Source organism: Gordionus sp. m RMFG-2023, chromosome 4, assembly GCF_954871325.1.
Source record: "Gordionus sp. m RMFG-2023 chromosome 4, tfGorSpeb1-WG-v2, whole genome shotgun sequence".
NCBI lineage: Eukaryota > Metazoa > Nematomorpha > Gordioida > Chordodea > Parachordodidae > Gordionus > Gordionus sp. m RMFG-2023.
The window spans coordinates 14330828-14451536 of record NC_088778.1 but is presented as its reverse complement, the minus strand read 5'-3'; the positions used below and the strand labels follow the sequence as shown (position 1 = coordinate 14451536).

The 120709-nt window shown below is 26.4% G+C and overlaps 2 protein-coding genes across 4 annotated transcripts; one reads left to right on the top strand and one right to left on the bottom strand.

The window, feature by feature from the left end:
• The first annotated feature begins 20990 nt into the window (after window positions 1–20990).
• On the top strand, window positions 20991–72250 carry LOC135928648 (synaptojanin-1-like). Its single transcript, XM_065465103.1, has 23 exons — window positions 20991–21105; window positions 21147–21233; window positions 21274–21550; window positions 21595–21823; window positions 34935–35083; window positions 36396–36492; window positions 38993–39230; window positions 39931–40001; window positions 50664–50813; window positions 51947–52100; window positions 52944–53135; window positions 54125–54209; window positions 55077–55217; window positions 55592–55772; window positions 58662–58820; window positions 61004–61272; window positions 67399–67686; window positions 67860–68254; window positions 68611–68715; window positions 69248–69394; window positions 69751–69839; window positions 70654–70717; window positions 71118–72250. The coding sequence occupies exons 1-23, from the start codon at window positions 20991–20993 to the stop codon at window positions 71573–71575; spliced, it is 4140 nt and encodes a 1379-aa protein (XP_065321175.1). The 3' UTR covers window positions 71576–72250.
• Window positions 72251–72427: 177 nt separating this feature from the next.
• Window positions 72428–119859, bottom strand: LOC135929082 (D(2) dopamine receptor A-like). Of its 3 annotated transcripts, none has more exons than XM_065465576.1 (4): window positions 99628–100642; window positions 82936–83040; window positions 73787–74890; window positions 72428–72953 (listed from the first exon to the last, which is right to left on the bottom strand). In XM_065465576.1, the coding sequence occupies exons 1-4, from the start codon at window positions 100557–100559 to the stop codon at window positions 72776–72778; spliced, it is 2319 nt and encodes a 772-aa protein (XP_065321648.1). In that variant the 5' UTR covers window positions 100560–100642; the 3' UTR covers window positions 72428–72775. The 3 variants fall into 3 exon arrangements, with proteins under 3 accessions (XP_065321648.1, XP_065321649.1, XP_065321650.1); XM_065465578.1 differs by lacking the exon at window positions 99628–100642 and adding an exon at window positions 118757–119497 and having other exon boundaries at window positions 72431–72953; XM_065465577.1 differs by lacking the exons at window positions 82936–83040; window positions 99628–100642 and adding an exon at window positions 118757–119859 and having other exon boundaries at window positions 72429–72953.
• Between the last annotated feature and the right edge of the window lie 850 nt (window positions 119860–120709).

Sequence of the window (120709 nt, the reverse complement as noted above, 5' to 3'; positions counted from 1 at the left end):
ATTGGTACAAGATCTTTCAAATTAGTTTGACTTAATATTGCATTCTAAATATTAGATGATTAAAATTTCCTCTGAATATTTCTATATTAAAATAGAATAACAATGACAATTCAGAGATGAATACATATCATTTATTTTTACTATTAGTTTTTCATTTTTTAAAAAAGTTTAGTTATAATCTTTCAAATAAATCTCAATGACATAATAATTATCATTTATATACGTGATATGAAACATATATTTTTTTAAATTTTGATTTTAGCTATCATTTATATTATAAAAGTAAGACTTCATCAAACCTAAACAAAGAGTAGCTACAGAAAAATTGAATTATGATATTTGTATCATTCATCATGACTAGGGTTGCCATGCCCCCATCAGCTGGAGACTCCCGCAATTTTTTAGTTTACACGCAGACATCTCTCTCCCGCAAAACTACCGCAATTGAAAATCTCCCGCAAAAATCTACCGCAATTTTTTAATTTCTCCCGCAATTTTTTTTTTAGTATTTTAACGTTTTTAAAATATAAATAATAATTTTGAGAGACAGTAATTGATCATTTTTATATTTTTAAAATAAAATTGAAATATTTATTTGAAAAACATGTTCAGTTTATAAATTTCTTTCTATCCTGTTTTATTTTTATCCAATAATAAATCAACATCATTTCATTCATATAAGTCAGTACAGGGGAGTATATCAACATCGATTGCAATACAAAAATATTATCCAAAAATAATAAATAATACAGATACAACTACAGTTACGGAAATCGTATACAACTATCATGTAGTTCAACATTCACAGAGCTATATCATCACAATGTGGGTCGAATCTTTCCCATGATATTTAACGACTCCGATATAAGTGCAAACCTTACTTGTGGTAGATCAAAAATGAGCAAGGCTATCACAAGTGTTTTAGTACCTGAATCCTAGAATTCAATTTTAGACGATTTGAAAGATGGGCATCCAAATGCAATTCTAGCAGATGCATCTAATAAGGCAAATATTAAAACATTTCTCTTGATCCTTCACTATTTAATAAGAATAAGAACATTTCAATAAAACTGTTAAAAATTTTTTCTTCTGATAATGAAAAATCTAACGATGTAGCTAACCACATAATGGTAAATATAGCTGATTTAGGGTTATCAATGATTTGCATGTCAGCTTTTTGCACTGATAATGCCTCTGTAAATTTTGGCAAAAACCAAAATGTATTTACCGAATTGAGGCAGCATAATAATGAATTAATAACAATTTGCTGTATATGCCATATACTACATAGTTCTTGCAAGAAGGCAATGAAATGAATGTATTATCTGTAGATGTCGAAATAATTGTGATGAAATGTTTTAAAGAATTTAGTTCATCAACTAAGTAAATGAATTAAAAGAGTTAGTGGAGTGGTCTGACTTGGAATGGTGTGAGTTGTTGCGATATGTACCTATCAGGTGGTTATCATTAATACCTGCCATCGATAGAATTTTAAAATTTTACAAACCCTTAAATATTTCTTAAATAAAGATTTTAAAAGCCGTCCAAAAATTTTAAAAATTTTTTTCGAGTATGATATGGCAGAAGCATATTTGGGATTAGTTTCACATGTAGGAAATCTAAATCATGCAGTTAATATTATGTTGTGATCAAAATATTCTTTATTAATAAAGGTTCCCAAAATCATGCTACAGCTTTGTTCATCTCTAGAGTTAAAAATTGATAATAAATTTTATGGCGCTATTGCTAAAAATATTATATTAAAATGTTCAAATAATACTCTAATTAATACATTTTTGAAGAAGCAGACATTTTTATTAAGACAATTTTAGAATATTTTCAATCAAAATTTGATTTTAATAACTCTATTTACAAATGTATAAATAATATGACCTTGGGACAGAAACCATCAATTGAGGTTTTTGTAATTTAATAAATATATTGAAAATACCGAAAGACATTGATGTCTTGTTTGAGGAGATTGTAATTCTCTCTATTTTTTATGATTCGCCAGAATACTTAAAGTTAGATGGTCTAAAAGCTGAGGAGAAATGGATAGAATTTTTTCATAAAAGCAATAAATCCCCATGCTTAGAAAAAATATGCCACTAAGTTTTCTCCTTACCTCATTCTAATGCCTCATCCGAGGGCTTTTTTAGCCTAATGAGGACTGCCTGTAAAAAGGAAAGAAATCGAATTGCTTTAACAACATTAGAGGCCGAGTTAATAGTTAAATAAATTTATAATATGTCATGCCAGTTTTAAACGTTTAGTTCCATTATTTAAATCTCAAATAAAATATAATTAATATTATAACTAATTTTCCATATTTTTTTTATATTTTATAAAATCTTATTTTTACATTCGCGTAAAATAAATATATTTTTTACATTGTATCAAAAATAGAGAGCATTACAAACTGCTCAAACAAGACATCAATGTCTATTGGTATTTTTAAAATATTTAAACATTTTAATATAATTTTAGCAATTGCGTCATAAAATTTATTGTCAATTTTTAACTGTAAAGATGAACACATCTGCAGCATAATTTTGTGAATTATTGTTAAGATTCTTCTGATTGCAACTGCACATTAACAGCATGTAGTAGATTTCCTAAATGTGAAATCATTCCTAAATATACCTCTGCCATTCATTATTGAAAAAAAGATTCACAATGTTAGAACAGTTTTTATAATCTATATTTAAGAAATATTTTTTTAAAGGTTTATAAAATTTTATAATTCTATCGATGGCGGGTATTAGGAACAAATCGCAACCAACATTGTGCTGACTTAATTCTATAAATACACTCTGATTTTTTCCAAATTCCCTGAGGCATTATCAGATCAGAAATCTGACATGCAATTTATTGATAATCCCAAATCTGCTATATTTACCATTATATATGTTAAACATGGATTATTATTTTATTATAATGGTTGTTATATAGCGCAAATTTTTATATGTTACATTCATTTAATTAACACCATTTATATTAACTTAACTTAATAGTTTCATTTAATTGTTTAATAGATTTTTTGTATATATAAAGAATAAATTTATTATATTTTTTTAGTTGTAATATTTATAAAATACATTTATTTAATTAAAGTTTTAAATCTTTTTGTTAAATCTTGTCTAACTCCCTTCCAACCTTAACATGGTGGCAGCGGAATTTACAATTTTAAAATCTTTTAAATTAATTTTTTTCTACAAAATATAATTTAGATCAAATGGTTAAATAAACAATGACGAGAATTGTTAAGCTAGATATCAAACTAGACGAAGCTATCATGGATAATGGAGTTGTTATAAATTGAAATGATTATTAAAATTGAGTATATGACTTACAAGAACCAATATGATAGTTAGACAATAGGTTATGAATTCTATGTAGTAAAACCAATGATGATTTATAAAATATTCTAAATCCAAGTAAAAAAAAGAAGAAGTTATTATAAAATTCCAATATAACTTAATAAAATAACTTAAATTAATTATAAATCAGTCATAATGAACATATATGAATACTTAGATAACCTTAAAAAATATTTGCTTAATAACGAAATAACAGTTAAATTTCTTGATGACCTACCCATTTATATTTTTCGTATTTTTGATTTCTTGGATAATGACCTAATCCAAATGTGGGTATTAACTAAGTTGCCTAAAGATAAATTCTTAGCACAATTAAAAAATATTACGTTTCACTTCCCAGATCATTATAGATTTCATATTGACAAAATTCAGTCTAAAAAAAATTATAATACTAGTGACATAGGTTATTATAATAATAATAGCAATATTAATTATAACAAAAGAAATTATAATGATCATAAATCTAATGAGCATTTTAAAAACAACTTTGGACGAAACTTTGTTAAAAGATATGATATTAATTATAATAAAAATTGCAATTTTAGATATTATGAAAATTGTAATTATAGAGACTACAGAAATTATAAAACTAACAACTTTAGAGGTTATAACTGTGAATCCCATGATAAGAAAAATGTTCGTAATAAAAATTTTAATAAATCTAATAATGAGAATTATTATGAAAATAGAAAATTAGACAATAAATATGATAAAGAAACACATTATAAGAAAAGAAATTATCATTGTAATTGCAAATCTCTTAGTAACAAAAAATTGAAAAATATTGAATTAAAACCAAATATTCAAATTGAAAGAGATTCTTATAAACTAAAAGAAATAAATTATATAATAAAATTTGAAACATTTGTGATTATAGAAAATAAGGTAATAAACATTAAAGAAAATAAATTAAATAAAAACTTTTATAATTGATAAAATTAAAAAAACTATGAAAATAAAGAAATTTCTAACATTTAATATTAAGAGAGGCAAGGTGATAGTTAAACATCTTGATGATAAAAAAGTTTTTAAGAATATAATATGGAAATCATATATTAGAAATGGAAGGCGAAATAAAATTCTTTTTAGAAAGAACAATTTAAAGATAATTTATGATATGAAAAAGTTGTTTATATTGAAAAATAAGGGAGTAACATTTAGGCTGCATTCATAGTGAAGACGGATTCAATTTTTACATCCGTTCCGTCAAAAGTTAATCTCATTAAAAATGATATATATGTTCATAGTGCGTTCGTTCCGATACCTTCCGTCTTAAAAACGGATCCGGCAAATTTTGAAGTCAAAACATTTTGACTTTTTGATCCGGTAAATCTTATAGAGCGTTATAACGTTACTTACAATTTTTTTATAATCTATGAACATTTATATCATTTTTATTGAGTTTGACTTTTGACGGAACGGATGTAAAAACGGATCCGTCTCCACTATGAATGCAGCCTTAAAAAATAAAAATAATAGAAATTTAATATTAATAAAAAAAATTATTATACAAAACGCTACAATTAAAGATATATAAAAAAAATGATGATAAAATTGAAATTTAATATTGATAAAAATTATTATATAAAACGCGTAATTAAAAATAAATATAAAATCATATATTATAAAAAACGCGGAATCAAAAATAAATGATATATTATGAAATCTATTATATAAAACGTGAAATTGAGAAACGTAAAACGCTATTATCTATTATTATAATCATAATTTTAATTTTATTTCTTCTTTCAAATATTAATTTTTTTTTCTTTATTAAATAAAAAAAATTTTTAATTAAATTTAATTGACTTATGTGTATTATTTTAAGAATATGACCATGCTATTATTAATATTACCTAAACCTCAACATGGCTGATATATGTCCAAACTTTTGTGCCATCTATGACCACAATCTTATAAGGCTTACGTAATAATTATCTGGATAAAATATTGAGTTAGCCGTTTTTAAAAATCGGCTCTAATCGAGCAGTTTAACATGCCGAAATAATCTATTTTCTGTGGTTTTATGTGGAATATACAATAATAATGCCTCTTAAAATCTTGGTTAATTTCAATCAAAAAACATAGAAGGGAAGTCACAAACAGTACTATAAAAAAGTATAAAGTATAAAAATTAATTATCAAATAAGAGGTAATTTATTCATAAATTTTGAAGTATAACTTTTAGAAGAAGAAAATCTTTAGTACTATTTTAAAAAATAACTAAATAAAAACAATTTTATGTAAACTAATACCAAAAATTAAGGATTTGTGCAATTTTTTATATGGCGCATATATAATAGATGGTAAGTAAGAATAATTTTTGTATTTAAAGTTACAATGAAAAATATTTTATTAGTTTATTTATATTACATATAAAAATGTAATTATTTTTTTGAAAGGGAGAAAAAAAGTAAAATAAAACGAAAAGTAAATAATATTTTTTTTCTTTCATCAAGGCAGGGCGGGGGAGGTAGAAAAGAAATAATATATAAATAAATTTAAAATCGTCTGGGCTTTTAATAAATCTATTTACAAATGTATAAATAGGAATATGCGAACATGTAAAGTATTTAAGAATTGAGGGGGTGGGGGTTAACTAAGCCATTTTTCACAAATTCGATTTTCATAATTCTGCAAAATAGAATTTTTCACCAAATTTCTCCCGCATACCCCGTTTTCTTTAAAAATCAAAATAAATCTTTGTTAGATAATTTTTTTAAAAAAATATTAATGAATTTTAAATGATAAGGTGGAATAGAAAAGATTATTTTTCTTTTAATTTATAATGTGGATAAATTTTTTTTTAAATGAGTTGACGTATTTCTAAAATATGATTTTCGAAATGAAAGAAAAATTAATTTAATGGTTGATTTATAAGACTTAAATTATTTTAAAACTATGGGGTATAAAAAAATAGATATAACATATAATGACTATTGTCTATAAATTTATAATATAAAAGGTGGATAATTATTATTTTTTAGTGAATGTAGAACTCTGTAATTCATATTGAAATGTACTTTAAGGGAATATGTAGAAAATCGGAGTAAATAAAAAGCAAAAATCAAAATATCAAATTTTTTAAAATTATGATGTATTTTTTATATCTGTTTTGTTATATATATTATAAATTGGATCGTCATTTATTTTTTAGTATTATGCAAAAATAAAAACACACGTTGTTTCATTTTTAATTTTTTGTTATAAATATAATAACTTATCCTATGACTCATTCCTATCTTAATCTTGTTTCAAGTAAAACGTCACCTAATTTGTTATTTCTTGTGCATGTTTTATTATACATGTTAAATTTGTAAAAGTTATTACTTTCTTAGAGATTGTACTGTTTTTTTCAAAACATGTGGCTGTCCTAAATTTTAAAATTCATGCAAAAAATATTTTGATTTCTCAACAAATAATTCATCACAATTTTACGAAAACTTTATAAAAATTCCGGTGGAAAATTTGAAGTGAGAACGGTAAATATAATTTTATTTTAATCATATTTATTTACAGATTATATGAACATTATAGTTACTCCTAAGACTTAAATTGTAACATTGCCAATATGACCCTTCCATAATCAAAACTCACTTAATCGGGCATGGCCTTTTATCTGTCCCTTTTTACTTCCCATGGGCGTTTAAGTGAGTGGCTTTGCCACTTACGCGCACAGGTAACTGCGGCCTGCCCAAAAATCGTGGATGGTCCACTTAATTATTTTCCTATTTTTTATCCCAGTTTGATGGGTTTTTTCATAAGAGAACCAAGCGTTGCTCTGTTGTATATATAACTTTTGCTATATGTATGACGTTTAGGGCTAGTGCGCTTAATATCACGTATTACTTTCTTAAATTTTTTATATTCATATCATATTTTGTACTATTTATTTATTTATAAATTTTAATAAAAATACTTCTTTAAAGTAATAGATTTGTATTTAATTTAAGGAAGGAAACTGCTAAAATGACTTAATTCATACTATTACTAAAATATTTAATATATTAAATAAAATTACAATCATCATATATTAGCTTTTATTTATGACATTTTTTTTAATTTTATCTTAACAACATTTTGATTATAAATATAAAATAAGTAGTTTCTTTGATTTCTCTTATAATGGAGAAAATTATATTGAAATCAAAATAGAAGATGAGTAAAATATTTTTAGTACTTTTTCATACTTTATAATTTTAATTTAGACCTATATTATATTGTTAAAATATTAAGTATATAAAGATTAAGATTTCCTTTGCAAATATCTTGATACATTATTTTAAGAAAATTAACTTAAGAAACCAAAATAGATATATAGATTACGTTATCAAATTAGATTTATAACTAAAAAGAATCCAAACATTCTCAAGTTTCTTACCTGTAGTTCTTTAACAAGCTAAGCTCAAATTTAATATCTTATATTTAAATAAAATTAATTTGCAATAAATAAATTACATTTTTGTCAATAAATTTATTCAGATTTATAAAATATTTACTATATAATATGTATAAAAAATATACAATATATAGACAAATAAAGATAAAAATCTATGTAAATTATATATATAAAAGATAAACCAATATTAGATTTGTGTTTTACATTTTTTCTCTTTTAGCCAAAGCAAATGAAGCAGGAGTGATATATATTTTCATATAGGCGGCTTTATTCAACATTTATCCCAGTATTATTAGAAAATTATTTATAATTGATAAATAGAATCTTAAATAGCTAAAATAATTTAAATTTTTATTCTAACACATGTATAAACGGAGGAGTTTGAGTTCGGGTAGATCCGGAAAAAATCCTTAAGGCATTAGATCTAGCATCAGATATTTTAATTATTGATAGCGCATATCGCATTTAACAATCCCCCGTAGTTTTTTCGTTTAGTTTCATGTATTTAAAACGAGTAATATATATGATATGATCATTCGATATGTTTTCAAAATTTGTTTTTAAAATTTAAAATACAGGGGAGTTCGGTTTTCATGTAAAATAAATATGAAATGGAAATACTCTCAACATGACAATAAGATTAACTTTATTTAGACTAGAAGATGTGTTGGACAAAAAAAATATAAATTATTTAGACGTGTATTTTTTAAATTCTTCAACATTACAAAAAAAATTTTGAAAAAAAAATATTTGTTTAGTATTTCAAACCAATATAATACTCAATAAATATGGATATATTTTGATTTAGAATTAAAATCAGATCTTCTCCTGCACATAAGATTATAGGTGTGATCTAGATTTTGGCTCGATCTTTTTTTATCATACCACAGACTTTTAAATAATAGTTTTAGGACCATTAAACGTACTGGTATTTGTGGCTTGCCTACAGACGTGTAAAAGACAGGGTCGTCGCTAGCCTTTACAATCTCAGGGGGCTCAACTAAAAAAAAATTTCTGGCCATCGTCCGGGTTTTATATTAATATATTATACTTTTTTAAAATTTGTTAACTTTGAACAATTAATCTGAATTTCATATTTTGTAAATTATGCATACAAAATAAACTGGCATATAAATAATAAAAACAATACAAGACATTTCTAAAAATAATATTTTTTAATACAAAATCTATTATTACAGTATAAAATAATTTTGATTGCTGATATAAAAAAAAATTGCGTCTAAAGAATTACAAGTGATAAAAAAGATTAATTAATTCATACATATGCCTTATTGATAATAGTTTTTAAAAACCACATAATGCAATAATATAATTCTTAGCAACTTACATTGACAAAAGGTTATCAAACTATTATAACTCTCTGTTACCATTTTAGACAATGTTTTATAGAATGGACTAATAAGGAAAAATTTATAGGCCTAAACCAAATCAACAATTTTTGAAGAAGAGAGTATAAACGGCCAATTCAAATCATAAAACTGTATGATGGTTAGAGCTTCCTTTTAGATGCCATGTTGGAAGCTATATAAGTAATCGAGAAAATTATTGTGAGATATTAAATTTCTAAAAGATTATCTTCCATTTTAAGTGATATATAAAAGACTACACAGTTGACCATTATTGTTTATCTAAAATATGCAATCATATGCTCTAAGCCGTTGTAATTGTGATGTTTAGGGATATTAAATTATAATATAGTTGATAGTATAATTATAATATAGTCATTAAAAGAAGTTAATTGTAGTTATTTGTTTTAGATAGGATTAGTGTACTTCAGTATATTATTATTTTAATTCAATATTATATTATTTTGCGCAATCGTTTTGTTAAAAAAAAAAAATTATTATATTATTAGTATTATTATTATTATTAAGTTGTATTGTGAATATAAAAAGAAAAAAAAATAATAAAAAGTTAGTTATCGGGTTTTTGGTAAATTTTTCGTTATTAATTCTGGGAAGATAATTTGTTGTTGATTTTTTTTGGTTGAGAGAAGTTATTGAAAAAGAAAAATTGGTGTATGTTTTAAAAAAGAAGAAATTAAAGTAAGACAAAAAAATAATAAATATATTTGTTGTAAAAAGTAAAATAAAAATAAATTAAAAGTAACCGACCAATTTTCATCTTGTAATATTTTTATAACTAGTAGAAATATTAAAGTAATAATAATCTTAAATTACATAGCAACACATTTAATAGATGCTGGCTAATTTGCAGTAATAGCCATGACACTTACGATGTAAACTAATATCAGAACTTATTATGTTAGATAAATTGATAAAATAAAAACATTAAAAATCTTTGGAAGAAATTATAAGGCAAATATATTGAAGCCTGGAGTTATTTACACGGCAATGCCATATTAGAAATGAAACATTTTTTAACTATAAAATAAGGACCAAAATGATATGATGAAACAATTAAGATTTTATATATTGTCGCACCACCTTGGTATATTATATCTTAAAATAATAGTAGTTTGTAATAATATCAAAAATATACTTGTATTAAAAATTTAACTCAAATTTCGAAAAAGAAAAAAATAGCTTTCCTAAAACACGTAAAAAAAGAGAAGAAAAGATATCAAATTTATTACATCTATTTGAATAATAAAATGTTTAATTTTAAAAATTAATTATAATTAAATAGATGGCGTTAAATACTTAAATGCAAACTTTTACTATATTTATTATCAAAACAATTTATTATAATATTAACTATAATATATTATATACTGTCAAATACGCCTATAAAAGTGGCATTTTATCTAATATTTTATAAACAACTTTATATAATAGAGGATTATAATATAAACTATATGTCTACTTACATTTTATAAAGAAATCTCTTATACTTATTTGAACCTTGAAATATTTTTAGGAAGAGGCATGGTAATTAAATTTAAAAATAAATTCCGTTTAAGTGACTTTTATTATTTAAATTATTATATAACCCTGATTAAATAAATATAATCATATATTATTTGAAAATTAACAAATTTAATATGTAATTAGCCGAGTTCAAAATGCCTAATCAACTGTATATTTATTTTTAAATTTTATTATCATACCTATTCCTAAAAATATTTTCAAGGGGGAGGGCCTCCTATGATCGTAAGATTTTGATCGTAAAATGGTCCATTTAGTCCGTTTTCAGTCAAAATGGACGATTCTTTCATTCATTGCATTTATTTAATTGTAATTATTCTATAAGAAATTTTTTATCAAATCCAAGCAAGCAATTTTTAATATCCTCTACATTTTTTAACCAGGAAATTTTCTATTCATAAATATATCAGATTCTTCTAATCAATTTCTTAACAATATTTAAGATAATTATTTAAATCAAGCAATTCTTATATCAGATAATATGCAATTTTTATATCAGATTATATGCAATTCTTATATTAGATGCAAGCAATTTGAATATAATAGACATTGTTTTAATTATATTATAATATTTTATATTATGAGTATTTTATGTAGCAATGTATTATATATTTTAAAGCTATACCTATTATCAAATCCAAGCAAGCAATTTTTAATATCATCTACATTTTTTATCCAGGAAATTTTCTATTCATAAATCATAAATATATCAGATACTTCTAATCAAATTCTTAACAATATTTAAGATAATTATTTCAATCAAGCAATTCTTAAATCAGATGATATGCAATTTTTATATAAGATTATATGCAATTCTTATATCAGATGCAAGCATTGAATATATCAGATGCAAGCATTGAATATATCAGACATTGTTTTAATTATATTATGATATTTTATATTATGAGTCGGGTGCCAAACCTATAAATTATTTTTGCATAGGCGTAGCCAGGATTTTCATCGGAGGGGAGGGGGGAGGAGTATTACTGGGGGCTTCGCCCCACTTTATTTTGGGTGGGCTTTTGGCCCGCTTTGCCTGGCCTTCAGCCGGGTTACCTTAGTCTATATATAGTCATAAAATATTTTTACAAGATAGGAATAAAAAAAATAAGTCTGGAACAAATATGAAATATATTTTTATTAGTTTATATAAAATATAATAAATTACTTGTATATACATTAATATAACAGCATGGTAATAATTTATTCCAAACAAGTATAAGAAATTTATTTATAAAAAGTATGTAGACACATAGTTGATATTCCTCTATTATATAGAATTAGTTACAAAATACTAGGTAAAATTCCACTTTTACAGACATATTTGACAGTTAGAGAATATATTACAGTTAATATTTTAACAAATTTTACTAATCAATGCTCTTGATAATAAATATAGCAACAATTTGCATTCAATTATTTAACGCCATCTATTTATTTTAAATATAAAATGATATTAAAAATTAATTTTTATATTATTTATCCCACAATGTCTTTAAAAGATATTTTCTGATGTTCTTATCAATATTTTATAGTTCTCTGTAAAATATAAAATTCGCTATTATTGGTAAAAATTACTTGATTGTTATATGATAATTGATAAAATTAGATATTGTAAATCTACGACATATAATATTCCACTGTTTGTATTGTGCTTTAATTTTTTTTATTTAATTTATAATTTAATTTTATCAATAGTTTTATAATTATATTTTACTTTTATTAAGATAAATAAATTAAAATTACCCACCTTATAAAAAATTATATTAGATATTTTCAAAAATAACGTTCAAAAGACAAGAGGGAACTTACAAAAAAGCAAATAGTTTACGAGAAATATAATAACTTTTATATTGTAAAACCCAAAAATTAATCAATGAAACTCGTGACGAAATTTTATTATTTCTTATTAAAATAAAATTGGAAAATACTAATAGTCATTTAAGCGCAAATTATTTGTTTTTTTTTGAAAAATCATGAAAAAATTAATAATCATTTTTAAAAGAATCTTCACAAAAATCATAATGGTTAAAAACAATCTATTTAAAAAAAACGAGGAATAAAATTTCATCATAAAATGATTGGCATTCTAATAATTAAATAAATATCAACAATAATAGTATAAACTAGGACATGTCACACCTTTATAGGCCAATGACATTCTTTACAATGAAATATAATATTGAATATATATTTAGAAAAATATTATATTTCTAATTTTGCATAATAGGAGAATTTAACCCCGGTTTTCTACTATACAACCCCTTTCCCGTTTCTTCTAATATTGTTGTCAACCATTAATTCCGTGAAATTCTCATATCTATATTTAATTTTCCGATGTCCTCACTACGTCATCGTGACGTCATGTCATCGCTACGTCATGTCATCGGTACGTTTATATTTCTATTTTTTATTTGTTGATTTTATTTATTTATTTTATACAAACAGATGATCCTATAACTCAAGTTTTCTATGCAATGTAGGAGGCCTGTCAAAGTAATACATTATTTACAAAATATTACAAATTATTAATATTTTATATAGAAATTCAATTTAACTTATACGTCAGATGTTTTTTCTCCATAACTTTATTTTTGGAGTTTCTCCAATAATCATCATAAAAATTTGCATTAGATGTCAAAGTAATGCATTATTTACAAAATATTACAAATTATTAATATTTTATTTAGAAATTCAATTTAACTTGTAAAGCATACCGATTACAAATCATTTCACCAACAGTTTTTTGAAAAAAACTTTTTTAATTTGAAATAATTTTATCATCAAATTGTTTTTTATCACCCTGATTACTCATATTAATCAATTTAGATATAACACTATATATATCTTTGATGGATTCTTTTACTTCTTTTAACTACTGGAGGATAACCACAGAACTCTCCATAATTTCCAAACGATAATCGTTATTACATTTCAACGTTTCTACCATTTCTGGTCTGCCGTTCTTGATTTCATTTAAAACCACATTTAAATTACTTTCCAAGACCGAAATTTTTTCCAAACAATCAGCCGACACCGTAGTGTTTTTTTTACAAATTACCGTATACCTTGGTTACAACCAAGGTACATTTTCTGAATAAAAATCTTACTATAATAGATAACCCATATATTATGACCAATAATAATATTGTCACTAATGAATTATTTACATCAAATTTATCAACCATTTTATACAAATTTTGATAAGTAATACCCGGATACCCCGAAATTTTATTAAATAGGCTAGGTTCAATATCAAAATTAAACACATCTCGTTATCTCAAAAATTTATATAACTTTAGATTTGCAGTGGTAAAACAATAATTTTAAAATATTTAAAAATTCGCTTTTTTACTTTATACAACCAAATTAATTTAAAAAAATTTATCCTACAAAATTTTAAATTATTTTACGGCTTAATTCCAAAAATATATATATACAATTGCGTTAAAAAATTTTTTAAATTATAAAAAAATTTTGGTTTTTACCTTTTATTAGCGAATAAATCCTGGATCTCGAATCCTGGGAACACGGTTAACACTTTCAAAAATAACGTACAAACTTACCTTCAAAAATATGCAAAAAACTTACCACAAAAGAACCAAACAATGAGGGAACTTACAAAAAAGCAAAGAGTTTACGAGAAATATATTAACTTTTATATTGTAAAATCCAAAAATTAATCAATGAAACTAGTGACAAAATTTTATTATTTTTTATTAAAATAAAATTGGAAAAAACTAATAGTCATTTAAGCGCGAATTGATAATTGTTTTTTTGAAAAATCATGAAAAAATAAATATTCATTTTTAAAAGAATCTTAACAAAAATCATAATTATAAAAAAACGAGCCAAAAAATGTCATCATAAAATGATTAACATTCTAATAATTAAATAAATAACAACAATAATAGTACAAACTAGGACAGATATATTATATTATTTAGTAATTTTATTGATCTATTATTAATAATTATAATACATTTCACTTTTGTCTTAAGACTTATCTTTGGCTTATATTCCATTTCTTAAAAAACATTTTTGGTTTACTATTTTTTTATATATAAATGCTTTTTTCCAAAAATGTATAAATTATGATGAATAGTTTTATAAAAAAATATCAACTTTTACATTCTTTCTTTCAAATTATTGTTTAAGATATATGCATACATTTTTGTGGGTCAGGGAGTGGGGGGAGGACTTAGTGGATATTTTTTATTAGCTTAAAATTTCTGAAGGGGGTGGAAAATTTTCCCTTATCCCCCCCCCCTAGCTACGCCTTGGAATTTTTGATTAGGAATTTGTTTAAGATTAAAAAATATTTTATATTTTATTACTCAATATTATTTAAATTTGAATAAAATTAAGTAGCTTAGTTCCCCAAGCAATACATACATGATCATAAGCGTAGCCAAGTGGGAGGGGCTATGGGAAATCCCCCCCCTTCCTTCAAAAATTTATCACTTTTTGTGAATATCATTTTAAGCTAATAAAAATATCCTCCCTAGTCCTTTCTCCACCCCCTGTCCCCCAAAAATGTACGCATATACCTTAAACAATAATTCGAAAGAAAGAATGTAAAATTTAATATTTTTTTAAACTAAAATTATTGATTATAATTCGTACTTTTGGGGAAAAGCAACTATATATAAAAAACCAAAAATGTTTGTTAGGAAATGAAATATAACAAAGATAAGTCTTATGACAAAAGTGAAATGTGTTATAATTACTATTAATAGATCCATAAAATTACTAAATAATATAATATCTCAAATATAATTTTTTATAAAGTGAGTAATTTTAACTTATTTTTCTTAATATAATAAACATATAATTATAAAATTATTGATAAAATTAAACTATAAATTAAGTAAAAATTAACTCACAATGCAAACAGTGGAATATTATATGTCTTAGATTTAGAGTATATCTGATTTATCTAATATCGCATGACAATTAAATAATTTTTACCAATAGGGAATTATATATTTTACAGAAGGCTATAGAATATTGATAAGGACATCAGAAAATTTCTTTCAAAGAATGTAAATGATAAAAATAATTCTATATTTCAGTAGCGTTAATATCTAATAAGATCTATTGATTTGCATAACTTTGATCGTAAAGTCATTTGATCGTAAATTTGGTCCATTTTTTTCTGATTGGTCTATTTAATCGCGGTAAATTAAAATCATTTAAAAACATTATGCTTAATACTGTAGCTGATAATTTAAGACTATTTGTTAAAAGAAGAAATGAATACCCTAACCCTAACCTATAAATTCATATGAATGAAAAAATCGTCCATTTTGACCTAAAATGGACCAAATGGACCATTTTACGATCAAAATAATACGATCAAAGGAGGCCCTCCCGATCTATTGTGATATGAATAATAAGATGTTTAATTTTTGATAATATTTTTATATAAATAGATGGCGTTAAAGAATTGAATGCAAATTGTTACCAATATTTATTATCAAAAGCATTAATTAGTAAAATTTATTAAAACATTAATTGTAATATATTATATAACTGTCAAATATTGTAAAAGCGGCATTTTGCCTAATATTTTGCAACCAATTCTATATAATAGAGAAATATCAACTATATGTCTACTTACTTTTTATAAAGAAATTTATTATACTTGTTTGGAATAAATTATTAATACATTTTCGTATTAATGTATATATATGTAATTTATCAGTGGCGTATCAGGATTTTCCTATATGGGAGGGGTAATTTTTTTTAGGGGCTTTGCCCCCAAATCTTCTTTGGCTGGCCTTCGGCCAGCTATTTTCCCACCTTCGGCCTGGTCATATCTTTGAGCTATTTTTTTAAATTATTCATAATTCAATAATAATTATATTAATATTTTTGGCTTTTATTTACTAATTCGCGCTTATGAATATTTAAAGAAGAAATAAAGGTTATAACCCAATTTTTATTTTAAGTTAGGTATATTATAAATAAATTTTTTTAAAAAATATAAAATTGAAATAAAGTTTAGTGTCAATTTTTTTTTATAAAATTGGCTTAAAAACTAGTTTCAACTTAAATCCTCATATAATATAAATAGAATAAAAAAATTTTTATTGAAAATTGTAGTGTGTATAAAATATTGACTATAAAATTTTTTAAAGAACAAGTTTTTATAACTTATTATCAAATACATTATACAAAAAATTTATTAAATACTAGAATTATAATGCGATTTTTAAATGTGGGAAACTTGCCAATTCATCAAGAATATCGTTTGTCGTTGCAATCAAATATTTGTGGATATTTAACAGAGCTAACCCATTTAGCCGAGATTTGGAAGTAGTATTTTGTTAATAAGTTTTCAACCTTCTCAATTTGAAAAAAGTTCTTTCATTCGTATATGTAGTAATAGGCAAACTTGCAAAAATATTAAATACCTTCAAAATATTTGGAAATTAAGCCAAGGTTTTCTTATACCGATTGAGCGTATCAATAGCATGCTCAGGTAAAATAATAAACATAGTAAATACTTATACCACGATTCGAATTCACTGATTAAATTGATTTCAGTATCAATATCATAGGAATAAAATTTTGCTTAATATTTAATTTTACCAATAATGGCATCAGAAAACGAAGAAGGGTCTTTAGGTAATAAAATTTGAAAGTTTACCAAATACTTGTTTTTTTCTAAAAATAGTACTTTAATTTGCGATAAAAAAGTATCTAAGAATGATATGAAATTGGATATTTTACAATATTCTATAAGATTTAGTTTTTAATTCAAAGTCTATATAAACATTATGAAATATTTATCTACATTCATTCTTCCTGTTCACATTTTTCTACAAATCAATAATTTGAACCAAATCGAAATTTGGTTTTTATAAATTTCTACATAGTAGTGAGCTATAGGAATATAATTTATTAATGCAACAGTAAGGATAAACTCTGTTTGATATTGAAAAATTTTGACGGGGAAGGGGATGGGGGAGGGGATTTTTATTAGCTTAAAATGATATTTAGGAAAACAGTCAAATTTGCGATGGGGAATAAAATTTTCCCTTCCCCCCCATCTTGGTTACGCGCAGTGGCGTATCCAGAATTTATCTATGGGAGGGGGGGGGAGGGTTTTAAATTTTTTTTGGGGGGGGGCTTCGCCCCTAAACCCTATTTTTAAATTTCGCTTATAATTAGTGTCAAATTACTATTAGTGTTGTTAAACGGCTCTTTTTGAGCCGATTTTTAAAAACTACTAACTTAATATTTTATCCTGAATAATATTAAGCATGCCTGAAGATTTTGTTTGTAGAAGGAACAAAGGTTTGAACATCTATTAGCAAAGTCCATCCCAAGGCTTAGGCAATATTTTTCTGGCTAAAATATTGAGTTAGCCGTTTTTAAAAATCGGCTCAAAACGAGCGGTTTAACAACACTACACTATAGTAGCCAGCATAAATGAAAGAATATTAGTAACAGAATTTTGGCCAAATTTATGATTAATAAGCGACTGGAAACATTATTCTAAAAATTTTATCATTGTTTAATAAATTGTAAATTAAATCATCCAGTGTAGAAAGAAAAAAAAAATTGCCCCCAAACCTTCCATTTTTATGATCGTTCAATATATCTTATTGAGTGTTAAAAATAATTATTTTAATTAAATTTTATAGAATTTCATTATAGATTTTATTTATTGTTAAAATACTATAGTATAAATAACATCCCTTATTTATTTTAATGATAAAATACAATAAAAAAATTTCAAAATGTATAAATTTTATACAGATTATTACAATAAAAATTTATTGTATATAACTCTATTTAAAAAAATATAATTCAATAAAATATAAGTAATTCTTGTACGGTATTTAAAAAAAATACTATTTAACAATTATAATTAATACAAATGAATCAAAATATAAATAATTCATATTGCAAATGCAATACTTTTATAAAAATAGGCAGAGAATCTAAAGTAAAGGTCCTGCAAAGCATTTTTTGGTCTCAAAAATATTCTATTTTATCAAGATTTTCATACCAAAATACGACTTCACAAAGTAACTTATCATGAAATTAAGATTTTCTTAATATCCTCTCGCGTTTCAAGTGTAATCAACAATTCAGACTCAAATGGCAGAAGAAAATAAAAGCTTTTTAAAATAAAATTGTGACTAATAAATCTTTCATTTAATTGAAACAAAAATATATCAATAAGGGGAATAAAATATTTATTTTATGAAAATCCTCAATCGTAGATGCATCAATATTTAAGCGATTGGACTGTCTAAAAACTATTATAGGTTTAAAAATTTTAATCCCAAACATATTAGCGATCTCCTTTACATTCTCGTATATTTCATGAAATTTTCATTCACATTATCTCTGATATTTGTTAATATTTCAACATTATCTTTTGCCCTATTCATAACCTCCCATAAATCCAAATCAATATTTTGTAGCATTTGCTAAAATCATATGTATAATTTAATAAAAAATATACACATTGAATTGATATTAAAAATGTGGCTTCGTAATAGCCTGCAAAAGATTTTCAGCATCTGCGGAATCTTTTACCTTGCTTGATATGTAGGATTCGAGTGCTGCAAAAATAACTTCATATAAGTCGATGAAAAATCTCACTGATTGTTGTCTTTCAATAAATAGTTGAGCAAAATCTTTTTAGTTTTTTTTTTGATTATTTGAATCAATATCATAAACGTTCGGTTAAAAGGCTGCCTCTTCTTGGGTAGAGTGAATAAGTCACAAACCGACGATATTGTTCTTATATTTTGAAAAATATATTAGAATTATAAAAAGATATCTATAATACATATAAAAATCCAATTTTCCAATTAAATTAAAATATTTTTACGTAAACTGTTCCAGATGTCTCGAATTTCGCATGCCTCATATATCATCAAATTTAGGCAATGTGAACTACAGTGAACATATAAAGCGGTGCTATAAAGCTCTCTAATTCTTGACTGCACCCCTTTAACGTGACCACTCATTAGATTTAAATTTAAATCTAGGTCTTGAATGGATGCTAAAATTTTTTGGCTAACGTCTTTGATTTAGTGTCATGTAAGTCAATAAATTGAACAAAGTGTTCCTTCATTTTGAAATCACCTGATTCCATATCAATAAACCTTACTGCTATGGATAATTGCTCTAAGTTATTAACATCCGAAATCTCATCCACCAAAACACTAAAAATGGTGATACTTTCACTTTTGAAGAAATTTCTTTCAATATGAACCTATTGCATATGGCTATTATTTCATTTTGAATACTTGGACTAAGGTAGATTTTTAGCAGAGCTTTCAAAAAGCTTTATATAGCTATCATTATTAAAATTTCAACAATTCCTTAAAATTCCCTTCATTATGAGAAGAGTATGTAAGTGTAAAGAGGCCAGCAGATATTCTATGAGCTCTTAATGCTAAGCCCTGCCTCCTTAACCAAATGATTTCATCAATTATTATAATTATTCTTGCTCTGTTGGTTGTGACAATATTCAAATTTTTTTTATTCAATACATTAGATATTAATATCTTTTGATTCATAGAGATGACTTTTAAAGCATCCGATATCTCACAAGAATTGAGATGGTAAATATTTTATTTCATATAATTTCTAATATATATTTTAAAATCCTGTGATCATGTGATCATTTAAAATTAAAAATTCTTATTTGTTTTTTAAAATATATTTCATTTTGATATGGTATATAAATTTATTTATAAATTGAATCGGTTTTTTAAATAAAATTATTCGCAATAAGAAAAAAATTAAAAAAAAAATTTCAAAAAATTTTCTAAATTTTTTTTAAAAATTAAACAATTTTTATTTCAGACTTATTGGAGGTGGGGTTTTAACCCCCCCCTTGTCTACGCCATTCGTTACGAGCTTGTAATTTATTATATTTTATATAAACTAATAAATATATATTTCTATATGTTCTGGGCTTATATTTTGATATAATCTCTTAATCAATTCCTTATATTTTAATATAAGAAAATATATATTATTAAAATTAGTTTGCTATCTAGCAAAAATATTTTATGAATATATATAAACTAAGAAAACCAGGCCGAAACCCGGGCAAAAACGGGCCGAAGGCCAGCCCAAAATGGTGTCTGGGGGCAAGCCCCCTAAATTTTTGTAATACCCCCTTTAGGAAAATTCTGACTATGCCTATGTCCATGATGTATAATCATCACCTTACCAAAGTTTCTATGAATTTACACTATATTGTCTTTTAAAATGATGATTGACATATTTATGAATGATAAAAATACAAAATATTGACTATTGATGGCTCTAAGAAATAATATAAATTTGTATATTAATGATTCCACTAACTATGGTGCAATTTTAGAATCGAGACAGGGAATTCTATTATTTCAAAATGATTCTATTTTTGAAATAGGTTAATACTTTTAACACTTATATATAAGATAATTTAAATAGATGAATACTTTTTAAAAACCCTGAAACCTCAATATTCAAAATTTTATGAAGGCTATAGTTGCTTGGGATTAATAACATTATCGTTTGGTATTAAAACTATTAAATAACTAATATATTTTTATTCTAGGTAGTAATTTAGCCCAATTCATAATACTGGTTAATAATTGTTCTTCCATTGGTAAAATATTAGACAACGAGATTTATAAAATACTCTCCACAAATTTTATTTGTATTAATTCAAATTTGCAATTTGAAGAAGAGTACAATGGAATATCAGAAATCAAAAAATTTTTGAATTCTGGGTGTTTTTATTTTTCATTTAATATTAAATCCAAACCATTTGACCTGACATTATCTGCAGAGAGTATAAAGCAAAACTTAAATACAGATGATAGATTTTTTTGGTATCTTAAAAATTTGTTTGCAATTATTTATAATTCTTTTATAGGAACAAAATACCATATAGTTATCTATTGCAAAATGGTATAAACAATGGTTATAAGTGGTTTACCCCTATTATATGTGGTTCAATTGATATTAAAACTTGTTATGCCGGTAATAATAAAGCCAAATTATGCCTTATTTCAAGGTTTAGCTGTGAAAGGGCAGGGACAAGGTTTAATGTTAGAGGCATAGATGACAATGGATTTGTAGCAAATTTTGTAGAAACAGAACAAGTTTATTATACAATTTTATACTAGAGGTCTGATAAAACTCACCAAACCCACCTTGAAATGTGATTATTTTTAATTTTTGAATTGGTTCATGCCAAAATTTTATTTTGGGTGGGTTGGGTATCAAAATATTTTTTTACAATTTTAAATTTATTAATGATATCAAATCATTAAACTGATTGTATATTATTATACAATCTGTTCATTTTAATTTATTTTAATAACACTTTGAAAAATATATATTGGATTGTTTGGGTCAGGAATATGGAATTAATTTTATATTTGGGTTCTGTTGGGTCAGGAAAATGTTTTCTACCTATGGGTCAGACTGGTTCAAAAATAATAATTTAAATTACAATACACTTCAAAATAACAATACAATAATTTTATGTGTATTTTTATTATGGTAAATGATCAAAAATTATAATAGGGGAGACCAGGGCTAGTCTGCACAATTTTTGTCAAAATCATTATAGCTCCAAAAATAATGATCATATAAGATCTTACAAAATACTAATAGATACCTTAAACATCTACCTATGAATATATACTGTTATATTTTTTAAATATTTAATAATTATTTCTCTAGAAAGGTTTTAGTAAAAGTCATTTTTTGAACCTAGTAGCCCCAAACCCGCGTTTAATCGGATCATCGATGGGGCTAGTCGAATCAAGTGGTTTATTAGGCTTCTTATGAGACAAAAAATATTATTTCAGATTAATATATAACTATGATACTTTATTTATATAATATTCTATTTATAATTATAACAAATAAAATAACAATCTTTTTTGACAGAGAACCACTCTACATTGAAACCAATCTTCAAAATTATAAAAACTTTTATAATCCTGTTTACAAATAATACACACATCTTTTATTAATGTTTATTTTTTATTAATAATAAATTTACTCAAAATTTAGCTAATTCTATATTTAAATATATAACATCATTTGATTTTATTATCAGGCTAAATATAATCTGATAATTAAAATGTTCATATCCAATAAAATGAATTAATTTGAATCATATAATATTGTCAATTAAAATAGATATATATATATAAATATTTGTTTGTTAGATATAACATTTTAAATATATTATTATTATCAGGCTAAAATTTATATGCTAAAATGTTCATATCTAATAAAATATATTAATTTGAATCATATTATATGTCAATTAAAAAATATATATTATATTTGTTTGCTAGATATAATTAATTTAAATAATTAATCTTATTATTAGGCTAAAATTTATATATGCAATATATATAATATCTGTGGCAATATATAATATATTATCACAATATGTATACGAAGATTTTAGTTTGCAAGGTATTTATTTAGGTCTGATATTATATTAAAATTGAAATGTATTATGAAAAATCAATCACATTAATAAATTTATATAATAATAATTATTTATTTATAAAATATTATAATTTAACCTGTAATAAATGGTATTTTTCTTAATGAGATATCATTTTCATACAGTTTTATAGTTTCTTCATAATCTTTTTTAGTAAAAATTTTACTATTTTGAATTTTGCATATATATTTGGGTACCATAATAATATAATAAAAATTGACTGATTGCGCTGACTAGCCACGATTCTACTAACCTCAATGGTGGTAATATTACTAATTTGATCTTAACATATATTTAAGCATTATATATCAATCTGAAACTTTCCCAAATATTAAAATAGATATTTAACTTTCATATAATGTTCATTTTGTCATGTTTAAACTTTTAATTTTTTAATATAATCTAATAATATTAAGTGAAAATATTGTAATTTACGAAAAACATTCATAATGGATAAAAATTTAAATAGCTATATATTATAAATTATTTTCATCCCCAATTATGGATATTATAGAATTCTATTTTAGAACTAAATTTCAATTTTTAATCTTAACTGGTTTTAAAATAAAATCTTTTGAACCGATAAGCCCCTTGCGCCGGCTAGCCCTGGTCCTACTAATATATATGTCTGATATCTAAATTTTATTTTATTTATTGATTTTTAATTATTCCTATGTTTTATATTAAAAAATTAGTAAGCATAATATCTTAATTTTTAAAATTTTGTTAGTAGAATTCTGACCAGGCCTTGTTGTCTGGACCATAAAATTTCACAATTTCAAGCTTAAAATTTTTCTTTTAAATCCTGAGAATGGTTGAGTAAAAAAAATAAACTCAAAATTTATCAATTAATAAGTTGTGAAAGTATACATAAATGTACATTTAACATTCATTTGCATATTTTTAATTTCTTTTTAAATTAACTAAACTATTAAAATTATGATATGTGATATAAACATTTTCTCCCTCTGCTTGTGGATACAACAGAGCTATGCTAAGTTTTCCTCAAATACATCAAACTGGATATTTAATTTAGTGGGAGAAAAATGAGGGCCTTTCACATGTTTGTGGGCAAGCAGCACATACTTGTATGTGCATTAGTCCTAGGACTATTGCTTTAACATCTGTGGGCTGATTAAAAGGGAATGGGCAGAAAAACACGGCCCACACCCATGAATTGCATATGTATTTAATTACTTTATAGACAAGGGGAGGATCGATTTTAATTTTAAAGTACATTGTATTTGATTTAAAATAAAAATAGAAAAGCTAGTGTCAATGAAATATAAGTCAGAGAATAAGTGAAATAAAAAGATTAAACCCTGTATCAAGGAAGAGTTTAAGGGCTATTTAGATAATCTGATTTGATTTTTAGTAGTTTGTTTTTATTCAATTTCAGGAACTGTTTTTCATTTAGGTTTAAATCCATTATGCCTTTCAAAGCTCTGTAGAACCATAATGTTTTATACTTGCGATATGTTTTCTCATTAAAGGAGTATAACCAATTAATGGCATCGATAACCAGACTATTGTTGCTATTGTTCCTCAAAATGTGGGCAAAGAAGGTAAGGCGCTTCTTTTTTAATGTCACATGTAATTGTTTGTGGTTTAACCTCTTCCAAAGGTTTTCATTCGAAATAATATTTGGGAAATGCCGTTTATATTCTTAGACATTTATTTACGAACGTTGCAATTTTCTGGCCTCTGTCTTGGTAATCTCCCATATGTCTCCGCCATAAAGGAGAATTGGAATGAAGGTTGAATTAAAAATTCGGAGTCTTATAAATACAGATAAAATTTATAAAAAGTTACCCTGCCATTTTGTATACGGATTTTAAGTTCCTCTTTGCAACTGCCTCTATTGTCAATGGTTACACCAAGATATTTAAAAGATTTCACCACCTTGACCATGACCATCTTGCCCCCTCCAAGATATTTAAAAGATTTTACCACCTTGACCATCTTGCCCCCTCTAGAGGGGGTGCATGAGACGAGAGCATTATCACTGTTTTATCAAAATTTATGTCCTGGCCAGTCTTAAGACTGAAGGAATTTAGTATAAATATCAAATTATGAATTTCTTCCAAACTTTTTGTAATCATCACTACATAATCCGTGTAGCATGACACCCTATAACACAAATGATTAGACCTTAGTTCTAAAAGATTAGCAGTTCCCAACTTGTCTTTTATAAATCTATAAAATAATAATAATAACTAAGTACTAATAAACATCTATTTTATCTTTCATACTTTGGCCTATATATAAATTAGCCTGAAATGTCAAAAATTCTGTAAGAAAATCAGATAAAAATAATTCAATTATTTTTTACGGAGTTTTAGCATTTCGGATTTTTTTCAGCCCATGAGTTTATTAAAGTCAATAGGTGGATCGAGGTCATTTTTCCAATATGTGGGATTATATAATAAATTTACAAGGCGCAAATTATCTTCTTAGGCAGAGGATTCATCAATATAATCTGAACTAATATCATTTTCATCAGCTGACGCCATTCTGCATAGTGGGTTTCATTGAAATCCATTATAAATTATATAATTATTAAAGATAGGAGGCATTATATATATATTGAAGTAATATATGTACAAAATGTTACAATATCAAATAGAATACTTTTAGAATATCCGTTTGGGAAAATCTGGAAAAAAATACAAAAATGTTTGTACTATTATGAAAAAATTTGAATGGTGGGTTATATTTTGGAGGTTCCACGTCATTACAGAGAAACCATTACAGAGAATGTATTTTACAGAGAAACTTTTATAGAGAAAACAAAAATAGAGAATGCACTTATAGCGAAAACAATTATAGAGAATGTCGTTTATAGAGAAAATTTTATAGAGAAAGTTTTATATAGAGAATGACGTTTATAGAGAATGCACTTATAGAGAAAACAATTATAGAGAATGTCGTTTATAGAGAATAATTTTATAGAGAATAATTTTATAGAGAATAATTTTATAGAGAATAATTTTATAGAGAATAATTTTATAGAGAATAATTTTATAGAGAATAATTTTATAGAGAATAATTTTATAGAGAATAATTTTATAGAGAATAATTTTATAGAGAATAATTTTATAGAGAATAATTTTATAGAGAATAATTTTATAGAGAATAATTTTATAGAGAATAATTTTATAGAGAATAATTTTATAGAGAATAATTTTATAGAGAATAATTTTATAGAGAATAATTTTATAGAGAATAATTTTATAGAGAATAATTTTATAGAGAATAATTTTATAGAGAATAATTTTATAGAGAATAATTTTATAGAGAATAATTTTATAGAGAATAATTATATAGAGAATAATTTTATAGAGAATAATTTTACAGAGAATGATTTTACAGAGAATGATTTTACAGAGAATGATTTTATAGAGAATGATTTTACAGAGAATGTCGTTTATAGAGAATAATTTTATAGAGAATAATTTTATAGAGAATAATTTTATAGAGAATAATTTTATAGAGAATAATTTTATAGAGAATAATTTTACAGAGAATGATTTTACAGAGAATGATTTTATAGAGAATGATTTTACAGAGAATTATTTTATAATGAATGTATTTTATAGAATTATTTTATAAAGAATGTATTTTATAGGGAATTATTTTATAGAGAATTATTTTATAATGAATGCATTTTATAGAATTATTTTATAAAGAATATTATTTTATAGAGAATTATTTTATAAAGAATTTTATTTAAGAATATGATATTTTATAAAAAATATATATAGTCATAGGAAAAAAAATTACAGTATTTGACATAATATTATATATTAGAATCACCTTATATAAGAGAATAATTGGGTAGTTTTTGAATTATTACAATCGGTACAGAAAATTATTTGTTTATCTTTGCACAAGGCTTTTCGATTATTAGATAAATTAATGGTAGAACAAAATTTTGTCATGATTTGTAATGAAAATCATAAAATCATATACTAAAGAATATAAAAATTTTTTTCAAGTTTAAATTTATTATTTAATTATATTTATCTAAATTAAGTAACTAGTTACTTTTGGCAGTTACTTTCTAAAAAATGTAGCCAGCTAAAGTTACGATTTTGTAATAAATATTTTTTAGCTAAAGTGTAGCTAGTTAATGGTAACCACTTAATTTGACAAAACTAATGTAGAGATTTTCATTTATAAGCTTTTTTTATCTTCAGCAAAATTTATTTAGTTCTACTTATATTATTATTCTTTCTAAAAATTTTCAATTATAGATGAGACACACCGATAATCCATTCTCAAGTTAAAAGTTATTTGCCACTAAGAGATAAACAAATTTTGACATGATTTGTAAGGAATTTTACGAAATTTATTTTTTAAAGATAAGAATACAAAATAAAATATATAGTGTTGTTAAAAGTTACTTTGGAAATGTGACTTAAAGAATATGTTTAATACTATTTGTATATGAAGTTTTTATAAGATAAACCTTGATAATATACTGAGCTTAGCAATATTTATTTCGAAATATCAAATAAATTTTTATTCATAAAAAATCCAAATAAACTTAGTATAAATAATATACCAATATAGAAAATACAATTATATGATTAAATTAAACATTTAAATTTAAATTATGGGATAAAGCCCTTAAATAATTCAGCATGGTTCTCGAATAAAAATCTTCAACAATTAGAAAAATCCTTTTGGATCTTTCGCGATATTCTTTCTTTGACAGCGGAGCCAATAGTCCTAAAGAATGTTGTTCCAATTTGTAACAATTCAGGCTATCTTCGTCTTTGAGAGCTAAAAATTATAATCCTAAAATTTATAATATAATATAATTACTAACTCTTTATAAATTTCCAGATCGTTGGATGATGGGAACTTATATGAGACGAAAAACTTCTATGCCAGTCCTCTACTGAATTATTTGTATTCGGTTCACGAGATAGTGTCGATTCGTAGCAATTCCATAGAGAAATGCTAAATATTGGCGACTTCCTCTCCATCGTTATCATTTTTACAATCCACGTCTCTTCAAAGTATTCTATCAAGGGGGAGAGAATATCCCTATTTTTTTGATAAAATTTAGAGTCATATAATTCCTCGAATCCATGAATTACATCCTCAATTGGTACATATACCAGTGACATTAACATTTTTATGTGCATAGCAAAATTTTATGTACATAGCAAAATTTGTTTTGATTTTGTATGCATTGCAAATTAGCTGATTTTTTGAACCGTGCGCCATATGCATTGATACATATGAAATAGGCATCCGCGCAAAAGTAACTGGTTACTTAATTTATATATATATTTCAATAAATATAATTAAATAATAAATTTAAATTTGTAAATTTTTTAAACATTCTTTTACTATATGATTTAAATCTTAGCCAATGAATTTATAGAATATAAATATATTCGATTTAACGTAATTTAATCGATTCGGCTAGCCCTGAATCTACTATCCACTAAAAATAATTGTAACTAGTGGCTAGTTATATTTAAAAAAAGAAAACTATTAACTGTAACTTGTTATATTTTCCCACATTTAACTACTAACTTAACTAGTTGCATTACATTGCCAAAGTAACTTTTAACAACACTCTCTATTTTATTTTGTATTATCTTTAAAAAAAAATTTCGTAAAATTCCTTACAAATCATGAAAAATTTTTATTCTACCATTAATTCATCTAATAATCGAAAAACATCGCTAATATTTAAAATTATGTAAAATACTATAACTTTTTTTTCCTATGACTATATATAACATTTTTTTATAAAATAATCATATCTTTAAGTAAAATTCTTTATAAAATAATTCTCTATAAAATACATTCTTTATAAAATAATTCTCTATAAAATACATTTTTTATAAAATAATTCTCTATAAAATACTCTTTATAAAATAATTCTCTATAAAATCATTCTATGTATAAAATTATTCTCTATAAAATCATTCTCTATTAAATCATTCTCTGTAAAATCATTCTCTAAAAATTAATCTCTATAAAATCATTCTTTATAAAATAATTCTCTGTATAATCATTCTCTATATACGACATTCTCTATAATTGTTTTCTCTATAAAAAATTCTCTGTAAAATACATTCTCTATAAAATAATTCTTTATAATCGACATTCTCTATAATTGTTTTCTCTGTAATGGTTTCTCTGTAATGGTTTCTCTGTAATGGTTTCTCTGTAATGGTTTCTCTGTAATGACGCGATACCTATTTTGGACTAGCTAGAATGAAGGGTTAATTAATCAAATTAAATTTTTTTAAAGAAATTAGGCTTAAAAATTACATATTCAGACCAGAGAAATAAATTTTAAAAATATCCGAGCTGGCTTATTTGGCTTATTCGATCTCTCCACTATTTAATTTTGTGTCCTCTTCTTGTCTTATTGGGATTGTTGGTGATATTTAAATTAATATTTTTATATAAATATTGTCTTATGCAAATTAGAAGAATTATTACGATATTATGTGATATTGGTTAATTTCATAATATAGACTAGTAAATGAGGATATTTCGAAGATGTTAATTTTAAAAGAAAGTTTTATATTTTTTTATGATTTGAGATTTTGTCGTTCACCACTTTTTAATTTTAAAAGAATTTTTTTAATTTTTTTTTATAAATTTTACTTTTTAATTTTTTTTTATAAATTTTACTTTTTAATTTTTTTTTATAAATTTTACTTTTTAATTTAATTTTTTTATTATATAATTTTTATTATGTTATTGTAAGTGTATAACAACTTAAAATAAAAGGATTAGTAAATTATGATTTATATCATGGATATAAACCCTTCGACAAAAAAAAAGGGTTCGGGTTCAGTAATGAAATTTAGAAAGGGTCCGGGTTTGGGTCCGAGTTCAGGGAACATAAAAAAATGACTCTAAATAAGACTTTTTTTTTCATTCATTTATTATACTTCAATATATACACATTCATAATTTACAAATAAAAAATTTTAAAATAAAATAATTTATATTTTAAAAGTTTTATTCAATCGCACAATTATAATATCTTCTAAAATATCATCCTTGAGATTTCCACGTAAATTCGATATTTCAAAAATGAAAATCCACGTTCTACGCTTATCTAAAATAGATAGTTATCTTTATATTACATAAATTATTGTACTTGTGTCGCCGGTACAGCCGTGACAATTCTAGACAAGATATATAATTCTGGATATATTATTGAAGAATTTCTTCCCAGAATTTTAAAATATTTGTATCCTTATTTATTCTCTTAACTTATGAGAACTTTTCTACTAAAGATGCAATAGGAATTTTTTGATCCTCCTTTTTATCTGATGATAATTTGATTTTTTTCCCTCTATCTAAGAGTAAGATTTCAAGATCATCAATGTTGCTATCATTATCATTATTATCACTCAACCAGTAGGTATTATTGTTGTAGCCTCCAATATATTGTAAATAATGGAGTTTCGCGTATGCCATAAATCCTTAAGATGGTCTTTTACTATTTGTTTTTGCTCAATACTCAATAAAACTTGATATCGAGGGTCTAAATAAATATATAGAAGCGTATAAACACTATTTTGCAAATATTATTGCTCTCGAATTTTCATGTTTTCTATTATTTCATATGAAAATGGACTAGTAAATCTTTCTAAATCTAATCGGCATCTAATCCATATGCCATAAAAATCAGTTAAACCTAATTGTTCTGATCGTAATTTTAATGTTGTTTTTTTTAAAGTAAATAATACACTAGTAAGGTCTTTTATTTGGCATCAATCATCTTCCTACAAAATGACTTCACATGCTCCATAATAAAATCATTACAGAAATCTTTCAAACTTAATAATCTTTTTAGCATCATACAAATTGAGGACCAACGTGTTGTGCAATCTAATATTGCCATTGATCTTTTCATTGATTTTAATATTCTTACAATTGTGGGAGTTCTTAAATATTTTGCAACATCTCTTGCTTTATCAATGATAGTTTTAAAGTGATTATTTTTTAGGCAGTTTAATAGCCAATTGTAGAGTATGGACTGCACATCTGATGCAATATAATTTATAGGAAATCTATTAATAAATTTACATGATAAAGTATTATTACCTATACTAGAAAATAATTAATGATATCAATCTCTAAATAAAATGGAAGTCCAAGAGGAAAATTGAAATAAAAACGCGAAGATAGAATAAATGATTCCACGAAAAAAACGTTAATAAAATTTAAAAAATTTATATTTTTTTTGAAAAATATATTTTTATTAAAAATTTTTTTTTATGATATCTAGAACCATTGGACCCTCCACTTTTAAGGGGTTCGGTTCGGGTACAGACAAAATGCGAGGGTTCAGGGCCCGGATTCGGGTTCACAGTCCTGATTTATATATCCTTTTATGTTTATTTATATAATAAAAAAAATTTAAATTAAATGATTAATTACAAATTTAAAAAAAATTTGATTAATTCCAAAAATTTACGAAGTATAATTAAATTTTACATTATTGCATAAGATATATATAAACAAAGAAGGTCTAGATTATAATATTTTCTCTCCTTATTTATAAAAATTTGAATACACACATAGTTTAAATATTACTTTGCTAAAGTTAGACGATTTACTTTTTATAAATTACTAATTTATACATAAAACTATTCTAAAAAAATAAATAACTTTTATGAGAAATATTTGCATTCATTTAAATTCAATAAAAATAAGACAATATTTGCATGACTTGAGACCATCTTACAACAGGGATAACTAGTGTTGTTAAATGGCTCATTTGAGCTGATTTTTAAATACGGCTAACTCAATATTTTATCCAGAAAAATATTACACATGTCTGAAGATTTTGATCACAGATGGTACAAAGGTTTGGACATCTATTAGCTTTATCTCAAGGTTTAGGCAATATTTTTCCTTCTAAAATATTTAAAATTGGCTCAAATCGAGCCGTTTAACAACACTAGGGATAACATATATAAAGTTTTATTATTTTTTTTGCAGATTGACTTCTCTTAAGATTTTTTTAAGCTCAATGTATGCTCTTTATTGTTTATAATTTAATAAAGTATAGTTTTGAAGCAACTCTCAGCAGGTTAGTATTATCAGTCCTAACTAGCTGTATTATAACGACTAGCTTGATTTAACTGGAAATATTGATAGTATACCGAAAAGGCATTCGCACTTATAATATTTAAAAAATATTTATATTAAAAATAATTTATTAATTTCGCGCAACTTTTTAATTCAAAATATCGAAATATTTTATTTCATTAGAATCATATATTAATATAAAAAGGTTGTATAAAATAAAAAATAGGAGAAAATATAAATTAATGATCTGCATTGGGCTTAATTTTCCAAGCCCGGCTAGGCCCAAAATATTAAAAAAAAATTCGTCCGGCCTGACCCGACCCAGCCCGAACATAAATTAACGGGCCGGGCTGTGATTTGCAGATCTCTAGTATAAATGTCAGGGGCTTTTATTAAACCATTCCTCGTTGAGGGTGGGTAATAATTTTCGAAAGATATAAATGTAATGCGTTGCCAGCGAGTCCGGTCATTTAGATATTGTATGCCGAGATTTGTGAGAAGCATTTTTATCCAGCACTTCAGGTAAAATGTAATTTTTACGTTTTTTTGGACAGGTTAAGTGTTAGATACTTTAGCATATAATGATATTATATCATCATTTTGAGGGTTAAACTCCCAATAAATATTTTTTCATTAGAGATGTATTATATAATATCATTTTTTGGTACTATTAGCAGTAATGTTAAAAAATTTTCATCATTGAAATATTTTTTTTGACATAATTGATATTTTGTTGGGTTTACTTAATTCAATAATTTCTTTATGGTATTTTTCTATTCCGTCAAGGAGTAAAATTTCATTAAATTTTTAGACATATTTTTTTATATGATAAATTTATTTAAAGGATAGGTCTGTTATTTTATATATAAAAATTTCAAAGATAGATAATAAAAACTGATTATTATTTGGACTTGTTCCTCATTTAAAAATAGATTTCATAATATCTTAAATTTGAGACTTTAAGTATTTACTGATCTGATTAAAAGTTATCAATGTAATAATTTTTTGCGTAGGTATGGTAAAAACGTATATTTTGACTACAAAATTCGCAGCATACGTGGTCAGGCACGTAGCCGTGGAGGGGGGCAAAAAATGCAGACAATGTATATTTTCTTAAAAACTTTGCCTATAAGGTAATGACCTATTTTACGAAGTTAGATGATCCTATTATGAGTGCCCTTAATAAAATGGCCTGAAAAAGACTTCTTTTCAGAAGAAGGCGCATTCTAGGGAACTCAATTTTTGTATTAAAATATATAAAGAAATTATACTAGTATTTTATGCAATCTCTTTTTAAAAAATGATATTGATTTATTATATATCATAGGATGAATTTTATTTGATTGTTATGCGCCTTTATGAATATGTTATTCGCATATCTTGACTACCAAATACTGATGAAATTATTTAAAAATCAGCTCAATCACAAAGGGGATTGTATATATTTTTTAGAATATTTTGTATATTAATCCTCAATATTTGATTTTTTGAAAATATAATTTAACGGCAAAACCAAATTTAGCCGAAAATATCCTCAGTCTCAAGGTTATATGCCGGTTATATATATAATAATTTATAACATTTTTATGAATAAAATTGTATTTTATATTTGATAGATTTACAGATTATTTAGGTATTAATAATTGCCAATTTTTTAGCTACTAGTCGTAATAAATTCACAATATGGAATACTCTGTGGCCCTCTAAACGAGGTCGCAAAGGCACTGTTCATCAAACCCCCCCCCCCCCCCCCTCACACTCTCAAATATTAGAACTTTCGCTCATCGAGCATAGAAATGAAATACGGTTCTTCAATACTATATCGCAATAAAAATGTTAAAATATATGAGAATAACCATTTATTTATATATTACATTGTGATTTCGTACTCAAAATGCAAGAGATCTTTTTTTTTTAAATGCTCTCCTGGACAATTTCTTAAAAATATAGAACACTATAATACTTAGCCGACGGTTTAATAAATTGTTTTCATTAGTCTCCTCATTCATTTAAAAAAAATATTCTGGGCTTATGAGCAAAATCTTTAGGCTTGCATAATATTTTTCGGATAAAATATTGATTTAGCCGTTTTTAAAAATCGGCTTAAATTGAGCCGTTTAACAACACAAGTTGAATTGAATATATTTTACCATAGAAATATTTTCTAAGAATCGAAAAAATGGAAATAGGAAATATAAGTGAATGAATATGATATATTGTTCTATGATCACAATTTTTAAATATATTGTAATTATTTTTAATTTTTATAGATAATAATGACGATTTAAAATATTCAGTTTTATAAAATATTCACCCCGGTTTGGGTTTTTAAAAATAGTTTTTTAGGCCCGGCCCTGATATTTTTTAAAAAAGCCGGGCCCGGCCTGCAGATTTTTACATCTTATTAGATATATCGATAGGATGTGACCATGCTATCTATAAAATAAACGATTCATTTTCTTTACAAAATCGTTAAAAATTTGAAAAGAGCACTTATTATTTTTTTAAATTTAAAAACGAATCTTATCGATATATTTATTTTTATTTAATATAAAACGGAATAATGTCGAACATTAAAAAAAAATTTCCGGTCTCTTTTTCGAAAATAATAAATTGAAATAATAATTTAAATCTAATTTATAACTATTTATTAGGTCATATATTTAGACGATGAAATAGTTAGCTCATTTGTTCAAATTAGAGGATCAGTTCCTCTTTTCTGGGAACAAACTGGGATTCAAGTGGGCGCTCACAAAATCCAATTATCAAGAGGATTTGAAGCGTCTCGTCCCGCTTATGAAAGGTAAATTTCTATATTTTTAAATAATATTTTCCTTTTTCTTACAAAAGACAATTAAGTTTGATTAATAAAAATCCTAAATTTTAAGTATTTATTATCTACGGTCGGAGTTGCGCAGTAAAGCTAAATAATACTTGTATTTAAGATACGATCCCTTAGTACTTTCTATATTTTTGACATTTTTAATAAGATTATATTTGTATCTAAATACGTTATTTTCAAAGGAATCTTTTTCATTTCAGGGATATTATGTGTTAGTGTCCTAGAGATATTTATGAAAAAAATTCTAAATAATTGAAAATTTTTGAGATAGTTTCAATTTATATGGAATTAATCTTTCAGCTCGTTGAAATAATCAATATATTGTGTTCTTTGAAAATAAATTATATTAAATTTTATTAACTATCTTAATATAAGAAATATTAATCATAATTTTTAAAAATTTTGTCAAAAGATACAAGTATCTTTTTGATATTTTGAATTAGATACTGATTTATAAAAAGATTCATGTATCTTTCTTATATTTTGCATCTTTCTGATATTTTAAATAGAATACTTATATCTGTATTGAGGATACACTTTCTTTATAAAAAATATTTATCGAAATCTTTTTTTTAAATGACCTGTCCAATTAGTGTATTTAAAATCTGCTTATGTTTTCTCAAATTTTAAGTATTTGATTTTGGGTCTCATAAATGTTATAGCATTTACAAAGCTTCTTAGGTGTTAAAAAATATACTTTACGAAATATTTAAATCTAATTTTCTTTTAAATTTATTATTATTTTTATTGATTTCTGATCAAAATATCTTCCGGTAAAATGAAAAAAGAAATTTTTTTATTATATAAACTTCCTTCTTTTATATTTTTACTTTTGAACCCCTTTTATATCTTTTCTCGAGGGATTGGATATTTGAAAAGGTGAAACCCGGGAAACATTGTAAAATTATCTAACTACTCCTTTCCGGGATCCAAACTCAAAACTCTAATAAAGAAAAAAGTTATAGTTATACTGTAATACCAGTTATCGGAAAAACAATAAATCTGGTTTTTGATTTCAAAATAATGTTTTTGGTTATTTTTAATATTTTTTTTTCCAAGACTTGCCATTATACCCATAAAATCGCATTCCTTTTCATAAAATTTTAAAATGAAGCATTTTCTTATTTACTATATTATATTTAAATAATTTCAGTGAAAATTTAAAAAAAAATTGCTTTTAGTTTATAAAAATTGTTTTTGAGTCGAGTACTATAAAAGTTTAATTATGTATTATATATTATAATTATAAATTATTATTTAAAAAAACATATAGGCACATGCATTTAATAAAAACTTTATACCAAAACATAATAATACTCAATTTATTGGGCAATAAAGAAGGGGAAAAATTACTCAGTGAAACCTACCAGGTTTGTAATCTCATAATTTTTTTTATCATACATTCAAAAGCAATAACTTTAGTTCTACATAATGTTGTTAAAAAACCTATTCGATTTTTAAAAATGGCTCGATTAAGATTATAACCATTAATATTCAGCCTGGTGATTTTGCTCATAGATGCCAGAAAGGCTTGGACTTATATTTACCACATCTCGAGGCTTACACCATATTATTTTAGCTAAAATATAAATCGGGTCATTTTTAAATATCGACAATCGTGTTTTCGCAATTTTATTTGCAAAAGTAAAAAAAAAACGCAAATGGAATCATAATTGTTATTTTGCAAATCATTTTTATTTAGCAGCGACCACTTTCCCTCAAAAAAAAAATAACTGCGAATATAATTGCGATTACTTCTGCTAGGACTTAGGCTTAAAAAGATGACATTTTTGTTCATCCCCCTAAAATAAATTTTAAAATTATAACTTCCTTTTTAAAAATTTTAACTTGCTATTCAACTCGCCCATGGCCTGTTTTTTTTAAGATCTAGGTCCATGACTTTTTTGATTTTAATGATGATGTGTAATATGCTATGCTTTATATCCTAATACATGTTATAATAATACGCACTAAATAAAATAGCCATAAGCGTTTTAAAAAATAAATGTTTTAACTTATATATAAAAAATCGATCATAAATCATCATTACGCGGGACCCCTTAGGATTTGTATGAAATTTTGTATACAAACTAAGATATACATAATTAAAGCAGTATTCAAGACATCATTGCTCTTATATCTTGGAGATATCAAGGGTTAAAATATGAAAAATGATTTATTTTTACGCTTATCAATTGCCATTCGATCAAAGATTTGCGAAAAACTACAGAATTATAAATAATGATTCTTATATTTAAATAATATTATTATTTATTTTTTCACCCTGCGGTCCATCCAAACCCATTCTAAAGTTTAAAATCCTTGTCAAAAATAATGAGTTTCTCCGATTTTTATTAAATTTTAAGCAAATGCTACTAAGACCAATCTATGGAATGCCAAGCTTTTGCCTTCATGGCTGAGATCCAATTATTTTATACAGATACAGATTGATCTTACTGACAATTGCATAATTTTATAAAGACAAGGAATTTGAACTTTAGATTGGAGTTAAATTGGCCACATTAAGAAAGTTAAAATATTTGAAAGGAAAATAATGTATACACCTTCTTTTGACATTGCAGAGTTGTTAACGCTCCTTTTTAAAAATAGCTATCTCCCGCTCCCGCTACTACATTAAAGGAGCTAGCTTCCGCTTAAAGTAACGGAGCGCCACTCCATAACCTCTCCTTTGATTTAGAAGGTACAAGAAACAAAATCATATTTTTTATCAAAAGGTTTTATTTATATTAAATGATCTATCAAAATATTTATAATCTTTTATTAACCTTTAAAAGTAATAAATTTTCTAAATTAGAATCTAAAATACATCCATGCTTCTCTCCCCTATGACCTGTTTTGCAATACTAAATAAGCGCTCCACAGGAGCACTAGAGGGAAACGGGGTATTGTATTTTATAAAGATATTTTTTAATTCAGGTATAAAAAAGGAGGTTGAACAAGTAATGAGAAAATTGAAATAAATATTAAAATATATTTAAAAAAGCATCATATCTAACAACCTAGGCTCAACTATAATGAATTGCCCAAAAATAATTATAACCATTTTAAAAAAAAATTATTCAAAAATAAAAAAAAATATAGATATCATTTTGTATTTAAAAGAAAGGTTTTTTTTACTTTTAAATGCTTTTTTAGATTGAAGCTGCTCGCTTTTGAAAATGAAATACTTTTACTTATCCACAAAAGGCATTTTGCCCTTAAATTTGTTGGATCATTTGGATCAACATCTTTTAGAAGTTTAAAATATTTTTTTCTATGATCTCTAAATCCATAATATCTAAAACTATTTTTTATTATATATCTATAAAATGAATATTAATATAATATGACTTACAAGATTTTCCAAAAAATTTTCAATAGAAAAATGAAAAACTTGATGTTTAATATTTAAAATGATTAGATGAAAAACCAATTTAAAACTCGGCTCAACATTTATTAATGGATAAATTTAAATAAAATAAAATTTCATTTTTATTGAATTTTAATTAACCGCTCCAGCCCTAAAAGGAGCTAGCTCTCGCTACTCAATTTTAAAAAGGAGGGCGCTCCAGATGTTTTTGAAAAAATGTAGCGGCGCGCTCCTTAACAACTCTGGACATTAGAATCATTATTTATAATCTTGTAGTTTTAGTATATATTTAATTAAATGGCAATAAGCGTAAAAATACCCCGATATCTCCAAAAAGTTAGCTTGCTAAAATTCAAATGCTGCTTTAGTTACAGTACCTTAAATTATATACAAAATTTTGGATGAGAATCGTGATCGATTATACATAGAATGACTTATACCCATGATTTTTTCTAAGAGTGCTTTATCATTTATAAATAAATAAAATACTATTTTCTTAGCATCTTCACAAAATATCTTCTTTCCACGATATTATTCCGATGGTCCAATTCGATTACCACGCCAATTGTCGCAACATTAAAAATGCGGCCCAAAATTTGTCAAATTTATGGGAACAAAATCTATTACCCTCCCTCATAAAACTCAAAAATTCTCATTCTAGTGATTATAAAGGAATGTTTTTCCTGAGTCACGGTACCAGTGAAGGGACCAGTAAAGCAAATAGCTTCGATCAAAATGGTTTGAAAAATATTTTTTTGTTATCTTAGATTTTTTTAAAACTTAATTGCAAAGTGTAAAAGATGCATTTTACAATAAACGCAATATCGCCCGTCCTATTTTTCTATTCTGAATAACGCTTATATGATAATGTCTAACAATGCTTCTAGTTAAAATTAGAATATAATGTTTACCAGAGACCAGCTAAATCGAGTAGCGATCTCCGTGACTTAACCTTTTATAAGTGGGAATTAGGTAATATATCTCAAACTCAGAAATATTTATTTTATTCTCTATTTTAATATAATGCATTAAATTCAAATATTTTATAATGACTCTGTAGTAATTTAATGATGTTTATCTGTTCTAATTTTTTTAAGGAAAACTTTTCTAGTTTTTCTAAATTGTTATATTAAATCAGGAAAAAAATGGAAGAATTAGAAAGGGAAATATAATATTCAATTTGCCTCTTGTTATGGCTCAGGCAGCGGGTCTGCCCTGCAGGACTCTAATGTATGCTAATAGTAGTTACATTTTATCTGGAAAATATAGTTTTTTATATTAAATGATAGGATCATTATATTCATATTTTCAAAGATTTTCAGGTCTTGTTTTAACTTTTATTTGCAAATATGTAAATGAAATTAATAATTTATTATGAAAAATATGCGATGATTATATGTTTCAAGTTGTACAATTTATTTTGAAAAAAATAAAATAGTTGTTTTCAGATCAAATTGTGTAGATTGTATTGATAGAACGAATGCCACTCAAACCTATATTGCCAGAAAAGTATAATTTTTTTTATTTTTATTTTTGTAATTTACTATTTGATCAAGCCAATGTTGATAATTTTTAAAGCCATTTTTAACCATTCTAAAAATAAATGATTGTATTTGAGCACGCTCCTAAATAATATTCATACTTTAATTTTTTATATAATATGTATTCATCAAGCATATAATATACTCAATTTATACGTTATTAAAAATATTATGATTAATAATATAATATTAATATGCAATTTAAATCCTAATGTAAACGAACATAATGATGAAAATACAAATTTAACCGAGCCATTATGGACAATAATATATATTTTTTAAAAAAATTTAAAATAAAAAATTGATTATTGAGTATTAAATTTAATAAATACGAGAATTTTGTCCTGGCTAATTAAGTTGATAAAACATAATTTGCCTTTAGAATGCCTGTTGCTATCCTTTGTCTTAAATCAAAGCCTTCGTGAGGCTCCCCCAAATCTTGGTTCGATGACCGACATCTTTGAAGATGTTTTTCGCCAAATCATCATATGTTGTTAGGGTTGATTATTTGTATGAAAATGTAACTTGATAATTCCGCTATAATAAAATATAGTATAAAAGTAGTTCTCTTGTTGAATAGGAATGTCATAGAGAAGTTATTATAAAGAAATTATCACAAAAATACATTATTAAGAATAATAGGCTCATAAAAAATTAAACGCCATAGTATAAAAATAATTTTTACATTTTTTTTACTGGTTATTATTGATTTTGATTATGAAGTCGCTCCACTCTAATTTTTTATACTCATATAAAATGGTAATAGTAATGTTTATCTAAAGTTTAATAAAATTCGATTTTACCCAATTTTCATTTTTAGGATTTTAATTTTATTCTGAGAATAAGAGGTCTTTTCTGAAGATAAAAAGTATAATCTTTATTTTAATACTAGATTTATTATATGTATTCCCTTAATTTTTATAATCATTAAATTAATGAATATAGACACTAGCAAAAAGTCAATTTTTCATGCTTTGACCGTAAATATCTTCATAAGTATAAAAGCTAGGATGTTAAAATTTTGCCCAAGTATAGATTACAAGACTCTTAGGTTATATACGGATTTTTATCAAAATTGAAATGGGTCGGCCGAGAATCGTGTTTTTTGATCGATTTGACATGGAATGCCCCAAGAGAAACTGTGCCTATTCTACCAATTACCTTACACTTTGGCGATTCACCCATTGTTTAAAGAGAGGCTGCCACTATCGTTCAAAATCGGCATAATTATATTGCCTGGCATGGCACTTATGCCACATACGTTAATTTTAAACCATTCCATTAATTCTGTACCAGGAATTTTAGCTAAGAGATTGTTTGAATCAACAGTTGGTTGGGATGAATCAATTGCTGATTGGGTAGATGAAGGTTTAATCGATATACTGCCGGCGAATGATGCTTTTCATTATCCAGAGTCCGCCTTAGCGATTCTATAGTGGATATATTTCTAGCAATGAATTGTACAGTTTCTTCTCTATTATTGTTGATAGAGAGTCAATGGTTCTTTCATTATAACAATACTTATATAAATATTTAACGGATTGAACTGAGGAGCAGATTGTATTTATTAGATAGATGTTTATTGTAAGGCACTACCCAAGGATTAACAAAATCAAATTAATTTTTTAAAGATAACACCGTCATATGGCCACCTTTATAAATGGTAACCATAATTATCAATACTAGAGGTTTCTATGAATGATTTCGGATTTTATTTGAGCACTTTCCATCAACCACGCATTTATTAGGAAATGTTGATCTATGTTTATTACAATTCTGATAATTTGAAATAAAAAGTGTTCGTTAATTTTGTCAGTAATTTAGCGCACACTATTTCATCCGAAGTATCAACCTTCGATAACTTGTTATCATTATCAAGTTAAGACACATGTGTGTGATTCTATGATATCTATATAGGCGTACTTTTCCAAGAATATGATAAAATTTTATTGGATATTATAATAATGAATAATTAAGACTTATGAAAGTTTATCAAAGCATCGTACAATTGCCATCTCATCCTGATATAGCTTATGCATATGCCTTGGGCCAGCATTAAAAGAAGAATGCAAAATAATTCTAATACCAAGAGTGTATTGGTGACTCCCATTAAAATAGCATCAATGCCTTGAGAGAGGTCTACGCACGTGTTCAAAAAATATCCTAAATCATTAACAAAAACCTTTATTATTGATAATTATGGGACTTTTTTTAGGCGGCGATATGACAGTGTTACTTTTCGTAAAAAAAGAACGAATTTGATTTCGCTAATCATTGCATAGCGCCTTACAATAAACACTTATCTAAAAAAATACAGTGCTCACATAAATGTAGAAATTTGTTTTTCAGTCCAATCTGTCAAATGTATATATATATTTATTATTATTAAGGTTATGATAGAACCGCTGCCTTTCTCTTGACTAATAATATAGATGATCGGCACAATTTATTGTTTCTAAGTATTATCCGCTATAGAATCGCTATGGCGAAATCTTGATTATAAAACGCAGGATCAATCTCTAGCATTCTATTGTTTAAATTTTCATTTGCCTAATCAACAAAATATTCTTTTCCTATTAAAATCTGGTACAAAATTAACGGAGGGGTTTAAAATTAATGCATGTAACACAAGTGCCAGAATATATATTTATGCGAATTTTATACAATATTATGTGTGGAAACCTCTCTAAACAATGGGAAACGCCAATGGGGTGATGATTAGTTAATTGGTCGAATACACCTTTTTTCTAAAGAGGGTGAAGTTTTTTACTCAATTATGGAGCTGAGGCAACATGTTGATGATTTATATACCTCTAATGAAATGTTAGCGGTAATAAAAGATGGGTGTGTTAGACATGTTATCTGATGATGTTGAATGAAAAAATTGTTAAGTGTATGGTCTATCATTTAAAATTCCCTATCAATTGCGTCAATTATTTGCTGCCATTTTACCACTTTGTGAACCTAGTGATCCCGTTTTTATGACACATTTTTAAACTTTTCTGAATTCAAAAAATGATTACAGCATTTCCCTGATAACAATGATGTCGGCGAAAATTTTGCTTTGTGATTCATCGATCCATTTTTGCTTCAACAGGTCTACTCCTACAATATCCACTCAGTCTCCATCGAATGCAGATAATATTATGCTGTCTTCATCGAGAGGTAACTTTCCACGATACAGATGATATGCATAAAAAAATTCTGATAATTATAATATATTTAATTGAGATCAAAAGTTTATCTATGACAAAATTATGTCCCCTCCACTCTATACCACGATGTGTTTTTCATAGGCCCAGGGGCCAGGGAAATCTTTTTTTTTAAACACGATAATATACGAATTAAGAGCCCAAGGAAAAATTACAACTAATTGCGATATTTTTCCCCCTTAATATTATTTTCATTCCAATCATTACTAATATTATCATTAATGTTGTCATTAAAATATTCACACTATTTATCAATCAATGGGATTACCACCATGATAAACCATATTATAATTAATCATTATTTAAATTTACAATTTCTATACAAATTCTACTATCATAGTCATGTTGATTATTATAATACTCGTATCGGATATATTATCTATTATGAAAACAATTAATATTTGCAGATACGATAATCCATGTTTCGCATATTTCAATTCCAATTTTCCGTATTTACACAATTTATCATAATGCTTTTGTTATTTCTCCTTGGTGACTTTCACACCAATAATTTTCGTTATAACCGTTCATATAATTTGATTTTTATTGAAATATGTATTTCTCCTTATTTCCTTGCAATGTGTATATTACAAACATCATCATATATATAAATCTGTTTAATTTACTCCGGTTACACTAATTTTTTTAATTTCAATATTTATTTCCTTATTCGCAATAATTGACTGATCCTGCTTGATTTTCTTCAGAGCTTCCACTTTAGCACTACAAATTTTAATCTACACTATATCAAAACAAATATATAATTTCAAACCAGAGAATCTTCAAAATAATTTTGAGCAAAAATCTATAAAGATTTTTTTTTCTGAAGAGAAGAATAGAGATTTTTAATTAAATTTTCCCTAAAAATGCAAAATAAGTAAATCTTTTGTAATTTATATACATAAAAAATCAAGGTAAAATCAAAAATTTTTAAATAAAAATCTTCAAACAAAAAAATGGAATTTTTCGGGGGTATAAAAAAATATGTATATGCTAAATGACAATTTATTCCTTAAAAATCTATAGTATTCCATTAAAAAATATAAAGTTTTTTCAATGTCCTGGATCTAATTCCTGCCGTCTAATCACAGTTCATAACCATAATTTGTTCATATTAGGCATTATTCTACACGAAACAAAAGTCTCTCACAATGATTCTGCCTGCTCCTCTGAGGTGACAACCGAGGCAGTGATAACCGAAACTGGTTGCCACGTACTGTTCACCAAAACCTTGGAAATCACCTACAAGATTCCTTACAAGGAAATCTTCAATATTTAATACAATTATTTAAAAATGGTGCTGGTCTTAAAACAATCGAAGCGAAGTTATGCAATAAAAGTCACAACGTAAATTTAATGTAAATAAAAATAATAAAAAGGATATATACCAGGAAGGTAAAAAAATTAAATTTTAATTAATTAAAATTTATTTTAACTTTATTGAGAATTTATTTTATTAAATAAAGTAAAAATTATGATAATAAAAGTCGTAATAAATTTTTTTAATTTAAAACAAAATTTTAGATAAAAATAAAGTTAATATAGTAAACGAAAATCCTTAAATAATAAAATTAGTAAATCATATAATACGTATTTAAAATTTAAAGACTCACCATTTAGGTCATATTGCGTCGGTGCATCTACCATCTTAGGGTTATGGATGTTATGCACCATGTTCAAATGTATCTCCATGACAAATCAACCACGATTCGGCCGACCCCCTTCAATTTTTTTAAAATTTAGTAACCGAATAAACGTCAAAGTAACTAAGAAATAGCCAAAATTTTAGCCTCCTAACATTTATATTTTTGAATATATTAGGGTTCAAAGTGGCAAAAATGACGCATTTTTACCATTATTTACCTTCATTCAATTAAGCATATCTTAAAAACTACAGAATTCTAAATAACAAATTTAATATCAAAATTACGTACAAAGATTCTACTTTTAGATAAAAAAAATTTTTTTTTCATTTTCCGGCCATTTTATTTTAATATATAAGGACTAAAAACGATTTTTTGAAAATAATACGACCTTCAATTTTTTTAAAAAATTTAGTAGACATTACTAAACTCTTCCTTAATATTTATAAAAAAAATTGGTCTGGGACGCGGACATCTTCATTCTTAAAATCGATAAAAATGTTTAGAAAAGTGTATAAATATTTTTCCAAATAATAAAATTATATTTAAATCAGTTTTTAATGATTTTTCTTGAACTATTTGATATAATTTAAAGGATTATTCATCTTGTAAGTGAAAATAACAACAAATGGGGCTTTCATTCAATTATATAGTCCATCGACAAAAGAAATTCAATTTATTACTTTATTTATAATTTATTATAAAATTTTTTGCCCATATAACATATATTTAATGAATATTAATAAAATATATTCAACCAAGTTTATAGTTCTTGAATATATGAATCAGAATCTTGTGCATTTCATATATGGCCCCTTAAATATTAAAAATTATTGATATAATATGAATTTAAAAATCTAATATATAACTCACTTTTAAAAGTTTCTAATTTTTCGGTAGCTCATTTACTTTCTTGTGACGACAATGTATAACTACAGCCACTAGCAGTTAACGGTGAAATTAATACTAAGATATGACATTTTGGCAAGTAAAGAGTGTCGTCTATACTTGGAAATGTAAAGGAATTAGAAGGTCCCGATGGGTGTAAAAACTTTATATATTTCTTCCTGCTTTTGATTTTTCCCTAAAACAAAGGCTAACCACCATTTAGAATCATGAACACACGTTATGTATCCTGATATTTCTCAAAAAATTATACTTTCATCATTATATGATAAATATTCTATAGTGCTTTCTATTGAATTGGAATACATTTTACTTTTAAATCGATGTAGACTTGTTGGAATCACGGTGTGAATTTTCTGTGTTACAGGTTTAGGTCTAGTTTTTGAAAATCTTTCCCTGAGTAATAGTTCTTCGTAATTATAATTTTTTGGGTTATATATTCAAAATATATGCCATTAATATTTTCTTTAGCTAACTCGTACAATTCATATGATATGGTTATTTGCTTTGAGTAAGGCCTTTGTAAACTAGCTCTAGCGGCTCTTTTAACAGTGTTACCAATCCCATCACAAACACTTTTCCCGTGTGCTGTAGCAGAAAAATGTCATTCCTCCTGTACCCCGAAATCCATCTCATGATGGCAAATATTAATAAAATTTTCATCGGAAAAATAAAAAATTTTATTTGGATACAAATTTTATTAATTAAAAAATTTTCCAATGTTTTTTTGGAAATAATGTACTGCTATTGTATTGTGTTGCAAAGATTCGGATATCATTACATAATTTAGGCAACAAATATTGGCAAAATTATCTTTATAATATATAACAAAAGGGTGAACAGTGGATTGAGCTCTATTCCAATGATAACTTTATTAAAATTAAATATTGGCCTTCGTCTAAGTTAAATTTTAGATTGTTTTGATACAACGATTGTTGCTTTGAAATAAAAGAATGGGGTAATAAAGATTCCATTTTTTCAAAAAGGCATTGATAAATTCATCTACTTGCTTGGTTATTGTTTCAAGAGTGGTTCTATCTACGGATAGCCATTGTTTATATGTTATAAATTCGATGTCCTTAGAATGAAACAATATTCCTATTTGATCGCATAAATATGTTGACCCTGGACAATTATCAGATTTGCTCATATAACAGGGTGGTTGAGGCTGATTACAAATTATTTAGGGTAAAATATGTTTGTATGTTTTAAAGATCAACATATCATTGGTTAAATTGGGTAAATTTTATCCAATGATCATTAATTTAATATTTTGGTGGTAGCTGCAAACACATACATTATGTGTACCACTACCTCCAACAAGTATACAATTTTTTGGGCGAATGCTTGCAAATTTCGAAAAATCAATTTTAACATCAGGCCTCATTTCTTTAAAAAATATATACATTTCTTTCAAATTATCTAAAATTAATATCTTTTGTTATGGTATTCTTTTTTCCGTCTTTGGTCAAAATCGAAACGCAATCTTTCTTGTCTACTGCTTATTTCGTCCTTACAATAAAATTCTTGTACAATAGTTTTTCCAGGCTTGGGGTTTGGTGTTGATAGAAATCAAAATACCAAGAAATTAATTTAAAAATGAATTAATATAGTGAGTATGTGTTATTGAATCAATTTTAAAATTTTTATTTATTTAAACACTCATTTATTGTTATTCTTATTTATACAAGTAAGGCTATTATATTTTTTAAATTTATTTTATGATGATATTTTTATTTTGTATATAATTTCATAATAATAATAATAAATTAATTTTGTAATATTTTAAAAATATCAAATTATTTTAAAAAATAGAGTAGCGAAAATTTTGATATTATTTTTGGCGTCATATATGAATTGCACAAGATTTCATATATTCAAGAACTCGAAATTTGTTTGAACATATTTTATTAATATTCACTAAATATATGTTATGGGCAAATATAAAATTTGTTCTTTTATCGATGGATAATTTCTATAATTGAATGAAATCCCCATTTATTGTTATTTTTATTTACAAGATGAATAATCCTTTAAATTATATCAAATAGATCAAGAAAAACATTAAAAACTAATTTAAATATAATTTTATTCAAAGACGCCCACTTTCGGAAAATATTTATACACTTTTCTAAACATTTTTATCGATTTTGAGAATGAAGATGGCCGCGTCCCAGATCAATTTGTTTTTATAAATATAAAGGAAGAGTTTAGTAATGTCTATTAATTTTTTTTTTTTAAATTGAAGGTCGTATTATTTCCAAAAAATTGTTTTTAGTCCTTATATATTAAATAAAATGGCCGGAAATTGGAAAAACAAAAATTTTTTTTTTATCTAAAAGTAGAAACCTTGTACGTAATTTTGATATTAAATTTGTTATTTATAATTATGTAGTTTTTAAGATATGCTTAATTGAAAAAGGCAGATAATGGTAAAAATTAGGGATGTGAACCCTTCTACAAAAAAGGGCCCGGGTTCGGGTACAGGAATAAAATTTGAAAGAACTCGGGTCCGGGTTCAGGGAACATAAAAATAATGACTCAAAATAAGATTTTTTTCATTCATTTATTATTATACTTCAATATATACATATTCTTAATTTACAAATGAAAATTTTAAAATAAATAATTTATATTTTAAATGTTTTATTCTCGCACAATCATAATATCTTCTAAAATATCATCCTTGAGATTTCCACGTAAAGTAGACAATATATATTTCAAATATGAAAATTCACGTTCTACCCTTACCTAAAATAGATAGTTATCTTTATAAAATTATTGTACTTGTGTCGCCAATACAGCCATGAAGATTCTATATAAGATATTATTCTGGATATATTGAAGAATTTTCTTCCCAGAATTTTTAAATATTTATATCCTTATTTCTTAACTTCTGAGAATTTTACTATTAACGTTGCAATAGGCATTTTTTGATCCTCCTTTCTATCTGATGATAATTTGATTTTTATCTAAAAGTAAAATTTCAAGATCATCAATGTTGTTATCATTATTATTATTATTATCACTACAACCAGTAGGTATTATTGTCGTAGCCTCCAATATATTGTAAATAATGGAGTAATAATGGAGTTTCGCGTATGCCATAAATCCTTAAGATGGTCTTTTACTATTTGTTTTTGCTCAATATTCAATAAAACTTTATATCGAGGGTACAAATATATAGAAGAGTATACAACACTATTTTGCAAATATTGTTGCTCTCGAATTTTCATGTTTTCTATTATTTCATATGAAAATGGACTAGTAAATCTTTCTAAATCTAATCGGCATCTAATCCATATGCCATAAAATTCAGATAAACATAATTTTTCTGATCGTAATCTTAATGTTGTTTTTTAAAGTAAATAATACACTAGTAAGGTCTTTTATTTGGCACCAATCATCTTCCGGCAAAATAACTTTACATGCTCCTATAATTAAATCATTACAGAAATCTTTCAAACTTAATAATCGTTCTAGCATCATACAAATTGAGGACCAACGTGTTGTGCATTATCATTTAAATTAAAATATTATTACTTGTACTATAAAATAATTCACTTTCAAAATAATCAACGTATTTCTATAACATAGCATATTAATAAATTTACAGAATAAAATATTATTACACTGAAAATAATTTATGATATCAATCTCTAAATAAAATGTAAGTCCAGGAAGAAAATTGGAAAAACGTGAAGATAAAATAAATATTCCACAAAAAAAGTGAATAAAATTTAAAAAAATTTATATTATTTTTAAAAAAAATATTTTTATTTAAATTTTTTTTATGACACCTTGAACCCTTGGACCCTCCACTTAAAAAGGGTCCGGGTTCTGGTTCAGCCAAAATACGAGGGTTCAGAGTCCGGGTTCGGGTTCACATACCTGGTAATAATACGTCATTTTTGCCACTTTGTACCCTAATATCTCCAAGAATATAAATGTTACAAGGCTAAAATTTTAGCTATTTCTTAACTATACTAACCTTTCTTTGCTTACCAAATTTTAAAAAAATTGAAGGGGGTCGGCCAAAATCTGATCTTTTTTGCTCATTTGACATGGAATGACCCATCAGCAAATATAAGAGTATAAAAGAAAAAGGATATAGATGACCTATTTGATAAAAATAAAAATATAATAGAAGTGTTGAACATAAATAATTTTATCTATTATAAAAGGGTGTATAAAGGGGAAAGTAAAGAAAATCAGGAAGAAGTATTAAAAAATAAAATTTTAATTTAAAATTATGGTGTTTAGACTTAGGAAATCAATTAGAATTATCTTAATAAATAAATTTTAAATTTAACGCTATTTTAAATTAAGACATGTAAAACTATTCACTCTGGAAAACGAATCTTAATTTAGCCTACTATTGTTATTCCGTATTCGATTAACTTATTTTAAATTCAAATCTGGATTATGTAAAAACAAGACCAGGAAAAAAATATATTTAAATATATTGACGATATCATCATAACCTTTAACACTATTAAAATTTAGGATTTTATGAAATTCTATTTTCATATAGTCTTAAAATATATATTCAAGGGTTTTAAACACTATTTGGACTAAGGAATTGTATACTCTGCATGAATATATTAACCCAAACTTAGCAGTTACTGATTTTCCAAAGTGCTGAACCCATCGGGTCTAAAAACTGGGTTTCGGTACTTGTCTAAAATATGTCCTTGGTCCATATTCACAAAATTTCGAATAAAACAATTTCAAATTTATAAACCACTCCGAACCTGGTTTGAATCATTATAATATAATTTTTTATATTCCCTCTTTTAAAATTGAAATTAAAAATTATGCTATTTTATTCACTCGAATATTTTAATCTAAATACTACCAACTAACTAGATATTGATTTTCCAAATGTTAGTTCTGGGTCTTAACGAAAAACAACTATTTACTCGATTTGATGAGATATTTAGGAGTATGTGGGTCGCGAACGGTGATAAACTCAGCAATATATACGCCGGGACTAATGCTCTAGAATGTAAAGGAAAGGTAAAAAATGAATAAATTAATAAAATGAAACATCCTGATGAAGTTTTTAAGCCAATTGAAACCTCTCGGCGATTGATCACTCAACTTCAGTTGAATTTTGATCAGCATTGTATATAGGTGGTCATTCATTTTTATAGAACATCTTGATAAGTCTTTTTAATAGGATTTCGATGGGGAGACAGATCTAAAGGTTTCCTTGGTTTCGCCGTATCTTTATATCAAAATAATATTGAATATCTTCTATTTATAATTTACTTCACTATATCAGATGTTTCTTTTATAACATAAAATATTCATGATATATCTCAAATAATATCAATTTATATATTATTACTATTGTAATTGTAATGTATTATTTGTGAAAATTTACAGAGTTGTTAAAAGATATTTTTAAATGGATCTAGATACTGATACATCGTCTTAAATGGATCTAGATACAGGTGAATTACCTAAATATCTAGATACATTTTGATTTTAATAATTCATATACAAAATTGATAATTAAATGATTACAAATAATTGATTATAATAATTCATATACAAAATTGATAATTAAATGATTACAAATAATTGATTTAATAATAAAACATTCTTAAAATTTTTATCATCATTGCACTCCCGTTTATCTATAGACATTTTTAGCTCTTTCTACTGAGGCACTTGATGGCAGAGTGGTTGTTATGTTTAATGAAAAACAACTTTGGTATAATCATGGAATGTATTAAAATCTCGACAGTCATTTTTAAAAAAATTATTCAAAATTATCGTAACTTTAATATTATTCTTTGCAGAGATTGTCTAGGATATTGATCTAAAAATTATAATATATATAATTTATCTGGTTTGTTTTTTAATGAATTTAACTCGGACATACTATTAAATGAATTTAATCCAAATAGTATGATTTTTAGTATAAAAAAGCGTAGAATAAAATTATAACAAAATGTATCAGAAAATATATACAGGTACCTCTAAAATAGTATGTAGATACCGATCCCTTTAATAAAATTAATTTAGATACTGATACCATGTTTTTATAAATAGGATACTTTAACAATTCTGATAGCTTAATTATTAATTAAAATTTTTATACGAATTTGATTAAATGAATTTAAATCAAATCATAACTTAAGCTTAAAGAGGGGGCACTATCCGTCTCGAGAACTATTCAAAGCAACTTTCTCGATGATTCTAGACAATTAGCTATCGATCTGTTGCTCCTAAACTCTTCCAAAACACATTATTTGGATTACGTGCAAACCATATTTCCTGTCGGCATTAATTGGGGTTAGTTTTCATTCAACAAAATATATATTACCAATATTACATATTTAGATAGAGCTACTATTGTTTATGCATGTTTTACATAAAATTAGTCAATTTTTTTAAAATAAAATTTGCAAGAAGCTAAGAATAATCACATGAGTTCATCCTGATATCACTATTATCATTTAGGTTGGCTGGCAAGCTAAATGCTCCTAATTTTTTTCATAATTTGGCTTAGTTTGAGTTCAATTTTCAATATTAAGGCGCCAATCAATGTAAGTCGTTTCATGTTGATATACCGGTTTTAGAATTTATTATTATTATCTCAAGCAATTAGGAGCTGTTAATCTTATAAAGTTACCTACCTAAGGTCACTACGCCTTTTATTTTTTGATCAACATAAAAAATGATGAAATAGCCAACATTTTATGAGCATATGATATTGGCGGAAGGGGATAGATTAACCACAAGGGGTCAAGGTAAGGAGGCCATCACATTGGATGTTTCAATGTGGTTGGTAACTACTAATCAGTACTAAATAATACATTTACAATTCTTAGTTTATAGTTCTATTAATCTAAACTTAACTTCATATTTTTATAATTACTTATTAGTATTATAATATAATTAACGGATTATCCTCAAGTTTATTTACTAAATTATTAAGTTCTATTTTATATACTATTATTCTATTTTTAATTTACCATTATTATCTTAATATATATATCCTCACAGGTACTATCAAGTTTCCTCCATAAATAAAGTCCCCCTCTTTGAATTATCTTTCTACTTTAGGTTTACTCCTGACAAATTATAACAAGAAATTTATTATTTTTATTTATATTTTAAATATTTATTACACAGTGTCCTCTGAACTGATTGAGACACTTTATTATTGGTATCGAGAGATAACGGAGCCTTTTACTCTCCGCTTATTCTTAGGCACCTGGAATGTCAATGGCGGTAAATGTCTTACCTCCACGGATTCCGAAAATTTAAGTGAGTGGCTGACGGCTCCTATCTACAAAATTAGTTTTAAAAGTTCGCCTATTAAAGGTTTTATTTTAGACTTTGTTAAAAACAATTCAATATCGAATTATTTATCTATAAAGTTGCCAGTCGTCCCCGTTAAGGAAAGGCTCACTTCCCAGCCATCCCATTGAGTTCTAAGTGTCCCTATTATTTCATTTCTCGAAAAGTGATTGGTTTTATAATAAAAATCTTACCACCAACCATTGAACGTATTTGTTCCCCTCTTTGAAGTTATTTTCTGCTAACAGATGCTTAAGTAACTGAATGATAAAAAAGATACCGATTTTTTCTTCTTCTTTAAAATCAAGCTAACTATAAAATTATTGATCATATTTAAACGGGTATCATTCGCTCAATTAACAATTTTTTTAAAGTAATTGACATAGTGACTCTAAGGCGACTGGAATATAATAATTTTTACATGTCCTTATCAGACATATAAGAAAAATTTGAATTGTTATAGAAACCTCATAAATTTATAAGTTTTTAATGTAGGAGTAATGCAACAGATTCCATATTTTTGGGTTTTCAAATTTCGATAATATGATGGCCCGCCAAATAAAAAGTAGGTTTATGCATCAGCATACTCTAAGAAAGCCAATTCCTAATTGTTTGGTTATTTAATTTATCTGTTTTATTTTTAAGATTGTATTATTTTTTTTTAAATATTAAAATTCATACTTAAATGCATGCATATTGTGAAATGCCCATTTATCTGATATACATATTTTTTGGTTATTATTCTTGTAAGAAAATGAATAAAAATAACAAAGGATATATATTTATATATTTTTGTAAAAATCCACATAAAAAACGTTCAGCCTATTCTCCTTAAAGTTTATAATTCACATCTCTTCTCCTTATAGTTTTGGCAAAAAATTTATCATTTCCATCCCATAAATAACCTACCATTTTTTTAAAGAATGTAACAATTTAAATATTTTTTTTTATAAGTCTATACAATATAACATATATAATACAATATATCTTAAATTTATATTTTTTTCTTGCAGATTGTGATGATATGGTCCCCGATGTGTATATTATTGGTTTTCAGGAAATTATCGATTTAAATGCCAAAAATATTGCTATTTCAAAGTATGCATCTAATTAAAACAAACCAATCATATAGAGCCCTGCAAATTACAATATCTGAGCTTGGCCCGAGTTTCTTTTAAATTTTTAAGCCTGGCCAAATTTATTTGTAGATCCAAACTCGATTCAAATTTTTTTTATTAAAAAATATATAGTAAACATCATTTGTTTTGTCTTAATCATAGAGAAATTCTAATTATTGTTTTATTTGACCAAGTCTCAGGCCAACTTGCCGAGCTCTACAATTATTTCGTTTTAATTTCTATTAAAACAATAATACTCTTTAACGTTCCGTAATTTATGTTTTCCTGCTTTTAGCGTCTAGAATATTCGGTGCTAGAAATCTTATATATTACATTAAAAATATGTTTCATCGAAAATTCTTTCCGGTTTTAGAGATGTTCCTGAAAAAAATATATTATTTTATTTCTCTTTTCTTTATAAACACAAGTTTTTTTTAGTTATTTAATCTTGATTATATTTTATTACATATGATGGATTAATTTTTTCTCTGTTAATCATTATTAATTAAAGTATTAAAATTTTTTGGATGATACTTATTCATTTTTTTGAATATTTTTTATTTGAAAAAGTTTGTAATATAAATTGATTGACAAAAATATGATCCGAGCCTAAGTTTTATAGCTATATTTTTACAAATATAAAAGATATATTTTAGTTAACATTTAATTACTTGTATATAATAATTTTAAAAATGAAAATATGATTTACCCTTTATATTATTTATTTTGGGAACATGTCGAACTGTTATTTCGTTCTTGTTTTATGGGATTAGGCGAAGTCATCCACCTAATCGGAATTTGTAAAATATTTTTTTAAATTATAATTTAAGCATCGAATTTTTTTTAGCGTGGAAAATCAAAGATATTGGGAAACCGAAATACACAACATTCTAAAACTTAAAGGAAAATTTGTGTCAGTTATAAGCGCTCAGTTGGTTGGAGTCTGCGTTTTTTTATTCGTTAATCATCCCCTTGTTCATTATATCAAGTTAACCAATTAATATATTTTAGATACCAAAATAGTATATTATTATATTCAGTATTTGTTGCCACTGGTAGCAGTTAAATTGAAAATATATACCGATACTCGCGGATATCGTGAGTATCAATGCATTTCTACAATTAATAGTGCTGCTAAAGTAATTAGTTACCGGTAACTAGTTAATTTTTTCAAATATATAATTTCAACTATTTACATTTTAGAATATAGCGACATAAATAATTAGTTACTTTTCAAGTATTTTTAAAATAAGTTAAATAATGTAATATTTTTATATTTCATTTATTATTTTTTATTAGGATTTCCAAAATATTAATCATCAATTATAAATTGCGAATTATTTTACATAAAAATTACAAAAGAGACATATCAGTCACCAAAGTTAAAACAGGGTTAGGTGGCACCGCCGGCAATAAAGGAGGCATTTGTGTTCGGTTTACTTGCGGATCTGAATCATATAGTTTTGTTTGCGCTCATTTGGCTGCAGGTCAGAGCCAGGTACGGGAGAGGAACTCTGATTTTGCCGATATTAGCTCAAAAATTGTGAGTCAATTTTATATTATTAGTTTTTAACCTTCGTCATTTTGTGTACTAACCTTGCTAAGAAGTGAGTGTATTCAGCAAACATATTTATTTTGTGGCAAAACATGACAAGAGCTAACGACTTTACTTTTATGTATAAGCGTAATGGGCATTCTTTGGCACGGGAAAGCTCAAGCCAAATTTTTTCGGATATGGATGACACAAAGATTTTTGTGTTACTATATTATTATTAACTATAAAGGGATTTAGGCATTTTAATGCAATACACAAATTGTTTAAAATAATTATTTTTTAAATATTGAAATATTTTAAAATATACGTTTTTATGAGTGATTGTGATGATTATTTTACTTTTCTTGGGTTTTCTCGATATTTTTGTTAGAATGAAATAACTATTATTTTTGATTATTCTTCGTGTAATAACAGTTTTCAAGTTTAACCTCTGTTTACGGTCCTTGGCATCTTTATTTGTAGAATCATTTTTCTCGTGTCATCCATTATCACTTTCACCCATGCGTTGGTTCTTCCTCAAGACCTTGATACCCTTATTTCCATCAAGATGCACATCTTCACCCATTTCACATGTCATCCATTATCACTTTCACCCATGCGTTAGGTCTTCCTCAAGGCCTTGATTCCCTTATTTCCATCAAGATGCACATCTTCACCCAATCATACCGAAGAATGAGGAGTTCAACTCATGCTCTTCTATAATATTATCACTAAAATTTCAGGAGTTGAAATAACTGGATGATTATTTATAGTATCAATAATTTTATGTTGTAAATATAAATTGCATTTTATGGAAATTAACTTTTACACGATTTTATTGCTACTATTACGATTTTTGGCATGGGTTGACCTAAGGTCTTTCCAGCATATCTGAGGTAGAACATTCCTTGCACTTTCCCATATTCCCTCGTTTTCCCAAAAACCACTCTTTGATCAAAATTATGCGAAATTGATGAAAACAACTCCGAAATCAAGATAAAATATTGAATTAGGGCATTCACTGCAGCCAGGCTATGCTATCTCTTCATGGTTAGCTCAAAATCACTAAACGAGGATCAAATATGTTTACCGCGAAATGAATATTCTGACAACAATTTCACTCATTATAATATATATTTCTGATCACTTTCGCCAAGTAAATTCATTGTCTTTATGATGTTGAAATATTGTAAAATGAATTAGATGATATACTCGATTTATCACTTTCTAATATGCTTTCCTTAATGGCTTTTACATTAGTAGTCTTAACAACCTCACTTTATTTCTTCTCGTTACCTCTCCAATTGCTTCTATTGCAATGCTTTCTCGCAATTCCTTCCCCCCCCCTCTTTCTCAGTGATATCTCACACATTCATCTAACAATTCTCATTCATCTGCCGCTCTCATTGCCATATTTCACCATCGTAGACTATATCTTTCGGAATTACTTCCATGCATATTTGGCCTTACGCGGTAGTATTAACATCTCCATCGGCATTCACAGCCTGTCACCTAAATAACAAAACATTCCCAATTTTTCCAAAATATATCAATCTGCGGATATCCAATCCTCCCTTATTTACGTTATTATCTACATCATGGATGTCGCGCCATCTATCTATTTCCTTTCCACCACTAAATCTTTTATTTACCCATTTTTGGTATTGGAGCATTATATTTAATTTCTAGCAACTCCTTTTCCACATACACCACAAAATTCTAGATTCCTCCATCTAAGTGTTCCTGCCAAGTCATTTCTACATTCAGCCCTCTGTTTCTATAGCTATCTTTCATCCAAATTTTTGATCCCAGTGCCATCAAGACAGGATCATTTTAGAATAAAAGAATTTCCATGGGAGTCTTTCTTGCGCTTTTGTTGTGACGTCCATTATGTAAATGATGATCTCAGAACGAATCATTTATGTAGTCCTAGTCCTGCCTTTATTTCAAAGCCCCCATCATCCGCCCGGACCGCAGTTCGTGCTCTCACATACATTGTAATCACTGCAGATACTCGTCATTCTTATGTGATTTCTCAAAGCCCTTCTAGTAACCTCGCGCGATATCCTGTTAAACATCAATCTACAAACGTATAATACAGTTTCTTTCCCTTCGCTAAATATTTCTGTATTTATCACACCACAAAAATTGCATCATTTATGCATTTCCCAGGTGGTAACTAAACTACATTTTATCATTTTTATTTGTTCCCATATTTCCTTACTCAAATACCTCATGGCATGTTTCAAAAGTAAAATTCCTCTATATTAATAAGACAGGAAATCTAAATAATCACCTTCTTTGTGTATCGACATCTTCAATCCTTGGGTAATTTTGATGCATAAATTCGTAAGAAAAACGATTTCCAAGTCTTCAGAACTCTTAAACATTTCTGTTATTGTTGAACCTCAAGTTTATATATGTTGTTACCCGATTATTTATATATTTGAATCATTCAATATTAACGATACTACCCCCCCCCCCCCCCCCATTTTCCATGCCAGTTATACTCTCCCCACCCCCGCTAGTTATATATCTTTTATTATTAAAATATAATTTTTGATTTTTAAAATTTACATGCATGCAAGTGTTAGATGAAGCACCTTGATGCATAAAATAAAACTCAATTTTTGTTTCAAAATCGATTTTTTTGAAATAACTTTTTATATAAAAATCCATTTATGGGAATGAAAAATGGCACAAAATCAGTTTTTTGCAAGGAACAAAAAAAATTAAGAATTGAATTTTTTTAGGCGAAATAGTTTTTGTATGTCGAAATTATTTTTTGAAGAAAAAATATCGTTCTCATTACAAGTTTAAGAGGAAGGGATGTGAATTAAATAATTTATATAATTTCCTGTATAAATAACTTCTTCATGTTAATCAAATGAAATAAAGCATCCTATTGTGAATAACACTGACTACCTGTTTTGGTTTGGAGATTTTAATTATAGAATCGATATGCCGATTGATAATGTTAAGGATTATATTAAAGAAAAGAAATGGGACCACCTTACCTCGGCTGAGCAGTTGACACTCCAGAGACATCATAAACACGTAATAAAATAAAAATGAATTATATTATTTAAAACGAAACGATTAATATTAAATATTTTTCTATTATAAAAAATTGATTATAAATCAACTGTAATTACTAGTGCTGTAAAATAACGCCGTTCTGAGGAAAAGGAACGCCATTCGTTACTTGTTTCAAAAGGTAACGAGTAAAGTAAAACCTTTTATTGAGTAACGGTCGCGTCACTTTTTGCATTAAATTTTTTCGTAAAAAATATTTATAAATAATTTAAGCCTAATTTTTAATGCGGATCAACCTCCAAAGTTCTTCATTCTATTTATTACATTTTTATTGCTGAATTTTATACCATCAAGATTGTTAATCTAATTAATATTTAATAATCAAGGTATGTTAATTTATATTCTCTAATATTATAATTATTTTATTAAGAATACATGTTAATTAGTGATCTGCATCGGACCTAATCAAACCCGGCTCGAAATTTATTTTAAAAATTTGTCCTGCCTGAGCTGATCTTGAACGAAATTTTTCTGACCCGAAAAGCCCCACCTGAAATAAAAATTAGTCGCCAGGCCCGGCCCGAATTTATCTAAATATAGAAAAATTTGATATTTATTTTGATTCTAAAAAAATATTCTACAAAAAAAAATAATAAAGCCTTGTTTCTTGCAAGAATTTTAAAATATATCAATTTATTTGACAAAGTGTAATGTTATCATACTTGAAAATTTAAGCCCGGCTCGGCCCAAAATTTTTTAAACCGACAGCCCTAACAAATTATTTTTTAAAAATAGTTCGGGCCGGGTATGGGCCGGGCCTTGATTTGCAGATCTCTAATGTCAATAGTTTGATAAATGCTATATAAGATTATTATTATTTCATACATTTTATATTATAGTTTATTTGGATTATATTATCATGATTATCATATATATGATTGATGTTTATAATGTGATTCGTGATGAAGCAACAAATAAAGTGACTATGTTTTGTACTTTTTTTAAATAGTGCTTACTTCATCAGGTGAAGACTGTTTAACTCTGCTGTCCCCATTGTGAAACATTTTTTACACAAATAGAGGAAAATATTTCAACCTCGATGTCCGGCAGTTAAATCTAAAACATATGAAAGTAAAAATATGAACTCAGATTGAAATAAAGATAAATACAAATTTGATGAGGATCGGAATGAAGATTCTTGTGAAAATGATTTAATAAGGTTTTTTGAAAATATTTCATAAATAGTTTTAATTAATTATCCCAATAAAATTTTTCTTTTATTAAATATAATACACCCCCCCCCCCCCCAGAACAGTGTTTAGTGCTGTTTATATTATCAAAATTTTGATAAAATAACTAAAAAATGATTACAAAGTAACTTATCTTATACATTTTTTTGTATAATTTTATTTTTAATTATCTATGGAAAAAAAATAAATAAAAAGAAAATCTTTATTTAATAGCATGTAGCGCGTCCCTTTTTCCTTTTTAACGAGTAACTGTAATGTATTCATTTTTTCAACGTTTATAGCACTAATAATTATTGGTAAATTGCATTTATAAATTTGCTATAAATGAATATGTAGATCATATTAGTGCATTTTTTGAAGGGGCCCAATTAATTGCAATTCGGCTTGAGGTTCCGGCTTCAATTTTTTTTTGAAATATCGGGCAGGGTTGGGGCTTGAAAAATATAAATAAATTCAATAAAAATAACATCGAAAATATATCTTCTCTTGTTTTATCATAATACAATAATGGATAATTAGAATTTATCTATGTGATTTTTACTTCATTTATCTTCACTTAATTAAAGAATCCGGCTAGGGCTCTAGATCCCATTTTTAATAATTACTTTTTGGGGAAAAATAATTAATAAGAGAATCAAGTAAAAACCCAAAAATATGTCAATAAAATAAATTACATTATATAAATCAATTAGTTTTTTAAATTTCGTTTCCATTATCTAATTAACATTATATGATTTATAACTAACATAAATTTAAAAAAATAAATATATCAGCTATTGTGATACAATAGATCTACCGGTGCCCGATATTTCACTAAAATGTGCGACTGGGCCGTTCGATATTACGAAATTGATATGAAAAAATATATTTGATTTTTAAAAAAATTTATGAATAAGCCACATTTGAGCTTTTTGCAAATTTATTTTGTTTTCCTTCAAATGTTTGCTCTAAAAGGCATTTCAAGACTTCAAAGAGGGTTTCCTTACATTCGCTCCTACTTATAAATACGATCTCTTTTCCCAACACTACGATACTTCCGATAAAAGTCGGATTCCGGCGTGGACAGATAGAATTTTGTGGAAACATAAATCTAGACCAGGATTTAATCATTTAGATGGTAAAGTTGATTCTGAGACTGACGTCGATGGGAAAAATGATGAAATTGATAAGAGTTGTAGGCAACTTATATACGGGAGAGCTGAATTGAAGAGTTCTGATCATAGGTTTATATCAGGATGAGTTTTAACAATAAAATACTATAAAGATTGATTGATTTTATTAATTTATAAATGACATTGATTAATGCCTGGTAGAGGTCTACAAAGTAATTTTTTATCAGTCCGAGCCCGAATTTAAAAAACTTTTTTGTCCTAGCTCTAATACATTTTCCTACCCGACCCGAGCCCGAATAAATATTTACAATTTGAATTTAAATATTATAATAACCAAAAAAAATTTATGTGTATTTATTCATAGCCACCTTAAATAAAAGTTTATTTGACGGCCATATAATCAAGATATATATTAAGCTGCATTTTATTTAATTTGTATAAAAGTATTATAAATAAGTTAAAATACATTCGAATTTAAAAATAATTGCGATTATATAAAAACAATAAGCATGATTTATGTTGAATTTAGATGATATAAAGTTAATATAGAGACTAAAAAATATAATAATGAGCATATTATAATGACATATCAATATCATTATCAAAAGTATCACAAAGCGAATAATTATAATATATAAATAATGAGGAGTCCAGTTTATTTGGCTTTAAACGAGCCCCTTTCTTTTCAAAGGACCTACCAGCAGCTTAAAACCTTTTTCACTGCTAGCCGACGATGCAGGGATAGCTAGGAATTTAAGAGCCAAAATACTTAAATTTGGAAAGTCGTAATGGTTTGTCTTCCACCAATTCAAAATATTATCATCTTCAATATATAATTTAGCTAGGTATTTTTGAAGTTCGTCAACTTCAACGCTAGCATCAGAAGACTCATTGTCAGTCTCCCATAGAGAGAAATCCAAAAACGTATCTGCCTCAGTATTTTCTTAAGAAAAAAATAATAATTTTAAAAGATATATATTTACTTTATTATTTTTTATTTAATATATTATTAATTTAATGAACCTTTATTTGCTATTCTATCAGTTGTGTAGGAGCTAGATGGTGAGTTGGTATTTATAGATTTTTGCCCAATCATATCTGTTGATCTTCTATGCATTAATCAGCGTGTTAATATGTTGGCACAAATCTTTATAATGCTCTCGGGATAACATTTTCATATCCCGTAATTTTGGACACTAAAATGTCGAAATTTCATGGAATATATCTATTTGTTTATCCTGCGATAGCTGGTTAAGCTGCGAGTTTAAGTCTGGATGAGGTAAAAACTTAATATTTTGTGATAACAATCTTTGTGAATGGTGGGTTATAAATCACCCTAAGTTCATCACTCGCAATTTTAAAAAGCGCCAGAAACTTGATAAGATCCCTCATCATTTCAGAATCTATATTTTCGAGCTTAATCAACTCTCCTCTAGAACTGTGAATCTCCAATATCTCATTTAATTGATTAAAAATAGATTCGATCATTATTCCATCGAGTCTCAACACACAAATGGAGTGTTTTATCAAGTTGATTAACTAATCTAAAATTTAATGCTATATTTTAATAAAAATGATTTAATTCCCACTCTGTTTCATATAAGTAACTAAACTTTTACAATCAACAAAACATTGATATATCCAGGGATTCGAACCCGAACCCGGAATAAAACCCGGATTTTTGAAAAAAAATCTGAACCCAAACCGAACCTGAACCCCGTTTATAAAATTTTCAAAACCCCGAACTAAACCCGAAAATTTTATTTGAACCCGGGTTCAACCGGGCTCAGTGTATTGTTTAAAATCATATAAGATATTTGTATAATTGTAAATACAAATATTAATAATTTAATTGAAATTTTATAATATTTTGAAATTTTCAATTAAGTGAAATGTTAATAAATTTTAAACAACTTAATTCATTTATGCCTTTTTTAAAATTTTTAAAATTTATTCTCAAAGATTCCTATTGGAGTGTTAATAAATAAACTATTAAATTCATTTACGCCATTTATTTTTAATTTTTAACTTATTCTTAAAGATTATTAATTAGAAAAGTAAAAATATTGCTAATTTAAGAAATACGTCTAAATAAAATTTTTAAATTGATACATGACTATTTTTTGTTTTTTAACTATATTTTACCTATAAATAAAATAAAAAATTTATTTTTTATACCAAATTTATGTCTAGATTTTTAATTATGATTTAAATATATAATTTTTTTTATCAATTCATTTAAACTCTAGCTTAACCCGGAACCAAACCCGGGTTCAAAAATATTTCCCTTAACCAAACCCACCTATTTTTTACCTTAAACCGAACCCACTTAATTTTTTTACCTTAAACCGAACCCGCGCAAAAATTTTGCCGATTCGCATCCCTGGATATATCTGAACCTCGAGGTTCAATATTTTTATTATCAAAGGTATTCCTTAACTGTATTTAAAAGATGAGAAGCTCAATTCAATTGTTTATGATTTTCAAATGCTTTAATCATATTAGCTCCTTGGTCTGTAATGAATGGCATTTCAGTTAAATATGCCCTACTGTATCATGATATAAAAAATACATTGATTTTTATAATAAATTTCTAATTTCCTTTTTAATATTTTCACCCGTCTTTTTTTCTTCTTCAAACTAACTTCCAGGAATCGTTTAAGAAATGAATAGTAAGAGTTACATAGAAAACTTTCTTATAATCATCAGTCCAAAGGTCTGTGATGGCTATAAAAAATTATAAATAATTTTACCATATTTTCATATACTTGTTTCCAGCACATGTACCCTTTTTCATATATACTTTTAATTTCGGAAATAATTTATTGCGTGTACCATCAGCAGTATCTATAAAATTTTTAGAAATTTCGTGGGATTTGGAATGAAGCGTTTAACATCAATATTTCCATATTATTGAGACAATTTTGACAACAATCAACAAAACCTTTCCCCTGAATTGTCAAACGTATCCAGGATTTTCTTATGGGGGAGGGATTTTGTTTAAGCTGTTCTATCAAATTATTCATAATTTTATAATAATTAAATTTTTATTTTTAACTATTATTTACTAATTCGTGCTTATAATTATTACAAGCCAATTTTTTATTATTTTAAGTTAGGTATATTATATTTAATAAAGTTCTTTTTAAATGTAAAGTTGAAATAAAGTTTAATGTCATTTTTTTTTATAAAATTTGCTTTAAAAACTAGCCTCAGCTTAAATTCTCATATAATATAAGTAGAATATAATTTTTTTATTGAAAATACTAATAGAGTATGTATAAAATATTGACTAGAATAATTTAAAAAACAAGTTTTTTTTAACTTCTTATCAAATACAATATTATACAAAAAATTTTATTAAATATTATAATTAGTATTTTTAATTTTCGTGGGAATGTTGCCAATTCATCAAGAATTTCGTTTGTCGTTGGAACCAAATCTCTGTGGATATAACAGAGCTCACCCATTTAGCCGAGATTCGGAAGTAGTACTTCGTAAATATGTTTTCAACTTTCAAGTTCGAAAAAGTCTTCATTCGTACATGTTGTAATAGGCAAAAGAATATAAAATAACTTCAAAATATTAGGAAATTGAGCCAAGGTTTCTTTACACCGATTGAGCGCATCAATAGCATCCTCAGGTAAAATAGTTAAACGTAGTAAACCACAATTCGAATTCACTGATTAAATTTATTTCAGTATCAATATCATAGGAATAAAATTTTGCTAAATATTTAATTTTACCAATAGTGGCATTAGAAAACAAAGAAGGGTCTTTGGATAATAAAACTTGAAGATTGCTAAAGACTTGTTTTTTTTATCTAAAAACCGTTTTATTTGCGATAAAATATATCTAAGAATGGGATGAAAATCGATATTTTATAATATTCTTCAGTTGAGCCAATATTTATTTTACATTTCAATAATTGTCTAGGTGCTAGACGAGGTTTAATTAGTGTTATATCATAAAATTAAACCTTCGATTCAATGTCTAGATAAATATTATGAAAAATTCATCTACATTCATTCTTAATGTATCTACCTGTTCATTTATATTTTCCCCCAAATCAATAACCTGAACCAAATCTATTTGGTTTTTGTAAATTTCTACAAAGTAGTGAGCTATGGGAAAATAATTTATTGATGCAACTAGCAGCAATGATAAACTCTGATTGATCAATTGAATTCAATAATGATATCGCTTCTGACAACACATTACTTTTTTTCATGCTCAGCCTTATTTAACTTTTGTATTTCTATTTCTTCTGTTCTACAAAATGTAAGTAAAAATGAAAAATATTTAAGAAATTATAGATATTTATTAATAATTAAAAAATTATAGATATTTATTAATAATTAATATTATTAAAAATACTTATTAATTCTAACTCACTAATAATTTTGAATTTAATAAAATAATTATATATAATAATAAAATAAATTACTGTTTGATTTCAATCTCTTTGACTAAAAATTTTTCCATTTTATTAATATTTTTGAATAATGTTAATGTACTCACAAAGAAAGGAAATTTTAATAAAATTTATTTATAAAAAATAAATATTTGTAAAATTTTAATTGGGGGGGGGGGGGGTAAAATTTTTATTAGCTTAAAATGATATTTATGAAAACAGTCAAATTTGAGATGGAGGGGGGGTGCCTGACGTCCACAAAGCATGGTAAGCACCTTTGTACACTCTTTTTTAAAATTTGGTACAACTTTTGAGTTTTATGGGATCAGTACCAAAAGGCTATCAATTGTTAATTGAGTCTTTTTACTCTATTGTAAATACACATTTATGCCTTTTTAGTTGATTTGGGCCTAAAATAATTTAATAATATATTTATTGTATATAAATATACTAACCTGTTGTTATAGAATTATAAACATATTTTTGCAAAAATTGCAACTTACATAATTAAGTTCTTCTTTGTTTTCGTCATATATAGAAAATTTTTTCCAGACCTCAGATTTGCCATTGGCATTTTCCCTTACATCATATTTTTACCATTTTTTTTTAATTTGGCATTTATTGAAATAATTTTTTAATGATGAAAATATGAAGCTATTTAATTAAATATATTTAATTTAACTTGATAGAATATGATGAAAGTAAAGTATGTAATAATATCGTTTTAACTATGCAATGCAAAGTACTAAAATATAATCACATAAAATAGTTTGGTATATGGTTGTTATGTAAATTATAAAATAATAATTGAAAATGACATGTTATTCTGATTGACATTTTAAGGATAGAATACGATAAATAAAAAATGATATAGTTTTATAATTGACATTATTAATTATAAGGATATATAGATTTATTTTTCGGGTCGGGGTTTGGGTCGGACAGCTCTTACAATCCGACCTGAGCCCGAACCTGGAATACTTTTTTTAATGTCCAAACCCTAGCCCGAGGGTAAGGTCTGGTCAAGTCGGGCTATGGACAGCCTGTGCGGTTTTCTAATGCCTGGATAACTAATGCATATCTCGTATTTATTAATAAGGTTGTTCAATCAATGCGTTGGAGGGAGAGTTGTGATTATTTTATTTAAAAATGAAATTCAACAAGAATTCTATTTATAAAGGCTTCACATAACAAACATATCAAGGCCTCTATAAGATTTGGATCATGCTTTTCATACATTTTTTTATTTTGGGAATTAATATTTTGCACAAACCCAGAATCTTGAAAAATGAACGAATCATTTGTGTGGCATGTGCTCAAATTTAAAAAAAGATTTAATTATTAGTATTTTCATTATTATTGGAGGAGTTCTAATGTATGAAGGTTGTTCAATTATGTGCCATTTTTAATATAGCTATATTATTAAGGAGGATAAGGAGCGGGCAAATATAAGTGCAACACAAATTGATAAGTTATCCACAAAAATAGATTAAATTAATTTTAATAATTAATAATTCTACTATATAATTTAATATTTTTATAAAATTAATTTCATCTATGGATTCCGATATATCTTCCATTTGAAAATTAGTTATTTAAAAATATGGATGATGATATCAATTTCAAATTAGGTTCTTTTAAGTTTGATTTTCTAGGTTATAAATTTTAAAAAATTATTCCGTTATTTGAAAATAGGAAAGGGTACGTCATGAACAAAGACGTGCTCGTCTTTTTCTGGACAGACAAGTAACTCATAATTACAGTCGCGTAATTTTGATATTACTTTAATCTTTTTTTGATTAATTATTTCATTTATCAACTAGACCCGTATACGCTATATTCGATACCGAAACCCGTCTATTTAACCCCGATTTATTTGAATCCAAGCTAGATTCCATAGTTAACGCGGCCGGTCCTTTAGATAGATCCGTTAGAATTTATTTGCATATTTTGAGAAACAAAATGGAAATGAATAAAAATGCAGATAGAAAACCTCCACTACTAAAGGTTGAATTTACTCATGAAGATTTTAGCGATGAAGATTTGAACGGTATTTATCAAAATCTGTACGATAGTTTAACTAACAATGCCGGTGAAATCGTGTGGCTTAGGTTTTTTCCTTATTATATTTATAACCTGCTTATGGCGTTTCCATTTATAATGTAATATTTTAAAATCTGCTATATTTTCTGGTTAATTTTGGGCTCTTGAGAAAGGGTAGATAGTTCAAATCACATTCTTACTTGATTGCCTATCAACAACTCGATAAAAAATTACTTAAAAGATTCGACCAAGCTCCGCTTTCCTCATCACTACCTTCTAGTTTCCTCCTTAATCTTCCGCCTGGTCTGTATTACGCCTACGGCCTAACCTGCACCTTCGTCAAAGGCTACGCTGCCGTTTATGCCTCGCAACGTTTGAATCTCACTAATTTATTATCTACTTCCGGCGTTGTTGAGCTGGTTGTTAGGATAAGATATGATGAAATTAACGCGTCAATTCACCAGATTGTAGAAACCTCAAAAGAAGTAAGGGAGGTACAAAACCATGGTCTCTGGCGAGAGATTTCAAAAGGTGAACTAGTCGCTTTGAAAAATGCTAATTGCTTCATGAGAGAATACGAAGACGCAAAAATTAATCAGCAAAGCTTTATGGAAGACGATATAGTGCTACAACATGGTCAGATTTTCTAACACTTTTTGTCTAGTATTTTATCCTTGAGAGGTGGGGTGGGCATAACAACTTGTGGGAGATTTTAACTGATTACAAATAAACATGTCGCTTATTTCAGCCCCATTTATTCTTTGATAGCCTCTTATTTCACATTACCACTCGCGTTATTTGATTAAGATTAGAAATTAAGAAATATATAAGAGCAGTAGAAAAACAATTTATTTATGAGCAAGCCTAAGTGTTGTATTATATCATTTTTAATTTGACATATTTTTTCATTAGACGAAACAAAATATTTATAATATAGTTACTACTCTTTATTTTTAAATTTTGTGCCATCACCTTTTTTTTCTAATTTATAGCTGAAGTCATTGATAATGATATAGGCCTTGAACTAGATACTGATACCAATTTCGGTAACGTTAATTCTCGTGGTTCTAATCAAAATATTTCAACTATTAAAGAAGGTAAAGTGTATTTTTTTTATAATTAATAAAATCGTTTTGATGTTTTGAAATTTTAATATAATATGCAGCCTTATTTATTAATTTAAAAAAATATTTCACATTATTTATGCCTTTTTTTGATAATAAGTTATAAATGCAGATTTTTAATATATAACTAGTGATCTGCTTAATTTACATAAAAAATTCAACATAAAATTGATAAATTTAGATATATTTTAAAAAATTTCTAAGGCCCGGCAGGGTCCGAATTTTCTAAAAAAATATTAGGCCCGGCCCGAAGCCTGTTTGGGCCGGGCCTACAGATCTCTAATATATACAATACATTCTGGTTTATTCCTTTAAATTTACATTATTTGAAAGAAAAGTTGAAATATTTATTTACTTATTTATTTTCAAATTTTTATGATTCATTATGTAAACATTAAATTAGTAGTTTGGATAAGGCATATACGTGGCAGTTATAAGCCTCGTTTGAAAATAAAATTTAGCAACAAATAATTTGATTATTAAAAATAGTTTTATATAAAACAAGATATATTAGTAAAATCATCCGCACTGCAATACACTTCTTTATACGACGATATGAATATAAAGCATGAGAATATTTGGTTTGAAAATATGTTCAAAAACAAGTTAAAGTTACCGCCAAACAGACCCCCTCCACCAAAATTTTTCCAAAGTAAGAAAATGCTTAGAAAATTTAATTTTTATGTAACTATATTATTGCGTGTAAATTAATTGAACGTGCTATCGTTAATATCGTATTTACGTATCTTTAATTAATTTCTGACCTATAGAGTTCGATCTTTATAAATTAATTAGGTGTGTTTTAATAAGATTACCTCAAGACTTTACCTGATAAATTTTTGCAATAATGCTACATGTACAATAAAAATTACGAGGTTATAACGAATGCTTGTCTTGTAGACATTTATATAAGGTTGAAATTTTATGTTATTTTATCCCTTGCTTGCTTGCTATATTTATATTTTCTTTGCATTACAATTTATGTTTTCTTTCAATTTTTATCATAAGGTTTAGATAATGGTAAATCCGTTGAACCTCCACCATTATTAGATATTGATTTTGATTCCAACTCATTTAACATTAACCATAGTATTATAGTAATTCATCACTTATATATTTTTTTTTAAATATTTTGTGTAATATTATTAATTAAAAATATGTGTGTCGTAGAGGTTTACCAAATTAAGGGTTATGCTTCATTGACTAGGGTTTTTTTATTAGTTATTTTTGAAAACTTAAATAATTTTTTATAACGCGTGTTTTTTAATTTTGAAATGCTTGATTCTGCCTGAATCGCATTTCAGTATATATAACAGAGACATGTGGGCCCGTACTCTGGCCTCGAATGGGCCGAAAAATAGTATTATATAAATAATCCGGGATGGCTTAATTAAGAAAAAATCGGACCTATTTAGATTATATCAACTGAAGAGTTGAAAAATGCTTATATAGAGCGTCAATATTAATTTACTACTCATATTTTCAATTTTCTTTAAAAACAATTTGCAAAATACAACCAAAATTAGTAATTTAAAATCCTAGCCGAGCCTAGAAATGTCTTCTCAAAACAGGCTTGAAACTAAATTTTTTTCAAATTTAGGCCAGGCCCAAAATTTTGATCTCTGCAGGTCTCTGATGCATAATGTATAAGGGAAACTTGTATTGTATTAAATATTTTTTGTGTGGGGCTAAAAATATTATGGGTCAGGCCGAAAAATAAAATACCTACCATGTGAATTTCAGACAACGTCATGAATGTTTTTAATTTTTATGAAAAATCTTAAAAAAAATTAATAGTTTAAAATTGATTTGAGTTTTTAAAAATGTTCTTACCCATTTTTTTGATAAATCCCCTACGACATTCATAATTTATTAGGTTTGTTTCAATTGATATCTTATTTTTTTGAACAGCCCCAAAATGATAACTATTCCTCAAATACCTCAACATTTTTTGATAATCATCACCATTCACCAAGTATTTATTTTTTATTGAATTGAATTAGGGTAAAATAGGTTCCAGTTCTGATCTCTTTTGACGCAGTTCGAGGGATTGCAGATTTCGGTTCCAAACTGTTAAAGCAATCAAAAAAAAAATTTTAAAATAAATAAAGCTATTAAATGAATTACACAACATTTTAAACAATAATAAAAATTATTTGCACTTTTGTATAATGGTTCTGGAACCCGTTTCAAGAATTTAAAATAGATTCCGGTTTATATAAATTCTAAAACCAGGTTCTGGTTCCTATATCTAGATTTGTCTCAGTTTCAAGGGTTCCAGTCCCAAACTCTGATTTTATTCGAGCAATTCATTTTTAAATATTTGAGGAAACTCGAAATAATTTTAATTTACTTCTCTTTTTCTTTGCTCTAAGATTCATCGGATTTTTATTCTCTCGCCGATAGCCACATAAATAGTGAAGACATTTTTTCTTCCAGCAATAATAAAATTGGGAGTGAGATCGCAAAACAATTCAACATTCCTTCTTACACAGATAAATTTAATGGGTTTCCCCACAATTTCATTGACGTCGTCAATCATCAGCAAATCACCACAGAGCTAAATGATGAAAAGTGTATTCATGCTCACCAAAATAATGATAACACAGAAAAATCTCGCTTTTATTGGAATAAAAACACTGAGGCACAAATTAACACTTTTGACAATATATTATATTCACAGAATATAGATAAATTTTCTAACCATGATACTAATATTGTACCTAAATCCAAATTTTACCAAAATATTACCAATGATAACGAACTTAAGAATCTCAAAAATTTACCTCCCTTACCGCCGGGTCGGACTAAATTTGGTCCGCCAAAACTATGAGATAAAATATTTATTTCGCTTTAAACAAATATATATTTTAAAAAAATAAATGATCTTCCAAAATATACAAACATTGATAATAATATTTTTAATTTCTTCTTTTTTTTTATACTCACAACTAATCATGTAAATATTTTATTGGTGTCTATTTAAAACAAAACAATATTTATACCGTTTTTAATAAAACCTGTTGTCAAATTTTTTTTATAATAATAATATAGCATAAATAATATATTTAATTTGCAGCTCAATTTCATATTCCATAATAAAATAGATTTAATTCCGAGTAAAAATAGATGCTGAGATGAATATAATTTAGTGTTATGCTGCATTCCATAAATCACAACAAAATAGTCATATTTTATTTGTCTAATTATTATTTATAAAGCCATAATTATTTGGGTCCCTAATATTCTAACTATTGAAAAAAAATAATAAGTGCAAATGATTCTGAACTGATATTTTTTTCGTGTAACTATTACTTTTTATCAGAATTAATCTCAGTATTTTTTCAATAATAGAGGCAGAAAATACTGCGAGCCTCCAATTATATTAAATTTTAAATAAATTAGCAATAAAAAGATATTTATAGGGATATCATATTTATCATCATATTTTGAATAGATAATAATATAACTATTCTGCTACTTTTTGCAAAAGTCTTTTACGATTATTTAATACGTTGTACAATCATAATTATAATTTTTTCTATTGTTAAATTCTGTTTTTTATTTATTCTTAATAAAATGAATCTGAATTTTCAATAGACATTATTTATTTAATCGTTTTTATTAAATCTAAAATTTATATATATACAATATTTATAAATAATATATCATGGTGTAATTGTATATTTTTTTATTAATTAATAAATATGTGAATATTGTAAAATAGATTATAATAAAAATGTAATAATTGTGGATAATATATTTAGAGTCAAATACCATAAAAAAACATCATTCACTATTATGATTTTTAAGAGAAATAAATGAAAAATGTAAATTTTGATGTAACGAACGAACACCAGTTTTGCATTAAATGACATTTATAAATTTGTGTGAGATAATTTATTTGTTACACATATGCACATAATTATTCAACAAAATAAATTTTTAATAAATGTTTTTCCAAGTGAGTTTATTGCTATTTCACAAGATATATTGGTTTTTAAAACTATGATCTCAAGTATCTTTGTAGATTTTATAGCATAATATCTTGAATGGGTGTGGTGAGATTCTTGTCTGTTTTAGGTATGCGGGGCGGCGATTTGGGCAAAAAGCTATTATTGTTTTTATGAGTCGATATATTTTTATCATTATTTTTCCCCAGAAAAGAAAACATCCGACTCATCCGCAAAACACTCGATGAATGACTAGACCTAAAAATGTTAATAATAAAGAGTTACATTTTTCCCTCCCCTTTTGATTAAAATTAATAAAATATGATTATAAATAATTATATTAAATAATAAGATAAATATCAATGAACAATCTAGAAAAAATCATCTTAACTTTTGATTGTATTGTAATTTGCTAATAACTACTTATACAAAAAAAAATCAAAGGAAAAAATGAAAAATCAGAAGGGAGGGGTCAGAATAAATCTGTTCATATATATATAAAGATTATCATAGAGTGCCGAGAATAAGAAAAGGTTCTTCTTTTAATTAGTTCATTATGAAGTGGTCAGAATAATCCAAGTCATTATAAAGAGGTGGCAACTTCTGAAAATTTTACTTAAAAAATTTTCATATTTTTATATAAAGCCCTATGGCTACACTTTTTTTATATCATGTATGGTTAATAAAATAGGGATTGGATTCCGATTAATAGAAAAAAATGTCATTTTCCTACTAATTTTCATAAGTTTATTCTTAAAATATACATTTTTTAAAAAAAATGCCAAAGGCGAAATAATATAATAGTCACTTTTTGGAAAATAAAATTTTTGGTTTTCAATTCTTAGTAATGTCATAAACCTTGATGATTTTTTTTAAATAGGGGTTAAATTGAGATTTTAATCAAACAAATATTAGCTATACCTCGAAATAGAAGATGGCCTATATCATGGATATCATTTGTTAAAATATCAAAAGTTAGGTAATTTAGCCTTTTTCTTAAAAAAATGGGCTAAATCGAGTTTTTTAACAATACTAAGCCTTAGTCAAAATATAAAAACTAGCCTTAAACAATGCTTTATTTAAATTATAACCTTGGATCTCCGTACAAATGGCGAAATGTATAGTTATCCTTGGCAAATATACCCGAACATGTTAGAATCTGTTTGAACCCATCTCGAAAATCACTATTTTTCCAAGCATATATATATGGGTTAACCGCGCTATTTAAATAATACAGTAGTACGCACACGCCATGCACAATAAAAAAAAGTTCGAGGTTTTTAACGTTATTTGAGTTAAACACAAGAATATATTCGACGATTTGAAGCGGCAACCCTAGGAGGGCGAAAGTGCCGACAATTATAGCTATCATGATTGTCGTTTTGGAAGCGATTATGACCCCCGCAGATTCTCGTCTCTTGTATTGTTCATTAATTTTTTTGGAGGAACTAGAATCCCTTCGGGTTAAGGATTTTTGATCGTTATCGCTTGCTAAGTTAGATTTAGCTTGTTCATCATTGATCGAAACCGTTCTTGTTTTAAGTAAGGGACGTGAGAGATGGCTTGAATTGGCAATTGGGTTGGTTTTATCTAATAAAGGATTAGTTTGCTCATTTTTAGTTAACCCCTCGGTACGTTTAATGATGCTATGAAGTTCGGTGGTGGCGGCTTTTGCTGGAATATTTGGAAGGTTTGTGGGTTCGATCTTGTTAACTGCGTCGCCCAAATCGGCAGGCACGTTCTGTTCTTCCATTAATGGTTTTAGTTGCTGAGTGCGAGAGTCCAAGGATGAATGATGCTGTAGATAATCATTTTCAGTTTTATAGGATGATGCCGATTCCAGCGAATTACGATCCTCATTAGTTACGGGTTGCAATGCCAAATCCTTTTGAGTATAGGCAGCATTTTGTGAAGTTACTCTTTGCGAAAAGTTATCAGAGAACATCGTTTGTAATAAATGTTTGTGACATTCATAAAAAATTTTCGCATAAAACAAGGATATTATCAATAATATTGTAACGTATAAAATGGAATAAGTTATGAGAAGGTATTTATAGAGGTATGGATAATTACAAAATCCTCTTCCAGGTTTTATGTAGAAAAAATGAGGAACGATGAATATTATAAAAAACGCTGTACCCCAGGCACTTACGATAATAGAATTCGCTAACTTTTCTCTCATGATTGAATTGTATCTAAAATATATAATTTATGATATAATTTAAAGCTAAATCAAAATTTTATTATTCATTGCAATAAATTTTAATATAATTTTAGATGAAAAATCTATTCATACTAGAACCTTGCTCTTAAAGTAAAAATGCCCAATTTCCTGACCTTTAAAATCTTCTATCTATCAATCATGAAATTTTATAACATTTCCAGAAAAACTACAAGAAATTCGTTAATTTTTTTCAGGAACTTTTTTAAAATTAATAAAGTTTTGTAAACATTTGAATATCATTGCTTTATTGATTAATTCGTCCAGCTTTCATTGATTTTTAAAAAAATTCTCCTTCGGAAACTTAACAGATAGTATATGAATCGCGTTAGTGTTTAAAAGTGTTGTATCCACCCATTATCTTATTTATCATAAATGAGCATTGTACATTAATGAAATTTGATGTAACGAATTATAATCATCTATATATAAAATCTCATCGTTATTAAAAATGAGTATTATTAATTTTTAATAGATAATACTCATCAAACAGAGATCTTATTGTAGTACGTCTTTTTGTATCTGTGATAGTACTTTTGCTACTTTATAATATAATAACGGTAGTATAAAAAAAATAATTAAATAGACATCTTTAGAAAATTTGATATCCAAAAAGATGGATTGAAATACGGCAAAAATTAATATGATTATAAATAGATGATTTTTTGAAAATAAAATTATGCCCATCTCGTCAGTAATATTTTAAACTAACCCGCCAAGTTAAATAAATACTTTTTCACCCGCCAGTCACCAATCTGACTGTTTAAGGTCCCTAACGCATACTTCTAATAAAAAAAAATTTTTCAACTAAAGTTATTTAAAAGACACCAAAGGAAATCCGATTAAATATATAGTAAGGAAATTACAATCGATAAGTTTATTCCTAGATTAATTGGCACAATATCAAGAGAAGGTTTAAACATCTTTACGCTTTATTTATGATATGACCTTATAAATACAATTCAAGGGATTGCAAATTTATGTTTTATAGTTTTTTAAAATAAAATAATATTTTTTTCAATATGGCCTACATTCGAAAATATTAATTTGATAGAGATTTTAAAGGATTAAGTTATTAAGAGAGAGATCATCTATCCTTTAGATTAATATATTTATTTGTATAATTTATAAACGTAATCCCTAACTTGGATTTCAAATCCATATTGATAAATAAAAAAGAACGAAAAAAATTATAAAAATATGATTTTAGCTTATTTATATAAAGCAATTTTCATTTCTGTTAATGCTACTTAAAAAAAAGTAGTGCGCTATAGCTACTAGGGGAGATTGGTGTTAGTCAAACTGTTTTTACAAAATTGGCTATAGTTCCTGGTTTTTTAGTTAATATAAAAAATAATATATGATTAGATACCTAAAACTATACTCAATAACTTATAAAAAAATTTAAGAATATAATTATTTTTTTTAAATTTTATTTTCTGTAAAAGTGAAAATTTTGTCCAATATGCCCCAATAGAGGGGTGAGGAAAACCACTTCAAGGGGCTTCCTAAACCATTAGTTTTTAGGCCATAATAAATTGAAATGATTTTTATTTATTAGTAATGATACGTATAGAATAATTTTATTGTTCAAAATATTATATTACTTATAAATGAGGCTAATTTTATATTAAAATTGAAACTTAATGGACATAAAAAAAAATAAGGATCTTAAGGAGAGATTATGATTTCTTACCATAAATCTAAATACCAATCATAAAAAGAGATATATTGCCTTTTCAAGATTTTGAAATTTTATTCATTATTAACTGCCACAATTTACGTATATGGTTTAGCATGCCCCGCTAGATCTAAGTTGACAAATCAGAAATAATATCATATAATAAATACTCATAAAACTTTCCCAAATTATAGAAGAGTGTTTAAACTTTCCTATAAGATTTTATTTACATATAAATGATTATATATTTTTATAGAAATTAAAATTCTCTCTTGTAATCTTTTGAAAATTTCATCAAAATTTTATTTCTTAAGTAAAATTTTAAATAATTAATTATTTCAAAAGATAATTTGTCGATAGATATAAACTAATAAAAACTATATTAGGATAAAATTTTAACCTTTTGGAAATGAGATTAAGTGATTAGCCAAGCCCCGTGGTTTACCTAACCCCAGTTTCCCCTATATTTTAAATATAGTATAACTATTTTAAATTATGTCAGTTTTTATTCAAATTTAAAATATAATAGAAATATCATATAATGAAATATTAGTTATACATAATTTTAATTAATTTGTTAATGCTTTTAAGATAAGATGTCAAGGCAAAAAAAATCTTTTTAACCAAAAATATTTGCTAAACTAAATAATCTCTCAAGAGAGGAACTGGATGGGAGAGTAAATAGGGAATTCTATAAATATTGTGAGATCTGATATGGATGATCTCATAAAATTAGCTTATAATCAATATTAATTATATCATCAGTTTTTATCTTCCTCATCGGAAACATCATCGAAAAATTCAAGAACACGAGATGTTCTCGTTTTGTTAGGTGTTTTTTTTGATGAAATACATAGTTCTTGAGAGCTAATATACGGTTTAGTTTATCCTTAATTATTGTGTTCAGCACCAATTCTTTCATTTTTAAATTGGATTCTTTGTTATTGTTTGCGGCACACAATTGATCTATTTGAGTATATATTTATAATCAGTCCAATTAAGGATGGACTTTCCACAACAGAAAATGCATTGTAAATCTTCAATCACAAATACTGCAATTAAGTAATCAAACATCTTTTTGGATGTTAAAGTATGAGTGGATTTTTCCCAAGAATAATTTTTCATAAATAGATTTTTTTCCCCTGAAGTACCAGGCCCATTTTTTATTTTAATTTTTTGATTTTTTAGCTTATTGTTGGGAATGCCTTTATTATATTAATTATTTTTTTAATTATCAATATTAAGTAACTTCATACATTTAAATGCAACTTTTAATTGTAAGAGGATTGATTTGCTTATATTAATTGTTTTATTTTTTTAAATAATTTGAATATAACTTGACAGAGTTTCAGTATCTAGATTTCTTTTACCTTTAAATGTAAAATCCTCCTAATATAAGTAAAAATTAAATTTCAATATTTTCGGAGCTTTTTTTACAATTTCTATCATAAGTTCCCCCTTTTATTTTCCTAAATAAAATATCTAAAAAATTACTTTACTTTTATAATTTAGTAGCAATAGCATAAAACAGTAGTCAAAGAATAGACTTTTGGCATGAAAAATGTGATACCAAAATAAGATGGATTATTTTCCCTGTTGAAAACGATTAAATTAGATGATTTTTTTATCCTCAAGTGATAAGGTTCAGCGTCGCTTGCTTAAATTATTAATACTATATAAATTTTTGCGTACAAGTGAACATAAACCTACATTCGAATTATATATTTTATTTGTTGTGTTTGTTAATTTTATTGAGTTCGAGAGGGCGGTTTTTTTTATGTGACGCTCAAGATTTGCTCCGCGGTGCCTCTTCATAGTTGTGTCACAATCAAGAATATTAAATTTTTATATATTTATAATACTATATGTTTGGATTCAATTTATCTCCAAGCATTAAGGTTAAAAATATTTAAATGTGGTAAAATGGCAATATACTAATGTTTACTGATACTTATATATCAAATTAATGATGATAATCTTTAAAATAATTTGGATATAAATTAAAATTTTAGTAACATACTAGTAATAACTCTCTTTTTTAAGCATAAAATCATGAGGCTCGAACCGGTTCACAGGCATTTTAGCGGTTCGGATAGAAAATCATTTAAAGGTTCAGATTTGATAAAAAATACAGATTTAAAGGTTTGGTTTGAATCCCAATCCAAGGGGTAAACCACAAACTACCTTTGTCTTATGTCACATGTGTATCTAATGTAATTTGTAAAATTTGGGGGTTTTTCAATTCCCGTGTAAATAATTTATTCTGATAATTATTTTCTGTCTATGCAATGCAAAACACCTGGTAATAAAAAATTGTCTATCTTCAATCTTTACCATTACGATACTATAATAATATATAAATTTTAATTAACTAGCTAAAAAAAACCCATATTACAAAAAATATTGAATATAAAATTTTGATATTTTTTAACAAAGGAAATTTTATATTTTTTCTAAAAAAAAATTCATTATTATAATAGTTTTTGGAAATAATTAAGTTATATTATATGTTTATGTTTATAACTCTTTATAATAATTTTTCAAGATATTGCGATATAACCTTGAATAATTTTTTTTTATCAAATTGTTTATTATAATATACAATTTGTTTATTTTCAAAATAATAAGTAAATACTTGATATTTATACGAATTAAATTAAGAAACTGATGAAAATATTTAATTAATTGTTTAAAGTATATTGCTAAAGAACTCTTTGTGTCTCCGTAGATATACTAGTGATCTGCAAATCACGGGTCGAGTCTATTTTTGAAAAATAATCTCGGTTTGGGCTGGGTCGGGCCTAATATTTTTTTATATAATTTCGGACCGGGCGGACAAATCATTTATATTTCGGGTCGGGTTTTTCCGGACAAGTAAGAAAAAATTTCATGTAGGGGACAAATTTTTTAAAAATAATTTCGGGCCTGCCAGATTACTAATATACATTATAACTTTTTATAGAGAAATTTTTTACTTTGCTGCTCTAAGAGGAAGTATTTTTCTTACACTACAACAAAAGGCTGCATAAGGAGCAGATTTGAGATTTTTAAGTCACAGGTCAAATCATCTTAGATATATAACCGGACTTGCCCATCGAAATAAATTAGTAACTGAAAACTAAATAATGAAAAACAAAATCTAACTTTTTTTACAAAAAAATAATAGATAAAATGGCCTTACAAACACAGTTTTCTACTAACAAATTAGGCATGTTAGAAAATAGGCCCAACTTTCTAAAAACCATAGGCATCTATGTTTTTTTTAGATCTTTTTTAATGTTTTTTATATAAAATATATAATATTTTTTTAACGTCATTGGGGGGACGAGAGGACTCAGGGGCTAAAGCCCCCTGAAAAATTTGAGCCCTCTCAAATTTTTAGATTTTTTTTAAATCACCAAAAAAAGAGGTCATTTTGTATAATGTTAGCTAAAAAGGGTAATTTTGAAAATAATTTTAAAAAATTTATTGAGCGCGCATAGATTGTAAAGGTTAATATGAGGCCCCTGTTATTATTATATTCTTATTTGTTTTATTAAATATATTTAATTTTTGATATCATATATATTGTACCTTATTTTTAAATTGAAACCGTTTAAATAAAATTATCCAGAAAAAATTATATATAGTAGAATTTGATAAACTGGAGATCATTTAGTTGTGATGAAGAGTGTGTATGAAAATCTAAAATTTTGAAAGGATTGAAAAATAATTTAGTTCTAAATATGCAAAAAAAGTATAATAACAGAAATATCGGGAAAATTTTTGCAAATAAAATAATTGTAACTAGCTGGAATGCAACAAAAAAAATAACTATTTACTCTTTAAGTTACAAAAATACGTTAAATTTATGTATATATCTCATTCTTTGGTGATTTTCCAAATTTAAAATTATGTTTAATAAAATATCTCACATCTGGGAGATCTTATAATAACATTTGTTTAGTCTAGGGAAGCGAATTTTTGGAAAGCATGCCTTTTAAACATCAATTTTGGAAATAATCAATTCTCAATATTTATATATTTTTTCGGGGCAAATATTAAGAGACCTGCAGAGAAACTATCTGCCCGGCCCGGATTTTTTTGGCCCGGGTTTTATATTTTTGAGGTCCAGCCCGAATTTGTTTTAAAATATACTACATTTATTTTTTTTGCTAATTTTTATTTGAATATCGTTTTTTTACAGTGGGAGGTAAGAATGTAGAAATTTACTTACATTGGCTGGAGGGTGGAGGGAGGGGTGTAGAGGTGCCTACAAATGACTAAATATATGACCATAATATTCGACTATTCTTTCTACTATTTTAACTTCTTAAAAATTATTAATTGTTGTTAGCCGTCCTATCTCTCATACCGAACAATTTTTTTTATTATATTAAAATTCAATCGAGTGAAAAGAGATTCGTTGACTTTTATCAAAATTTGACTAATCCCTTTATTTGATATTTAAAATAAAACATTTTATATTAAGGCTAGATCTGATATTAATGTTTTTAAATGGCTAGCTAGCAAGCTAGATTTTGATTTGTTTGCTTTTTGACCTTTTGAATTGCTTATATAAGGGCATCATATTCATAATTATGACTTAGCAGCAAGAAGACTGCTAGATATCAATCATGTCTATATTATGTATTCTTCCAATCTTCAATGAATGACCCAGAAGGTTTTTTTTATCTAAGTCACTTGATTTTTGCAGGATAACGCCAATAATATTTTCTATAGTTACCTGTTACCGCTAATCTTGTTCAAAGAGGTGATTAAAACAGTGTTAAATAATGGATATAATCTCGGCCTTAAAAATTAAATATTCGGGTCGAGTTGTACAAAAATAAAAAATATTCAAAAAAATAAATTAGTAATAACGAATAAATGATGTTTTCGCTTCTTATTAAAATAAAATCATAATTTTTCTGAAATTAAAACAAAACAATTAATGATTTTTTTATTTTATTTACTTTATAAAAATGCGTTTAATTTAAATTTTTCTCTGGGGTCGGGTTCAGGCCGAAAGGTGAGCCAAAAGTGACAATAGAAAACAAAGCCCCGGTTTTAAAAAAAATAATAATTTGATTTTAGATTTTTAGGAGGGAAAAATATATAATTAATTTTTTGATATTCATTATTAAACAATATTCTAATTAGCTCCAAAAAACAATAAAAATTATAAAAACTCATAAAGAAATTTAAATTTCACTATCGATTTATTGGTTTTTCTAACTTCTTTTTTTTTAAAAGATACTTCCAAAAAAATAGGACGTTATTTTACTCTCTTCTGTAAAAGTAATTGTATTTAATAAAAAAATTCAGTACTATAGATATTATTAATGCAGTTCAGGCTTCTCTGGGTGCAAGCCTAAAATTAAAAAAAAAAGAATCTTTTAGTACGTTAAATAATGAGACCAAACAATACCGACCGTGTTGTGTGCATATATTTAAAATAGGATATATTTTTTTTAAAAAAAGAATAAAGTTAACTTTGACATTTTAAATAAAATAAATGTGGTTTATGTTAATCATATTCATATAATTATTTATAAAATATTCAATTCAGAGAAAATTTAATGCCAAATTAAATATTCTGATCATGCATGCCATGTTAAATAATTGCTTTTAAAATGTAGTTAATTATTTAGTTACGTAGGCATGTGAAATATGTTCATAATTATTTTTGGTATTTTTATAATATAATTCCCTATATTAAAAAAATTTATTAAATGAAACTCAATTTTTTTTAATTCATAAAATAATAGTGTAAATTATTTTTATGGAAATCGTTATGTGCCACTAGCTGATTTGTTTTGATAAATTTTAAATGAAAGTCAATATAGGTAGTATTATATGTAATTATAGTAAAATTCTTTGAACTATCCAGACTATAGTGACCTGGGGAAGGGGGCATCTCCTCCATTGGGAATTGGCCTCTTTTCTTAAAAATCATTATAAGGTAATTAAAAACTTTAATCGAACCCCCTCCCCCCTTTCTCCCGGCAAAATACAATAATTTAAAATAAAAAGGATAAAAATCTTAAAAAATTTTTTTCAATGCCCTACCAAAGGCCTGCTATAAGTGAGTAAAGACCTCTAATATAATTATGGAATAAATTTTGCCCCCCCCCCCCCCCCAAAAAAAAAATAAATAAATAATCATGGCTATGCCTATAACTTAGATTACTGGGTAAGTATGAAGAAGAAAAAAACTATTACTGACTAAAACAGCATATTTAATGAGTAGAAAATGAATAAATAAATAATTTATGATTAATTGTGAAATATAATTTACTCTAGTCTGGGTAATATAAAATAAATATCTAAAATATAAAAATATTTTATATAATAACCTGAGAGGGTTAACTACTGATATATATCTATCAATCGTGACTCCCAGCAAGCTTAACAATGATGCCACATTCATGGTTGTAGGGAAGGTTCCGAATAAAAGGCATCTAATGTAAATTTATGATGAATAATAATATATGAAATTTCTATATTTGAAAAATAATAAGTATATATTCATTAAAGATTTTCCATGATTTTAAAGTTGTTGAATATCAATCAAATGTTTTAAGTTAAAACATATTCATATCAGCGACCTAGCTAGATTATTTCAGTTTATAGAAGCAGTTAGAGGCTTCTACTTTAAAAAAAATTATGATATATTTTTTCTTTACTCAATGAATAAAAAAAATTTTAAAATTAATTTTAAAAAATAGAAGTAAAAAAATTGAAACTAACGGCCAGCCAAATTTTTAAAGAGGCTTGAGCCCCCCGGCACCCTCCACAACGCCATTGCCTAACGTATAAAAAAGATATAGTGAAAATTTAACATATTACTTTCTATCCCCTTCTACCTCATCATAACCCCAGTCAAAATTATAAAAATTATATCTCCCCCCACTCTCAATTTCAATGATGATCTTGGGTCATACCTCCCCCTATTTTTGATAATAGAAGTGATTGAAAATACCCCCAAAACTGGACATAAATTATTATGTAATCTATTTCAATCGAGACCTGCAGGTCCCAGAACCGTAATTTAATTTTTTAAATATACCCGGGCCGGGCCTAAATTTTTTTTAAATACTCAGGTAGGGTTGTATTTTTTAAAACCATATATTTAAAATGGCCATTATTAAGATTACAAATAAATAATATAAATTTTAAAAAAATTCGGGCCTGGCCGTGTTGTACAAATCTGCAGGTCTCTAACAATATTATGAATACTTTTTTTTATGTATAATGGAATGGTATAATTGGTTTTTATAAAAATATCGATTACAATACTTTTTTGATGAATCATTCACTTTTATACTTGATATATTGATTATAAAATTTTTCAAATTTTTGTTAATTTTGATTTTGAGATTAAAATTTTATTTATAATAATATTTTAAGATGCCAATTTTCTAAGCATTATTTATTTTTTTGGAAAAAAACGAATATTTTAACAAGTATTATATCTAAAAAATGAATTTTAAGAACTAGACTAATGGATAATAAGATCTTATTTTAGCAGCGATTGTTAAAAACATCAAACTCTACCTTTAAGTTTTCCTGCTTTACCCCAAACTAATTGAATATACATATTATTTTTGTGTATAATAGACCTAGAATATATATCCGGTATGGGAGTAAAAATCCCCCCCTCATCTTGCACAAACAAAATATCACCGCGGGGCTGTCCGGTCACTGACCTAATATGGTGTTTTATTTCAAAAAATCATTCTCCTGAAAATTTGGCACATGAGATAAATAATCAAGTGAATAAATAAATGTGCTCTATTTCGACCTTGCCTTAACCAACACCTACTATAGGGAAAAAGACAATCATTTTATAACATACGAAAGTGGTACAAAGAAAACACAGATAGATTACATACTAATCTCTCGCAGAAGATTAAAAAATGTAATAGACTGCAAAGTCATCCCAGGAGAGATATCGCCGCACAACACAAGCTACTAGTCATGGATTTACACATCTCAAATAAATCCACTCAAAACAAGATAAAACTGGAACCATGCATCAAATGGGGCAAATTAAAAACAATGACAGATGCCTTTGCAATCAATGCAAACATTGAAACAATAGATTCCTCACAAGTCAGTGAAAAAATGTGGACAGACCTTTCATCCAGATTAATAGACACTGCCAAATCGACACTAGGCTTGACAAGAGGGGGCAACAAATCATATAAAGAACTATGGTGGTGGAATGAAGAGGTACAAACCACTATACAGGAGAAAAAAGCCCTATATAAAATATGGTTCAAATCCAAAAACTCAGATGACAAGACAAATTACAAAAAATCCAAGAGAATAGCTACAAAGGCGATGGCTTGGGCCAAATCTATGGCATATGACATGTATGAAGAACTACATACCAAAGAATGGCAAAATAAAATATACAGATTAGCCAAACAGCGAGAAAAGAACTCTAGGGATATAAACGGAGCTCCGAAAGTAATCAAAAATAAAGATGGGAAATTGATAATAAAAAGAAATAATGAATAGATAAAAAGAATATTTTCAGGAGTTTCTCAACTTTAATCCTCACATACTACATCTAGACGAACACTCACCATGTCAAAACCTTGTACAACCAATAGAACAAGAAATAATCACATGCCTCAAGTATATGAAAAACAACAAAGCTAGGGGTCCAGACGATATTCCAATAGAAAGCCTTAAAGCACTAGGAGATGATGGAATACATCTCCTCACAAATCTGTACAATAAAATACTTGGAAATGAAGAGGTTCCCCAAAAATGGAGGCAGAGCTATCTAGTTCCTATCTACAAAAATAAAGGGGATCCATACAATTGTCAAAATTACATGGGTATAAAACTAATGTCACACTGTCTAAAACTATACGAAAAAATAATAGAAAAAAGATTAAGAGACATAATCGAAATAGGAGGGACTCAGTTTGGCTTTATGCCTGGAGGATCAACAACTGATGCTATCCAAGCAATTAGGCAAATGAGTGAAAAATACAGGAAAAAGAACAAAAAGCTATACATGGTCTTTCTCGATCTAGAAAAGGCCTTCGATAGAATCCCAAGAAAACTTATCTGCTGGGCGCTACGCCACAAAAAGGTTCCCGAAAAATATATAAGAATAATACATGATATGTATATGGGCCATACAAAAATGGTCCGTAGCACAACAGGTACTTCAGCAGGCTTCACAATAGCCGAAGGAGTTCATCAAGGGTCGGCTCTCAGCCCACTTCTCTTTATTACAGTAATAGATGTATTAGCACAGTCTATACCTCAAACAGTCCCGTGGAATATGATATTTGCAGATGATATTGTGATCAGGGTTGGCATGTCGGTCAATTGACCGGAGGAGTATTTGACTGGTCAAATACGGTCAAATACTCTAAAATATTAATGGCGAATAAATATTTTGATATAATTAACTAGTATGCATTAAAAGCATGTTTATCAATCTTATTATTTTTTTATTAAAATATAAATATGTAATTTTTCTAAATATAGTAATATTTTTAGTTATTTTTTTGCCTAATCATTGCCGTGTCTCGCTTTCTTTATTTTTTTCAATTCATTTTTCTTAAAAAAAATAAAAATACCCGATTTATTATAATCATAATATAATTTTTTCATTCTTATTTTTTAATAAATTTAAATTTTATTTAATATTTAGCCGAGTATAAATTATATTAATTCTCATTTGTTTTACTTACACTTGCTATATTTGGTTTTTAAAATTAATTTTCATTTTAATTGTTCTGGTCAGATTTACGGAATATTATTCAATTCTGGTAAAAAGTTTATTATATTATATTTATAATATTAAGAAATTATTGGAATAATTGGTCGATAATTATAAAATAGTTAAGATTGATTAACTTTACAATAATCAAAATCATTTTTTGTTAAATTTTAATATATTAGGGATTATGGTCAAACCAAAGCATCATGTTTGGAAACATTTTCAAGAAGTACGCGATGGTAAATCAGTTAAAGCGGTGTGCAAGTTTTGCAAGATGTCCTATATCACCCACGTTGATAGAATGGTCAAACATTTATTAAGCAGCTGTACTATGTGCCCTGTTATAATTAAGGAAAAATTTTATTCAAATTCCAAAATATCAACCTCTACAAAAAATATCACAAATGTAATTTGTAATACTTCTAAGTCTAACTCTAATGAAGAATTGGGTGAAATTAGTGAGAATGATTATCAAATGAACAATATTATGTCTTGTGACTCAGGAGAATTTGATTCCCTTATTTCTAATCAATCTACAAGCAAGGCGATTAAATATAAATCTCAATCTTGTATAACCGGTTTCATAGATAGAATTAATCCCAAAGAAAAAAATGAGCTGGATCAATTGTTTGCAAAGGCTGTATATGCGAGCAATTTACCTTTCCACATCACTGAAAATCCCTACATCCAAGAATTTTTTAAAAAAATACGTCCTATTTACACATTACCCAGGAGAAGGCAGCTGGCTGGATATCTTCTAGACAAAGCGTCAGGTGATATGGAGGTGAGAGTTGCAGATATAATAAAAGCTCCTTACTTATCAATTGTATCAGATGGCTGGAGCAACATTAGAAACGAGAGTATTATTAATTTTATGGTGATGACGCCTGTTCCAGTGTTCTACAAATTTCTAAATACTGAGGAAAATCGCCATACGGCAGATTATATTGCCCAGGAATTTAAAAATGTAATTCATGAATTGAATCCGGTAAAAGTATATTCTTTAGTTACTGATAATGCCGCTAACATGAAAGCAGCGAATTCTAAAATCTGAATCTATTTATAATCATATACAATGTTATGGTTGTGCAGCGCATACATTGCAGTTATTCTTTCACGATTTTGAACGATTGGACGCCTTCAGTGACCATATTTCAATAATTAAAAAAATTGTTAAATTTTTCAAGAATAAACACATACCAGCTGCAGTATTTTCCCGTAATAATAATCTTCATGGCATACCATCTACATTAAGTACAATTAGCCAAACAAGATGGGCATCGTCAATAAAATGTATGGAGCAAATTCAAATATGCAAGAAAGCTCTAAAAGCATCAGTTGTTGAAGAAGCTGTTTGTGATAATTGTCCCATAGAAATTACCAATAATATATTAAACGAAGAATTTTGGACGAAAAATTTAAAATTTTTAGCTATACTCCAACCTTTAGCTACCTCATTGTTGAAAGTGCAAGGGGATAAATGTACTTTGGCCCAAGTAAAAAACGAGATGCTTAATTTGGAAAAACACATAATACAATCATGCCATGATTCTATATTTTCTCCATCTCAAGAAAAAAAAATTAAGGTTATGTTTGAAAAGAGAAAAACTGATATAAATACATGTGCTCACAATGCTGCTTATTTATTGGACCCCCAATATCAAGGGGAGCATCTTACTAATACTGAATTTGATGAAGCATGTAATATAATACAAGAATTGGGTATTTTACAAGGTGGTGATAATCAAAATATTTTGAGTAATATAGTAAATTTCAGAAGCAAAAGCGGTATATTTAATAGCCATAATATGTGGAAAGTTGTAACTTCCATAAGAAACAATCAAATTTCGGCCTCAAGTTGGTGGAATGCATTTTGCCCACCTTGCCCATTAAGAGAAGTCGCTAATATTTTACTAACATTTCCTAGTTCGACTTCTTCTTCTGAAAGAAATTGGTCGGTTTGGGGCAATATTCACACGAAAAACAGAAATAGATTAAAGGCTTCTACAGCAGAAAAATTAGTAAGAGTGTATCATAATTTAAGATTGATTAAAAATATTAAAGAAAATAATGATATTGAATATGAATCGGAACAAGACTCTGCCACGGAGGGTGAAACATTGACTATAGAATGAATTAAAAAATATTATGATATTTATTATTATACATAGATTTATTATAATATTATATAAATGCAAAATAAAGTTAATATTGGTGTAAAAAACATTTATTTGAATTTGACCATATTTGACCGATCAAATATCGGTCAATTGACCGAATTGTATTTGACCGGTCAAATGCACAACCCTGATTGTGATACTTGCCGAATCCAAGGATGAAATGAAAGAAAGATTAGTGAGTTGGAAAAATATCCTAGAAAAGCACGGATTAAAAGTAAATAGAGAAAAGACGGAGTATATGGTAACAGGAGGAGATGAAACAGATAGTATTGATATAAATGAATGGTCGATATCGGCAATTGAAAGCTGCAAATATTTGGGCTCCACTATACAAACAAATGGCACAATAGAAAAAGAGATAAAGAGTAAGATTAATCAAGGGTGGTTAAAGTGGAGATCTTTATCTGGAGTGCTATTTGACAAAAGAATCCCACACAAATTAAATTAAAAATTTACAGTTCCATAGTACAACCAACTATTTTATATAGTTCGTAAACATGGCCAACCAAGGAATCAGACGAGAGAAGTCTATAAACTATGAAGATGAGAATGTTGAGGATGATTGCTGGGGTAACAAGAAAGGTAAAGTGCGCAGTACAAGAATACTAAGTAGTTTAAAGGTAGTGCCCATTAAGACTAAGTTGATAATAAACAGACTTAGGTGGTATGGGCACACAATGAGAAGGCCTATGAACTACATAGGAAATAAGGTTGAGAGTTTGGAATTGATGGGCAAACGTAAAAGAGGAAGGCCAAAACTTCAATGGGGCCATAAAGTTAGAGCCAATATAAAGAAGTATAAATTTGATAAAAGAGATTGTATGAATAACATAAAGTGGAGAGAGATATTGAAGGAGCTTACCACCAGAAAAGGTCAAAGCTAAAGAGAAAAAAAAAATAGAGTTTATTTTTAGATATCTAATCATATATTATTTTTTATATTATCTTAAAAAAACCAGGAGCTATAGCAAATTTTGTAAAAATCGGTTCGACTAACCCCAGTCTCCCCTACATGTTATTGCCGGATTTGCCGTAACACATATAATCTTTAAACATCATATATATTTATATTAATTCATATAATTGCGTTATTCATTATTTTATACAAATATTATACTATTTTTAAAAGTTGACGAACTAATTCCTTCGATAAATGTACTTGCGCTATTTAGAAAATCCAGAAAAAAGCAAGCCTCAGTAAAAATATAAATAGAAGATGTTTCCTATATAAATGACAATAGAAAATATATAAATGTCAAAAAAAATTGATAAATTGCAATACAGTTATAAATTTATCTTTTAGCAATAATAGAATTCCCCTCCCCACCAATTTGTGGTTAACTAATTAATGATTTAATTTTTAATATAATGAAGAGAAAAAAAATCATATACCTTATTTTTTTCCTTTAAACCTAGCGTTACTAATGAGTAATGACCTTATATTCTTCGACGTTACTTTGTTTACGGCACTATTTTTAATAAAATTTTAAATTAAATATTATTTTCCTTTTTATATTTATTTGATCTATTTCCTTAAACTTTGATTATAAAAATTTAATTTAATCAAATATTTTATTAACCTTTGTTTATCTTTTTTTTTTAATTTCAAAAAGACTGATAAATTTCTCCAGTTTAGAATTCCTCGTTCTATAACTTATAATTTATAAAAAAAATATATTTGATGGGACAAATATTAGAATTTGAGACAATTATCCCCGATCACTCATACAAAGGCGTAGCAAGGGGGAAGGTGGATTTCGTGGAATGTTCTTCCCTTCAGAAATTTGCCTTGTCATATTAAGTTAATAAAACAATCCCCCCCCCCCCCCCAAGAAAATAAAATATAAAAACCAGGACTGTGAACCTTCGTTCTAAAAAAAGTCATGGTTCAGTTAAAAATCCCTTTTTTTAAATTTATTTTAATATATTTTGTATTTGCCATAAAAATAATTTATCATAATTATAATTAGAATACAGTACAATTTTTTAAATAAAAGATTATAATTGTAATTTAAAATTTTTCATGATATCTACCAAAATGCATCAGTGAGAGAGTAAATAAAATAAAAAGAAATTCTTGAACCCTAATTTAAAAAAGGGTTTGGGTTCGGATTCAGAATTTCGAGGGTTCGGGTTCTCAGCTCTACTATAAACAATCATTTAAAAGGCTTTTGGATTTTATTTCAAAAATGTTATCAGAATATTCCTTTATAATCTAATCTTCTCTTATAAAATAGTTCTTCCAATGTTTTACATTTTAATTCTAAAATGTTCTCCTTTTAAATTCTAGTAAATCAAGGTTTATATTTTAGAAGATCGTAAATATTTTTTTAGATTCATTTCATATAAAATTAATCGCAGTCTTATTGCAAACAATATATAATCGAATTAAATTACGATTAACTCGTAATTAAAGAGAGTGGGCCTCTGTGTAATGCATGTGCGTTCTCATTAGAGGAGGTCATAGATTATGCTAAGATAATATTTCACTGTTAATCTCCTCTCACTCATTCCAACAAAAATAGAACAAAAATTATTTTTTAAAGTTTTATATTTTTTTTTTATAAAAATGGGCGTGTGAGTGTGAAAGATAAAATATATTTTATTGCGGCGATATTTTATTATTTTTAAAAAATAAAATCGGTAATTTTATCTATGAAAATGGGGCCCTAAAATTTCCAAATAATAAAAATACAAGGAGCCCATAAAAAATAAAATCATTTTAATTTATTAAAAATAAATGACCAGTATTAAAACTAACTTATATAAAATATCACTAACTCTAATAATCTTACATATTCCAGAACCGCATTCTTAATCCTTAATATATGTGTGATTTTATCGATGTAAAATCTGTGTGGAATATTTATTCGACCCGATCGAGATTAAATCTAGACCAGAGAGAGATGCAAGTGTAGCCACATAACCACTATATCTGGTTTTTCAAAAATAATTATTTAAACTTATTTTTTTCTTTATTTTAAGACTTGGTCATTTTTTTCACTAATATGTCATATATGACATCTCCCCTCTTTAATTCGCTCTCCCGTTCTTTGATTTGTCTTCTTTCGAGCAATGCCTTTTATAGCTTTCATGTTTCATTCTTTCTACTCTCAGTATCGAATTCTCTACAACCCACATCCTAGCTTTGTGATCACTAGTTTCCAGGTTGTTATTTTTTCAATACTCTCATCTTATGTACTCATACACCAATGCTATGATTCTATTCGTTATTCATCATATTTCTATTAAAATTTTTAATTTTGAAGAATCTAGAAGTACGACCAGACAAGATAAGGAAAATAGAATAAGAAGAGAAGAAGTTAATCAAACAGCTAATCAATAACGAATTACCAAAGATTGAATATATTCGTATTCATAATCTATCCGGAATTTGGTGAATTAAATTCGTAAGAGTCTAAATATCAAATGCAATTATTTGATTTAGGAAAATTCGACAGAATAGAATAATTGAATGTGTTGGATAAATAAATTAATTCGGCTAATTCGAAGAAGTATTCAATTCGAAGAATTCAAATGGAATAAGAAAATCAAGTAGTAAATGACTAATACGAAAGAATGACTCGATTATTGAAATTATTCGAATTGGAAACGGGAGAAAAGAAAAGAGAAGGAAAGGAGAAAGAAGTAAACAATGAGATAAAAAGAAAGGGGAGAAGAAAAAAGAGAAGGAATTTTAAGGGATTAATAAGGGAAAACATATAAAGACTGATAAAAAAGATTGATAAATAGAAGTCGAGAAGCAAATAACTAAGATTAGAAACTTCGTTATATTTTTTCTATTTTATATTTAAATTTTCCTTTTTCTACATCTTAATTAATTAGTTAATATTATTTATAATTTTAAGTTATATTTTCTCTAGCATTAAATTTTTACAATCATTCTCAGAATCGGAGAATAATAAATTATGGCCTGTAATTAGGAATTTTTAGTTATATTTTCACTATCTAGTTATCGATTAAATAATTATATCATTTTTTTAACATAAATTTTGTTAAAACGGAAAGACATATAATATTGTAATAATTTTATACACACAAACAAGACATACCATATTGTTAGACATGCAAACAAATTCATAATATTGTATAATAGATACACACTTATAAGACATATTATTTGTAATATGAAGAAACATAACAAATTTACTTATTGTAACAATAAGCACAATAAAACAAATCCTAAAGGCGACAGATCATTATTTATGTATACAGTGTGATATGACCGGGATTAAAGAAGGATAGAGATTAGATTAGTGAAAGACAGGTATGGAAGCAAAAAGAGGAAAGGTGACGTTAAAGTACGAAAAATTTGGAATGAGAACAACAGAGAAGATAACGATGAAGAATAAGATAAATAGAGATAGAGGAATAATGAATAATTTTAGTAGAAATATGATGAATAACGAAAAGAATCATAGCATTGGTGTGTAAGTACAAGATGCGGAGAGTATTGAAAAAATAACAACCTGGAAACTAGTGATCACAAAGCTAGGATGTGGGTTGTAGGGAATTAGATACTGAGAGAGAGTAGAAAGAATGAAACATGAAAGCTATGAAAGGCATTGTCAGAAAGAATACATGTTAAAGAACGGGGACAGAGCGAATTAAAGAGGGGAAATGTCATATATGAAATATATATGAGGTGATAAATAAAAAGAAAAGAGAGATGGGAATTGGAAACATTACAGACATTCATTATTATTATTAGCAATAATTTTTATTATTATTTTTTATTTAATTTGAATATTATTTTATATACATAAAGATATTGGATACAATAAAACGGTTAATACAACTTTAAATATATATTATACTAATTCTTATATTGTATATACCTGAATTTAAGGGTATAAACATATAATATTTAAATTAGGCATATTTTTTTATTATTTTTCCTGTATTAATAATGAGAATTATGATTAAAAAAATTAACTTAAAATTTATGTTAGTTTCTCTTGTTAAAAAAAAAGTAAATTGCAACAAGTTAAAATTTAATTCAGTTTCAATTTTAAATCTATATAATAAGACTATAAAGAGGTCTAAATAAAGTTAATTATATCATTTTTCATTTATAAAACAAAACTTATAATTATTTATTAATGGACCGATAAAATTCGTGTTTTCCATAAAGTTAATAATAATATTTATAATAACATAAAAATTTCAGTAAGAAAAATACCAAATTTATTAAAAAGTCTGTTTTATAAAATATTTGCGCGAAAATCACAATGAACGCAAGCGAAATACTGGCTTATATTTTAGTAGAGTATAACATTACACGAGGGTTTATCGATGAGATAATCGTTGATTATTTTCCTTAAAAGTAAGCGAATGCATTTTTCAGTTTAAAAATGAATTCTTATCTAATAATAAAACTTCCATAAGGTATAAAATCTAAAAGACAATTTATTTGTACCAAATAGATGGTTAAAATAAGTTTTAAAAATTTTTCACATGTTAGAAAAACCGAGGGACGAGGTAGGTTATACTGAGGACGTATTGTGGCCTTATATAAAAAAAAAATTTAAAATAATGCCAATTTTAAAAAAAATTAAAACAATTTTTTGAGCGAATGCAAATTGAAAAGGGGAACTTCCACTCAGGTTCTCCATGAGAAAACATTTATGACTATAATCTCTAACATAATTTTAAGTTTAAAAATCATTGAAATCGATAAAAGAAAGGATCGTGAAAAGTTAATTCCAAATATTATTATCTTTTGCATTTTTAATATGTTTGAATGGTTTGAATTTAAATTTATTTAAAAAAATTCCTTTATTTTTAATTTATATAAAATGTAAATACATGGTAGCATATATAAATTTTAAATCTACTTCCATATATAATGATTATATTCCAAATATACAATTTTTCTGAAGGGTTACTCTGGTATAAAAGAAAAAATGCCATATTTTGAGGAAGCATGAGTAATAGTTTATAATTATCTTCCTGTCATCATTGTCTTTCCATGCCTGGAACCCTGCAAAAGGTTAATACATCGTTCTAAGCGATGCGACCTCCACAGGGCAAAGGGAGAATCTGTCATCTCCTGTAAAATTATTCGCCAAATGAATGTTTTTATATAAAAAAAGTTGTTCATCTTTCAATAATTGGTTTCATAAGCTTCTGATAAAAGGTAAAGTTGCGGCAAAATCTAAATAAGCGAATGCTTAATTCGTGTTTATTTGCAAATCGAATCCAACAGTCGATTACTACGTATGAGTTATACCTAAGAAAAATAATAAGAATAAATATGGTGGCAAGCAGCGGCGTATCCATTATTTTGCTAGGAGGGGGGGGGGGCACTATTAGATGAATTTTATCCCCAAAAATTTTATTGGCGATTTTTAAGTCCAGTTATTGTAGGTTGGCAATATTCAATTTCTTAAAAATAATTTTGGGCTTTCATTTCTTTTTTTAAAAGTTAAGCTTAATTAATGTTAATTTTTATTCAACCTGGATACCACGATATTAGAAGAACTAATATTAGTGTATTACAAGATAAATAATAAAATCTCGGCATCTTAATAAAATTTATTATTGAAACACAAATTTTGAAACTTATGCCTATTTAGTTACCACTAAATTCTTTAAACCAGGATTCTCGTTTTTTAAATTTTATCATTTTGCGGTTCAGTATGGGTACCCGTTTTTGAGTACCTGCGAGTCTCTGATATTGTCATGACTTGATTTATATTCTAAAATGGTAAAATATAATATAACAGAAAATTGCCTTCTCCACGTTCCAATCTTTCTAATAAAAATTTCTGGTTATTGGTCTAGTAATAAGATAATTGGAATGAAACTGAATATGAATGAATATGAAGATGATAATTACACATCAACAAAAACATAAATTTTGTAATGGCATAAAAAAATATTCCCAATTGAATCATAAATTTGTTCTTAAAATGTAGTGAATACTTTGCATAATATTTTAAATTTTATCGAATTCCCAAATGATTTGGAAAATACTAGCATTGAACAAAGCGTTATAAATATGAATTAAATAATCATATTAAAACTTTATTAATATAATAGTTTCGTGGAAATTAAATAGGTTGTTTAATAATTATCTAAAAATTATTGATAATAATTATTAAATTACTTATGGATATAGAAAAAAATAATTGGGAAATTAACTTAACATAATTGTTCCGTTGTAGTATTTTATTTGTTAAATATTTTCTTCGATATTAATATGAGACTACCATAAGGAAATTAAATGTTATAGTTATCTCTCCGATAAAATAAATAGCCGTCCAAAGTAGAGGTCACAAAGGAAAGGGATGGTCTTTAACTCCCATAGTTTTAAAAAATAATCCGCCCGCCCAATCCCAGGTCCTTTTGATAAAAGGGATATAGGAATCAACGGCGTCATTAAATTTTCGAGGGGAGGGGGAGGGTGGAACTCAATACACTCTTAGTCAACATATATAGTCAGTGTATATTTTATAATTGAATCATGTATATTTACGCTCAATGCAGTCATATAAAATCAGAATGGTAAATATACTAATAAGAAATTCAGATGATGGATGTCAAAAATAAGAAGCAAAATTCTGAAATGAATGTTGAATTTGTGTTCATTGCAAAATAAATTTTTTTTAAATATCCGCCGAAGTCTTAAACACTCTACTACTCTAGGCATAGTTTTTTTTCTCCTTCTATCTAAATCTAGTCTATTTTCAAAATTTTATTTCTTTCAATTTTATCCAAACACTTCATTTTATTTTTAAAACTCTGTTATCTTTTTTGTTTTTCTGATATCGAACAGTTTTGGCAATACTTAGGGTATCTATGGATCGCAATTTTGCTACGATATATAATTTTCTACGATAGAAAATAGACAAATTTCCGATACTTTTTATCAACGAATATTTATGAAAGACCTATTTTTAAAATTCATTTACATATAAACTGAATTAAAATAACATTCAATTTTGCTTAAATTAAAAATATTTCCAATTTTAATAAAGTAAATTAGCTAATACGTTTCAATTTCAATTTTTTGAAATTATGATAGATTTCGCAGTTTTCACAATTTCTTTTTGTTTTTCTGTTTGTATAATACTTATTTATATGATACTAGATGACGTCTCTATCAGTGAAACAAACAAATATAATATTTTGAGATTTTAAAATATAATTCTTTTATTTTTAATATATTTCATCAACATATTTTTTCTTATTCTTTTCAATTCTAGATGATTTTTAAATATCATTCTCATTTCAGTATCAATCATTAATATAAAAATATATTTTAAAAAACTTATTTATCAAATGAAGATTTGATATTCAATATGAAAGAATATCATTATAAATGTGATTTTTAATTAAATTATATATATAATTTTAGATGCTTGATGAAATTAAATGACGAGTCTGCATAGCCACTTATAATTTGTAGAATTTATTACACTTTGCAGTAATTTTATCAGAGAAGTCTTATTTCCAAAATTTTTTAACTAACATTATCCAAAATTACCTCTTTTTTTTTAGCTAACATCAAAATTACATTTGGTATTTAAAAATTTTGAGGGGGCTCTTCAAATTTTTCAAGGGGCTCGAGCCCCTGCCCCCCCCCTCCAGTGACGCTACTGAATTTTATTATTGGTATGTTCATGTTGGGTGACTTCAAAATCTTTTATATTTGTAATTGTATTCTCCTTGTGTAACATCATTGTTTCCACATTCCTACTCCATAATTATATCTTCTATAACTTGGTTCATAATTTTTGAGGTAATGATGGATGTATGATGATTTCAATATAATATGGTAGTTCTTTAACAAAGTAATATATGACGACCAAGATCATATAACAATACCTACCCTATCTCAAAATATCTAAACTGCAAATTTTTCATTTAAATATTAAAATGATATTTTGAATCCTAATACTATTTAAATTAACAAATATAAATTTTTCAAAATATCTGTATCTTTTTGAATGCAAATTGATTAAGAAAATTTTATCTTGGGTACAAGATACATGAAAGATTTAAAAAAATACGAATGTCAGCGATACTGTTCAATCCTGGCTTATGAGGGGGGGGGATTAGAAGCAGATTAACATAGTACCTTTTAGGATAAAACATCTTGGCCTAGTTTGAGTCTATTCACAATTAGTATATAGCGCTTATAGAAAATGACATAATATCTTAAGTATATGCCTTCTAAATCCTTATCAAGTTTGTTTTGAAGTGATCCTAAATATTCCTATAAAATATAATCGTATTAATTTTTCTATGTCAAGAAGCCTTATGATGAAAATATTTCTTATTGCTGAATTAATTTATCAAGTTACCAAAAATTATTTTAAGAATTAGGTTATGCTAGATTTTTGACCAAAGTAACAAATGCAATTTATTTTTCCATTAATATTTCGAGAGTCGCTGTAGTTTTAAAAATAAAATGAAAATTGATATATTCCTTAATTTATTACGATAAATTATAATCATAATTAAATGTGTTTTTCAGCTGCTAATTAATTATATCATTATTAGTAATGTGTGTGTTGTGTTATTATAAATAATAAATATAGAGCTCAATTAAAATTTTAAAATATTTGCGTTTGCATTTTCATAAAAATAAATAATTACTTTATATGGTAGTTATAATATTTTGAAATTTAAAGAGAAAGAACATTCATGTATGCCTCAATCAATAAATGCCCTAATTTGTCGTTGCCCTTATATTATAACATTAAATTTTTATATGAAAATAATGTATAAGAATTTTTTTATATTATGACGGGAAGCACAATAACCGACAAGGCCTGAACTGAAATACCAAATTTAGAGGAATATTCTACATGACTGACGATATTTATATCAGAGATCAGCAGCTGATGGAGTCTTAAAGTGGTATGATTTATACCGGGCCGGGCCAAATAAAATTACAAACAAGGTCAGGCCGAAATATTTTAAAATAAATTTAATTAAAGAACCATGAATAGGAAATACAATTGGAAAACGCAAATACGATGAGTATTTTTTGCTTTAGGTAAAACCCTTCATTTGGGTTGCCTGTGATATATCGTAGCTTTTGTTGCCCTATTGCTTTGAAAAAACTTAGAGCTTTGTCTGATACACCGGAAAAAATAGTAGGTTTTTTAGGTGGCGGTATTTAATAGATTTTAAGTTTTCTGCTCTCGTGATGGAGTTAGTTGAAAAGGATCTGGCAAAACAAGCTAAGCATCTACAATCCCAAACAAGATGTATATTTTGGTTCTAAGATATATCCTAAGCAAAGGGCATAGACCTTGGTTCCATTGAATTTCCAACTGTATTTCTAAACATAGATTTTTAAGTCATACTGACTTAACTCAAATAATAGTTTTTTTTTTAAATGCATTTTATATAGACGGTATATTTATTAGAAATGTTTTTATAATTAATATTATTTTTATGATCGAATTTTTAGCTAAAATTAAAATTTATATTATCATTTAAGATTCAATGACTTCTCATATTTTCAATTTTTCTATGAAACCATTTATAAAATAAGGTCAAAACATGTATAATTATAAATTTATTCAATATATAAATATTTTTATAGCCGCTATTTTTAATTTTTTTTAAAATTTGATAAAAAATATCAATTGCAATGGAGGTTTTATACCTTAAAGACCGAATTCATGTTAAATATTTTTAATTTTCAACTTAGAGGCTTAAACCTGTGAAATATTCCTTAAAAAAGGGCCCTAATTCGTCGAAGCCAAATCCTGTAGGGCTAGCGGAGCCTAACGCTAGGTATATGAAATAATAGTCATAACAGGCCCTCTAACATGGGGAAAATACGACAATGGAATAAAATTTTAAGTTGGGAGATGGGGATGATAACTCAAGAAGTTAACCTCAGAGTCGACATACATAGTCAGTATACCCTTTATTTTAGTCACCGAGGAGAGGGATCTCAATGTTATTGGCCTAGGAAGTCTGGGATCTGATTACTTATAGACAATCAATAATGTTATAAGTTTTTCGATTTGAACAGATGTAGTCTATCTCGAAAAATTTATAATCAAAAATAGGATTGGCGATTCTCGCTATGAGAAACGGATCAAATAGATATTTTAAAAAATAATAACCTGTAAGCATATGGCTTAGATCCTGAAGTAGGATCTACGAATTCAATTAACTCTTGAAGCGACCTGCTCAGCCCTACACATAAATCGGCCACCGCTAACGATATCACAAAACGGTTGGTGATACTCCTTAATTTTTGAAACCTCGAATATGCCCTTATCACTAGTATATTCGAAAATATGATAACGACCAGAAAAATATAATTGAAGACTTTGAAGACAGTTTCATATTTTCTAATTTCCTTTTCCCTATTATCAGATGGTGACTTGGTGGTGATATTAGGAGAAGATCCTCTTGGTAAAAATTTGTGTATTTTGTAATTTTTATTCGTCTTCTTATTGGTTTTGTTCAATTTTAATTCCTTGTGAGAAGGCTTAATTGTATTTAAGTCAAGGGTTTTAAAAGTATCTACGTTATCGGGTTGGGGATTGACTAGAAGATAGTTAAATTTTGGGTCATTTACATATATTCCATGTTCGATGGGTACTTCATCAGACTTTTCTAAAGAATTATTATTTATTTCTTTTCGAATATCCTGAACATTGTCTTTCTGTATCGACAAACCAATTATACTTTTATATTCGTTCTTGCCATAAAATTTAATGTATCCCTGATAAATGTTTTGTAGGGCAAATTGGAATGAGCTTGGATTATCACCTCGGTAATCATTTAAAGAACGTGTTGACTTTGGTTTTATAAGTAAGTTCTTTTCAACGGCGTCTTTAAATGGTTTATCATTCGCCCGAAAGTAGTTGCCATTCGTCACATGCAAAATCTTAGAATTTACAGACCTATTTTCCAAAACAATGATATTCGAATCGTTAAACTGGAAATCTGAATTCGTGAAACCATAATCCGTGCAAATAATGAGCATTATCATGTATGTTGAGTAGGAGAGGCCAGATATAAAATCGAATAACTTCTTAGCAAACATATAACTACTAATTTGGGAAGTTTGCTAGAAAAGGATAATAAAAAATCCTATATTTATAAGATTCCAAGAGAATTTTGTATTCTAACATTAGTAATTAGAAAATGAATAATTTTTAATGTTCAAATATCTTCTTCCCAAATTTGTCTTCTAGTAAATGTTCAATTCATACAAATTATCCTTTAAATTATAAACAGAATTTTGTTCAGCTCTTCTTAATTAATGATCAACAGAAATTAATAAGGTTAATAATGATAAAATTTCAAATTTTATTTTAAACCAAGTAGATATCATAAAAAAATTATTTTTATGTAAAATTTAAATTCATATTTTTTTAAAAAATTTTAATTTTGCATCCGGATATTTTAATTTCGGAAATATTAAAAATTATAATATTTAGCTTTGTAGATTAAATTATTGATTTCAAATATAATATTTTGAAATTATAAATATTATATTTTTTTATATTATATCGATATTTATTCAGATGTGTTCGTAATTGTATTCAATAACAATAAGCAATTTGTATGTAATAACCATTTTTTTTTATCATTATTTAAATAACAAAAGAAAATTGGAATGTGTTTTCCTAATCAATAATAGCAATTGGGTTGAGGTTAAATTGCGGCATTGATTTTTCCTATCTTTGGCAAACATAGTAAAATTAGTGTTGATTTAAAGGATGAGTATCAGAGATTTCATGGGCCGGGCCGGCCCGCGGCGAGTATGGGCCTAATATCATATTTCATAGCGGGTCTGGGCCGGGCATGGGTTTTTAAAATTTTTTTAAATAGGATTAGGCTGGGCTTGGGCCTAAAATTATTAAATTTAAATTTAGATTATTTAAAACAGTTGCTAACGGGCTTGGGCCAAAAAAAATTTTTTAGTGCGGGCCTAGGCCGGGCTTGGTCAAAAAATTAAGGCCCATGAAGGTCTCTGGTGAGTATTGTTTGAATCGTGAACCACGCGAACTGAAATTGGCTAGAACCATTCCATGACTAAAGGCTCAACGGTATTAGAACCGATGGTTTCTGATAAATTTTTTAAATTCTTTGAGGGGGTAATCCCATTACTGGAATTTAACATTTGTCGATCATATCTCTATTTAACCGTAGATATCTTTGTCCTCGAAGAATCAAGTAAAATTTTCAAATATAGTTCTGACTCTTCCTACTAATTTGTTTATATTTTGTCTTACGCTAACTTTAAGGCCCTAGACTTTATCGAAAAGTTCGGTATACGTATCCACGAAAAGACCTATTTTAAATAATTATACTTTTATGTCAAAGGCTTGTTATCGATATTATCCATCCAAAGGTTTAACCAAGAGGAAAACAAAAGATTCACCCCCCCCCCCCTATCCCATAATGAGTACAACATGTCATGATAAACGAATTTTTTCAAAGAAAATATGGAAAATATATTTTTTATTTTATTATATATTATATTTTGTTTTATAGAAAAAATTAAGCTGAGTTTTTTATTTAAATCAACCACCAAAGTTCTTCATTTTTATTTAATTTATTACATTTTTGTTGTAAAAAAAATTTCGATCAGGATCGGGCTGGGCAGGACAAATTTTTTAAAAAAAGTTCGGGCGGGCTTAAAAAAATTAAGGCGCGTTGCAGATCGCTAGTGTTGAGCACTAAGCGCTCTTATTTATCTGATAAAATTCTGAAAATCAATTGTTGTTAAAAATAAAAAAAAAACACAAAAAGTTCTCTTATATATTATTTGTGAAGAAAAAATTTATATATAATATTTATTTTGCTTAGTAAAGAGTAACCGTTACTTTTCTTGAATAGCGAGTAACGTGTTCCTTTTTTCACAAGGTAAAGAGTTTTTTTTCAAACGTAAAGAGTAACGCGTTTTTTTTCGCCCATCTAATTGGGCGGGCGAGCGGGTTATAAATTTTTATAGAATAGGTGATCGGGTGGGGGTTATGAGTCTGGCGAGTCAAAAATTTACTACTTTTATTTGTTATTTAAAATCATTTAAGTAAGCAAAAAAAAATATGCTACCAGAAATTTCATACCAAAGTACCTACATCTGAGAATATTGTTGTCGGAAGAAAACAATTAGGTAAAAATATATCGAAAATATTTTGGATTTGATTTGCATGGAAGAATATAACATCAACGTGAATCAAAATCTTATTCTATTAGTTTCCCCAAAAGCAAAGATAATTCCTTTAAAGATTATTAAATTGTAAAGATTATAAATGCAATGTATGAAATAGATAGATAGCATCCACTTCAAAATTAAATTACAACAGATAATAAATAATATATGGCTGATACAGAGGAGAGGATTACCTAATGACAACATAACAAAATATTAAAATCTTAAAATGAGGAGTTTTTGTATAATTTAGAAAGATTTTAGGCTACTTAGTTTAGTTTAAGTTTACAATTTATAAACAATTAATTAAAAAATTTTTTATTTATTATATGTATCACTTTTTATTTAAATATCTCACTTGAGTAGAGGTTTTTTTTAGTTCTTAATTTTATATTAATACATAAATATTTTATTAGATCAAATAAATACCTTATCCGTGATTTAAATTGAATATTTTTTTATGCTTAATATAGCAATTTCCTAAGTAGTGCTATAACTGAATTTTTTTTGTTAGATGCTTAAAAAAATTGAAAGAATGAGTTTATTTAAATTTTATATGAGAGGCGTGGGTTAAAATTTTTTATAAATAATGGGCCGGCGGGTAAAAAATTTAAATTAATGGTGGGGGGGGGGTAAGCAGGTAAATATTTTAGACTATAGGGAGGGCGGGTATATTATTTTAAAAACTATGGGCGTGTTAGGCGGGCGGATTAAAAAAATTTTCAAATATTGCCTGATAAACCGTCCATTACAGACCTTAAGTTTACAGCACTGATAGATACCATAACGGATTAATAAAAAAAAGCGACCCGAATTTTATCTTGTCAAAGGTTTTAGCCAAAAGATCGTTTTCAGGAATGAAGTATAATTTGTCGGCACAGAGAACAAGTTTAATCGGAGATATATTGGAGGATATTTTAATTATACATTTTTATATACAAATAAAAATTGATAATATAATTCTGGGTTAACTTTAAATTGTATTTTATTTTTATATATTTATCATAAAACAAAGTTAAAATTATTTATAGAGCTCGATATAGATACTCTTTATAAAAATAATATTTTGAACCTTAATGAACCTTCAGTAAAGATTTTTGACCTGAAGGAATCTGAATCTTATTTAATTCCTGTATCGAGTCTAAACTTTTATCATTTCTTTTTGGAACCTGAACCGATCCTGTTATCAAAAGGTTCGATACTCCGCTGATGAGTTAAGATATTTAAACTTACACCTTCAGAAACGTTTTAAATGACAAATAGTTCATTAAAACCCATTTTAATATAATTTGTTACATTTAGATGTTGCATAGAAGAGCGCAATTTTGTGCTGATAGAGCGGGATTTGCTGGTTTATTAAAATTAAGTGTGGTTTAGGTTTTTACCTATTCCACTATTTTTTTATTCTTAATAATTGTATATATAGTCAAGGCAGACATGAAAGGTATGCAGTGAATAATTCAGTTATTAGCCGTTCTCTTATAAGGGCTCGAATACCAAACATTCTTGAGCCTGCAAATTTACCATCAGATGAGCCTAAGGCCTTTAACTTCTGTACCTTGGTTTTTAGGTCTTAATTTGAAACTTCACATGCTTCTCTTCGTTTCCAAAAAACTGTAAATTCTAATCAGGTTGATATTAGTGTTGTTAAACGGATCGGTTTGAGCCGATATTTAAAACGGCTAACTCAATATTTTAGCCAGAAAAATAAGCCTTGAGATACCGATAATATATGTCTAGACACTTGTTCCTTCTAAGAACAAAATCTTCAGTCCTGCGTAATATTTTTCTGAATAAAATATTGAGTTGTTTTTAAAAATCGGCTCAAAACGAGCCATTTAACAACACTAGTTGATATAGCCGCGAAAAAAAATAAAATCGAAATTAACAAATTGTTTTTTTTTACCAATCGTTATTTCTTCCCTTAGACATGTGTCAAGCGGAAATTTTAATTTTTAAAAAATATAGGCGAAAAAATAAGATCCCTTACATCAGAACCCAAGGAATTTTAAAACAAAAAATTCAAATTAATATTTAAAAAAAATATAATTCATGTTTTTGGGAAACTTGTAGATTTCCGTTTTTATAGAATGAGCGTTTTTACTTTAATTATGTTATATGATTGGTGGAATATAGATCAGAATTGTTAAAATATACTTTTCAGATGTGTGATATACAGAACTAAAAAGGTATGTAAGTATATAGATGTACACTTAAAAAAATGTATTCAGATATGTCGAAAGCTGAAAACTATTGGTAAAGTGAACAAAATATTTTAGTTTGATATTTTATTTATGTAAAATATATAAAATATTTTTGCTAATTTTGCTTTTAATAATAGAATATTCACAAAGTTTTCTTGAGTGAGGCATCCTCGTTTATACTTAAACACATTTTTAGCTAAATTAAACCTTCCCATTGGTTATACATTTTAAAAAACACTTATATGAAAATAATCTGCAAATATATTATAATCTTAATCTTATTTTTTTTTAAAATCATTCAAAGTTTAATGGGTGTCAAATTATGGTGTTTAAAAAAATTTAATATTAAATCTTTAGACTTTTTTCTGTGATTCTTTGGTCATCCATCATGGGGGCATGCAGAGGATACAAAATTGTGCAGTTGCACAACGGTAAAAAAATTACCTATATTACATATTTAAAAATTTATAGCGTAGTAAAAAAAATTTTTTAGGCACAAGCCTAGCGCATATCTAATGTTAAAAAAAATTCCCAGTCCGGCCCAAGCCCATGATAAGTTTCAAAACAATTTCCCAAACCGGGCCAAGCCCATATCCAAAAATTTTTTTTTAATATTTAAATATATTTAGGCAATCATTTTGTTTATAATACTGAAATTTATTATTAGAAGAAAAAAGGCAATATTTCTTTAAATTAGCAACTGTTTTAAATAATCTAAATTTAATCATTTTCAAGCCCAGCCCAAGTCCATTAAAAAAATTCAGGCCCGGCCCAGGTCCTCTAGAAAATATAATATTAGGCCTATACCCGGCCCATGAAGGTCTCTGTTCCTTAAGCACAAAATCACTTAAAAAAGTATTATTAAAATTAAAAAATATTGAATTTTCCCAATAACTTAAAAAAAAATAAAATAATGATAATTGTAAATAAACTAAATAGGAAATAATATCGAAAGAGGGAAAAAATCACAAAAATAAATATGAAGTAAATAAAACTCAAAAATAAAAATATGATTTAATTAATTTATAATATAATACATTAACATAAATGAAATTACATTTTCATATATTTTATTTATAATTATTTTCTTAATTAATTATAGTATTTCCTCTATCTGGATTAGTAATATTATAAGATGGAAGATCGATTAGTTCAAATTATGAACCGCGAAATATATGGTTCTATTTGAAGTTTAAATATGTTAACTATTTACAAAGGTGTTTATTACAAAAATTTTCATAACTCACAAAACTTAAACGTTACTACTAAAAGGAAACGCGTTACCGTTCTCGTTTCGTCTGAAAAAAGGGAACGCGTTACCGTTACTCGTTACCTTTCGCGTTACTGACTATTCAAAAAGGTAACGGGTTACTCGTTACTTAAAAAATTAAATATATTTTTGCTACAATATATATAATATAAATTAAAACTATACAAAAAGAATATATTATATATAAGATAAATCTTTTTGTAACAATTTTTTATTTATTTTTAGCAACAATTGATTTTCAAAATTTTGATCAGAAAAACAAGAGTGCTTATCAACAGTGACCCCTACACTTTTTGAGGGATAGAAGCAGAATACCTCCCTAAAATACCCCCCCCCCCCATTGTAAATTATTTTTTGACACCAATAAATTTCAAAAATAATTTTTATTGCATCAATATTTATTATAATATAAATATAATGTAAAAATATATGCTTTAAAAATATTATTTTTAAATTAATAATTTAGATAAATTAGGGGAAGAGAAAGCAAAAGAATTTATAATTTCATCAATATTTAATTGTTTAAATAAATTATTTTCCATTGATAAAATGGTTAAATTATTAAGAAATGGATCTTTCATGACACTACGAAGTCTGGGAAAGCAGAAAAATTTATAAGCAGACGATAAGGTAAAATAAATGAATAGTTTCTCCAGTCTGAATCATTCATCTCAGAATTATTATCATCATCAGAAGAAGCTAAATAATGTATTAGTAAAAATATCTTAATTAAATAAATTTACAATTCTCAGAATCTGACAAATCTTCTTTAACCTCTAGGTCAAGAGTAAAAATTACGTCCCCCGTTTTAGCCATTTTATAAATATTTCTAAACATCAACATTTCCTCAAAAACTTGATTTGTATTTAATTGATAAAATTCTAGATATCCTTGATATCATCTTTAACAATTGCCTTTTCCGCCATTCCCTTTGGGGTAAAAAATGATGTTTGACTCAAAAATTTTATCGATTCATCGTTAAATCTTTCACTAAACTGCATATCAAGTGCAGCATAAAACACACTGATTTTAAAGCTAAAATAAAATATTATATTTAATGATGAAAGTATATATATACCTCTCCTTTTTGGATTGTAATGTTTGAAGTCTTGAACTTTCAAAATCAAAAGGTAAATTTCTCTTCTTTATAAAATCTTGGGCCTTTGAAAAGACATCCAAAAATTCAGTGTTATTATCAATTTTAGGATTAAAAAATAATAAAAGATAATAATTTAAATTATACTTCTCATATTAATCAGGCAATCTTTTGCCAATTGAATTTGATTTATTGCAAACCCTATATCCTTCGAAATGGTTTGCAATTTTGTACAAGCCAAGCTTGTTATCAACAATATTTTATCCAAAACACATAGTGATAAAATAAAATAAAATTTTTCTATTCTATAGACTATAGCACTAGCCATAGTGGAAGTGGCAGGATCTTCAGAATCCTTTAAATTTGCCAAAGCTGCCCTCAAAGCATCATAAAGTTGGAAAAAATTTACAATCGCCTTATATGATGTTAGCCAGCTTCTATAAATATAAAATAAACATTATATATCAAAACAATTAAGATAATATTACCGAGTGGTATTCTTGATGCGTAAAAATCTATGTGATTTTGTCAGTAAATCACTCTGACATGTTTTGAGCACTTCATATCTTTTAACACCATTAAAATATACGTAAATTTCGTCTAATATTCCCAAGACATTTCGCAGCTCTTTTACTGATTGGCATAATTGAACAACTATTAAATTTAATTGATGACAATAGCACCAAATAAAAGCTGCCTTTGGCGCCTCCGCTCTAATCAAAGCCTGCACTCCATTAATTCTTCCACTCATGTTTGAGGTGCCATCATAGCTTTGCCCCACTAGAAATTCGAGGGGTAGATTCATGGAGCCAAGCTTGGATATTATATTCTTTTTAATATCGAGGCCCGTTGTATTTCCCGTACAATAAATGTCTAATCAGCCTTTCAACGGGCTTAGGTGTCTCGCTATTTTCAACATATCTCACTATCAAAGCTATTGCTTCTGATTTCGATACATCATATGTGCCATCAACTATAATTGAATAGCACCTGTTGAATTCAATCTCCTTTTGAATTTTTTTTATAACCATATTTTTCATGGTTTCAATAAGAATATTTATGTTATTATATGATAACAGATTTGAATATAATTTAGATTTTAATCCCTTAATTTTTTTCTCACTTCTTCTTTCTTCATTATCTTGTATATACATTTTAAGAACAGGCTAGAATCTGCAATAAGTTTAATAAGGCTCATCATATTGCCATCTTAATTTTTAATCAAGCATTTATATTTTTTTTGGTTAATATTTTTGGGCATATTTTGACAATGATCTAGAAATTATAAATGATTATATATAAGATTAAATATTTAAATTTTTACTATTCCCTTTGATAAAATTTTAATTTTGCGCCAAATCTTGAAAGTGGAAAAATAATTTTATGATAAGAAATATCGGATAACAAACTAATTTGCTAAACATCGACCATAAAAATTTTTAAAAAAAAAATAAAAAATTAAAAAAAAAAAAAGTACCCCCATAGAAATTTATAGAAGCAGTTGCTTCGGACCCCCTCCCCGTTGTAGGGGTCACTGCTTATCAACACAGCTTTCGCCGTGCTAAACACACGTTCAATTGGCGTAGAGCATGGGAGAGTTGTATTATATCTAATAAATAAAAATTTTAATTCATGGAATTTATTAAAAATATTGAAAGAATTATTTTTATTTTGAAAAAAGCTTAATAGATCATCTTCACAAAGATCTTAATTCATTTCCTCATCAAAATTTTTTTAAAATCTTTATCAGAAAAAATTCTGGCATGTGTGTTGGATAAAGGAATTAAGTCTGCTCTTTCTTTATCAAGATCTTTTCTCAAACTGGAAATAAGTTCTAGCATTCTTCCTGATCTCTAATTTTATCCAGGGCCAATCCATTTTAAACAGCGGGTGAATTATTGCGGATAGTATATATTGATCTTTAAAGATGTGTTTGAATCTAATGAAAATAAAAGATAATCAAAATATAAATTGTATGCAATATTTGAACTGTACACCTTTTATCTATGTCTACCAGGATTGAATTAATAAGCGGCTTAAAAAACTTGAAATTATTTAAAGCCATTTTTTTAAGTTTTAATATTATAATAATTATCGTGGAAGTAAGATGTCCCAAATGCATCTTTTCTAAGCTCTCTAAAATTGAAGGAGCCGTATCAATCGGTTCCATAACCTATAAAATCATAAATTTCTAAATTAACACTAACCATACAATATTCATTCATGAATGACTTGTAGTTATCTGGATGAATAAGACAAAACAATGAGCGAGTGGTTAGGTTAAAAAAATTTAAAACAACGAAAGGGCGGGCTTGTTAGCTAAAATCATTGCAGACTTCTAATAGGTTCTCTACACATCCTGGAATACCATTCTGGGTAAATCGGATTTTAATATTTTATCACCCTCGGTAAATGCTATTTGGGAAAGAGGGGGAAGTGTTTAAATTTGTTATCATAGATATGTGTATAAATTATACTTTTTTTAATTATGTGTTACATTTAAACACTTTGATCTCTTATTTATTGCTATATAAAAAAAATGGCTTTGCTATAATATAATTGTTAAACAATTATAACTTTACTAGCATTTTTTAAAGTGCATATAAATGTATCGGTGAACTTTATAAGCTTAATCATAATGTACTTATAAATATAATATATATATATATATAAGTCCTTCCTAATATACTACTAATATAAAGAGTTTTTCAAATGTCATATTTTTAAAAAAAAAAATGGTTTCAATTATATTATATTTTAACATTTTAAGTTAAATCAGGTGGCGCATTAAGCTAGTCACAAATTGTTAAAATAAAAATAGGTATCAGTTGGAGCTGGACTGTAAGAAATTAATGCTTAATCCAAGTAATGAAAAAAGCAAATTAATTATGTCGGGACAGACTTGCTTTAATGAGAAAATATAATTAGCTGAAATCGTAGAGGTAGAAGATCAGTACACCAAAAGTAGTTTTTAAAAACGGCTAACTCAATATTTTAGCCATAAAAATATTGCCTAAACTTCAAGATTTGTTAAATATATGTCCAAACCTTTGGACCTTCTATAGCCAAAATCAAAACTAGTGTGAGATACAATGCTGATCATTTTAATCAAAAAAAATCTATTTCAGAGGTGATTATCAGCACTGAGTATTATATATTTCAAATCTTATAATTATCATTTTGCTTATGAGTTTTTTTTAAAATTTACAGAAAAGAAATTCTATTTTTATTTTATTAAAATGATATGTGAAACAATGTTTTCACTTTTTTTCAATTTTAAATTGTAAAACCTTTTCCATAATTTTCATCTATTTCTATAAAAACCTATCATGTTTTCTTTTCAATATGCCACAAATCTATACTTTTTATGCTATCTACTAAATTATAAAGTATCAAAGCTACCAACGGATTTATCAATTCTCTTATTTCATTACCCTATATCGCTTAGAATTAAAGAAGAAATAATGCTCAAAAAAATCCTCAAACGTCGAGATTAACTCAACGTTCAAAAAATACTGTATAAATTTTTAGAAATATTTTGTTATTTTAGCGACGGAGTTATTTTTGATAATTTAAAAAGGAAATTTTTTTCCGGTTTTTTTTTCCGGGGATTTATTTTCCTCATTTAATTTAAAATCTAAAAAATGGGGAAATTTTTTCAAAAATTATTTTCCGGGTAATTATTTTCTAGGATTATTTTCAGGGGAATTATTTTCTAGGATTATTTTCAGGGGAATTATTTTCCGCTTACCGGTAGGATTACATCCGTTTAGCAATCCTTTGATGCCCCCGTTTAAACAAACCTTGCCAATAAATCGGAAGCAGCTGATTATAAAGGTTGCTATAATCGAATTAATAGTCACTTTGGTCAGCCCTGATCGTTTACCAATCCAAATTGATAAACTTAATTATTCTATCAATAAGGACTCAATTAAAATAATTTCGATTAAAAAACAATAAATAGAAATAAAATAATTTTTTAAATTTATATATCGATCAATAAATGCCCTAATTTTTCATCATTAATTTACCAATTTAATTTTAAAAAAAATTATAATGATTTTTTAAAAAAATATTATTTATATCATGGTTGGCATTTAGAAACTTAAGTCAGTTAGATATGCAGGTTGGAGATATGCTCTATTAAAAATAATCGGGTTCGGGCCGGGCCTAATATTTTTAAAAAAATTTCGGGCCGGGTCGGGTCGGACCTTGGAAATTTTATTAAATATATCTTAATTTATCAATTTTTGTAAAATAAAAAAATTTGATTTAATTTATTGAAACTAAACGCTATATAACATATGTCTTTTATTTTAAGTAATTATAAAAATTAATTTCTATATTTAAATAAATTCGGGCCTGGCCGGGCCGGTAAATTTTTTTAAAATAAATTTCGGGTTCGAGCCGGGCCGGGCCGGTAAAACTTTTTATAAAGCTTCGGGTTCAGGCCGGGCCGGCAAAACTTTTTTAAAAAAAATTTCGGGCCGGGCTTGAAAAATTAGACCCGATGCAGATCACTAATGTAGGTAGTTAATCACAGCAATTGAGTCGTATAGAGGTGGAAAGCATGCTTAAAATATTTTATATTTAGCAAAACGTTTTTTAGTACCTAAATAAATTAAAAAGAAGTAAAGGTGCCATTGATAAACGATATTAGTTATTTAAAAAATTGTTTACCGAATCCCAAAAAATAGATTGTGGGAAAGAGAAACTCAACTCAAAATAACTAAGGAAAAAAAACTGCGAATAAAAATCATAAGAAAAAAAAACTGATGGATAAAAAAATTCGAAATAAAAAACTAGAAAAAAATTCGCAAGGAAAAAAAAAGAATGGGGGAAAAAAATCTTCAAAATAAAAAATTTTTGAAAAAAATCTCTATTGTTAAAAAGAAAATTAAATAAAGCAGCATTATCTTTTAAAAACTTTACCTCATAATAATTATTTTTTAAAGGTTGCAAGGTTCTAACGTTCAAGGAATTTTTCCTCGTAACAAATCTGAACTTAAAAACATTTAAGACTCCAACACATATTTTTTCATAAAAATATTAAAAAATGATGATTAAAATCAACTTGCAGGCCCGGATCGTAAAATTTAAAAAAGATGGTGTCTAAAAAAAACTAAAGATGAAAATGTTGTCTATTCCAGATCCCTGCTTATTAGAGCTATATTTAATTATGCTTGTATATCTATTTATACTAATTTAATTATAAATTAATTATATTAAGTCAAAAAAAATTAAAACTATATTATTTAAAATATTATAATATAAAAATTTAAGTTATATTAATAATACTCATTCTATCTAAGATACCGAACGTATCTGTTCCCCGATGGTCTTAAAAATTCTGGAATAGTTCTTAAGTGTTTCCTATATTCTTTCAAAAGATTTTTTAAAAGAAACTCTCTAATATACCTCATTCATTAAGTCTTTCCCACTTATCTTTTAAACATTTTTCTTATCAGATATAATAATATTCAATTTAAATTTTTTAACAAATACCTTAAAACTATTTTATCCACTTTTAGTTAAAGGCAGTATTTTACGTTTCATTTTAATATTTTCAGATATTTTTCCAGTTATTTTTCCTTAAGATTTTTTTCTGCAGTCTTTTAGGACGAATTTTTTTCCTACATTTTCCCATTATAATATTTAGAATGGTATTGTGCTAGTCCTAAAAAAAGTGAGGCACTACAATATACTTTTTTTTGTCTAGAAAATCAAATATGTTTAAAAAATTATAAAAAGGTTAATTCTTTTAAGATAAAAACTTTAATCTCCATTAATATAAAGTAACTGATGAAAGTAATGCCAAATAAGTAACGGCATTTCTTGGGGGGGGGGGGGGTCATTGATTACTTTTTGGGGAAAAAAACAAGTAGTAATAACAATCGACAGGTTTTTTTAAGCATTGAGAAATGCTTTATTTTATATAATATTTTAGAAATTTTTTTTAAAAATCTTATTAATGTTAGTATATTTCCGTTATCATTATTATTAATTCATCAGTTAAAAAACATGTAAATAATGTATAGGGATCTTTATCATTAAGGCCACTTATACAATCACCATGGCCGTATTCTGATGTAAAACTTGATAGGTTTTGTAATAGCCCTCCAATTTAATTCAATAGGGTCATCCTCGACTTCTTCCGAATAAATTTCAAATGAAGAATCGTCTTCTCTAGACCAAATATCAGACTAAAAAATTTTTTAAATTTTACTAATTTTATTAAAAACATAAAAATTTATAAAAATAAATATAAAATAAACATTATTGCACAACGGGACATTAAATCACAGGATACTTTTTTTTGTAACTGTCAAAAAAATGTGATCATTTTTAAAATTATTGATATTTATTAAATATATAAATGTTTCTTACCATTATTTTTTACATTCCATATATAAGAGAATATATGGAAAGATGGAAATGATAAAATACGAAACTTTTTGCGCGCGAAAATATTTAAATAAACATAAATTATATTATTTTTTATATGGGATATATTCATAACACCTGTATAATAAATAAAATTTAAAAAATCATTCCGGGTGAAATATGCCCCCCGGAAGGTCCTTTTTTATGTTGCACAAATTTCAACCTACTGTGTAATAAAGGGTTACAATATAATACAAATAAAATTTCAGGTCAGGAGAGAAAAAAAAAGATAAATATTGTCCAAAAGGAGGAGATTAAAATATTTTTGGGGATCATTCTTTTAATGGGTATTAAAAGATACCCATCATTACGCGATCATCCCGGAAAATATCAAGAAGCGGTGCCACCTCCTGGGAATGTTCAATTTGCAAAGTATCGCTATTCGCTATGTATTAACGCGAAAAGAAATTGTTTTTTTTCTTTTCATAATAAAAAATAATTTATATTATATTTGTATAACACACAGCCGGACAAAAATGGGTTCCACGTCATTACAGAGAAACCATTACAGAGAATGTATTTTACAGAGAAACTTTTATAGAGAAAACAAAAATAGAAAATGCACTTATAGAGAAAACAATAGAGAATGTCGTTTATGGAGAATAGAGAATTATTTTACAGAGAATGATTATACAGAGAATGATTTTACAGAGAATGATTTTATAGAGAATGATTTTACAGAGAATGATTTTATAGAGAATTATTTTATAATGAATGTATTTTATAGAATTATTTTATAGGGAATTATTCTATAGATTATTATTTTATAATGAATGTATTTTATAAAATTATTTTATAAGGAATTATTTTGTAGAGAATTATTTTATAATGAATGTATTTTATAGAATTATTTTATAGAGAATTATTTTATAAAGAATATTATTTTATAGAGAATTATTTTATAAAGAATTTTATTTAAGAATATGATTATTTTATAAAAATTGTTATATATAGTCATAAGAAAAAAAATTACAGTATTTGACATAATATTATATATAAGAATTACCTTATATAAGAGAATAATTGGGTAGTTTTTGAATTATTACAATCGGTACAGAAAATTATTTGTTTATCTTTGCACAAGGTTTTTCGATTATTAAATGAATTAATGGTATAACAAAATTTTGACATGATTTGTAAGGAAAATCATATAGTAAAAGAATATACAAATTTTTTACAAGTTTAAATTAATTATTTAATTATATTTATATAAATTAAGTAACTAGTTACTTTTGGCAGTTACTTTCTAGAAAATGTAGCCAGCTACAGTTACAATTTTATAATTGTAACTAGCTATAAATATTTTTTAGCTAAAGTGCAGCTAGTTAATGGTAACCACTTAATTTGACAAAACTAATGTAGAGATTTTCATTTATAAGCTTTTTTTATCTTCAGCAAAATTTATTTAGTTCTACTTATATTATTATTCTTCCTAAAAATTTACAATTACAGATGGAACACACCGATAATCCATTCTTAAGTTAAAAGTTATTTGTCATTAAGAGATGAACCAAATTTTGACATGATTTATAAGGAATTTTACGAATTTAATTTTTAAAGATAAGAATACAAAATAAAATATATAGTGTTGTTAAAAGTTACTTTAGCAATGTGACTTAAAGAATATGTTTAATACTATTTGTATATGAAGTTTTTATAAGATAAACCTTGATAATATACTGAGCTTAGCAATATTCATTTCGAAATATCAAATAAATTTCTATTCATAAAAAATCCAAATAAACATAGTATAAATAATATACCAATATAAAAAATACAATTATATGATTAAATTAAACATTTAAATTTAAATTATGGGATAAAGCCCTTAAATAATCCAGCATGGTTCTTGAATAAAAATCTTCAACAATTAGAAAAATCCTTTTGGATCTTTCGCGATATTCTTTCTTTGACAGCGGAGCCAATAGTCCTAAAGAATATTGTTCCAATTTGTAACAATTCAGGCTATCTTCGTCTTTGAGAGCTAAAAATTAAAATGCTAAAATTTATAATATAATATAATTACTAACTCTATATAAATTTCCAGATCGTTGGATGATGGGAACTTATATGAGACGAAAAACTTCTATGCCAGTCCTCTACTGAATTATTTGTATTCGGTTCACGAGATAGTGTCGATTCGTAGCAATTCCATAGAGAAATGCTAAATATTGGCGACTTCCTCTCCATCGTTATCATTTTTCCAATCCACGTCTCTTCAAAGTATTCTATCAAGGGGGAGAGAATATCCTTATTTTCATGATAAAATTTAGAGGCACATAATTCCTCGAATCCATGAATTACATCCTCAATTGGTACATATGCCAGTGACATTAACATTTTTATGTACATAGCAAAATTTGTTTCTATTTAATTTTTTGAATCCCTTTTCTCCTTATTTTTGTATAAAAATTTAGTCAAAAATCTTTTACACATACGCATAGAATAAGGTTCACCATCAAATATCGAGGATAACCATTTTTAACAGGTTTTAAGCTTACTCTAAAATTAAGTTTTAAGCGAAAACTATCATTTTAGCCTCGACGAGGTTTTAAACTTAAAAGATAGCTCTATCTTGAAAATAATATACTTGCCTCAAGGCTTAGCAAATTTTTTGTTTGACTGTTATAGGTTTTAGTCAATTATAGGCAAGATATAATCCAATTTTAACCAAATCTTTTAAATGTTTCAATAATAATTTGGAATTTTCAAATAAGTCAATAAAATACATGGCCAAAGACAGGTTTATTTATATATATTTATTTAAACATTAACTACAATAATAAATATATAAATATGTAAAACGTTAATTACAACAGGTAGGTTGTAAGTTGTTAGGATAAATCAATTTATACTTTGAAAGAAATAATAAATTTGGATATTTTTTTATCAGGTTCTTTGGTGTCCTTTTGTCAATTAACCATTGTTTTTTATTGATTCTTTGATATTTAAAAAAAATTTTTAGGAACATGATATTGACAATAATAAAATATTATCTGGGTAGCATGGAAACGACCTAAATTTATTGGAAGCAAACCCCCCTCAAAATCTATTTCTATCCTCCTAAAAAAATTCACGCCCTTCGGCGGCGATATTTATAACCTCAAAACATTTCTAATTGAACTCTTTCAGGCCTCATGATTATTTAGGCCAGGAATACCAAATAATTATTAGTTAGTGATAATCAACAAGTTGTTCAACCGCATTTCAAATAGTACGAGCGTGTATAACCTCAAATTGTACTTAAATATTATCTGTGAATCACTGAGAAAAATATATTTATTAAATTTAATTTTTTTTATCAGATATTCTAATTTACAAAAAGTCTTTATTTTTACTTTACCCTACCTTTCTTCAGAAAAATTGAAGGCAAATCGCTCTTATCTCCCACTTTCAAATAGACCCTGTATATAGTTAAATTTGTAGATGTCGCTCTATTCAGAAATTCCACTTTTATTTAAAAATATACCACAAAATTAGTGATTAAAATTAGACCAATTTTTAATTACTCTAGAAAGCATCATGCAGTCACGTCTAATAGATATCTTTGAAAAGATCGTAAAATAATTTCAATAAATTTGAATAAAATTATTTTTTATTTTGGAAATTCTTTCTGATATATTCTTTATTTAATAAGAAAATTGACCTAAGAACAGATGTGCGATTTAAAGAAATAAGTAGATTCAAATTTAATGAATATAATGGGCTTCGACAATATATCGATGAAGATATAATGAAAAATTTTTTTAACTGCGTAGATACTTTATTCTACTGCAGAATGTAAAAAGGGCTTTCATCTTATGATTTTGATCATGGCAGATAAACGAACAAGTTTAAGAGTATATGTCGTATATATTTATATATTATTGGACCTTTGATATGAGAATGGATTCCAAATCCATGGGTCAAAATATGGAAAATGAATCATCACGGGCGAATGAAATCTTTTTTTAAAAAATACAGCCTAAAGAAAAAGGAGCATATTTATATATATTTTAATTTATATAGATGTCGGTGGTATTAAATTTGTTAAATTGTTTTTATATAATAAATAAAGAATTTATTCATTTTTTTGATAATATACAAAAAATGGTAGCCCCCCTCCCCCTTCCAAGATTATCAGTAATACACCACTGAATAAGATAATGAAAAATATCAGACCAGGCCAAAAATTTATTAAAAAAATCCTTGGCAGGAGTGAAAAATGAATTATTTAAACTCTGGATTGGTCCGGACTTAAAAAGGAAATTTTTTTTAAAAAATCTGAGCTGGGCCTTAAATTTAGCCCTCTGCAGATCTCTGAGTTATATAATAGGGGGTTAAATAATTTTGTATCTGCCCATGGTATCGATAAATTTAAAAGTATACAGATACTCAAAAATACTATAAGTAACTGCATCTCTAACAAGTGTATCCATGGTCATTATACTCCTAAATTTAAATTATGGAGAAATTATTATTTTCTTTAAAAAAATTAATGAACGAAGACAGATGTAACTGCATACGCATAATGTGACTAATTAATCAAATGAATATTTTTTTTACATTGGGATTAAAAATAGAGAAAATATAAAGTTTTAAATTAAGCTATTCAATTAACAATATTAAGAATAAAATAATAAAAGAAAATTCTAAAAATTTCAACCATTTTTATTTTTTATCTAGAAAAAACGTTAATATTAGATCCGAAAATAAAATTTTGACAAATGTCAAAAAACCATTCTCAAACATGGAAAGATAATAAATGTGTTTTAAACATTATCATAAAATTGAATAGTGTTTAAGTTATTATTCTCAATGATTTCAATATACAATGAATAATCGTGTCAGCGAAACTTTGCAGCCCTCTATCACGAGAAAGGGTACGATGTAATTGCTTCACTAGAATATATGAGGTGGGGGGGGGGGTCAGGGTCACCTACTTGGGGGCGGCGATTTAGATTTTTAGTTTTTTGTTATTTTAATAAGATTTTGAAGTTTTTGATTTAAGGTATCATTTATTAACTATTGTGACTGTGAGATAAATTTCGCTTCTACACACTTATTAAATAATAATATTAATAACCTGTAAGCATAGGGTTTGGATTCCGAAGTGGGATCGATGAATTCAAGTATCTCCTGTGAAGATCGGCTCAATCCAACGCATAAATCGGCTACCGCTAAAGAAATCACAAAACGATTGGTAATACTCCTTAGTTTTTGAAACTTCGAATATGCCATTATCACCATTGTATTTGAGAATATGATGATAAATAAGAAAATGTAGTTAATAATTTTGAAGACAGTTTCATATGTTCTAATTTCTCTCTTGATATTTTTATGAGGAGCTTGAGTAGTTATACTAGAAAAGGATCCCTCGTGTGAAAATTTATATTTTTTATACTTGGCCTTCTTTTTGGTTTTGTTCCACTTCCAATGATTGTAAGAAGTTCGAACTACATTTGAAACGATGTGATGATTTTCTCTGTCCAGGACCTTTGCGGTTTTGGAATTGATCAAAGGGTAATTAAATTCTGGATTATTAAGGTTGTCATGTTCAATGGATTCTTTCTCATATTTTTCCAAAGAATTATTACTTCCATTTGGAAGTGAAGTAACTTTAAGATTTTCTTTCAGAATCGATGAATCAATTATATTATCGTATTCGTTGCCGTAAAGTTTGATGTATTTCTGAATTATGTTCCTTAATGGAGATTGGAATGAGTTAGGATTATTATTTTGATTATCATTTAAATTACGTGTAAACTTTGGTTTTATTAACACATATTTTTCAGCGGAATGGTTATCAATCATCCCAATATATCTCCTTTGTGAAATATTAATATTAAAATCGTTAAAAAATTGGAAGTTTGAATTGATAAAGCTAAAATTTGCGCAAACGATAAACATGATTAAGTATATTGAATAAGATATACCAAGAATAGAATCCAATAAACTTAAAACAAACATATAATCACTATTATTAATTTAAAAGGTTTGTTATGATAGGATATCAGGAAATTGTGTAGAAGAGCCCTAGCCAATTTTGAATTCTAACATCACTAGTGACAATGACTTCTTCTAAGTGCTTTTATTTGTAAAAATCTCTTAATTTATTTTTTGGTTAATTTTCATTAAAAACCTTTAACGTTTAAAAAAAACATAACTATAAAATTAATGAATGATAAGTTAATAAAAGAAATTTTTTTAAATTGAAATTTAAAAACATATGACTTTATTTTTATTTTATCTAAGAGAATGTTTATTTTTTTTATCGAAATTTTATATTTATATATTTTAAAAAAAATTAAATATAAATATTGATTTCAATTATAGTTGAAATTTGAATAAATTATTATTTATTAATTATATATTGATATTTATTCAGTTGTATTCGTTTAATGCAATAGGCTTGCTCGTTCATTTCTACAAAATTTTAAATCGCTCGACGATTTGTTTTTAAATTCATTCACCCGTTCGCCTATTTATTGTTTAAACCACTCGCCCATCTAATGTTTAATTTTTAATAGGCGGCATGGGAAGGTTGAAAACTTTCCCATTGCAGTCCCCTAATAGGGATGACCGGGGTTGGCCAACAATTTATTACTTATGGTGGATTTTTTTTACATAATATATACGACCATGTATATTTTCCTGTAAATTCTATAAAATTTAATGGAATTTAATAATTTTAATATGTAAAACTGTTTCATATCATATAAAAGTCTCTATTCTTTCATTTAAACCCTCATTTGGAGTGATAAATATAATTTGTTGCAAGTTTACCAAAATTTTGCACATTAAAGAATGTAGAAGGAATAAGATTAGGTTGAAGCCATCCATTCTTTTATAATGAGCTCCCAGCAATTATATTTATAGCTTATAAGAGATGAAAATAAGTTCCAAATTTAGAGAAAAAAAGTGGGGAAAAATAAGCACAAACTATAGTATTCGATAGGCTTAACACTTTTTGATAAATCCAATTTTAGATTAACTTTTGGGTATCCCCCCTATTTAAATATTTATTTATATACAAAAA

What these genes read in the sequence shown, in the direction of transcription:
- LOC135928648 (XM_065465103.1), top strand. Translation starts at nt 20,991, where the DNA reads ATGGCTCTAAGAAATAATATAAATTTGTATATTAATGATTCCACTAAC. An exon ending in TGATTCTATTTTTGAAATAG is followed by an intron (nt 21,106 to 21,146) that starts GTTAATACTTTT and finishes TAATTTAAATAG; the next exon opens with ATGAATACTTTTTAAAAACC. An exon ending in ACAGATGATAGATTTTTTTG is followed by an intron (nt 21,551 to 21,594) that starts GTATCTTAAAAA and finishes ATTCTTTTATAG; the next exon opens with GAACAAAATACCATATAGTT.
- LOC135929082 (XM_065465576.1), bottom strand. Translation starts at nt 100,559, where the DNA reads ATGTTTGCTAAGAAGTTATTCGATTTTATATCTGGCCTCTCCTACTCA. An exon ending in TCAGTAGTTAACCCTCTCAG is followed by an intron (nt 74,891 to 82,935) that starts GTTATTATATAA and finishes TATATATTTTAG; the next exon opens with ATACAATTCAATCATGAGAG. An exon ending in CATTTGTACGGAGATCCAAG is followed by an intron (nt 72,954 to 73,786) that starts GTTATAATTTAA and finishes TAACATTTTTAG; the next exon opens with GTCTAGTCATTCATCGAGTG.